The sequence below is a fragment of the Panicum virgatum genome, chromosome 1K, assembly GCF_016808335.1.
Source record: "Panicum virgatum strain AP13 chromosome 1K, P.virgatum_v5, whole genome shotgun sequence".
NCBI lineage: Eukaryota > Viridiplantae > Streptophyta > Magnoliopsida > Poales > Poaceae > Panicum > Panicum virgatum.
This window is the reverse complement of record NC_053136.1, coordinates 42,222,357-42,365,770: the sequence shown is the minus strand read 5'-3', so window position 1 is coordinate 42,365,770 and position 143,414 is coordinate 42,222,357. Positions and strand designations below refer to the sequence as shown.

Below are 143,414 nucleotides of genomic sequence, written 5' to 3'. Positions count from 1 at the left end.
AAAATCCTCCACAATTGGAGGCAACCATTGCCTTATGATGCAATATCAATAAAGTACTGTCATAATTCTATTCTAATTCATAATTAATTTAAAAACAAGTCTATAATAGTACTGAAATTGTAATACTAAACGAGTGTTCTAAAGCACCAAATCTAATTCAGCTAATCCGCTAATTAAATTAAATTGTTATACAATATCAATGGATTCATACGGAAGTTACCGGTAGATCACAAGTGCGCAATTCGGCAGAGCTTCGCCGCTTTTCTTCTCCTCACCCCTCTCTTTTTTTTTCTGAATTTTGGTGCAATTTTTGGGCTCAAATGAGAAGGGAATGGAGAGCAGGGCTTATATAGGGTGGGAGACCCTTTGCCGCCCGTGGGGAGGTGCCCTGTCGCCCGTGTGGGGGGGGGGGGGCGACTGGCCCCTGTCGCTCGTTGGGGAGGGGGGCGACAGGACCCCTCCCTCCACACACCCCCGGCCAGGGATCTCTTTGCAAATTCAAAAAAAATTACATTAAGGTCCTGTCGCCCGTTGCTTGGGCGACAGGACCATGTCGCCCCTGAGGCGGGCGACCGGGGGCCATTTTCAAAAAATTTCAAAACGGACATATACTTTTGAAATTTTTATTTTTTTAAATATAAAAAAGAAAAAGACGCAAGAAATTCCGGCACAAACTTGAAAGAACTCGTCAAAAGAGAAAAGAAAAGGCGAAGTCGCCGAAAAGTGCAAAGGAATTATAAGTTGTTGTTGTATTGGATGCGTATCAAGTTTTTCCGGTCCCTTACAACTGATATTTATATCCTAGCGCTACCGAGTCATAACCGATTACGGCAAACATTACTTGACTATAAAGAAAAAACTTACTAAAGATAAACTACTTTAAATATTACAACCAAATCATCAAGATTCTCGTAAAGTCCGGGTCCTCTTCTCCTTCCTTGACTTCATCGGCAACTCTCCATCGGCCGAGCACCAGAGAGGGTAAATCAGCATCTTCGAAGCATATTCTTCTGATCAATCGGACGGGCTCCATCGGCCGATTCTGATCCTGTTCATCTTCTGGTTTCTTCCAAATCAGCCACCTCCCCTTCACAAAAATTACATTCCTTGACACGTGCCAAAAAATGGTGTCAACACATGCCCCTAGTTTTGAAATAATTTATTTTGTTCCAAAACTCCTCCAACCAGCATTTAAAGCCATTCCTCGTACCCTGTGCACACGGCTTACTCTGTACTACTAGGTAAAACTCTTCTTTGCTCCTGGCCTTTTGCCTTCCATCCATGCAAACCCAACGTGCCGATTCACCTTTCGTCTTTTCACCTGCCCAGACTGGGCCATAAATATCACCCTTCAGCCTTGTATCGGCAACAAGCCTCCATTAGCTACATCACCTTCTTTCTTCCTCCTTAGGAAAAATCCTAGGCTTTCCTGTAGCAATGGCAGGCATTAAGCGCTTCGACGAGGGTCCTTCCAACGCCCCTCCGGCGATCCGCCGCCGCTTGGGGTAAGCTTCTCCTCTTTATCCCCAATCACCACATTTTAGCTTGGTTCTAATCTCCAATCTTTACACAACGACGACGCCTCCTCTTCTTCAGACTCCTCCGATTCAGAGGGACCCCCTTTCCCTGGTGTTCCCGAGAGCACCAAAGAGTTCATCCAGCAACTCCTTCGCGAGAAGGATGAGGCTCGGCAGAACTACTCCCAGGAGACCATCAGGTCTTAGTGGCTCGCCTTCGAATTGGAGGCAGCACAAGCCGATCGGGCCATTGTCTGGGCCCAACTCACCGCCACTGACTCCAGGGTCGCCTGTAAGTCACTCCTTCCAAAGCACTGCCTCCTTCGTCTTTCAAACGTCTTCTCTAACTTTGCACTTTGTCAGTCCCGGAGTCGCAGATCCAGACCCTCCACGCTGCAGCATCCACCGCCACCGGGTCGGTGAATGCTCGCGGCAACACCGTCGCCGCCCGCCTACGTGACATCCCCAACCGCGTTTGGGAGGTGGTCATGGGGTCCGCCATGGCGCCGCTGTGGCCCTTACCACAACCCAATTCCATTCCGGTCACGACTTTTTGCAGGTCGAACCGGTCCACCTTCCGCTGGGTAGCGAAGACTGGTGGGCCTTCGAAGAGCTCACCGATGACATGGAGATGGCAGCTGCCGCCATCTCCGAAGATGTTAGCATAGAGGCGGTCATCGGCAATGACTTTGCCGATGACCAGATTTCTAGGAATAGCATCTCCCTAGAAATAATCTTCTGCTGTATCGGCAAGATCATCTGATCGACCCCTTTTGTAAACAACACTATTAATGAAGTGTTTCCTTTTCTTGCCAATATCTACTGCAATTCTTTAAATTGACAGCGCAAAAAATTAACTTTGACCTGAATTCGAACAGTCTGGATTGTGTAGATTTTTTGCACTAAGGGCGATACATATCATATCGGCCATAACAACTCAACCGATAACTTAATTAATCGGCTATGCATCTACCCAAATGCTAGGATAATACTTCTTCAAATATTTTCCATTAAGAGCTCTAGAGTACTCTGCTCCTTCAAGTGCCTCCAAAATGTAAGCATTACCAGGCACACGTCTGCTCACTCTGAAAGGCCCCTCCCATGTTGGGGACCATTTGCCGAATTTCGAACTCTTTGTTCCTATCGGCAAAATTAATTTTCAGACTAATTCTCTTTGTTCAAAAGCTTTGGCTTTTACCTTTTTGTCATACCATCGGCCAATTCTAGCTTTGTTTGCTTCAACATTTACAAGAGCCTTCAGCCAATGGCCAGCCAAATCCTCCAATTCATTTTTCATCAGAGCAGAATACTCATCAGCTGTCAACTGATCTTGAAACGTGACACGTCATGAGTCAAGTTTCAATTCCCATGGAAGGACAGCTTCATGCCCATACACCAGCTGATATGGAGACAGTGTAGTAGCACCATGACAAGCCATTCTGTATGCCCATAAAGCTTCATGAAGCACAGTATGCCACTTCCTAGGATACTCGTCAATCTTCCTCTTGATCAATTTAATGACTCCTTTATTAGATGCTTCTGCTTGACCATTGGCTTGAGCATAATACGGAGAAGAATTCAGCAATTTAATCCCCATTTCAGTAGCAAAATTCTCAAACTCATCTGATGTAAATATAGTACCTTGATCGGTTGTAATGGTCTGTGGAATACTAAACCGATAGATAATATGTTCCTTGACAAATTCAATCATCTCTTTCGATGTAATATTTTTCAGAGTAATTGCTTCAACCCATTTGGTGAAATAATCAGTGGCCACCAAAATAAACTTATGGTTCTTGCTAGATGGTGGATATATCTGACCAATCAAATCAATCCCCCATCATCTGAATGGCCATGGCTTGATTATGGGATTCATGGCCGACGCAGGAGCTATTTGCATGTTCCTAAACTTCTGACATTCTTGGCAACCTCTATAATATGTGAAGCAATCTTCTAATATTGTTGGCCAAAAATACTCGTTTCTCTTGATCACCCATTTCATCTTATAGGCCGATTGATGGGACCCATAGACCCCTTCATGAATTTCACCCATTAATATCTTTGCTTCTTCTTTATCAATGTATTTGGGTAAAACTCCATTAATCATCCGATAATACAAATCTTCCTCCAATAGCACATACTTGATTGCTTGGAATCTGATTTTTCTGTCCACTTTCTTGAAGGGATCTTTTAAATAATCAATAATCTCCTTCCTCCAATCATCGGCCGTTAATCTGAAAGACATCACTCCTTCTATCGGCCGATACCCTGAAGCATGCTGAGCCAGCCAATTTGCGTCACTATTATAAAATTTCCGAACATGCTTGTTGACACTATTTTTTGACACGTGTCAAGGAAGGTGATTCTTGTGAAGGGAAGGTGACCGATTTAGAAGAAACCGGAAGATGCACAGAGTCAGAATCGGCCGATGGAATCCGTCCGATGGACCAGAGAAATATACTGCGAAGATGCTGATTTGTCTGTTCTGATGCTCGGGCGATGGAGAGTTGCCGACGAAGTCAAGAAAGGAGAAGAGGATCCGAACTCTATGAGAATCTTAATGATTCGATTGTAGTATTTAAAGTAGTTTATCTTTAGTTAGTCTTTTCTTTTAAGTCAAATAATATTTGCCGTAATCGGCTTGGACTCGGTAGCACTAGACTATAAATATCAGTTGTAAGGGACCGGAAAAATTTGATACACATCCAATACAACAAACTTTACAATTCCTTTGCACTTTTTCGGCGACTTCGCCTTTTCTTTTCTTTTTCGACGAGTTCTTTCAAATTGATCAAGGACATCTCACATTCGAGCGACTTGGTTTGCTGGTGAGTTTTTGTTTTACCAAGTATATTTGAGCTTTAGCTACCGGGCGCATCGCTGTGGCTTCGTTCAAATCTATTCAAAAGTTATCGAGTTTATCTAAGCTTTGACATCCGGCGCATCGCTGTCGTCTCGTCTAGATTTTTTCACCAATTATCAATATCGGCTAGATTTGTAGATTTTCCTATGCTTTTTGGCCATTATCAGATCTATCTTCTAAAACATAATAGATCGGCTTTAGGTTTTTGCAGTAACACTCGTGTTATCTCAAGAGCCGGTTTAGATTTGTTTTTAGTTTACATCATCTAAACTGTACATTCGCAGCTTAGATTTTGTTATACACGTGCAATTGGCTACCGTAAGCTGGTTTTGTCGTTTAGTGCATCGGCTGATCCTGCCGATACACTCGTTTATCAAATGCTCGCATTCAATATCTTTTTATCGTTTATAGTATCGGCAGAGCTTGCCGATACGCCTATCTGTGAGATATTCGGAATTCCAGCCGATACGCTCTCGAATTTGACTTTGTTTTTCTCCCTTGTCAATTTCAGGTCGAATTGACTAGCACGCTTGGTCTACTTTCTGTGCTTGGTGAACACTTGCCCTCGGATTCCAGTGTGTTGATTTTTGCATCAATACATCTTTTAGCACGCTTGATGGGACACGAAAGCTTCAACATGGTGGACATCACAGATAAATCTGCGGTCAATGAAGAAAACCAGATTCATGTTCCTGAAGACAAGCTCAAAGAAGAACAAAGGAAGGAATACGAGGAGCTGGTGGAGAGATTCAAACGTGAATGCCTTAAGTCGTACAGCGTCAACAGATCTGGCGAGGTGATCAAGAAGTTTAATCTTCCATCTTTCCAGCCATTGACAGAGGCTCAACGTGAAAACAAGATGATGAACGCAGTTGGCCAAGCTGTGGCACAAGCCTTTATCAAAAGTGCAACTGTCATGGGCAACACAGTACACAACGCGGTGGTTAAAACTTTTGCTGAAGGTACGTTTCCAGGGTGTATGGGTCCTTGCTACATACAACCAGATCCGATACAGTATGTTTCTTTGGAAGTGTCTATGGCAGCAGCTCTGTCGGCTTCAAATAGCCAGACAGGGACAAGCAACAGTCAAGCACCACCACAAACTACTACTACAGCATTGACGGCTACAACAGATCCTATCTATTCGACTATTACTACATCTATGCAAGATGGATCTGCGTCCATGTTTCCGAAGGGATAGAATCCTGCTACTGGGTATGGTATGCATCCAGATTTCTTTACTACACCAGTCAAGGCACAGTTTAATGCATCGGCTTCTAAGCCGATAACTTCTCAGCCTGATCCATCGGCTACTCAGCCGACGGGTGCACAGCAGGATGCATCGGCAACACAAATGAATGCGCAAGGTACTTGGAGTCTACAGATGGCTGCGCAAGCTAATGCATCGGCGCCATCACCGATGACCCCATAGCAGCGTCTCGCGATTATGCTCCAACCTCAGTCTCCTACAGAAATCCTTCTTTCACAATCCCCTCATCAGAAAGGAGTCAACTGGGTTTTCCACGATCAGGCGACTGGACAGTTGCGGTATGTCAACATGTCGTACATGAATACTACTGGTCAGCAGTCGGCTAGTCCATCGGCTCCACAGCCGATGATGACTCAGCAGACACCCAATCAGATATCCCAGCAAGCACATCAGGTGCAATCGGCTGGACAACCGATGATGCATACACCACAACAGCTTGCGATGATGACGAACACAGCGAACATGGCTTCTCCTCAGTAGATGCCAATAGTTGAACCGCAAGTTGATTGGGGCACAAAAATAGCTGAAGTGATGAGGGAGCAGTTTGGTTTGAGGCCAAAGCAGCAATCTGTTATGTACAAGACTCCCTATCCTCCGGCTTATAATCAGATTCCTCTCCCACATAAGTACAAGATGCCCGACTTCACAAAGTTCTCGGGACAGGGAGAAGTTTCTACGATGGAGCATGTTAACAGGTTCCTTCTGCAGTTGGGAGAAGCGGGCAACCATGATGCACTCAGAGTCCGTTTGTTCTCCTTGTCATTGTCTGGATCGGCCTTTGCTTGGTTCACCACTTTGCCAGCAAATTCCATATATATTGGACCGATCTGGAGAGACAGTTTCATCAGTTATTCTACTCTGGAATTACTGAATTGAAGTTGACCAATTTGACTAGCTTAAGGCAAAGGAACGATGAATCAGTCGTAGCTTTCATTCAAAGGTTCAGAGATGTCAAGAACCGATGCTACAGTCTAGTTTTGTCCGATCAACAGTTGGCAGAAGTAGCATTTAATGGGCTCTTGCCGCACATTAAAGACAAGTATGCGTCTCAAGAATTTGAGAGCATTAGCCAGATTGCAGCCAGGATGTTAGGAGAGACTCGATCCTATGAGTCTAAGAAGCCTTTTCAGAAGAAGATAAACTATGTGGAGTATTCTGCTAATGATGATTCTGAAGAGGAGCAGGAGACGATCGCATCGGCTGAGTGGATACAGAACTGCAAGAAGCCGGTGACATGTCTATTTGGGAAGAAAGAGCTGGAGTCATATGGGTTCGATATCACCAAAGCCGACAAGATCTTCGACTTATTATTGTCAAAAGGGTTGATCAAATTGAAGCCGTATCACAAGATCCCGTCGAAGGATGAGCTCAAGAACATGAAGTACTGCAAGTGGCACAATGCTACGTCACATGATACAAATGAGTGCAAAGTTTTCCGACAGCAGATTCAGATGACCTTCGAGCAAGGAAGGTTGAAATTTGAGGCTCCCAAGAAGATGATGAAGATCGACGAGCATCCTTTCACCACGAACATGGTTGATGTGGCCAGAGATAAAAGTTCTTCTCAAGCCAAGATTCTGACATCATCATCGGCCAAGAAATCTGGGGCTGTTGATCCTAGAGCGCAGATAGCGGCCGATGAGGTCAAAGGGAAGGGTTTACAAGAAGATGTTGGATGTTCATCGGTGCCACGTAGACGTGTCACGTCTCAAATGCTGTTGAACAAGTTTCAGCGTGATCGTGAAAGGCGGCAGCGTAGAGAAGAAGAGGAACGACGCGAGCAAGATCATTGGAGGTGTCCTTTCTTTGTCTACTGCTAGGAAGAAGGGTTGACATTGCCATTGGCATATGATTGTCCCGAGTGCAATGGTCAAGGCAGCCGATCATATGAGAAGCCATGTCACAAACCCTATCGACGTGAGTGCACTCCTGTGCATGATCGGCTAGGAAAAAGGGTATCGGTGCACGATCGACTTGGGGGCAGGATCATACTACGTGATCCTGCTGGAAGAAAAATACCTGCACACGATCGGCTAGAACAGATGGTCGATGGCAGAGTTCAAGATGATCAGCCAATGCGAAGAGATCCAGAGCGTGAACCTGATCGTACAGGTCAATCTCAGTGGTATCTAGGGGGTTTGACCAGGTCTCAGAAGCGATGTGTTCAGAGGCTACGCCAACTGGAGATCATCGAAGAAGAGCAAAGAACAAAATCTGCGCAAGAAAGGAGTCAAATCACAAGTTTGGCGTGCTAAGCCCAAGGCCGATGGTGATCGAGATTCTGAATCAGCGGCTGCGCCAATCAATATGGTTTGCATAATGCCAAAGGAGTTTATGGCGCCTTGTGGTGGAGATCATGAGCCGGAATTAGAGGAAGCCATGGCACAGTTGAATTTGGAATCGTTGCCTGCAATGTTTGAAAAGCCAAAAGATGACAAGAGGCGGCATCTTAAGGCACTATTCCTGAAAGGATTTGTCAATGGCAAGCCTATTACAAAGATGCTGGTTGATGGAGGTGCAGCTGTGAACATAATGCCCTATGTTATGCTACGCAAACTTAGGAAGAATCAGGATGATCTTACGAGAACTGATATGATGCTCCAGGATATCGAAGGAGTCGTGTCTCCTGCTTTGGGGGCATTATGCGTCGATCTCACAATTGGCAGTAAGACCCTTCCTACTACTTTCTTCGTTATTAATGGCAAGGGTTCATACATTTTGCTATTGGGTCGGGACTGGATTCATGCCAATTATTGCATTCCATCTAATATGCATCAATGTTTGATTCAGTGGGTTGACGATACTGTTGAAATAGTATCGGCCGATTCGTCATTCAGTGTGGCAATGGCTGAAGCCCATATAGTGACTTATGATCGGATGAATTGTCTTTCTGTTCAAGTATGGGAGAAAGATTTCTTTCGGATGGCTGATTATGAAGTCACGTCGGCGAAGTCAGGAGATTCTTCAGATGAGTCTTGATCAATAAAGGATATGACCGATTGTAGTATCGGCCGGATTTTGAAAGTTATAGCCAATACAAGGAAGTATTGCCTTTAGTGCAAAAAATATGTAAAAGCCGATTGGCAAGTTGGATGCATCGGTTGAAATAAGGCCGACACGATATGAGTCGCCCTTAGAGCAATAAATCACAAAGACAGAGTTTCTAGATAAGATCAAATTGTTTGCCAGTTCTAGGGATTACAGTGCAATGAAATGATCTTACAGTAATCCTAAGGCTTCCCGGATCACTTTTATCGCACGCAAGCGAATTTGATCAATGTTTTCAATTACTTGATTATTGTCTACCGATGAACCAAAAATTGGCCGTAGACTCTTGTGAATTTGATATGTTTGGCGAGCATATTTCTGCTTATCTTCTTGGAGTCTGGTGATGGCCGGAGGAATTTGGGAGAGATCGTGGTCTGCAGTATATATTGTTTGATTTACTTGACTAAGCTCCTGCAGAAGACGATCACGTTTGGCCTCCAACACGGCCTTGTTTCTCAGAATGCTGGCTTGGGTGTCATTCAGAGATTTGATCTCGCCGGCCGATTCTGCCAAAGCTTTGAAGTCGTCCCTCTGTTCAATAATTTCTTCCTGCTGAAGACGATCGGCGAGTTATTTCTGAGCCTTGTTGAATTGTGCACGATGACTCTCGATGAAGGCTGCAGGAGTTAGTGCATCTTCAATTGATTCTGGAAGTTTGCCCTCCAGTTCTTCCAAAATGGCACGGAGTGCCTGTGCATTCTTGATCAGTTGTCCGATGCCTTGATTCAGGAACTGGAGGGATTCTTGGAGTTTGGCCTTGATTTCATCCGATAGTACGATTGAATCGGCCGATGTTGCTTCTTCTCCTTCTTCCTAAGAAGTGGCTCCAATTTGAAAAGAAAACAGACTATTGTCTGGGGATTCTTGTGCCTGAAGGGAAGATCCGATTAAGATGGCTGATGGAGACAAAGGAATGTTAGAATCGGCCAGAGGAAAGATGCTTACCTGTTTCAGACGTATTTCCTCTAAATTGGAGCCAGCAGAAATAGAGGGTTGCAATGAAGAACTTGGGATTGCAATATTTGGCTGGCCAGATAATTCAGATAGCGCATGCTGGGCAAGCTGAAGGATGATTGTCAGAATCTGCAAAATGTATTTGCAAGCGGGCTCTGAAATCATACCTGTGTCAACGGAGAACTCGTCCTGGGTTTCCTGGGAGCTGAAGGTGAATGTTGTATATGATGAAATCAAAAGGAAATAATACCAGATTCAGGATCATGGGATAATTTGAATACTCGCGGAGTAAGCAGGATCATACCTGGATGGTGGGTGATGGAGAAGGAAGTGTGCGTTGAGAATTTTCTTCTCCTCTAGATCGATGTTCAGAGGCATCTTAATCATGAAACAGAGGTATGGTCAGCATTCAGATTAAATAAAATTACCAGAATTCAAGATCTTACTTTCTGAAGAAGAAGAAGAGGGAAGGTCGATCAAGGCATCTGTTTGAAGTGCTGCTGCTGCAGAAGATTGGCCAGGGGATTTCTTTTTCTTACGAGTTGTCACTTTGGTGTAAGACACCTTACGCTTTCTCCCAGTGTCCACATCTGTCAAAGTTGGAGCATCATGGCCGATATTGGGTTTATCGGCCGGCAGAGCATAATTGATTGGCTGGCCGCTCCTGCTGATTGTTGGAGGGTTCCGATCATCGTCCTGCAAGAAGTAAAAGGTCAAAGGCTGTAAACAAAAGATGTTAAGAGACGTTATGGGAGGTAACTTGATTTGTACTCCGTTCTCGCCTGATTGGTAATTGTTGTCCAGGGCCATGCAATATAGATTGGCCGATTTGCAGAAGATATGCTCTTGCCATTCAGACCACAATTGGATGAAAGGACTGGAGGCAAAAGGTGCAATCTGCCAATCGGCTAGAAGTGTCATATCTACATCAGGCTCCAAATCTTTCAGCCGACTATAAGAGAGGGCGCCGTTGAGAGCTCCTCTGAACTGAACTTTGCCAACAAAGAAGAGAAAGGGTGGCACTTGGCCAAATCCCAAGTGTCTGGCTGCCAATGATGGGTTATAAAATTTATAACTAGGAACATCTTTGCCAGCTGTGAAGTTGATCGGTAGAATTCTTGGGGAGATTATTTCGTTCATAATTTTGGTGGCTTCTTCATCAGTTTTCCATGATTCGAGTTGGAGCTTGAAGGGGTTTTCGTATATGATTTTTTCATCTTGATATGCAACCCAGATTGTGGAAATTTCTGGAAACCTATTGTAGAAGGACTTGAAAAAATCAGTAATGCTAAGAGTCTTGGGATCATTGGCAATTATAATGACTGCTTCACCGAATGATGTTTTAGGGTGGTTTCTTCTTCTTCAGAGAAATTCTTCTTCACCGAATGATGTACATCGGCGAGTGGTGGTTTCTTCTTCTTTAGAGAAATTCTCCGATGGGAATTTCATCTCTGATAGCTCGACCACCATGGTTTTGTGCATATACATATGCAGCCACAACTGAATAAACCACCAGGGGCCTCCCAGATTGGTGATCGACTGATTCTTTCTAAGTCTGGATGATACTTGATGAAGCAGATGGTAAACTGACCCCAAAAGGTGTTTGTCGAGAGGGACAGGGTTGCCAGTAGCTAGAGTTTCTGCCAGTTTAAGATTGTTGCTTGTTGGACCAACTGCTTTGCCATAGAAGATGAATTTATCGAGCCACATGTTGAGGAAGGCAGTATGCTCTCTGACAGATACTGAACCGGTGTTCATATTCTTGCCGATGTCCCTTTCCATTCGCCGATGCCTTTTGTTTCGATCTTAAAGGCATTCCTCTGATAGATGGAAGGATCTGTCAGAGGCGTGAATGTTTAAGCCAGTAAGCATCATGACATCCATCAGAGTCGGTGTCATTGGCCCATGGTTGAACATGAATGCATTCATGGTATCAGACCAAAAGTAAGAAGCCGATATGAGCATCGTCTCATTTCTAATCATCTCCGATAAAGATAAATTTAGGCATTGGCCGATGTCATATTGTTCCCAATTGGTTCTCTGAACGTTGGCTACCCTGCGGAACCAGTTTCTCCAACCAGGGGTAACACTCAGCCAAGATCTAAAGGCTTGAGACCAATCCAGATTCATATCGGAAGATTTCAGAGGGATTATGTTAGTTTCTAGGTTGATCATGCTAGTTGGATCTGGGTTTCTCATGGGGCCTAGGCAGATCATGCTGGGTTGATTCTCTATTGGAATTATTGTATTACCCCTAAGGTTCTGAAAATAAAAGGTGGAAGTAAGAAATGCGAATGAAGGAATCGGAAAGGGAATGGGGAGCAAAGATGCAGATGAGGAAAAAGGACGCACCTCTGGGATCTCGGAGATGGATGCCATTGCCGGAAGAGTGGTTCTTGGACTTGGATCCTTGAAACCCTAGGGGGTTGCGATGGCGGCGGCAGAGCAGATGTGTTTTTGGGCGAAGGAGAAAGCAGAGATGCCACAGAGAAGATGCCAGCAGAGAGAAAGACGGAGATATTTATAACCTTTGCCCAAGGGTAAGATGGGAATTAGGTGTGATGTCTGTTTGGAAGGTGGTCTGTTTCAATGTTGGCGATAATGATTAACGTTAATTTCGGAACAAAATAAATTATTCCGAAACTGGGGGGCATGTGTTGACACCGTTTTTTTTACACGTGTCAAGGAAGATGATTCTTGTGAAGGGAAGGTGTCTGATTTAGAAGAAACCGAAAGATGCACAGAGTTAGAATCGGCCGATGGAATTCGTCCGATGGACCAGAGGAATATACTGCGAAGATGTTGATTTGTCCGTTCTGATGCTCGGCCGATGGAGAGTTGCCGATGAAGTCAAGGAAGGAGAAGAGGATCCGGACTCTATGAGAAACTTGATGATTTGGTTGTAGTATTTAAAGTAGTTTATCTTTAGTTATCTTTTCTTTTAAGTCAAGTAATATTCGCTGTAATCGGCTAGGACTCGGTAGCGCTTGGCTATAAATATCAGTTGTAAGGGACCGGAAAAAATTTGATACACATCCAATACAACAAACTTTATAATTCATTTGCACTTTTCCGGCGACTTCACCTTTTCTTTTCTTTTTCAACGAGTTCTTTCAAGTTGATCAAGGACGTCTCACATTCGAGCGACTTGGTTTGCTGGTGAGTTTTTGTTTTACCGAGTATATTTGAGCTTTAGTTACTGGGCGCATCGCTGTGGCTTCGTTCAAATCTATTCAAAAATTATCGAGTTTATATAAGCTTTGACTTCTGGGCGCATCGCTGTCGTCTCGTCTAGATTTATTCACCAATTATCGATATCTGCTAGATTTGTAGGTTTTTCTATGCTTTTTGGCCATTATCAGATCTATCTTCAAAAAACATAATATATCGGCTTTAGGTTTTTGCAGTAACACTCGTGTTATCTCAAGAGCCGGTTTATATTTGTTTTTAGTTTAAATCATCTAAACTGTACATTTGCAGCTTAGATTTTGTTATACACGTGCAATTGGAAATGAAAACTCAAAATTTGCCCCCTGAGGGGAAATCAGCACCACACCAATTCCAGAACCATTCCCACACGAAGATCCATCAAATAATAAAGTCCAAGAAACAAGATCTACCATGCTTAGCTCTGGCCCACAATGTTGTACGACAAAATCGGCTATGGCCTGACCCTTAACTGCTTTAGCCGATTCGTACCTCAAGTCAAATTCTAACAAAGCTAGGATCTATTTTCCCATTCTTCCATATAAAACCGACAGCGAGAGCATGTATTTAATGATATCATCTTTGCTTACGAAACACACTCAGCCGATAATAAATAATGCCTAAGCTTAGTACAGAAAAAATATAGGCAAAGACATAATCTCTCAACGGGAGAATACCTGGTTTCAGCATCTAGCAACCTTCTACTCACAAAATATATAGCTCTTTCTTTTTTCTCGAATTCTTGAATAAGAACCGATCTGATAGCACGTTCATCAGCTGATAAATATAATTTAAACGGCTCGTGCTTTTGAGGAGGAACCAATACTAGAGGATTCACCAAATAATACTTGATCTCATCCAATGCCTTCTGATGTTCCTTTCCCCATACAAACTCTTGATCGGCCTTCAACTTCAGTAAAGTGCTGAACGGCTGAATTTTTCCAGATAGATTAGATATAAATCTTCGAATAAAATTAATTTTGCCGATCAATGACTAAAGTTCAACTTTCGTCATAGGGGCTTCGACTTTGTCAATGGCTAATATAGTCTTCTGACTAATTTCAATTCCTCGCTCATGCACCATAAAACCCAAGAATTGGCTAGCCGGCACACCAAAAGCACATTTGTTTGGATTCATTTTCAATCCATGCCTTCTTGTGCATTCCAAAGCTCTACGTAGATCGGCCAAATGCTCTTGGTGCCCATTTGACTTCACAACTACATCATCAATATATATTTCCACATTTTTGCAGATGAGTTCATGAAAAATATAATTCATGGCTCTCTGATACGTCGCACCGGCGTTCTTCAGTCCAAAGGTCATGACTACCCATTCAAATAAACCAAGATGCCCTGGACATCCGAACGCAGTCTTGTGGATGTCTTCTTCTGCCATGAAAATTTAATTATATCCAGCATTGCCATCCATAAAACTGATCACCTTGTGTCCAGCAGCGGCATCTACTAACATGTCGGCTATCGGCATAGGGTAACCATCCATCGGCGTGGCCTTGTTGAGATCCCTAAAATCAATGCACACTCGTAGTTTGCCGTTCTTTTTGTAAACAGAAACCACATTAGAAATCCATTCGGCATAACGACATTGCCGAATAAAATTAGTTTCAATTAACCGTGTAATCTCGGCCTTTATATCTGGCAAAATCTTAGGATTGTATCATCTTGCTCCTTGTTGATATGGCCGATATCCCGGTTTTATAGGTAAGCGATGTTCGACAATAGATCTATCTAAGCCAGGCATCTCATAGTACTCCCAAGCAAAGCAATCCTTGTATTCCTTCAATAAACTCTTCAGCTCCTGCTTGTATTTGGGATCCAAGTTGGCACTAATAAACATCGGTCTTGGTCTATCATCATCTCCAATATCGATTTCTTCTAATAAATCGGCCGACGTAAACCCATGCCCCAATTTCCCTTCTTCTTCTTCTAGGAACTCATCCATTAGGAACCTTCTGAAGAACCGACTGCTTGAATCGGTGTGGAACTGTTACTGGCCGATTCATCATCGGCCTTAGCCCTAACTTGCCAGACTTGTGATTTGACTCCTCTCTTGTTTAGAGTCTGTTCTTGCTCTTCCTCTATGATCTCCAGTTGACGCAGCCTCTGAACACGTCGCTTCTGAGACTTGGTCAAACCTCCTGGACACCACTGAGATTGACCCATACGATCTGGTTCATGCTCTGGATCCCTCCGTATCGGCTGATCGTCTTGCACTCTGTCATCGGCCATCTGTTCTAGCCGATCGTGTGCGGGTACTGTTCTTCCAGCAGGATCACGTAGCATAGTCCTGCCCCCCAGTCGATCAAGCACCGATACCTTTTTTCCTAGCCGATTATGGACGGGAGTGCGCTCATGTCGATAGGGTTCATCAACATGACGTGGTCTCTTATATGATCGGCTGCCTTGACCATTGCATTTGGTACAATCATATGCCGATGGCAATGTCAACCCTTCTTCCCAGCAGTAGACAAAGAAAGGACATCTCCAATGATTTTTCTCATGACGTTCTTCCTCTTCTTTGTGTTGCTGCCTTTCTCGATCACGCTGAAACTTGTTCAACAGCATTTGAGACGTAACACGTCTACGCGGCACCGATGAACGTCCAACATCCTCTTGTAAACCCTTCCCTTTGACTTCATCGGCCGCTATCTGCGTTTTGGGATCAACAGCCCCAGATTTCTTGGCCGATGATGATGTCAAAACCCTAGCTTGAGAAGGACCTTTGCCTCTGATCACATCAACCATGTTCGTGGCGAAAGGATGCCCATTGATCTTCATTGTTTTCTTAGGAGTTTCAAACTTCGACCTCCCTTGCTCGAAAGCCATTTGAATTTGTTGCCGGAAGACCTTGCATTCATTTGTATCATGCGACATAGCATTGTGCCACTTGCAATACTTCATGTTCTTGAGCTCGTCCTCCGACGGGATCTTGTGATATGGCTTCAGCTTGATCAACCCTTCCGACAATAACAAGTCGAAGATTTTGTCAGCCTTGGTGATGTCAAACCCATATGACTCAGGCTCTTTCTTCCCAAACGGACACGTCACCGGCTTCTTGCTGTTTTGAATCCACTCAGCCGATGCAATCGTTTCCTGCTCCTCTTCAGACTCATCATTAGCAGAATATTCTACATAATTTATCTTCTTCTAAAAAGGCTTCTTGGACTCGTAGGATCGAGTCTCTCCTGTCATCCGACTTGCGATCTGGCTAATGCTTTCAAACTCTTGCGATGCATACTTGTCTTTAATATGTGGCAAAAGCTCATTAAATGCTGCATCGGCCAACTGCTGATCGGACAGAACCAGACTGTATAATCGGTTCTTGACATCTCTGAACCTTTGGATGAAAGCAGCGACTGATTCATCGTTCCTCTGCCTCAAACTGGTCAAATCAGTCAACTTTAATTCAGTAACTCCAGAGAAGAAGAACTGATGAAACTGTCTTTCTAGATCGGCCCAATATAATATGGAGTTTGTTGGCAAAGTGGTGAACCAAGCAAAGGCCGATCCAGACAAAGACAAGGAGAACAAACGGACCCTGAGTGCATCATGATTGCCCGCTTCTCCCAACTGTAGAAGGAACCTGTTAACATGTTCCATTGTAGACACTTCTCCCTGCCCCAAGAACTTTGTGAAGTGAGGCATCTTGTACTTGTGTGGGAGAGAAATCTGATTATAAGCCGGAGGATAAGGAGTCTTGTACATGACAGATTGTTGCTTCGGCCTTAAGCCAAACTACTCCCTCATCACTTCAGCTATCTTTGTGTTCCAATCAACTTGCTGATCAACCGCTGGCATCTGCTGAGGAGAGGCCATGCTCACTGTATTCGCCATTATTGTAAAAGTTGCTGAGCTATATGATTTATCGGCTGTTCAGCTGATTGCATCTGATGTGTCTATTGAGCTACCCGATTGGGTGTCTGCTGAGTCATCGTCGGCTGTGGAGCCGATGGACTAGCCGATTGCTGGCCAGTAGTATTCATGTATGGCACATTGACATATCGCAATTATCCAGTAGCCTGATCGTAGAAAACCCAGTTGACTCCTTTCTGATGAGGGGATTGTGAAAGCAGAATCTCTGTAGGAGACTGTGGTTGGAGCATGATTACGAGACGCTGCTGCGGGGGTCATCGGCGGTGGCGTCGATGCATTGGATAGTGCAGCCATCTGCGGGCTCCATGTGCCCAGTGCATTCGGCTGTGCTGCTGATACATTCTGTTGAGATCCCTTCGGTTGGGTGGCCGATGGATCAGGCTAAGAGGTCATCGGCTGAGAAGCCGATGCATTAAATTGTGCCTGGACTGGTGTGGTAAAGAAATCTAGATGCATACCATATCTAGTCATCGGATTCCATCCTTTAGGAAAGATGGATGCAGACCCATCTTGCACAGATGTGGTGATAGGCGGAGCAGTTGAGTAGATAGGATCTGTGGTAGCCGCAGATGCTGCAGTAGTAACTTGTGGCGGTGTTTGACTGTTATTTGTTCCTGCCTGGCTATTTGGAGCCGACAAGGCTGCTGCCATAGACATTTCTAAACGAATATATTGCATCTGATCTGGCTGTATATAGCAAGGACCCATACACCCTGGAAACGTGCTTTCAGCAAAAGTCTTGACCACTGCGTTGTGCACCATGTTGCCCATAACTGTTGCACTCTTGATGAAAGCCTGTGCTACAGCTTGGCCAACCGCGTCCATCATCTTGTTTTCACGTTGAGCCTCCGTCAATGGCTGGAAAGATGGAAGATTAAACTTCTTGATCACCTCGCCAGATCTAGAGATGTTGTACAACTTGAGGCATTCACGTTTAAAATTCTCCACAAGCTCTTCGTATTCCTTCTTTTGTTCTTCTTTGAGCTTGTCTTCAGGAACAGGAATCTAGATTTCCTCACTGACCACAGATTTATCAGTAATGTCCACCATGTTGAAGCTTTCGGTCCCACCAGGCGTGCCAAAAGATGTGTTGACACAAAAATCTACACACTGAAATTCGAGGGCAAGTGTTCGCCAAGCTTCGGAAAGTAGATCAAGCGTGCCAGTCAATTTGATCTGAAATTGACAAGGGAGAAAACAAAGTCAAATTCGAGAGCGTATCGGTTGGGATTCCGAATATCTCTCACACAGGCGTATCGGCAAACTCTGCCAATACAGTAGACGACAAAAAGATATTAAATGCGGGTGTCTGATAAACGAGCGCGTCGGCAGGATCAGCCGATGGCACTAAACGACAAAACCGGCTTGAGGCAGCCTATTGTACGTATATAACAAAATCTAAGCTACGAATGTGCAACTTAGATGATGTAAACTAAAAACAAATCTAAATCGGCTCTTGAGATAACAAAAGTGTTACTGCAAAACCTAAAGCCAATCTAATATATTTTTAACGGATAGATCTGATAATGGCCAAAAAGCGTAGGAAAACCTACAAATCTAGCCAATATCAATAATTTGTGAATAAATCTATACGAGACAACAGCGATACGCCCGTAAGTCAAAGTCTAGATCAACTCAATAACTTTTGAATAGATTTGAACGAAGTTACAGCAATGCGCCCGGTAGCTAAAGCTCAAATATACTCGGTAAAACCAAAACTCACCAGCAAACCAAGTCGCTCAAATCTGAGGCGTCCTTGATCAACTTGAAAGAACTCGTCGAAAGAGAAAAGAAAAGGCAAAGTCACCGAAAAGTGCAAAGGAATTGTATTGGATGTGTATTAAGTTTTTCCGGTCCCTTACAACTGATATTTATAGCCTAGCGCTACCGAGTCCTAGCCGATTACGGCAAACATTACTTGACTATAAACAAAAAACTTACTAAAGATAAACTACTTTAAATATTACAACCGAATCATCAAGATTCTCGTTGAGTCCGGGTCCTTTTCTCTTTCCTTGACTTCATCGGCAACTCTCCATTGGTCGAGCACCAGAGAGGGTAAATCAGTATCTTCGAAGCATACTCTTCTGATCCATCAGACGGGCTCCATCGGCCGATTCCGATCCTATTCATCTTCTTGTTTCTTCCAAATCGGCCACCTCCCCTTCACAAAAAATACCTTCCTTGACACGTGCCAAAAAACGGTGTCAACAACTTCTTTATGAAATATCTAACTCCAAAATTTTTCTCGAACTTATGAAACCATACAAATATCTAATTTTTAGAGTATTCTATATTTCACCATAAAGCATAGTAACCATGGTTTATGCATACTCTCTAATCTTCTAAAACATTCTCACAATTATACATTTCTACTTGAACACCATGCATAAATCTATGAGCAATTTTACATAAAAAAAATCAAGAAAATTTCATGTACTGAAGTACGTCTTGGATTTCATTCCTTGTTACATTATTGACAAAATACTAAATTTTGTAGAGGATGAAGTTTAATACTAAACTAACAATAAATAAAGGACTAATTATATAGTTTAGCAGGCTAAATAATTCTTAATTTAGCGGCTATAGCGGGATGTAGCCAGCTATTAGCGGATTTAGCCTTTTAGAGCTAAGATATGGATATTCTAGCTTTCTTTTCTCCCAACGGCTATAACAGGCTGCCAGGCTATAGCGGTGGCTATAGCCATCTATTTAGAACCTTGTGTACTGCTAGAAAGACCAAAACTATCTAACAATTTGAAACATGTCTAGGCACATACTAGTAGCAAATACAATGTACTACTAGAAAGACCAAAACTGTCTAACAATTTGAAATGAAGTATTAACTATGTGATGATGTACCAGGGTATTTAGGGTTTGTTTGCCAGGGCTCAGCTCCTTCAAAAATAGCTCCGGCTCTGACTCCTCTAGTGGAGTGGCTTCTCTGGTAGAGCTGAAGCCGTTTTGAAAAACATTTGACAAAATGGCTTTACTCTATTTATTTGTCGTGAATGGATAGGAGAGGTCAATGTCCAATATACCCTTAGCTATTTGGCGTGTTTGTGCAGGTGACTTACTTCTATATTTGCACTGACTTTACAATTTTAAATTATGTGAAAATAAATAAATGTCCATAATACTTCTATTTTATATTTTCTATTTTTTTCATCCTATTTTCTTTTTTTTGTTTTCCTTTCCTCCTTATCCATTCCACTGTCCATCGATCCAATCCATCCTCAGGCTCTTGGAGCATGAATGCTAGGAGCAGCAGTCACCCATCGGCGGTGCAGCTATTGCAAGCAGCAGCGGGGAGCCACCGGCAGCCTGGAAGGCGTGGAGATGAGAGCCGAACGCAGGGTCAAGGGCTGGCGCAACAAGTGGAGGAAGAAGGCCGCCCCGGCGCCCCGGCCTCCCGTAGCCGTCACCGTCGCCGCTCGACCTCCCGCCATGCCCAGCCGTGGCGCAGACTTCGGCACCGCTCGTCCTCCCGCCGTGCCTCGCCACGGGATGAGCTCCCGACGCCCCGCCGCGGCACGAGCTCCCGGCGCCGCCCGGCCTCCCGCCGTGCGCCCGGCCTGCCTCGCCGCCACGGCACGAGCTCCGATCGCCGCCTGGCCTCCCGCTCCGCCGCGGCACGGGCTCCGTTCGCGCCATCTCGGAGGGCAAAGGTGGCAGACCAGATCGAGATGCCGGAGGAGCCGTGCAGAGCTACGAATTTGTGGCTCCTCCACCACAAAATGGCTCCAGAGAGCGGGAACCCCGCGGCTCCGTCGGTGGAGCTGCTCCATTCCCACCCCTTTGGCAGGTTCCGGAGCCGCTTTGGAGCCGCTCTCGGAGGCGGAGCCCTGCTAAACAGGGCTTTTATTATGCTCCTTCATGTGAGCACAATAAACTTAACTATTTAGCATGGCATGATAATTATGGTTCTAAATTTTATTTTTGTAACTAGCTAGTAAGATGTACACATGAAAGATCAGGAGTTATTTAGTACTAAATGGTTTGTATACACTGGTTACCTTGGGATGTTAAATTGAGGTTCTCCAGCAGCACCGAGCACCTAGCTTCTGCAGCGTTCTGGTCGAGAGTTGACGCGAGGTGCGGCGATACCCGTTCTGTGCCGGTCCCCTGCTGATGCTGCACGACGGGGAGCTGCTACTGGTGTCCTCCGCCTCCAGCAGCTGCTGCAACCGCGGGCACAGCAGGGTGCGGTGGCAGCTCCTCCGTACCACGCCACTGGTGGTGCTGCTGCTGCTGATGCAGGGCATGCTGTTACTGCTGATGCAGGACGGCGAGTTGCTGCTGCTGATGCAGGACGGCGAGTTGCTGCTGCTGATGCAGGACGGCGAGCTGCTGCAGGTCCTCCACGGTAGGCAGCCGCTCTTCCTCTCTTCTTAACACAACAAAGCCTCTCACAATTAGAGGACAAAGATTGCAGATCCTTTCACAGAAAACATTCTAGTACCTTGGCATGACAACGTTAGATGGCCTAGCCGCAGCGCCGAGCACCCCAGCTGCGGCGGCGGTGCACGGTTGAGTGGCGTGGAGCAGAGGCGGAGCCACCACTAGGGCGAGCCAGGGCAGCCGCCCTAGGTCCCTATAGGAGATGTTTGGAGCAATTATGCATCTGTTTACAACAGAGAAGAAACATAAAAGAACACAGGAGAACATAGAATTATCTTTCGGATGATATGTTACTCTCGAGAAAGGAGTAACAATTCATACAAGTTATTCAATACACTTCTTTATTGCCCACACTAGGTATTTAACCAGCGACTCTCTTACGTTTATGTAGGCTGGGCCTGGTACGTACACGCAGGCACATCTAGTGAACCCATTCGCTGCTGTCAAAACGGACACTAAGCTTCCTGGTGCGACGACCCATAGTAATAGATGCTTCCTCCAATTCGTGGGTGCTGACAATATCTCCTGTTCTCAACTCCGGCAGGGGCTCATGACGGTGCAGCGGCGCCCTCCAAACATGAGGACGACGGTCCTCTACCGTCAAGAGTTGCGAGTATTGGGTCATTGGGGCATTGGGCGAGAGGACTTCGTGGTCTCGTTGACAGTCTGGTTGAGTGGGTTGCGGCCTCTTAAGTGGTTCAGCCTCGCTCCCCAGCCCAACGCCGTTCTTCTTGCCACCAGACGCCGCTGGTAACTTCGGCAGTTCACCATCCACCTCTCGCCTGCAATCTCGCTCTGGCACTCCGCGCCCATTCGTGCTACAACACCGCCTCAGCACCCATCAACCGCGCCAGTGAATCCCTTGTGCCGCCGCCGCAGGCGCCTGCAGCCGGGCAGCAAGCTTCGGCGCGTCACTCTGTCCGTACAAAAATTTTATCATAGAACTCCGCCCTAGGTCATTTTCTGAGCTAGCTTCGCCGCTGGCGTGGAGCACCACAGGCACATCAACGGCGTGCGGCAACACAGGCCCGTGCAGTAGAATCCCCTCCAGTCCTCCACTGCGATCTACGTGCAGCTCCTCCTCTTGCCTCACCAGCTGCTCCTCCTTCTCCCCCGCGAGCTGCTGCGGGTTCACCTCCCCCGCTATTGGCTGTGGATCCACCTCCTCCCCCACGAGCGGCAGCGGCTCCACCAACCCCGGGAGCGGCTGCCCCACCTCCACGCCGGTAGGCTGCTCCAGTAGCATATTCACTCTATTCAGCCCATCCCAGTCTATGGCATCTAGGTCAGGTAGATTCCATATCTCATCATCGTCCATGGCTCTCGGCGCCGGCGGATCGAACCCTAGCCTAGAGAAGGGGGGGCGGCGGAGCCGAGGGAGCGGGGGAAGGGTGGGAGAAGGAGGGAGACAGAAAGCGGGGGAATTGAAGGCTGTCGCGGGTGCTGCCCTTGTGGTGGCCTCCTCTTTTGAACCTCAAGTGGGTGGAGTCCTCGGCTCTACTTTGGGACACACAGGCTTGCTCGTACCATTAGCTTATGCTCTCTCTCTCGTCATTACTGCCAGTGTACAGTAGTTAAACCAGTAGTAGATCATACTTGCACTACTACATAAAGTATTTGTAGGGGCGGTCAAAGTGCTATTTTTAGGGGTGGATCTTAGACTCGTTGCTGCTTTTCGCACCTAAAAATGATATTTGCGGGGGCAGGTAACACGCCCGCCCCTAAAAACACATTTATAGGGACGGGTCACCCACTCACACGCCCCTACAAATCTACTTACAGAAGCGGATCAGAGTTTAGGGTCACCACATCACCCGCCCCTAAAAATCAATTTTTAGAGGCGGGTCACCCCATCACCCGTCCCTGAAAATCAATTTCTAGGGACGGGTCATCCCATCACCCGCACCTAGTAATCAATTTAAAAAACAAAAAAATGGCCGCGTCCGCCGTCCGGGCCAGCCCCGCCGCCGCAGGCCGCCGCCGCGCGACTAGGCCGCCACTGGGCTCGAGCCACCGTGGCCGCAGTGGCGTGCCTCGGGCTGCTTGCTCCATCTTCCTCGCCACGGGCCGCCGATGCCGCCGCACCCTCGCCGGTCAGAGCCGCCGGGGCTAGATCTCGCACGGAGGCTGCCGGGGCCGAGCACGCCCGCTGTTCCAGCACCCTCGTCGGAGGCCAACGTGGCGGATCTCGCAGGAGAAAGCCTTGGCCGAGCACGTCCGCTGCTCCCGTTTCCTCCAGCGCCCCTCCGACATCCGCACCGCGGCCGTCGCCAACGTGCTGCACAATGCCGCAGCCCTCTTCTTCGTGTTCCCCGCCTTGCAGCAGCAACAACCGATGGTGGCGAGCCCCCTGGTCGGCTTCTTCTAGCGGTCGCACCACCTCGACCTCGCCCAGCGCCGCCTACCCCCAGCGCCGTGCCGCGGTGGAGAGGAACAGGTGCGGCGCCGCTGCGGCCTCGCACTGCCACCGCCCAGCGCCGGGGTCCCACGCCGTCGTGCTGGAGCTGGAGCCGGCCAACAAGGTCCGCATCCGCCGTGCTGGCGCTCGTGGAGGTGCTCCGGTGTCCGGTCGGGGGCCGCGAATACGTACGCGCGCGCGGCGGGGGCGCTTGATCTTCGGGCTCACGCTCGACGAGGACAACCGCGCCGCCATCGGCGCGCTGGGCCCTGTCCCGCGTCATCCTGCGGTTCCGCGGCCTGCTGGCGCCGGCGTGCGGCGCGAGGTGGGCGGAAGACGCTCCGATCCGCGCGATGCGGCCGGGGCCGGGCCGACCTGGACGACGAGAGGAGAACACGGGAGTACGTACAACTACCAGCTGACGGGCAGCATCGTGTCGGACTCGGACCAGCAGCGGGCTGTGCCGGCCGGCCAGCGGCTCCTCCGATCTTTGCTAGCGAGCGCTAGCTCTCGTGTTCGTGACTGTGGTTATTTGATTACTGTGTATATCGTCTTAATCAGCCATTGGTTGATCAATATGATCAGCTGCTAAATTAAAAACTCATTTTTTTATGAGATCCAGTAGTGAAGGCTAGCGTTGACGTACGAAGTGCGCGCGGAAATGGGGGTGTTTGGAAGCCTCCCAAAAGTTTGGGCACGGATTCCGAAAAGAGAAATTTGCTATTTAAAAATATTAAATAAAATCTATTTTTAAAACTTTTTTCACATATGGACATAATTTTTCGGAACGAATCTAACAAGCCAAATTAATCTATATTTAATACTCGATTCTTTGCAAATTTCAAATAGTCTAACTTAATAAAATAATAAAAGAGAAAACTATGCACTTTGCCAGCAGAAAAAACATAGTTCCCGCCATTCTGGCGGCCACATTCAGGCTTCCTGCAGCCGCCGGCCGGTCTGCTCTTCATGCCAGGGAGGCTGCTGACGCTCACGTACGCTGCAAAATGTATTTGAGCATCTCGACCAAAACAACACCACTATGTATTTAGTTTCAATCTCTGTACTTACTTTTTTCACCATAATCTCTGTACTTACTTTTTTCACCATAACACGATGAATACAAGCATAATTCAAGTACTTAAGGTCTAAATACTTGCCTTAGCTTATAGTGGCTATATGTTTGTAAAAACATAAAACACAATTAAACACGTGTGTAGCGGAGTGGTTTTTGCAATAAAATTAGCTAGAGGGGTGGGGATTACAAACAAACCGTTTGACGGGGAGGAATATATATCGAACTCCAAATGGCTTATGGGTGAGTTGTTTTTAAAAATATACCTTTTCTACCTCAACCTAGTTAATGTGAGCTAATTTAGCTTATAAAAAAACATTTTTGACCTTATCCCCTCCCTCTCCCAATTGGCCAATTCCACTTCCACATTCCTCACGCATCTTGAGAAGGGCATTTTAGACATTCAGCACTTGACTGAAAATTCAGCATCAAACATCTCTCGGTGTAAAAGCTAGCTAGTTACTCCATTTTTAGCATATGGTTCCAACACAAGTCCTAATTTGTCTTCATGTATTTATCTATATATATATGTATATATGTATATATGTATGTATATATATATGTATGTATGTATATATATGTATATATATATATATATGTGTGTGTGGGGGGGGTGCGCATAGACGGATAAATCTATATGGGGGGGGGGGCGCATAGACGGATAAATCTATATGGACCTACCAGGTATCTTTAGGCCAGTCTCGCTGAAAGTTTTATGGACACAGTTACCTAAACTGAAAATTAGATAACTGTGTCAGATGAGTTTTATGATGATAAAATTCTGCTCACATCCCATAAAACTCCATCGTTCTCTCTCCTTGCCATGTCAACAAAAATAAAGATATTTAATGTCATGAAACTCTTCATAAAACTCTCTTGAAACCGGCCTTAGATGGTAATGGGTATGGTTTTTTCTTGCGGTATGGGTCTGTAGAATTAATATCTGCGTGGATTTTACCTGTTGTCATCTCTATTAGAGCGACTCCAGTAGGAATGCTAAATTTAGGTGACCAAATATCCATTTAGAAGCACACTCCTAAATTTTACTCACCTAAATATGAGCCTTCACACCAGCAGGTGAGTAAATTAGGCCTTTCACAGTTGGCAGCCCAAATAAAGGATCAGCAAATTGAGATGTAGGGGAAAATTTTGGAAGGCCTACCAAAATGACAGCTCATTTACTCCCCCTGCTGGATATTGATTTTTTATGTTCATCGACTAAATTTTTATATGGCAACTCATTTGCTCTCCCTACTGGAGTTGATCTTAGCAGCATATAAATTCTAATAATTTTAGTCAGACAAAATCTAAAAAGCAATGTATGCTATGCAAACCACATTTATATGCAAACTATAAAAACTCCAACCTGAGCCATCGGATCAAAATCCAAGGGGCATGGGGATGGAATAATTTTACAATCTGGACCCGCCCTTAGATTGGATAATCACACTTTTGCAAATTCTCCCTCCCACGCCTCTGCGTCTCCTTTCTCTTAGATGTTGATCCGATGATCCAAATTAAAAATTTCGTTATTTGTATATAAAATTAGTTTGCATAGCATTCGTTACCTATCTAAAAATCTTGGCAGGGTTTGGTTCCGGGTCACATCAAGATTTCACAAAAAGACGAAATTCCGTATGAAGTACTAAATGTAGTCTATTTGCAAAACATGTGTAACTTTTCGAAACCAATCTAATAACGGTAATTAATTGATTATTTGCTACAGTGATGCTACAGTGATTACACGGGGGTGTGGAGGTGATTTTGTAATTAGACTTCGTTACTACTCTAAATTTTTTGTCAAAAATGCAAAAAAAAATTTGCGAAATTTTTTTCGGGCCAAACCAAACACGGCCAAGGGCGCTGGTCGCAGAGTCACGGCAGAACACACCTCCACGTCTCCCCCACCCACTTCGACCACCACCACCATGGTGGCCGCAGCCGCCGCCGCACGGGACGGGCAGACGGCCCTCGCCGGCTCGCCCTCCGTCTCGCTAAGCTCCTCGCACGCACGTCTGGGGACGACGCCACCTCCGCCGTCGCGCACGAGGGCGGCGGCGGCGGCGGCAACATCGCGCGCCGATGTCCGTGCACGCGGCGCTGGAGCTGGTGGCGGCCGGCGCGCGCGACGCGACGCTCCTCGCCTTCCTCGGCGCGCCCTCGGCCGAGGGGCTCGCCGACTTCAGCCGCCGCGTCGCGGGCCGCGTCCTCGCCGACCGGTCCGACGCCAGCGGCCCGCGCGTGCTCTTCGGCGGCGGCGTCTGGGTCGACGACTCCCGCGGCGGGCTCGCCGACGCGTTCCGCGACGTCGCCATCGAGGCCTACAAGTCCGAGGCCCAGACCGTGAGCTTCCATTTCGTCGGGAGATTTACATTCTTTTTGGGACGGAGGGAGTAGATGAGATCCATTTCCTCGGTGATTTTCCCCCTTTACCTGCAACAGATTATTGTGTTCTGCAGCCATGGTCTCGCTTCGTGTTTATCGAATTGGTGTCCCATTTAATTTGTTTAGGAGATGCGATCTTTAATTTGGCTGTCAAATAAAAAAAAGGGCGTACCCAGTGCCGTAGGCTTCCCGCACTGTGCGGGGTCTGGGGAAGGGTTGTCTTTAAGCCCCAAGCTTTACCCACACAAATGTGCAGAGGCTGGGGCTCGAACCCGGGACCTTCCGGTTACAGACGGTAGGCTCTACCGCTGCACCAGGCCCGCCCTTCAAAGGAATGCAACACGAGGACTTCCCAGGAGGTCACCCATCCTAGTACTACTCTCGCCCAAGCATGCTTAACTTCGAACTTCTGATGGGATCCGGTGCTTTAGTGCTAGGATGATCGCATCCTTTAATTTGGCTGTCAAATGATCCCAAAAAAAATTCTAAACAAGGACGTGTGTGTAAAAAATTTGCTGCTAAAAGCCTGTCTTTGGATTTCAATTTTTAAATGATATTCCAATTCATACCCTGTTCTATATATATATTTGTCAATGGCCATGTTTGGGGATTCAATGAGAAGGTGATCTCGTGACAACATCACTTATCTAAAGAAGATAATAAGGATCTAATGTCAAAATTTTCCTAGTTCCACCCAAAAACTAAAATTGGTCCTCTGTTCCCATGTCTGACAGAGTTGGATAAAAGATTCTTATTAATCTCGATTTTAGGTTAATCATTCCCGGATTAGTAATGTGGAGCAAATACCTCTTCTGCCTCCTACCGCTTCTTTGCCGATTCTGGGTCCTCCTCCGGGTACCTTTTGTCATCGCACTTTCTATGACTGTGCTGCTATTACCTCCTAATTTTAATGACTGACCTAGGCAAGGCACTTAGGGTTTCCCCTCTTCCCAATTGTGTTGCTATGCTCGCTTTGCTTTCTCTATAAGGGTCGAGCGAGATTGGAAGCGTGTCAACGTTGTAGGTCTATGGGGCTTTGACTATTCCCTGTTGGCTCGTGGAATTTTTTTCTGGAAGGCATGTACCGATTAGATCAACAACTAAGTAAGCAACCTGGTTGTTTCACTTCAGTTCACTACAGATATATGTTTCAACATCTTTTCTGAAAGCAAGCCTTTGCATAGTTATTTAGTTTACGGCTTGTTTGGTTTGGTGACTGACCTCATCCAGGATCAGTCCTGTGCCACGTGATTGTTCTTATTAGGATCCAATCACTGCGGATGGGGTCGTTTGAAAAAATCCGAGGGAGCACTGCGTCGCCCATTCGCGCCTGTGGAACGGACAACTCGGTGCCGGGCGGGTCGGCCCCGCATTGCGAACCGTGAACCAAAATTTGATTAGGATCGGATGGTTTCGGATGACGTTATGCTGCAAACAAAATACCCCGTTAGAGTAATGCGGGCCATATTTTACACAAGCCTTTTGTCCGAAGCAAGTTTAATTCGGGTAGGCTAAAGATGATTCCGGACAGGAGCTAAAAAGAGGGTATAATATGTATGGAAGCGTAAAATAGTATTTGTGCTTATAAAAAGAAATATGGCTGAGTGGTGGGAAGCCTCGGCCGTGCCTCAACCTAGGAAGTCCCGATGTTCATTCAATGGAATGATCATCTATACTTAATGGAACATTTAGAAGGGTCGGAACCGCAAAATTCTTTGAACAAACCATCTTGTTAGCGCTGGAGGTTGGCTCAAGAACAAAAGAAGACATTTTTTTTTGCAAAAAGCATATGTAGTGTTTGATGTCATGATCCTGTTTGGTCACTCCTGTTGCCCCATTGTGCATTTGTGCCTTTTGTTGCCTACACATGTGTTTCTTGTGTTGAGCTATCCTATTTTTTGAGGTTGTGGGAGGGTGCCACGCCATAGTCTTTTGCCCTTGATTATTGTTCCGATTGACTCTTTCTTCTATCTAAAATGAAAGGCAGAGCTCCTGCCAATTTGCTTAAAAGAATTATAGTAGAAAATAATAGTAAATTAAAGATCAATTTCATAGGTCATGTTTCTGGCACATGGGTTGCTACCTTTTATTTTCTTCTTTTGCTAACATCATTTATCTTTACTCCCATGTTAGATTTGGTTGACCTCTCAGTTCCTTGGATCATATTCAATACTCTGAGTTTTTTATTTGATGAAATGATATTCACATCTGTTCTTTGTTTACACACAAATGTAGATGGATATTGAAACAGCACTATGTATACAGTTTTTTTTTATTAAAAAAAGAGCACTATGTATCTAGATTTTGATTTATTTGCATTCCTTTGCCAAATGATGTATGGTATCCTAGCTTCCTTTTTTGTTCACTACCATCGCCACACAGTTGTCATCCCATAATCTGAAGTCAAGGTTAAATATGGCGCTACATTTTCATGTGGGTCATATATTTAACTTCCACATGCATTTATGTTATTTTCATATATTGCTGGTTTTTTCTGAAGAAAATTGTGTGGTTGGCCGGGGGGTTTGAGTTGAAAAACCTTGTTTTTATTCCTCGGTTGGCAGTGGCGACATCTGCGGATGTCATATCCTCCCTGGAAGCATCTCCGTGGACAGCCCCTCCCTCTTAGTGGTTCTTTCAATGTGCAGGGTGGCTCTTGGTTGCTGGAGACATGGTGGTGGTGATCTCATTGGTAGTGAGTGGGTCGGTGGTTGTGATTTTTCTGTTTTTCAACTTCTCTACTATTACATAGACAGGCAGTTAACCTTTCAGGTTCTCTTAAAAAAATATGTATGAAAAAGTAAAATAGTATTTGTATTTCTAGTAGGAAATATCAATTTCATAGTTCATGGTTTGGCACATGGATTTCTACTTTCCATGTGCTTTTTTGCTAACATCAATTATGTTTGGATAAGTTCCATTCTTTTAAGTCCTTTTTTATTCATTCCACCAATATCAGTTTCTACTGATATTGCTATCTGAATTCCTTGATTCATATTCAATACCATCTGAATTTTATATTTGATGAAAATGAAATGGTATTCATATCTTTTCTTGTTTAGGCAAAAGTGTGGATAGTATAGAAATAGCAGTATGCATGCGGGTTTTGATTCGTCTGCATTTCTTTTGTTAACTGATGTGTGGTATGTGAAAAATATGTTTCTAGATGCCCTTACGTTTACTGCCATTGACATGTCAACCCATCACCTGAAGTCAAGGTTAAATGTAGCGCTATGTTTCCATGTGGGGTCATATATTTAACTTCTACACGGACCTATGCTATGTACATGTTATTTCCATATACTTTTGGGCTTTTCTGCAAAATATTGTGCCACTTTCCATGGATTTATATGCAAGGGAACTACTACACCAAAGGAAAGTTCCTCATCTAGCCTCCTCGCCGTGACATATTGCCTTCTAAAGAGGGGCGGAATGGAGGAGATCGAAGCACCCCTTTGAGCCTGATCTGAAGAAGGTTTTGGATTTGGTAGGTAACCTTCTCCCTATATTTGATTCCTACAAAATATGTTGGATCCCTACTTCCCTACCGATTCCGATCTTATTTATTTTTCATGGCATCTGCGCTACTGATTTTCTTTTCATGTATTCGGAGTTCCGGATCGATCTAAATTTTTTGCGCATCTGTCATGCGGCGTTCGTTGGAGGAGAGTTTCATAGATTGTAGCCAAAATTTTTGTGAGGGTTAGGGACGGGATGTCGCTGATCCCCTTGTCACTGGCAAGGCGGGTGATGATGATGTGCACAAGAGGTGGGGCACAGGCGTCCGGTGCTCGGAGAGGGGAGTGGTAGAGGGCATGTCATATTCTTCAGTTGCAGGTTCAGAAATTTCCAAACTTAACTACTCAAGCCACCAAGTGAAGTCGTCGTCTTTAGCGACTTGACGCTGAAGTCAAGTCGCAAACAGAGCAAGCAAGGAATACTGTTCATCATCCATGCTCCGACTTTGTTCAGCTGTAATAGAGAAAGCAGGGTGGCAGAAGAGATTCTGGGAATCATGAATATATTTGATGAACCCTAGTTCAGTAGTAGTAGAGTAGAGTAAAATAAGTGCCTTGTATCCTGAACTTTCTCTAGTTGTCTGATCCTAACTTGATTCAGCCAACAAATGGTTATATTCATGTTACCCATTGAATTTCTACTAACCATTACAGCCCAAGTAATTGTACAACTCATGTACACACGCTTATCATCATGGGTGACATATATGTCACAATGAATGTCCATTTACGAACCAACCGGGTTCACAGAAGACTAGTTTATTCATATTATGTTACATTTTTTTTCTCTAGCTTTCTTAGATGTGTGTATACGAGTACTGCTACAATCATGCTGTAATTTTTCTACTATCCACTGTCAATCTGAAAATGGCTAATCGGCTTCAGAACAATGATTGAGATGCAATATGTTTGGTTTCAGTACATGCATATGTAATAACCTGTGTTTCTTTACTATGCAGATATTTGACAAGTGTAGCTTTATCCTCAATACTTGGGACCAGCTTCATCTTGGCTTATCACCCAGGTAGCACCTACCGTTCTCCACCACATTGGCTCTGAGAATATCTACTTATTGCTTCTCTTCTGCCATGTTGTCGTCACAGCACTTTTGCAGCCCCATACATTCTACTTCATTGTGTACAGTCCTTCCTGTTTCTCATGGGTACCTCCAAATGTTACCTGTTGATGAGGGCCCTTATCTTGACTGTCATGGCCATATCAGTTGCCATGAATGTTGCATTCATTGTGGCATTGGTAATTAAGGACTGCAGGTTTTCTGAGTTCATGAGAATCCCTTACAAATTTCTTGAGCTGGTTGTTCTACTGTCCTTTGACTTTGCAATCTATTTGGCATTCAAACAGTGGCCTGTAAGAACTTTGGTGGATGAGAAAATATACTCACAGGTCTTGTTGGAAAATGGTCATGATTACAGAGTTGGCAACAAAAAGAACCCCTTTACTGATGCAACAGAAACCGATGATCATGTACTTGGAGAATTAGAGGACACCATCAAGGCTCCAGGGACTGGGCTTGACCCAGTATTAGGATCTGCATGTGAAACTACTTTACTAGAACAAGTCATGGTCTTTGATGAGGAGGATGAAACATTTGATGCTGGAGAGACATCCTTGTCCAAGCTATCCCAAGATCATTTGGGCCAAACCGTTGGTAATGAAATTCTCATTTCTAACGACTTATGTATTGAGCCTACTGATTCAGTTTCGTGCCACAATTCATTTTTCCTCTCTGAGAATGAAGCTAATGCAAGGAATCTGATTCCTCACTGTGGACAAGCTTTAACTTCTAAGATCCATTCAACTAAGGACATGCTTGACATGATAGATTATCTTGCTGTTGAAGGTTTTGCTAATGGAGAAGTTGTAAGGAATGCTGTTTCTACTGCCTTAGGTCAACAAGTTGCTGAATTGATATCCGCAAGATGTAATGAGAAAAATGAAACCTTGAAATTCTATAATGAATATGCTTGTAGCATGAATTATGGACAAGTTGAAGAGCCTTTTTATGACCATGGCCTGTTTACTGACATTCTTGATAACTTATGGGGGAATTTGTTTGACCTGCATGGTAAATTGACAGAAAAAGGAAAGATCATAAGGTTGGACCTTCTTATTGGACTGGATGTTGAGGAGAACATAAAAAACTGCCCATGCTGTTTGGATGGAACATCTGGAGAACTGTGTGATCGTTTCAATCTAATAAATTTAAGTGCCATGAAGACACCGTCTTTGTTTAGAATCAAGAATAGCATGTGCCCTGAACAGGGAAATTGCACATTGCCTGCTGTTGTGGAGCTCAGAAGGTGCATCATGGACTCATTCCTCCAGGATGATCATCATATTCCATTTCAGGATGATGAATTATCATATTTTGTTATGGAAAATGATCAAGTACAATATGAAGTTCCCATATATGAAAAGTGTTACAGGGTTGCTAAGTCCATTGGCACGGAAAGCAACTGTACATCTGACTGGGCCCCTTGTCCATTGGAGGAGCTGAATGCAATTACAGTTTTGGTTAAAAAATGTCCATCACAGCAAGTAGATCAACAGGCTTCCAAGACAAATGTTTACTTCTCCTACAATGAATTGAAAGGGCTACTCTTGAATTCTTTTCGAGGTTGTATTTTGAAAATATTGGAGCTTGAGAAATCTGATTGGCTGTTCCAGCACAGAGACGGGTATGATGAGAAGCTTATTGACTTGGCTGCTGAAATGGTGATATTTAGAGATATACACCCAAGCGATAAATTCAGTCCAAATGTAGTAGTTGATTCTGATGGTAAAATGTTCAATGTTTGCACCTCGGTCCTGGGTTGTGGAGATGCATGTATGTGGTTACCTAGTCTCGTTATTAGCTTTGGTGTTTGGTGCATTTCTCGAATATTCGAAGTTATGCTTTTGGAGAAGCAACCTGTGATGCGAGGGGATTATAGTATGGTTCTCAATCGCCTTCAGGTAAAATTCATCTTTTGTATTTATGCATTGCAAAGAAACGGGCCTGTAACCTAGTGGTTGCAGTGCCTTATTAGCACCCAGCAGGCCTAGGTTTGACTCCCTATTGGAGTATATTTTCGGGGCTGGGTTAATAATCTCCCTCGCCGCTATGCAGTGAAATAAGTGTCCACTGTACAATAGAATACGCTGCAGGCGTGTCCCTGCAGTCAATTTCATGTCCTGGTAGCTGGGTTTTGGAGGTTTTTCCAGTCCTGCAGACGAGTTGTTTCATCTTAGTGCAACACCCAGGGGAGGTCTTTCCCCTCAGGGCCGTATTTATTTATGCATTACAAAATTAATATAAACTTTAGTTTTTTCCCTCCAACTCCAATACGTAGTATGCGTTTATGCATTCCAATGTTCAGAACACTCTCAAATCGCAGGGTGTAGGTGAATTTATAGCCTTAAACGTTCAAAAGTAGCTGGTGGGAGAACATGCAGCTCCTTGCATCGGACTATACATTTAGTACTAGTAAACTTTTACGGCCTTCAGGGCATTCGTCCATCTGATGATTGGACACCTTGAACAATACGTCTTCAGCTCTCCTGTGCAACAGACCACCCCTCTAACCCTACTTGACCGCCTGATCGTAATCTGCAATCCGTAAAACGGTTATAACCTTTTGCTCTAGGCTCTGATTTCAAAGATCTTGGGGAAGTTTGAGCTCTGCACTTGAGCTCATATTTGATTTGATCAAATTTAAATTCCATGGTTCAAGTCGAATTCAGTCCTCCCATTGCCCGCAATTTCTTGGATCTTCCTTTGGTTTAATAGAGCTGGAATTGTGCTAATAAGATTCCTAGTGTTAAGGCCAAGTCAATACTGCACCCAAACTGCTATTTACACATTTGCCACCAAACTTTGCATTATTTACCCACCTTGCCCCCTGTGTTTGATCATTGAATCGTCTTACCATCTTATATTATTTGCACATATTAATAATTATGTACATATTTTGTCATTTCTATTCTCTATGTATGCACATATAATTGTTTGGCTTGTGCCATTCCAATGCACAGGCAATCCTGCTAGTGAAAACTGAAATTTACTCGCAGCTATCCTATTGGAAGGACAAGATACTAGAGTTAGTCCGAAAAGGAAATATACTTGCTATCCTGTTGTGCTTTGTTGGTATTAGAGATGGTAATATAAGCTTGATAATTATTATTCTTAAGAGCTTCAATAAGGGGAAATTTGCATTTGTAACTGCCAGACATATAGTGCTGAGCAATATAGTTGACTTTCCCTGATGATAGCCATGGTAAACGTGGAAAATGAGTTCAGTGACACTAGAGATATTACACATTAACAACAACATTCAACATGAGGCTGAAATATCAGCAAACATCAGAAGTGCTGTTCTTTCTTCTGCTGACACACGCATATAGGACTTGTAATTTCATAAATATTTCTTTCCTTCCATTTGAGTTTATTTTTGTGTTTCCTATGGACCCATATTTTAAGCTAAAAGGTAATTACCATTATGTTGCTGGGCCAGCTTACTGATTTCTACCGCTCTTGTACATCATCAGGGTATTCTGGATGCAGCATTCCTGAAGCCTGTTCAACCAGTTCCCATATGCCCGTGCACCGACACTGTGCCAACTGTGAGGTTGCCCCATGCAAGCCAACGCACCAGTGCAGAAGCTATGCTGAAGAAGCTGATGGAAGTTGAGGCCGTCATCTTTGGTCCAAAGTGCTATGGAAGGAATTGCTATGCGAAGCAAAAGGAAGACCTGCAGATCGTGCTGAGCCGCTACAAGCTCTGGTTCTCCAAGGTGGCGTCTCAGGAGTAGATCTCCTTTCTACAGTATTTTAATAATAATAATGAATAAAAGCTGGACTCTGCGGCTGTGAACTGGGATGACAGATTTATGTTTTCCTCTATCATCTAGTACCTGTAATGGGTGCAACTTGGACAAAAGCTATGTTGATGCCAATTGTGGCATCGGTGGTTTTGAACTGAAGTTTGTAATAATTTGACAATGCCTGGAGCTTTCTGTTTAATACTTGTGCTTCCTGAGCCGTGTAGATTCGTAGTCGTAGCCCCCCTGGCCTGATGTCGTGGGTTGCATGTTTTCTGTTTAATACTTGTCTGCAGGCTGCAGCAGCATGGTTTGCTGCTGGAGACCGAGAGCACTCGTCGCAGCCTTATCAGTGACGGATTGTTGGTCATTCCAGGTGGGTGGAACTCTGGATCTTGTGTGACTCATGCGTAGCAGGTAAGCACTTTTGAGTCCTTGGGATGTAGGGCGGGCGCTTTCTTTGGTACCAATGCCAGTTGCCAGGTATGCTTTGTTGAACCAGTTGAGGTCTGTCGAACCCTGATGGAAATCCGCGAGCTGAAGAAGATTCGGGGCAACAAGATCTCAGTCCGCCATGAAACAGAATTGTCCGATACAGTTTGAGAAATTTTCGTCCAGTATTACTGTTAAAGTTACTATCACTGTGGTTGCTACTGCTGCTAGATACTTGCAGAGCAGATGCAGCAACCTGAAAACGAACCCATGACATTCACCTCCTGCGTGCTTTGGCCACTGAAGAAAAGCAGACGTCTGACGGCATGTGTAGTGGAGGACAAAGAACCACTCTCTTGCCCTCATCCACAAGCTTGAGCCCCCCTCATCACGAAATGCTCTCGCCCCATTCTGTTTGGGCAAGAACTCTCACGCACAAGACCTATGACATATACCGAAGGTTGCAGTTGAGATATAATTGTTTCATATAGCTTGGGAAATTTTCGTCCACTGTTACTGCTAGATTTATCATCATTTCAGTCGCTGGTTGCTGGCTAGTTACTACTCCAGAACAGGCAGCAGCTGCAGGCATGCAGCATAGGGGAACCCAACAAGTGCTAGTGTATGTGTAGAGAACGAAACCGCATTGCAACGGCTTGTGCCACGGCATGTATCTTTATCCAAGTTCTTATCCCAACATCATCAGGTACCGGCCATGAAAAAAATAGCGCGCTATAGTGTGCCAAAACAAACGCCGCGACGCAATTTCACTTTTTTTGCGCTATTGCCGTCATTGCTGCTATTGCGCGCTATAGCGCCGTTAAACGCATTTAGCGCCATAGCGCGCTATCCATACGCTATTGGCAAAATTGCTGATTTGATCATTTCTTATGGTAATTTGCGTTTCTTATGATAATTTGCCGATTAGCTCATTTCTTATGATAATTTGCAGTCCACTTAACAAATAGCGCGCTATAGCGCGGCCATAGCGCCGCTATAGCGCGGCCATAGCGCCGCTATTGCGCGCTATTTGGAACACAGCAAGTTAACGCTACTGCGTGTAGCTGCCGCTATAGCGCGGCCATAGCGCCGCTATAGCGGCAATAGCGGCCAAAACATGGAAACGCTAAATTCGATAGCTCGCTATTTAAATCCTGAGGTACCGGTAACAAGCCTGCGCCCACTACTGCCTGCACCTGCTGCTGCTGGTGATCAGATCGTTGGAACGGATATTTTTGCACACCTCGTGTATTTTGGGGGTCTTTTTTTTCTGAGTGGGATTTGGGGGGTCATTTGCCAGCAAGCCGGTAGGCCACGGCCAGAAACACCTCTTTTGACAAATCTTCGGTCCAAAATGAAAGGCCGAGAAGGTACTTGGGCCGGCATTGTGCTGCGGCCACAGTCAGTCAGCAGTCACTGACAATGCCCATCACGGGCCCTGACGTCCCTCCCATCGGGATTTTTTTTTTCATTTTTATATTTAAAAAAAAAATAAAATTTCAAAAATATATGGTGGTTTCGAAAAATTTCAAAACTATACCCCTGTCGCCCCCTGCCTGGGCAACAGGGGGCCTGTCGCCCCCTGGATGGGCGACAGGACCTAAATATAAAAAAAAATTACATTTAGGTCCTGACACCCGGGACGCATTAAACAGCGAACTTGTAAAATCGATATAAAATCGTAGAAAAATCGGAAAAATACAAACTCAACTGTTCTGGATTCTATGAAACAAGATCTACAACTTTTGTTATATAAAGTTTTTTATTTGATCAATGTATCTTGCTCTATTTTAAATACTAGTTTAATACACTTTTATTTAAATCTCAAGATCCATCCTTTGGATGCAGGACACCTTTGGCTAGAGTGTTTCATATAGTGAGCATAGGCTTGTACAAAATTTGTAGATCCAGAAAACATTTCTAGAATAAGTTTTTAAATTAAATCTTGCAATATGTCTAGTTTAAATGGGTTATTTATCCATGCTGCTATACTGAGTTTTAGAAGCCATAACTTTTACAGCACCATTATTTTATTTCCTAAGAGTTATAAAAAAAAATTGGTAAATTTTAGATAAGCACAACTAGACCAAATGAATTATGACTAAGGTAAATGCACTAAATCCAGAAAAATAGTTCTTGTACCTAGAAAATTTGAAATAATTCATTTGGTCTAGTTGTGCTTATCTAAAATTTACCAAACTTTTTTTGTAGCTCTTAGTAAATAAAATAATGGTACTGTAAAAGTTATAGCTTCTAAAACTCAGTATAGCATCATGGATAAATAACTCATTTAAACTAGACATATTGCAAGATTTAATTTAAAAACTTATTCTAGAAATGTTTTCTGGGCCTACAAATTTTGTACAAGTCTATGCTTACCATATGCAACACTCTGGCCAAAGATGACATGCATCCAAAGGATGGGTCTTGAGATTTAAATAAAAGTGTATTAAACTAGTATTTAAAATAGAGCAAGATACATTGATCAAATGAAAAAATTTATATAACAAAAGTTGTAGATCTTATTTCATGGAATCCAGAACAGTTGAGTTTGTATTTTTCCGATTTTTCTACGATTTTATATCTATTTTACAAGTTCGCTGTTTAATGCGTCCCGGGCGCCAGGACCTAAATGTAAATTTTTTTACATTTAGGTCCTGTCGCCCAACCAGAGGGCGACAGGCCCCCTGTCGCCCAGGTAAGAGGCGACAGGGATATAGTTTTGAAATTTTTCGAAACCGCCATATATTTTTGAAATTTTAATTTTTTTTAAATACAAAAATGAAAAAAATCCCTCCCATCGCGCCGAAAGCTTCCTCCCTCGGAGGCCCAGACTCAGACAGACGACCAGTGTGTGGGTGACAGGATACGGAGCGCCACGCGCCCACGCCACGAGCGGCCACGGCGTGGCACTGGCACGGGCGGGGCAGCCCGGGAGCTCTCGCTTCTGGCACCACCACGAAAGCAGCGTGACGCGACGAGCGAAACGACCCGGGGAGCCCGGCCGGCGGCGGCGCCCGTGCACCTCCGCTCCCACGCCGATCGAGCGCACGCACCAGCGGGGGGCAGGCAGGCAGGCCTTCTCGACGCTTGACGCTTCGTCGCCGTGGCCGGCGCTGTCCGAGCCAACGGAAATCCGGTTGTGGATGCCATCGCGGCCGATCGAGCCGGGAGGAAGTTCGGAAGGCCCCGTGCGTGTCGGCGATGCATCCGTGCCCCGTGCCGTGCCCTACAGTGACAGGCTGACAGAGGCGTCCGGCAAAAGCTGCGGTAGCTTTCCCTCTTTCCCGGCGGTTCGGCGCCGGCCGCTGCCGTGCCCGAGACGCCGGGGGGGACGTTCACGTTCCCCTCCCTGTCACAGCGCCGTCCGGTCGCAACTTGCTCGTGTCCGGTAGAACATGTGGCCAGCAGACGCTCGCGCCGCCTCCAGCTGGTCCATGGCGGCGCGCGGCCCGGGCCTCGGCAGGTCTGCAGCGACCCGCCATGAATGGCCACAGCGATTCAGGCACTCGGCGCCGGCAAGGACGTCCTGCGCCCTGACGGCCGTACGTCGTCCTACGGCCAGGACTCCGCGGCAGTGCGCGCGCCCCTGTTGCGCATGTGAGCCGCCGGCCCGCGAGGCCGCGACGAATCGTGGTCCCCGGCCACCGCTGGCTCTGCTCGCCAGCGGCGAATGATTATTCCGCCGCGTCCCGGCTCGCTCGCCGCGCACGCCATACGCGTGCTCGTGCCGGGGGGGAACACGACGACGACAACCCCGCTGCGGCGCTGCGCTCCCCCGCTCGCATGATGGGGGCAGGAACAGACCAACAGTGGGGAGCCACGACACACGCGCGTGATCGGTCGATGCTTCAGGGTGCTGGACCTGGCCCCAATCCGTCGCGTGTAACCGGGAACCAGCTCGCGCAAGAGCTACCGAGCGAGCTTGGTGGGTGGGCGAACGCGAACGGTTGCAAGCCCCGCAACCGCCAGAGGGCCGGGTCAGCCTTCCGATTCAGAGAACGTTTGGTGAAGGTAGAAACTGAGCCGCTTCGTTGGACATCCGGACAGACCTCTTCGGCTTGCTTTGCTTGTGGGAGGGTGCGGTGGTGGTACTGGTCAGTAAGCCGCCGCATTGTTCCAGGACGGCGGCGACTGGTTGGTGATTGACTGATTGGTGAATGGCGATGCCTGCACCTGCACCTGCACCTGCACGTGCACCTACACCTACCCTGAAGCACTATCGCGATTCAGAATTCAGAGCAGCAGCCCTCTGGAGGCGGCGCAATTTAGGTCTTGTTTGGCTCCAGGATTTCAAAAGTCCCTATCACATCAAAAGAAATTTTACTATTTTATAGTATTAAATAAAATTTATTTATAAATGTTTTTTGACAGCTGAGTGCTTTTTCGCGGGACGAATCTAATGAGTCTAATTAATTCATAATTTGCTACATTGATGCTACAGTAATCATTCGCTAATCGTAGATTAAGATACCTCATTAGATTCGTCTCGCAGTTTAGCCCCAGTGTTCTGCAGTTAGTTTTATAATTAATATTTATTTAATACTTCTAAATACTAAAAAGTTCCAGGGACTTAAAAAAAATCCCTGGAACCAAACAACTCCTGACGCGTGGGCTCCCTGGCGTGCTCGATGTTTTTGCTGAATTTTCGTTCTTTTACTGTTACTTCTTTTTATGTTCGATGAAACAAGAATGTGCACCATGTTCAAAACGAAGTGTGTGTGCTTCAGGTCATCTAAGAGGAGGGTGGGTTGGTGAGAGCTGTCAAGGACGGGTAAAGGAACTGTAAAAGGAAGGCAAGAGCAAGTGGACGATAAGGTTTTTGGATCGGTTCATGCACTGGGGCCAGGCCTTTTCATAAGATATCATTTTTAGCTTAAAACTGAGTATTTGTAGAGTCATCAATCACGACCCGGATTCCGGATGTGGCGATGGTCCATATTGTACTTTTCTTTGCCGGAGTTGTTTGTATAGAAAGAGTTCAAATGCTAATGACTTCTTTAGTTCAAATTTTATCCAAATGGAAAACATCTAAACAATTTTCCGACCAAACACTTCCAAAATGTGAAAGGTGCTTTTCTTGGAAGAGTTGCCCATATATGCCCGTGCTACATTGAGATTGTAATCTTGTTTAGATATGTGCTAGAACGCATCCGCATGAATGTGGATGGTTGCGGGTCTACCTGATGTCTTGTATTTAAGCAAAAAAATGTGTTGGGATTCAGAAAAACACCCAAAAAATTCCTTTCAAAATTAAAGATGAGTATTTATGGTAAGTGAAGAATATCTCCGGAGCAGCTGAGCTCTACATACTACAGCGTTGAAAGTCATTGGAACGGACTGTGGTCAAAATGAGTTTGTTGGTGAGCAAATTTTGTTGACCTGTTGGTGAGCAATTTTTGTTGACCTATAAGTTGGACATGAGAGGATTTTGGAGTCCAACACAGATGGGTTGGTGAAGAGCTAGAAACTGGCTATCCTAGAACTTGGTAACTGAGACACGAATGGACCAACCCTCTTGCTCGGTTTCCTCTGTTTTTCCTTGTTGGGTATGCAGTGACAAAGCGGCCCCCTCCCGCTTCTTTTGCAGAGCTAAAAGAAAAGAATATCACAATATTCTGTTTTCCTAAAACAGAATCGTCAAACCCCTCATTTAAAGCACGTGAAGCAATTTAGTTTATATTTTTAGTCCCTTTTAATCCACAATTTTAATAATAGCAAGTTTAAAACTAAATTATTAAGTAGCCCTTTTGGTATCCGAAAAATATTTGGTTAAGCTTTGAAGTATAAAAAAAAATCAGAGCTCTTTCATATACACCACGCACACTAGCCAAGAAAGTATGAACTCCAAGAAAAAATAATTGTGAAATGGCCAAGAAAATCCACGCACATAACCATTTCCCTTCTTTTAAAGCATCTAATAAGGGCTATGGAGTTCAAACGTGACATAACTATATTGATACCCTCAATGGACAAACATTGTGAGACATATTCTCCTGGGGCTCTTAAAAAAGTTTTATAGTTTCAACGTTTCCATTTTCCTTTTTTCTGAATTTAAACCATTTTTTTAGAAAGTCTAACTTCGTACCAAACAGTTTGCCCAGTCTCAAGAATCTGAGAAAAAACCCAAAGTTGTATGTAGGTTGCTATGTTTAGTCGTTTCGCGTGAACACTTGAAGTAAATTAAACTGCAAATATGATTCACAACACTTCAAAACTTACAACTTGCTGCTTGCAATAACAACTCTTTCAAAGCATAGCAACAAACATAAATCAGGAATAAATCGCATTATTTACTAAAGAATAGAGTCTTGAAACACCCTCTTCTCTGTTCAGCAGATGGGCAGCGGCTCGCCGTTCCACTCCTTGAGGCACTCGAGCAGGGGGTCGATGTGCTTGCCCTGGTTGATTGCGACGAGCACCTTGTTCAGCTCCTCGCCGGGAGACCTCGCCTTCTCGCCAGTCAGGTACACCGCGCCGAGCTCCTCGCGCACGAATCGGTAGAGCGGGTACGAGCGGCACTCGGCGATCCTGTTGGGTATCGCCGCCGTGCCGTTCTCGACGGACGCCCGGGCCGCCTCCACCGCCTTGGGCAGCGCAGCGCGCAGCTCCTCCTCGAACTGGGCGACCTTGGCGAACACGGATGTCTCGGCGTTGAACTCGGCCGCGCCGTTGGCGAGGGCGCGCTCCACCAGCACGTTGCGCAGCTTCTTCATGAGCGGGTAGTTGGCGCTGCAGGGGTCGTCGGCGTAGGCGAACACCGCCTCGCGCTCGATCTCCTGGAGCAGGTCCTTCTCGCAGAAGCGGGCCACGTGGAGGCCACCGCTGGAGTTGGTGCTCAGGGTCCTCTTCGCCACCGTCATCACGCAGCTCTTGACGGCGCTCTTGACGTTCTCCTCGATGTGGCGCAGGTCCACGGCCTGGCACAGGGCGATCAGGAACGTCGAGGACATGAGCTTCAGGATTTCGATGGCCTCGGCCGTCTTCCTGGAGGAGATGAGGCCGAGCGAGTTCACGTCCTGGTTGTGCTGTTCGGCACTCTGGACATGGTTGGTCACCGGGTTGCCCAGGAACTGCAACTCCGAGCAGTACGACGCCATGGCGATCTCGGCGCCCTTGAACCCGTAGTCCAAGCTTGGGTTGCGCCCGCCGGACAGGTTGGAGGGCAGGCCGTTGTTGTAGTAGTCGTTGACGAGCTCCGAGAACTGCGCGAACATGAGCTTGCCGATGGCGGCGAGGGCGAGACGGGTGTTGTCCATGGACACGCCGATGGGCGTGCCCTGGAAGTTGCCACCGTGAAGCGCCTTGCCGCGGGAGACATCGATCAAGGGGTTGTCGTTGACGGAGTTGATCTCGCGCTCAATGGACTTGGTCGCGGCGCGGATGACCTCAATTTGGGGGCCAAGCCATTGCGGCGACGTGCGGAGCGCGTACCGGTCCTGCTTCGGCTTCATCAGCGGGTCGAGCTCGCCGAGCTTCTTGGCATGCTTCATGTAGGAGCTGCCCTCCAAGATGTGCTCCATGATGGCCGCGGCCTCGATCTGTCCCGGGTGGTGCTTCAGCTTGTGGGTGAGGTGGTCGGTGAACTCCGGCTTGCCATTCATGACCTCGCAGAACACGGCGGATAGGACCTCGGCAAGGATGGCGAGAATGTTGGCCTCGAAGAGCACGGTGGAGGCAAGTCCTGAGCCCACGGCCGTGCCGTTGACCATGGCGAGGCCTTCCTTGGGCTGCAACTCGAAGAAGCCGCCCTGGATGCCGGCAATCTTGAACGCCTCGGCGGCGTTCACCTTGCTGCCATCTGGCGCGACGGCCACAGAGTTCTCGCGCCCGGTGACGAGGCCCGCGATGTAGGACAGCGGGACGAGGTCGCCGGACGCGGTGATGGTGCCCCGGAGCGGCAGGCACGGCGTGACGTTGGCGTTGAGCAGCTTGGCGATCGCCTCGAGGATCTCGAAGCGGATCCCAGAGTAGCCCTGGAGGAGGGTGTTGATGCGGACGAGCATGGCCGCCCGCGTCGCCTCGGCCGGCAGGACGTGGCCGTCGGTGCCGGTGCCGAAGGCGCCGGCGTTGAGGAACCGGATGAGCTCCCGCTGGAGCGCGCCGCCCTCCTTGGTGCGGCGGTGGGAGGTGGCGCCGAAGCCGGTGGTGACGCCGTAGCTGTCGGTGCCGTTCATCATGCTGTTCATGACCCAGTCGCTGCTGGCCTTGACGCGGTCACGCGCCGACTCGTCGAGCTCGACGCGGGCCTCGCCGGCGCCGTTGGCCACGGCGGCGACCTGCGCGATCCGGAGGCTGGCGCCCTCGATCTTCACCAGCGGCTGGCGGTACTCGGCCACCATCCTCTTCACCTCGTCGAGGTGGCTGCCCATGAGCTCCTCCGCCGCCTTCCCCCAGTTGAGCGGGTCGGCGCGCGGCGTCGCCACGCACAGGGAGTCGCCGTTGGCGACGCGGCCGTTCTTGCACTCCATTGCAAAGATGAAGGGGGGGAATTGAACCGGAAGCACTAGTAGGCCTCGAGAGATCGGAGATCAGAAGCAGGCGTGGGTGATGGCCGGCTGATTTGGAGTGGCTTTGTGCTGGAGAAGAGCTGGTGATGCACTGGTTGGTGCTGCTCTTCTTGGAGCGAAACGGAGGGGGAGGCCGCGTTTAAATAGGGGAACGAGATGGGCTGGGGTTGGTCGGAGGAAAGGCGGTGGAGGGTGCCGGCCAGTCCGCTGGCTCGCCGTTTAATTTCTACGAACAGGACGAGTGCCGCGTTGCAAGTAAAAGGAAATTGGGAGGCCGGCGGCGTGGAAAGCGTCGGAATTTTTGTGGTCGCCGGCTCGCCCGTGGGGGCAGAGAGGGCTGGGTCGTTCGTGCTGTGTTAGGTGCCCGCGCCTGCGCGCCTGCGCGGCACGGGGGTTGGTGGCGAGGGCAAGGCTCTCCGGCCGTCGGAATTTCTACAATGCGCGCTATGGGTTTCTGATCTTGCTCTTGCACTGATTGAGTGATTGGGGACAGGACGATGCAGGGCAGGTACACTGAGCTGCCGTTACTGTGGATGCAATCAAATTGTGCATGCAAGTAGCACACAATGCTTTGAAGGACCATTTCCTAAAAACTCATTTCCATTTGTCTCGGGGAAAAGCACGCTATCTTATTCTAGAGGAATTGATATCCACAAAAATCAGTTTCGTTCGTTTCGGGAAAAGCTCATTATATTTTTGGACAAGATTTGATTGAAGTCCGTTATCTTGGGGTAGTTTTTAGAGGTTCATTGGCATCATCACCGTGTGATCGATTAGGAAATGGAGCACCTGACCGTCAGCAAGGAGCCGGTCAGGTTTAAGGGCAGTAGGACCAAATTTTCAATTAAGCACCTGATCGTCAGCAACAGCCAACAGGTTATACAAAACATATTTGTTTGAACAGATCGCCGGTCTCTGAAATATCATTGGGTTGAAGTCGAAAGGATATCTTCAGTCAAGGCTCCTGCATTTCTCCATTTGTTTGAACAGATCAGATGCTTACTGCAATTACTTGGTTTACTTTACCGGCTCCATCATATCCTTTCTAAACTCATCAGCCTCCCCATTTCTGGATCTTGTTGACGCATCAGCAACCACTGCCAACATGATTGCGCACCTCAGGCATCACGCGTATTTCCAACTGCAGCCAGACAAACTACTTACCCTGTATTCGTCAGACAAACCGACCTAAACTATTTCCCTTGAAACACACATCGATACATTTCTCTTTTTTTTTTGAAATGCAAAAATATACATTTCCAAACGTCCGTAAACTGCTCGCCTCCACGTGACATGCGTGATGTGGGAACAGCATGAACTCGGTCCGGTCATCTCGGTCTAGTCCTCCTGTCGTTGCTCTTCTTAACATCTCTGCTTATCAGTCACCTGCATCTACACTGTGACTGAACTGAAGAGGAACGGATGCAAGTCCCGCTTGTTTCTTTCACGAAGGAGTAGCAACCAGCATCTGGATCCGTAAGACTGACATGACCATAACAACACCACAGCCCATTCCCAAAACTGGGAAGACTTTTGTCGCGGCGGGTAGGCGTTCACGGTTCACCATCAAGCCATCAACACAGAGCAGAACTGACAAACCCGCAACTGAATCTTCTCCCTCCCTGTCCCTTTTCCGGTTTTCCCCCATTGGGCTCTTCCGTTCCAGCAGGCGCATTACATTCAGACATGCTGATGTCCGACAGTGTCCTGCAACGGCCACATGCGGAGCCTTCTCCTCCTCGTTCCTCCGCCATGAAAACCACAGGCCACAGATCCAGGGCGACCAATGCAATGGTCCTCAGCCCGAGTCGTGTTCCTCACATGGACGTAGGCCCATCGCATGAGGCCACGGCGCGGCCAGGTCTCCCGCTCGAGGGCTTCTTGCGGCCATGAGACTCGCGCGTACCCGGCAGTCTGCGTGAATTGATGTGCGTGCATTCGTCGATGCATCTGCGCATGGTCCTTACACGGACATGTACACGAAGGTGACAAGAACCTGTTCGGGGCCAGCATTTATGTACGATCCTGTGGATGGGACAAGGGCACGGCTTGCCCTCTCTCTCTCTCGTTCTTGGTGCCGTAGCAGCAAGTGATGGCGCTAGCTGTGCGTGACGGCGTGTCCGTGCATGTCAGAGTCAGGGGCTCCTTGCCACAGCATATGAGAAGCGCTAAGGCGTGTCCATTCTCGTTGCCACAGCATATGTGGTGCCTGTGTCCGTCTCTGCCGCCACTAGCGCCGTGTCCCTCCCGGTGTTAGGTGCCCAATGGCGGCCATGACCAATGAACTGGTGTAGTGATCGTATTCAGGGGGAGGATGGCTAGTGTGGCCTTCCAGATAGCGACGGCGATGACCGGAGGAGGATCAGGGGAGGGGTGCAGGTTGAGCCATGTCACCGAACTCTGCCCACAAGTTGGATTATTTCCTGGCCGATGGCCAGGGACGGGGCCGGGAGCCGCCATATACATCGCAAGCTTCGCCAGCTACCGGCATGGCGACACATCGACGTACTCCTCTGACATTCATATTCCTCTGACGGTTCATTCGCTCATCTCTGCATGGTTCGCCAAGAAATGCCATGGCGGAATTGAACAACTTGTTCGCAGAGATAGCTCTCGAAACCTCATTAAAGATAGTTGTGATTGGCTGACTGCGTGCTGCTTGGCTAGGTTTGGTTCGCGGAGGGACAGATTGGTTGGTTGTTGGCTTGCATTAGCCTGGTTGTGAGAAGATAATTTCTCCTTAGCTGTATAACGAAGACATGATACCTACCCCCTGTAAAACTGACTAGGTGCCTCTTTGGCTACTAAAATATGAACACGCTAATCTTTTTTACCAAAATCTTGGCAATTTTAGAATAACACCTAGTTAGGTTTGCTACCTTTTGGAACCCAACCAGATGAGTGCCAAAACTTATAGGCTTGCCCACATTTTGGCATGCCCCATTTTGGTAGCCATCCAAGCATGTGCATAGTTATATAGTCTTCTCAAAACGCAAGATTGGAGTTGCATCAAACTTGCAATTTTATAGAAATTTATATGACAAGATAATAATATTTATGATACCAATTAAGTATCATTAGATTCTTTGTTAGCTATATTTTTATAGTGCACCTATTTGATGTCATAAATCTTTATATTTCTCTCTATAATTTTGGTCAAACTTTGAGATGGTTTGATTCTCCAAGATTTTTGGAATGACTTATAATTTGGAACGGGAAGTAGGAGGAGCAGGACACTGTACCGGAGCTTGTCTAGCATTGGAGACTGCAATAATCGATACCTTTGTGAAGAATTGGTGGCGTTTAGTAACAGGATTTGCTTATAACCTGATTATATTTAACTAGCCTATCAACCCGTACTCCCGCACATGCTGATTAGAATTAATATAAGATTAAAACTAATAGTTAATAACTATAATTTTCTATCTCACACCCTCTTTAATCTATTAAATAGTCTAACATATACTCAAAAATACATATTTATCAATATCTAGTTTCAATAGATTTTATTTTGCATTACACATCCATGTGTGTTTGATATGTATTTAATTGAACTATTTATTTGTGAATTGATATTCTTATCTCTTTCATCATACATAGATACACGATGACACATATCGTGGGTAGTATATTTATATAAACAATAACATAAATAATATATTAATGATAGAAATAGTAATTTATAATTTTATATTGTTGCACTTTAATATTTTGTTATAATTATATTATTTAGATTCAGTTTTAGGGGTTATTTTAATTTTTAATATTGACATAATTGGATAATTTATATGCAAATTTAGGGGGTTATTTGCATTGTTTTTATAATAGCATGGTGGGTGATTCACAGGACAATTAGAGGTTACTTTAGTTTTTTTATAATGGCAGATGTAGGTAAGTTAGATACATATTTAGGGGGGTTACTTTAGTCTATTTTCATAATAGCATAGATGGCCGGATTGATGGCCAATGAATATTATAATTAGAGTTGTCGGATTGATGATCAGATGTTTCTGATTTTTGCGAGAATTTCTAGGATTTTTCTATTTTTTTTCAAAGTGTCCGCCTAGGATCTAGATGGCTTCATGTGAGGCTTCAAAATGAGCCTCTAATTAGTAATAGTAAGATTTCGCTATGTTGGCAACAAGTGGTCACTTGTATAATAAAGGTTGCATATATTCTTTTACCCTAACAACCAGAAAAGGGTGATCTTTTCTCTGACATCCGAAAAGTTTGAGTTAGCTGAAAGATCTTTGGGAATAATATCCTAAAAAGACAAAATTGCTTTCAAAAAATGGCAACCATAACGAAATATAGGTCATAACTCGTAAGATGATTATCAGCAAAACAGTACCAAAAATAGGACATAAAATTCCTTTTGCCCCAAGCATAACTTTGACTTTGATCATCAAATACTGCATCCACGGAAAGTGAGAAAGCATGGAAAGTTCATCAGAGTATCACACCAAAGTGCAGCACCCAGCAAAGGTCCAAAGCAAAGATAAGATCACAAACGCAGGCACGTAGCCCACCAGACCACCAGTCTCAAAGCGAGCACGTCCAGTCAAGAAGCCATGCGCAATTGCTCATGCGTCCCGGCAGTCGCGTCCTCACCAACTCTTTGGGTCTTGACGCTCACCAACCGCTGTCCGGCGACCAAGCTTCTTCCTGCCCCAGCGGCCAGCGCCAGCGGCCACCACGAAATTTCCACGCCGCCGACCTCGCAAGATCAAACATTGTTCTCTGCGAGATGTCTGTTTTCCTCCATTATAACGTAAGGCACGTATCTGTTAACTAGATCAAGCACACATTTAACATTACGAATCACATGATTTTTAGATGAAACAATCTATAAATAACTGATTAATAATTTTGACATAATTTTTTATCCCTACAAGAATCCCATGAAAATTTTACGTTACAAAATGGGTCTTGGTGTGACCGGGAAGGTTGCTATGTTGACAACATACAGTGATTAATTGGATAATATAGGCTCACACATGATCCAAATGTACCATCTTGGTTTCACAAACTGTCTTGCAAACATATCTTGGAGGCAATACAGAGTACAAAGGTTGTATGCTAACATTTTGTAAGACCGATATATTGATACACTAGTGACGGACCCAACTCATGCAAGCATGTTATGATCGTCAAATATAACCCAAATATTACGCCTTCTTAGTATGTGGAGCGAACAAAAGTTTATCAAATGGGCAAGGATATGCATTTCTTCTCTACCAACTATCTAAAATGATTCTTCTATCTATCTATCTATCTATCTATCTATCTATCTATCTATCTATCTATCTATCTATCTATCTATCTATCTATCTATCTATCTATCTATCTAAAATGGATGAAAGGAACTTGCTTTTCTGAAATGATAATAGTTTTCAAATCATCAGTAAATAAAACTTATAAGCTCTTTCATTTATTGGGAGAAACTTGCTAATCCATGCCTACATGCGTGATCTCCTTGCAACTTATATGTTTGGGTTTTTCTTTTTCTTCTCTGCAACTTTCTTTTTGAAAATGTTATACCTTATTTGCACAATTTTTTGCGTATAAGTATAACTACTCATCAGCACAATTTTCAATGAACTTTTTCATGAAAACTTTTAGGGAAAAAAAGAAAGTTCCCCCGAACCCCCTCAAAGAAAAAAAATGGAATGGTTGAGCCAACTATAAAAAGGTTAGGAAGGCTCAACCTGCTATTTAGAACTGGAGATTGGGAGCTGATCAAGGAAGCAAAAGCTGACATGATCGAGCGACAATTGAAAACACAAGAGATGAAAGGAGAATACAGGAGCTGCTAAAGACGAGACGAGAACCGGACATTTGGGTAAAGCAAAGGCTTGCAAAAGGGACCACTCCCCCCTTTTATCCCTAGCCAAGCTTTTGTTGCATACGTTTATCTAATGTACTCCAAAGCGATAATCCACATAACAAGATTTCTTTGAAGAACTTCTGAAGTTTGTATATATTTGAGACAAGGCCATGAACTATAGATAGAGAAGAATCATTCTGAGCGAGTCCATAAGAAGCGACCCACTTTTTCATCGGTTCCGGGGAAGACCAAAGATCTTGCGTGACCGGTCTGCCAGAAAAACTCAAAAGAGAAAGAAGTCTCGTTAATCTTTTCATGCTCTATCCAAGTTCAAAGTATCGTTTGGCCAAAGAAAACCCTATCTACTTCCTGACACAATTTCCTCTTTATATAGATAGAGTCATCCATCCATATGAGTCGGTCGCAGGAAAGCCATTGTTGCATTGGAGTTGTCCATGCTTCCTTCATTGAGTAGATCTTCAGCAAGAAGTGACTAGTTGTCATTCCAAACTCATAACCTTTAGTTTATCTCTCGCTTGCTTCAATTAGAAATTCATCAAATGAGGGGGTAGTTTCTTTTTATTCGAGATAAGGAAATAGTTGTGATGCACGAGGGAAAAGAAAGGCACATGCATACATGTTCACTAGAAGGTTAACTATCATGGTTAGGATTAGGGTGTTGTCAAAATTTGCCGGGAGGCTTGCAATATAGACAATGGAGGTGGGTCGGAGGAAAATCGACGAAACACACAATGCTGGTGCATAAAAAAATGGCTTTAACTTCGACTTGGTAAGTTAGGTTAGGATTGGTAAGAAACGAGACATATTCACAGAAACATGTGCTAACCTGACCCTTTGGCACCAGCAACCACACTAATATAAGAATGTGGCAACTGTGGTTGATACTTGATAAGCTATAAGGAGAGGTAAAATCTTGACTATGAAACACATTTGCAAAAAAAAAAGTTGATTACGAAATCTGGACCAATTGTTGGGAAATATCCTCGATACAGACAAGAAATAACTCTGTGTGGCGCATGGTCACCTTTGTCTCTTCCCTTTCAAACTATAGTCATGTGCCTGCTTAGTCGCCGCGCACTACGAGTTGATCTGGCTGGTGCTCGCCCTGACAGTTCGTTGTTACCAACCGAGTGCTAGATAATAGGCAGCGACGCTTAAAAAAACATACACGGTCATTGTTTTTTTTTTGAAAATAGAAAAGAGCAGCAGTTTGTGCACTACATGGATGTTGCCCTGCAGCACCTGCTCTCTACCTGCCCGGCTGCCCCCAAACAGTATAGTACTCATACCTGCGCGTGGCTGCGTCCGAAGGGGGAAAACGTGGAATCTCTTCGTGAAAGGTGAAACACTTCTCCGAGCTTTTCAGAAGATGGTCTCGATCAATGGTTGTTTTTATCTCAACTGGGCGCCCACGACGCGAGGTGCGCCTCCTCAAGTGGCATGGTGCTGGGGAAGTTAGCAGGTTGCTGCGCCAGATCTGGAGCGCCTTGCTTTCCTTGGAAGCCCTCCTGCTGGTGCGGCATCGGACATGGAACGACAGACTCTTCTTGACCTTGCGAAACTTTGGGTCCAGCAGCCTCTCCATTCTTTTTTCTGCGGAGGCATGTTCGTCCCAATCTGATGCTGAGAGAATTGGACAGAAATTGCAGTCAGGAAAAGAACACTGCAAAGTTTCTGAATAGCAGTTGCTCTCTGCTACTCGACACCCTGCCACTTAGCGAGAGTGGCGACCGGGCGCAAATGCAACGAAGTGAGCTCGCCGTTTCGTGCTAATTTTCTCGCAACGTTTCGCGCGCTTGCAGTTGCAGCGTCTCCAAGGCAGGGTTTAATTTACCGACCGGACCGGCCAAACCGCCGAGGTCCGGTACCGGTATACCGGTCCGGTTTGGCCGGAAACCGATCGGTACCGGTCGAATTCAAATTTGAATTTAAAAAACTTAGTTCAACTGATTCGTACCGGTTTACCGGCCGGTTTGACTGATTTGAATTCAAATCCAAATTCAAAATCACATGTGTAACCGGTTTGGAACGGTATACAGGCCGGTTTGACCGGTTTACCAAGTGGGTCTTAATGGGCCGTTTTATTTTTTTCTTTTTCTTTTTGGTTTAACTTTAAATGCCCGAAAAGTATGTTAAACGAACGATTTTTTGAGAAAATTTGACACCATTAGATTCTTCGCACCTTGAACTATTTTTAGGATTTTTTTTGAAAATTTTTCATTTTTCAAATTTGAATTTTGAATTTGGGCCGGTTTGTTACCGGCTCAAACCGGAACCGGACCGGTTTGACCGGTAACCGATCAAACCGGACCGGTTCCCACCGGTTTTGTAAACCCTGCTCCAAGGTCGAAGTGGTTGGTTGCGTCGGTGTGTGTACGGCCCGGGCGCGCGACGGGACTGGAGGGACCAACTGTGACCGAGACCGTAGAGACTCGGCGGGCGAGAGCTCGCGTCCACACACGGGGGGGCTCCGCCACCAACCCCGTCGCACTCGTCGCCACCCACCACCAGCCCACCGCAGGTCCGCAACCGCAGCCGGGGCGGCGCGCCCGTCGTCGTCCGGCTCCAACCGCGACCGGTTGCCGGCCGAGCCGAGCCGAGGCCGGCGCCGGGTCGGTGTCCTGTGCGTCCCTCCCCGGGCGCCCGGCCCGCGCGGACGGCCGGCAGGCGGCCACGCCACGCGACGGCGGGGGGGCTGCGCTGCGCCCGGGGGCCAGCTGCCGCGCCGCGCTGGCCACTGGCGTGGCGTGGCGCGCATCTGCCGGATGGTTGGCCGGCCCATCCGAGGGCCGGGGGCGGCCTCGCGGAGTCAGCCCGGCACGCCACCAACCTAGCGCCCGGTGCCTTGCCATGCTAGTCTCTGCCCCCCAACAACCTCCCCCACCCATGGCCGCGCTATTTAAGCGCCCCCTCCCCCCTCCCTTGTCCTCAGGAAGAGCCTGGGTTTCCACAGCCCCAAGCTCTTCTTCTACAACATTGTCACGCGATTGATTAGCTAGACTAGTAGTAATCCGCTTGCTGTACCCCTCTTGTTGGCTTGCGATCCCCCAGCTAGTCTCTCTACTACTACTTTTTTTTGTCCGAGCGAGCGAGCGAGCTAGCTCACCTACGACGACGACAATGGAGTGCGAGACCGGGCTCGTCCGCTCCCTGCACGGCGACGGCCTGTGCGCGCCGGCGCCGGCGCCGCGCGCCGCCGACCCGCTCAACTGGGGCAAGGCCGCGGAGGACCTGTCCGGGAGCCACCTGGGCGAGGTGCAGCGGATGGTGGCGGAGTTCCGCGAGCCGCTGGTGCGGATCCAGGGCGCGAGCCTGAGCATCGCGCAGGTGGCCGCCGTGGCGGCCGGCACCGGCGAGGCCCGCGTCGAGCTCGACGAGTCCGCGCGCGGCCGCGTCAAGGCCAGCAGCGACTGGGTCATGAGCAGCATGATGAACGGCACCGACAGCTACGGCGTCACCACCGGCTTCGGCGCCACCTCGCACCGCCGCACCAAGGAGGGCGGCGCGCTCCAGCGGGAGCTCATCAGGTGAGGAGGCGGCTTCGCTTGCTTTTTCTCCCGCTCCGTTTTGTTGTCGTTACCGTACTTTTTTTTTCCGTGGCAGTTTTTAATTTGAGCTTAGGATTCAGTTTGGAGCAGTGTAGTTCGTGGCTAGATAGATGATCCGAGAAAACTAGTAGTGCGATGCGAGGTGGTTTGCTCACGAGATCCTGCTCGCGCGAGCCGCTCCTGCATGTGCTCCGGCGGCTAGTAGTTTGCTGTTACTCCACGGGACTCCCATCAGTTTCCAAGCAAGAAAAGATTCTCTTCCGGGGTGTGTTAGCTAGGCCGTTGGTGGGGTTGGCCATAGACATAAACTACTAGCTCAAATATTTTTTTTTTGGTAACAGATCGGGTAAGAGATTGATAAAAAATTAAACATAAACAAATACAAGTACTAGTAGTTGAGCACTATCAATCATCTCCTACTTGTTCAAAAAAAAAAAATCAATCTCCTACTTATTGTCATGCATCCAAATTTAAACAGAGACACACTAGCCCATAATTAAACCATCCGTGCTCTAGCTGTCGAGCTGTTCATTTCACGCGGCGCGGACCCAGTAGCCCAGCAGGATGCATGCACCGAACCTGCACCTGCACGGCTAGTCCGTCCCACCCAGTACCGGGCTACCGGCACGAGCTGATGGACGCATCACCGGGCCCACGGCGCGTGCGGACACCCAGACTTTATAGGTGTAGCGCCACTGTTCTGTGGGCCCGCTTCCGCCCCGGACCCCACCGGTCATCACACAACACCAAAGCAAGCGAGGCTGGCTCCGCGGCTCCGACAGCTCGGCGGGCGCGAAGTTGGCCGGCGCGTCGGCGCCCCGCGGCCGGTAGCCACCGCCAGCCGCGGCCAGCCAGGGGCTCGCTGGTTTCGCGGGGGACGACGACGAGGAAGGATCCCAATTTATTCCCCTGTTCCTCCTCCCCGGAGATTGTGGGATCCCGAGGGAGGAAGAAGATGCCCGGCCGCCGACGCCCCGAGCCGGCCAACCCGGTTTTGAGTTTTGACTCGACCGACCCGGTTCGCTCGCGTCACGACGCCGCTGAAAATTAGGTGACCCGCTGCGCTCGCGGTCGTGCACGGGGCCGGACAGCGGCCGGAACGGGTCACCGGAACGCGGGGCTCCGTCAGAGCTGGAACACGTTAGCAGCCCCCCACCAGCAACATGAGACGTAGAGTAGCGTTTTCCTTCCCGCCTTTACCTAACACAAAACGGCAAATCATTCGTTTCTTGGGGGGGTGGGGTAAGAAAATCAATTTTCATTATAGAGATGAGGAACTTGACTTAGTGGAGCATAGACGTGTCTGTCATCAATGGAATAGTTTTCATTATGATGCAGCGATGATTTTTTTTTGGAAAATCGTCAACCAGTCAGCTTGACATAGCATGTGGACAGGTTCGATTTCTCGTATCCGGGAAGCTTCTTTGGACTTTTGGCAGATAAGGCTCCAAAAGTCCTCTTTTTTTCCGGCTGGCAAAATGAAGGCAAACAATTTTTTTTACTTGCACCGACAACTCTGCATATCTGTCGGTGTGTACATCCCATTCGCTGTTTCCTGAACAAAAAAAAAGGCGCGTCTGACTAAGTAGTAATCCACTTTGTGTCAATATTTGGTACCATCAGTTCCTTGACATGTGAATCAAACATAAATTAAGCGGTAGGCCTAGTCCAATTTCATAACCTAAACTCTCAAGTCGGCACAGTTAGTTATTGTTCAGTTTAACAGTCGCCGCCGGCATCTCTGAACAACTGATCTCATTTTTGTCCGTTCCGCCTGACAGATTCCTCAATGCCGGCGCCTTCGGCACCGGCGCCGACGGCCACGTGCTGCCGGCGGAGGCCACCCGCGCGGCGATGCTCGTGCGCATCAACACCCTCCTCCAGGGCTACTCCGGCATCCGCTTCGAGATCCTCGAGGCCATCGCCAAGCTGCTCAACGCCAATGTCACCCCATGCCTGCCGCTCCGGGGCACCATCACCGCGTCGGGCGACCTCGTCCCGCTCTCCTACATCGCCGGCCTCATCACGGGCCGCCAGAACTCCGTCGCGGTCGCCCCCGACGGCAGGAAGGTGGACGCCGCCGAGGCGTTCAAGATCGCCGGCATCGAGCACGGCTTCTTTGAGCTGCAGCCCAAGGAAGGGCTCGCCATGGTCAACGGCACAGCCGTGGGCTCCGGCCTCGCGTCGACCGTCCTCTTCGAGGCCAACGTGCTCGCCGTCATGGCCGAGGTCATCTCCGCGGTGTTCTGCGAGGTCATGACCGGCAAGCCGGAGTTCACCGACCACCTGACCCACAAGCTGAAGCACCACCCCGGACAGATTGAGGCTGCCGCCATCATGGAGCACATCTTGGAAGGCAGCTCCTACATGAAGCTGGCCAAGAAGCTCGGCGAGCTCGACCCGCTGATGAAGCCGAAGCAGGACAGATACGCGCTCCGCACCTCGCCGCAGTGGCTCGGCCCGCAGATCGAGGTCATCCGCTTCGCCACCAAGTCCATCGAGCGCGAGATCAACTCCGTCAACGACAACCCGCTCATCGACGTCTCCCGTGGCAAGGCGCTCCACGGCGGCAACTTCCAGGGCACCCCCATCGGCGTGTCCATGGACAACACCCGCCTCGCGCTCGCCGCCATCGGCAAGCTCATGTTTGCTCAGTTCTCAGAGCTCGTCAACGACTACTACAACAATGGCCTGCCCTCCAACCTGTCCGGTGGTCGCAACCCGAGTTTGGACTACGGGTTCAAGGGCGCCGAGATCGCCATGGCCTCCTACTGCTCCGAGCTGCAGTTCCTGGGCAACCCGGTGACCAACCACGTCCAGAGCGCGGAGCAGCACAACCAGGACGTGAACTCGCTCGGCCTCATCTCCTCCCGGAAGACGGCCGAGGCCATCGACATCCTGAAGCTCATGACCTCCACGTTCCTGATCGCCCTGTGCCAGGCCATCGACCTGCGCCACCTGGAGGAGAACATGAAGGCCGCGGTGAAGAACTGCGTGACGCAGGTGGCCAAGAAGACCCTGAGCATGAACGCCATGGGCGGGCTCCACATCGCGCGCTTCTGCGAGAAGGACCTGCAGACGGCGATCGACCGGGAGGCGGTGTTCGCGTACGCGGACGACCCGTGCAGCCCCAACTACCCGCTGATGCAGAAGCTCCGCGCGGTGCTGATCGAGCACGCGCTGGCCAACGGCGACGCCGAGCGCGTCGCGGAGACGTCCATCTTCGCCAAGGTGGCCGAGTTCGAGCAGCAGGTGCGCGCCGCGCTGCCCAAGGAGGTGGAGGCCGCGCGCGCCGCCGTGGAGAGCGGCAACCCCATGGTCCCCAACCGGATCAGGGAGTGCCGCTCGTACCCGCTGTACCGGTTCGTCCGCGAGGAGCTCGGCACCGAGTACCTGACCGGCGAGAAGACCCGGTCGCCCGGCGAGGAGCTCAACAAGGTGCTGGTGGCCATCAACCAGCGCAAGCACATCGACCCGCTGCTCCAGTGCCTCAAGGAGTGGAACGGTGAGCCCCTGCCGCTCTGCTGAACTGCCTGCCCCCACAGGCAGGAGGAGAGGAAACCAACACACAGAAGAAAAACACAAACAAAAGTATAGCGTCTCGAGACAGAGCATTTCAAGATCATTGTGAAGTTCTACGATCAGTCTAGCTGATGATACTCTCTATATTTTTACCGTTCCCTTGTAGCTAAAGTTCATTGTGAATGTTGTTGTGTTCTGCAATGTGCGTGGCCTGGGCATCTGCATCTGCTGAAACTTTTACTACCTACTTTTTAACTTGTGTAAGTTGGGGGTAAAGTAAATTATTTTGTTCTACCACGAAGCATCCAAGAGAAGTACTTTGATTTTGAGTTGGACAATGCTGATCGTTTTTTTTTTTGAAGAAGAAATAATGCTGATCATTCAGGCGTGTCAACTAGTACCACAGGAATTGCTCGTTCGTCAGCCACTCAGCCCTGTCATGCATGCCCAGTGTTCGATCGGGAGAAGAGGTTGATGGTCGTCTGTTTCTGGAACAGGGACAGCGTGATGCAGTGCAGTGCAAGGGACAGCAATGTTCCGAGCGCCGGGCTGCGCCTGGCTGGTGGCTCGCCTACTTTTTCCTGGTAGCCAACCGCTGTTCGTTGAATCGATCAACCCCCCAAGGATGATTGGATTGTTCGCGATTCGTTATCCTTTACCTACCACGTCTGTGCCCAGAAATCAGATTCCTGGCATTGTCATCAGGAAAATAGATTCCTGGCACTGTCAACATTCGGTAGCAGGAAAGACTCCACCACATGCTACTGAATAATTTCCATGTTCTGCCACACAACAATGGCTGTGTTTAGTTCCAAAATTTCTCTCCAAACTTCACTATTTACCTATCACATCAAATCTTTTGCCTCATGCATGGAGCATTAAATATAGGTAAATAAAAAAACTAATTGCATAGTTTTGATGTACACGACGAGACGAATCTTTTGAGCCTAGTTAAGTCATGGTAGGACAACAATTACCACAAACAAACGAAAAGTGCTACAGTGTGCTACAGTGTCCGGTGTAACCCTTTTTACCATTATTTTGCGGATCTAAACACAACCAATCTTCCATGATGCTGACACATGGGTCCAACGTTAACATGCATATAAAACTTTTTTTATAAGACATAAAACGTTAGTGGCATGTGGTGGACAAACTGAAACTATTCTGTACCGTTTGGTTCAGCACCACACACACACACAAAATGGTTTTCTTCTCTCACAGATCAGTTCAGCCCTACTTAAAATATACTGAAAATGTCGAGTTAGTGTGCTGAGATGCTAGCTACGCATTATCTGGTAGTCTGGTAGACCAGCTAGAAGACGATGCAAAGAAACTTGCAGCACCCAACTTCTCTGCATGGCATTTCGTCGGCTCATCCTATCCAGGGCAGAAACGTTCTGTCGGCTGCAGAAATTTTTAATAAGGTTCTCAGGTTAGCTCAGACGTCAACGTGCCTTGCGTGGGTGCACCTCAAGCTTTGCTGTACACCCACGAGGCATGAGGGCCATGACCAATCCTTCTCACTGATACTATCTATCTCCCCCTGTGACAGTTAACTCAATGCCGCGAACTTGACGCCATTGCCCTTCCAGTTCCTAGTCCCCTGCGCAAATGACATTACGGCGACCACATTCCGAAGACTTCATGCCGCCTTCAATCATTTATATGAAGCGTGATCATATGGGCGCCGCGCCATGGATGGTGAGCAGTACGGACTGCCAATTACTAATTAGCACCAGACTGGCCTCTTTTTTCCCCATAATTTCGCCGGACATGGCGTTATCTTGCCGCAAGCCTCCATTGAATCTCCTTAGTCCTAACTGCAAGTGCAGGAACAAGGACTACACTCATCTGGAGCTTGCTTTGGCTCCCCAGTTCCGGAAAAATTTGCTCGTCGCCCTGCAGTCTACAACGCGGCAACGCCTAGTGCCATCATGGTTTTTCTTCTGGAATACTATGTACGTACCCTTACCGTTTTCACATAAATGGTATTATATAAAGAGCCCAGCCTATAGAAAATAGCCGTGGGTATTCGGCGAAAGATCAACGGCGACAAGAGATCGGCGACTAGCAATAGCCGTGGGGCCATTTTGGCGTCACCGTCTCTCACTTTCTCTGAAGATGCGTGAACAAAACCAAGACGCATGCTACACAGTTCGCCAACTACGACCACCCGTCTTCTTCAGAAGTTCAGAGTGGGCCGTTCAGAGTTCAGACTGCACATCTCGACTCGCAACGCATCGGTCCGTACGTTCTCTGCTGAGTACAGGCGTAGGCCCATAGACCGAGAGTGAGCGAGGACATCTAGGCTTGTTGACCAAAAAACCTTGGAGCGATATGGCTCCTGGGATGTCACCAATCACCAGGCACCAGCAACGTTTGTTGCAACCACTGGAGGCGGCGTCCAACCAAACCTCCACCAACAGAGCACGCAGCGAAGTCGTACGTGACGAGCTCCTTTTGGATTGCTAGGTAGTACCACTGGATTTCAATGTCTAGTTTCGCCCTTCTCCTTCCCAGAGTCGAAACGTCCATCTCAGGGTAGCTGTCATGGTCTCATGGATTGACTTGAGAAGATAGGAAAATCTGTAGCAGCATTCAGAGCGAAGAATTGACCACGTGTCCCAAGTCCCAACAGAGAGAGGTGTACGTGCTGAATGAAGTAGTGAGGAGGGATAAGCACTAGAATCCTAGCGCTAGAAGAGAATCTTTTCTGCATGAAAAACTGAATGAAATCTATTTGCAAAATCTTTTTAGAGATGGGTGTAATTTTTCGCGACGAATCTAATGACGGTAATTAACCGATGATTTGCTACAGTAACCATCTTCTAATCGCGCGGTCAAAGGCCTCATTAGATTTTTTAGGGTCACTAGCGCGGGGTTCTGGAGTTGGTTTTGTAAACTGACTTTGTTTGACACCGTAATAATCGGTCAAAATATCACTATTCACTAGCGCGCTACAAAACCAAACGGGCCGAGGTGTAAGCAACGGAGGCACCGATGCCCTGTTTAGTTCCCACCCCATAAACGCAAAAACACAAAATTTTGCGAAAGAATCTTACTAATTTGAAGTACTAAATGAAGTCTATTTATAAAATTTTTTGCATGGATGGGCTGTAAATCGCGAGACGAATCTAATGAGCCTACTTAACCCATGATGTACAACAGTGATGCTACAGTAACCACCCGCTAATTATTAATTAATCATGAATTAATTAGCATCATTAGATTCGTCTCGTGATTTACAACCCATCAGTGCAAAAAAGTTTTGTAAATAAACTTCATTTAGTACTTCAAATTAGCAAGATTCCGTCGCAACAAAATTTTGCGTTTACATGTGACAGAACTAAACACAGCCTGAGAATCCTGTCAGAGAAACTTCAACGATGTGTTTATTGGGGCGGGGGGCTCCTATCTATCTTGTGGAAGATAGATAAGACATTCATCTATAAAGCCCATTTTGGTCCAATTATGTGCTACAAATATGTTTAATATTTTAGTAAAATTAACTCAACATTTTGCTAAACATATTCAACATTTGACTTTCAAAATATTGAAACTGTAGAGGCAAAATGTTGAAATTGGAAATATAAAATATTAAAAATACTAAAATAGAAATGTTGAAGGTTTCTTCTCCAGCAATTTTTTTTTCTTCGGGGCGGTGTGCGCGGGTGCGGCACGGCAGCAGCAAGCAGCAATAGCAGCGCCGCGCAGCAGCAGTAGCAGCAAGGAAGAAGATTAGGATTCAGGAGATCCAACAGATGAGATAATTTGTACGAATCTCAAATGCTGGAAGATGAGAAAGAAAAAATCTTCCAGAAAATATATAGAATTTTCGGGGGTGGGGTGGGGGATTATTATAAGAACCTAAAGCGTGGAAAGGCCGTGAAGCCAAGGCCGAGAGCAGACTTACCAGCTGGGCTGAAATATTTTGTTGGTCCAAATTCAGATTGGGCCGTGAAATAGTTGAGTCGCTGCAAAATTTTGTGGGCCGTGGAACCGGCAACAGAAGCAAATTCGCAACGTCGTACTCGTGCAGTACAGATCAATTTATTTTGGAGCGACTCTCGCAATACAAATACCTATAGAATTTTGCTATTTATCTGCTGACACTTGACAGATTTCTCTTGTACCAAATCTGTCAGATTCCTATACGTTTGGTTGCGCTTTAGGATTCGTGCTCTAACTGTCTACTAGACTGTACGTATAAAAAAATCTGACAGATTTTATCATATAAAATATGTGGGCTGATAACTAGACACTCCCATATTTAGAAGTAAATCAATATGCTGCTCCCCCCTTAAAAAAATATTTGTAGTTCCACCACATTACAACGGATTCATAATAATGTATTTATGGTAGGTGACACACCTCTTCTATAACTTTGAAATTGATCATGCATGATACGTACTATGATATTTCATACTTATATATTGCTAAGGTTTTTGTGTGAAAAGTGTTGTCCTTCTGTTGGGAAATATGTAGTTGGTGAAAAGCGAGTCTTTAGAAATAATACATAAAACATATACGGCACGAACAAAAAAGGTATACATATTTATAATGTTCACCCTATCAGTAACTAAAAGTTCCCAAAGCGAAGGCAACACTTTCGGCATCAACATTGTGAAACATTTAAGATGTACTATAGAAAATTAAAGAATAGCCAACGAAGATAATCATTGTGCGTCCCTTATGCATGCATCTCATGTGTTGAGAGATGTTAAGAGATTAATGGGCTAAACATCAAGTGAAATCAGATTTTTTTTATTAAAAAAACTTAAAAAACTGCTACTATCCTAAACAAGGGGAAAAAAGGGGTGTGTGTGTTGGGGGGGGGGGGGGGGGGGGGGGGGGTTGGTCCCAGCAGCTGAATACTGACCGTAATTTTGTCCGGATAACGTTGTTGTTTCGCAGCGTTCTGATGGTGATCTGATCACCGGCGCCTGTCTCTGTTCGCGTTGTTCCACCCGGGACGACCTCACGAGCGGACGGACGGCGGGCAAGCCTCAGCACTCGGCAGGCGCGGATCGTGAGCAGAGACTTGCTGCTGGCCAGGCCAGACAACCCAACTGCCGGAAGGGAAGGGATTATCATAACCCGCGGCGGATGGTGTCATGGCGTTGCCAGCCCAGCTAGCTACAGTCCCAGGGGACCCGAAGCCGAGCCGCGCCGCGCCGGAGACACCGCAGCGGCGGCGAGCGTGCGTGCGAGCCTGACGGTCCGCGCACCGGCGCACGTAGAGTAAACAACGGCCGGGGAAAGAGAGCCCCGGCGCCCACAGAGACGGAGGAGGAGAAGTGGGGCGCCTGAACTCGTCGAACCATTTTCTTACGAGCCGCACACGCAATAATTGCCCCTGCCAACCACCCCGGGTTTCGTTTTCAGGGTTGGTGGCGCTTGTTCGTCCTCCTCCCGCCACCTTCCGGCCCGGTCCGCGGTACCTCTCAAAGCCCCCCTCAGACCCTGGTCCTGGTCGATCGATCGAGAGAGAGAGTTCATTGGTAGTAGTAGTAGGTAGAAATCCGATGGAAAGGTACTGAAAGTCTGATACTGATAAATCTATGATTAAAAATTGAAACCAGAAAATAAGAAAGCTTTATTTTTTTGGTTACTTTGAGATCCACCCCATCATTCACCAACCATCCCACTAGGAATTAGAGAGAGCAGCAGAGCTCCGCTCGGCTCACCTAAACCCGCCCACCCGGCGCGCCCTGGCCCCTATTTAAGCGCGGCCTCCCCCGCCGTTTCCCTCCAAGAAGAGCACCCTCTCCTCCGGCTCTTCTTCTCCACCACCACCAGTCCACCACCTCCTCCTCCTAGCGCTGCCGCGCGCCGCTCCCCTGAGCACCACCACACCGCGGCAATGGCGGGCAACGGGCTGATCGTGGAGAACGACCCGCTCAACTGGGGCGCGGCGGCGGCGGAGCTGGCCGGGAGCCACCTGGACGAGGTGAAGCGGATGGTGGCGCAGGCGCGGGAGCCCGTGGTCAAGATCGAGGGCTCCACCCTCCGCGTCGGCCAGGTGGCCGCCGTCGCCGCCGCCCGGGACGCGTCCGGCGTCGCCGTCGAGCTCGACGAGGCCGCCCGCCCCCGCGTCAAGGCCAGCAGCGAGTGGATCCTCGACTGCATCGCCCACGGCGGCGACATCTACGGCGTCACCACCGGCTTCGGCGGCACCTCGCACCGCCGCACCAAGGACGGGCCCGCGCTCCAGGTCGAGCTGCTCAGGTGAATTAATTAATTCATTCATTAAAGATCCCGCTGCCGCCGTCTCCTCCGCTTGCTGCTCGATCTCCGCGGGTATTCTACCGCGGGCCCCGAAATCGCAACCAATTAATTCACCGCGGCCAATTGAGTAGTAGTAGATCAGATCTGTCGCTGGTGATCGATCTGAATCTGATCCCGGGAATTCCTTGCCTCCGCTGCTGGGGCTGGGAGTATAGTAGTGTTGCACGATTACGACTCACGAACGGCCCCTGGCTCCCACCGGGGGCCCACACGCCAGATAGAGTACTAGGCTTCTTTTGGCATGTTCGTTACTGAATCATCAAGGCGTCCCTTTCTTCTTTTCTTTTTTTCCTGTCACGGTGCTTTTTTCCTGATTCATGTGTTGCAGGCTTGCAGCTGCCAGCCTGCCGTATCCATGCAAAAAAACGGGAGCAAATCAATGCTCGCCTTCAATACTGAAGTAGACACCTCATGCAGGCATGCAGCATGGAGTAGTAACCTCTAGTGGAAGTAGCAGTAGATCAGCACCTCGCGGTAGATATTTAGTTCACCTTCATCAAGCTTAAAAACAACCGAGCGTGCCACTGTCACCGCACAGATCTGCCGCCGCGCGCGGCTTCGGGCAGAGCACTGGCACGGCGCGGCATCTCCTTTTCCAACCGTGTCCCAGCTCCCAAACCCCAACTGGCGCGCAGGCCTTGCGTGCCCTGCACTCACCCGGCCGGACGACACGGCGCACACCGCTCACATGCGCCCAGGGAAAGCGCCGCCCACGGCTCTGCCGGACCCAACCAACGCGAAATCCAATCCGAATTGTCACTCAGGCCGTGTCCACTGTTCGTTCACCCGTACTAGTCAGCCTTTTTGGGTTGCTGCAACTTCAACATTCATTTTGTCACGATCGGGCCTTGGACTGAACTTCCAGAGACTGACGACTGACCATGGAATTCCCTCCGCTGCATGTTGCAGGCATCTCAACGCCGGCATCTTCGGCACCGGCCGCGACGGCCACACGCTGCCGTCGGAGGTGGTCCGCGCGGCGATGCTGGTGCGCATCAACACCCTCCTGCAGGGCTACTCGGGCATCCGCTTCGAGATCCTCGAGGCCCTCGCCAAGCTGCTCAACACCGGCGTCAGCCCGTGCCTGCCGCTCCGGGGCACCATCACCGCCTCGGGCGACCTCGTGCCGCTCTCCTACATCGCCGGCCTCATCACGGGCCGCCCCAACGCGCGGGCCGTCACCGCCGACGGCAGGCAGGTGGACGCCGCCGAGGCCTTCAAGGTCGCCGGCATCGAGGGCGGCTTCTTCCGGCTCAACCCCAAGGAGGGCCTCGCCATCGTCAACGGCACCTCCGTCGGCTCCGCGCTCGCCGCCACCGTGCTCTACGACGCCAACGTCCTCGCCGTCCTCTCCGAGGTCCTCTCCGCCGTCTTCTGCGAGGTCATGAACGGCAAGCCCGAGTACACCGACCACCTCACCCACAAGCTCAAGCACCACCCGGGCTCCATCGAGGCCGCCGCTATCATGGAGCACATCCTCGAGGGCAGCTCCTTCATGAAGCACGCCCACAAGGTGAACGAGCTGGACCCGCTGCTCAAGCCCAAGCAGGACCGGTACGCGCTCCGCACCTCGCCGCAGTGGCTCGGCCCGCAGATCGAGGTCATCCGCGCCGCCACCAAGTCCATCGAGCGCGAGGTCAACTCGGTCAACGACAACCCGGTCATCGACGTCCACCGCGGCAAGGCGCTCCACGGCGGCAACTTCCAGGGCACCCCCATCGGCGTGTCCATGGACAACGCCCGCCTCGCCATCGCCAACATCGGCAAGCTCATGTTCGCGCAGTTCTCGGAGCTGGTCAACGAGTTCTACAACAACGGCCTCACCTCCAACCTGGCCGGCAGCCGCAACCCCAGCCTGGACTACGGCTTCAAGGGCACCGAGATCGCCATGGCCTCCTACTGCTCCGAGCTCCAGTACCTGGGCAACCCCATCACCAACCACGTCCAGAGCGCGGAGCAGCACAACCAGGACGTCAACTCCCTCGGCCTCGTCTCCGCCAGGAAGACCGCCGAGGCCGTCGACATCCTCAAGCTCATGTCCTCCACCTACATCGTCGCGCTCTGCCAGGCCGTCGACCTGCGCCACCTCGAGGAGAACATCAAGACCTCCGTCAAGAACACCGTCACCCAGGTCGCCAAGAAGGTGCTCACCATGGACCCCACCGGCGATCTCTCCGCCGCGCGCTTCAGCGAGAAGGACCTCCTCACCGCCATCGACCGCGAGGCCGTCTTCACCTACGCCGAGGACGCCGCCAGCGCCAGCCTCCCGCTCATGCAGAAGCTGCGCGCCGTGCTGGTGGACCACGCCCTCAGCAGCGGCGACGCCGAGCGCGAGCCCTCGGTGTTCTCCAAGATCACCAAGTTCGAGGAGGAGCTGCGCGCCGTGCTGCCACGGGAGGTGGAGGCCGCCCGCGTAGCCGTCGCCGAGGGCGCCGCGCCCCTGCCCAACCGGATCAAGGACAGCAGGTCCTTCCCGCTCTACCGCTTCGTCCGCGAGGAGCTCGGCTGCGTGTTCCTCACCGGCGAGAAGCTCAAGTCCCCCGGCGAGGAGTGCAACAAGGTCTTCGTCGGCATCAGCGAGGGCAAGCTCGTCGACCCCATGCTCGAGTGCCTCAAGGAGTGGGACGGCAAGCCCCTGCCCATCAACTAAGCAGCACGCCATCGCCATCTATCTGCATTGCCGGAGGAGGAGAAGAGGAGGAGAGAGAGAGAAAAAAGATACGTGAAAAATAAAACTACACGTGTATGTCCAGTCCAGATCGTGCCGTCGTTCTTGCATCGTTCGTTGTTGGGGGTGACTTTTGGTTGCCATTGGTCGTCGACGCGTATAGTGTGCGTGTGTGGAGTACGTTGTTCTTTGTGTAGCTGATCTGCCACCGCCGCCTGCGATTGGCGGGCTAGCGTTTTCTAAGATCCTATGCCGTTGTATTTTCTATTTTGGGGGTGAACCGTATGCTACGTACTACTCAATTCCTTCTTCTGATTATCCTAATAGAATGTTTTGCTCCTATATATACACTGTAATGTCTCATGTTTCTGCTGCAGTTGGTCATTGCAGTCAAATTCACAGCATCTTGCTTGTATAAGCTATTCAGAGTAGTCCCTCTTTTTTTTTGTGCTAATTCAGGGGAAGTAGCTAGGATTCAAGATGCCACTGGGTATCCATTATCCACATCCGAATCCATATCCACACTATTTGGGTAGGGTAGAAATTACCCATCTAAATATGGGTATGGGTAGGACATTACTAAGATAATACCCATTTTACCCATATCAACCCACAAAATAAATAAAAAACAGCAATCTCATCCCTTCACTCTCGTCTTCAACCTCCCGTTCCTTGGAACGAGATCCTCTAAAGTCGAGCGAATCGACTTGCCTCTGCGGTCGCTCCATTTGAGCCATTCGATGTGAATCGAACGGCCACTGGCTTTTGCGCGTCTTTTTCCTCCACAAGCTAGACATCGGCCCAACAATTTCTGGCCCAACAACGCACAAGCAAGGAGAAAGTAGCAGAGGCGCAGCTCGCGGCGGCCGGCGGCGCTGCTCCATGTCGCCAGCCATGGACTCAGCGTGCTAGAGGTAGGGGCGGACCCCTCCTCCGCCGCCGCCGCCGCGCCAGTGCTGGCGTTGACACCAACGCGCCGAGACGAGAATGGTTCGAGCTGCGGCGGCGGCCTCGTGTACGTCTACGACCTGCCCACGGCCTTCAACGCGGACCTTCTAGAGATTTGCGACGCGCTGGCGCCCATGTACTCGCTGTGACCCTACCTCGCCAACGACGGGCTCGGTCTCCCGGCGAGCGGGACCAACCTGTCGTCGCTCCTGCCGCGGGAGCTGCTCTGGTCGTGCCGTCGTGGTATGCGTCCGACTAGTTCGCGCTGGAGCACATCGTGCATCGCCGCCTGCTCTCGCACCGCTGCCGCACCACCGACCCGGCGCGCGCCGTGGCGTTCTTCGTGCCCTTCTACGCGGGCATCGCGGTGGGCCGTCACCTCTGGGCGGCCAACGCCACCGGCGCCGACAGGGACCGGGACTGCGTCGCGCTGCTCGCCTAGCTGCACGTGCAGCCGTGGTACCGGCGGTAGCACGGCTGGGACCACTTCCTCGCGCTGGGTCGCATCACGTGGCACTTCCGCCGCGTGACGGACGACCAGGGCTAGGGCGGCAGTTTCCTCACCATGCCCGGTGTGAGCATGTCGCCGGCCATGGACTTGACGAGCTACCAGGCAATAGCATATCAGCCGCTACCAAACTATTGCTCTTCCTCCATGTCGTGCTGGTGGCACCCATCGTGGAGCTCGTTGGCCGCCGGCATCCAATCGAGGAGCCCGTTGGCTACGTCGAAGGCTCTCGCTCCAGCTCGGCGCACGTCTCGCGTGGGCCAGCGGTGGCGACGACCGCCTGGTGCTGCGTGTGCGCCGCCATGACCGCACCCACGTCCTCTCCAGCACGCTGAGGCCATGACCGGCGACATGAAGCAGCGCCGCTGGCCGCCGCGAGCTGCGCCTCTTCGCTAACACGGGCGGCGGCTGCTTTCTCCTTGCTTGTGCGTTGTTGGGCCAGAAATTGTTGGGCCTACGTCCAGCTTGTGGAGGAAAAAGACACGCGGAAGCCGCTGGTCATTCGATTCGCAGCGGATGGCTCAGATGAAGCGACCACAGAGACAAGTCGGTTCGCTCGACTTTGGAGGATCCCGTTCCCGTTCCTTCCTGTCCCTCCCTCTCTCTAGCATTAAGTCCATCATCGCCATTATTAATTGACTCAACCAGGGGCCTCTGATCCCCTTCCTCCCTCTATTTCTTTCACCTTCTCTCTTGGCCGCGATTGATGAGTGCTTTGAGTGCTTTAGAAAATGGTAAATCGCAGCTGCAGTAAGCTGCTGCTGCTGCTGTGCTTCCATGGTGGAGAGGCCTGATGCTTTTTGTGCTACTCATTAGAATGAGCAGATGTAGGAGCGCAGGAAGAACGGGGAGGGCTGCTGCAGATCCGTTAGGAGGGTGGCCAGAAGACGTGGAACGGGTGAAGATTGGCGATTCCGGATGCGGCGGCCTCCTCGTCGATCTCGTGTGTGTGCACACAGCCGAATTACAGCTATGCAGTCTACCCGTTGGGTAACCCATACGGGCATGGATAAAAACGGAGATAGGTAACATAATTGCAAATGGATATGGACAATTCCGGATATGGGTATGGATTAACCAAATCCTCCCCAACGGCAACGTGCCTAGGATGCCACTTTCCAACAAACAAAACCATTGAGACAGATTGCAAAAGTTCTTTCTATTCTATATGGTGGCATATTGTTGTCAACTTGCAAGAGTGGCTGAAGGGCCAAATGCTTAAATAAAGCTGCCTTTGTGCTGAATTGCTGCTGATGATGGCTATTAGCCCGTAGTGGGGGAGCAGAGCGCACGCCTGATTGGTGATTGCTTTGCCAGTGGCCATGGCCATGAGGTGAGGTCGCCACTCCTACTTACCGCATGGGACAAGAGCGGGAGAGAAAGGATTGCAGTTGGCTAGCTGCAGAGCTGTACTAGGACAAATCGCTCTGAAGTTGGCTCTGTAACCTTAGCCAGCAACTTGACGGGGAAAATGATGTCCCACCCTGTTCTGATGATCATTGCTACGTTGCTGATGGAGTGACTGACAGTGCTGTGGGACAGTGGGAGTAGTCAGTTGGCATACTAAAATAATGGCTTGGGACATGAGGGCCAAGTGTGCTATTTTATCTGAGCTTGGCATGATAATTAGGTTGTCCTTTTGTTTATATCTGACCTGCCCTACAAAGTCTCATATTTTACTTGACATTTACATAAACACTAAAGGCCAAACATTCAGTCGCCCATTGTCTAGACAATAATTGGGCAAAATAGTCATTTATTTGAGCGGAGTAACTCGTACTAGTATAAGGTCTTGTTTAGATGCATAAAATTTGAGTGTAAAGTACTGTAGCAATTTCGTTTGTATTTGATAATTATTGTCCCGCCATGGGTTAACTAGGCTCAAAAGATTTGTCTCGCAAATTATAGACAAATAGTGTAATTAGTTATTTTTTAGCTACATCTAATACTTCATTCATGCGTTAAAAAATTCGATATGATGGAGAATCTTGTAAACTTTTGGAATTTTGAAAGGAACTAAACAAGATCTAAACGGGGACGACTGGTCACTGTGTAACATTTAGGGGAATAGCATTTAAACGGGCTCGCTGTAGATGAATAACAACATTACAACAACACGGCCAGAACATATCCCAGAAAATTAGAGCAGATGAGAGCTGCTACCTAACACAGATGGACAGCTGTATTCTGCTTACCTACCGTGGTCGCGAGGTTGCATCGCGAGCAAATTTTGATAAGCATGTGACTGGGGGTGAATCGTACGTACGTGTTCGTCTGTCATTAGCAGAATTCGTCCAACTCGAGCCACGAGCTTCGTTCTACTCTGTCTGCAAGAAACACCCCGAAAGCAACACAAACTGTAAACTACATAGTCTGGTGTTGTGGAAAGAGGTTGAGTTGAATTTAGCGACACTAGATGATGTCCCAATCCAACTGCCTGCTGTTGTTTCTTCTACCCAGTCTGGATTTATTCTTCTGTTTAATATAATCAGCAGCTCTTCTATCCGGTTCGTTTCCTAAAAAAAAACTGTAAACTACATAGCCTACCAACCCCCCAGCAACTTTCCTTGCAGAGATGGAAAAATCAAGATCTGGTCAGTGAACGAACTCAGGCAAGGCACCGACAGCATACTGCTCGACGATGACGATCAGTGTTGCCTGGCCAGCATGACCCTTTCTTCTGACCAGGCTCTGAGGTAGACACTTCCAGCTAGGCTTCAGTAACATAATTACTCTGACCAGCTGCAAACTGATTGGTTTGGACTATGGTGGCTTCAGCATGTAAGAGGCGAATGCTAGCGCTTAATCATGTGCAACGGACAAAGTAATTGGGGCCTGTCAAAGTCTAGGCATTGATTATCTTTTTCTCTGCAGATTGGAATGTGAGAGAGAGTTGCTAATTCATGGAGGGTGCAGAGAAGCCCTACACTCCAAGACAGCTAATTAGGGATGCAAGTCCCATATTTTTTTAGGTCATTGGGTCGACCCAAAATTTGATAAAATGAACTAGAGTGGCATGCTACGTAATTAATTTGGGAGAGAAAATGAACTAACATGCGAAACCCAAAAATACCAATGGGTACCCACTTGTATCCCTGCAGCTAATGGTTTGATGCAGGACGGTAAGGCGAACCCCACCTGCTGATGTTCTTGAAGCTGAGGAGCAAATGCAAGCTGAAGAGAAGCATGTGCAAATGTCCATTCAGGATTCAGTTGCAGGCCGGATCCCTATGAACAAGTGGCGCCGAAACCAATAATACTACCTTGTTTGATTGAAAAGAAATTGAACAAACGATTCCTAACGAAAAGAAGGCTGGCATAAGAGAATTATAGATTGTACGGTCTACTCAAGGTGATGCAACATGTACGTGCGCTTTTGTTTATGTTTTGACCAGCAAGTTGTCAGTTCAATAATGCTCCTTGCGAGCCGGCAAAGAAGTGGTATAACACTACCAACCTTGTACATGTATGTCTCCTCTTTCTTTCTTTTTCTTTTTGATTTGTGAGGAAGACAGGGTGAACATGTCTATGGGATGGGATTAAGTTTACTATGACAAACATTATTTTGTTGGTAATGTGAACAGACAGAGGAGATATTAATATGCAATAATCCTCCTACCTTTTTCTAAAAGAAAGGAACAGAACTATTAAGGTTCTGTACTAAATACATGTACAAGATTTTTTATGTGACAAGATATTTTCATGAGAGCTGAAAATTTTGCTATTCATCATTAAAGCCTTGTTTGACAATGGGGTTTTTGGATCCAAATCCCTAGGATTCAATACAAACTACTAGTAGAATTAAATCACTAAATTTCGTAGAGAAATCCACCCTTTCCAAACAGGCCCCTTTATTGTTGTAAAATTTCAGGGAAAATCGTGCTAGGTTTCTATCAGGAAAAAGGGATTTGTCATGGAGAGAGGTGCATCAAAGTGGTGGTTAATACTCCTGAGTATCATGCATATATTCTGCGCAATGTATACTTGGTACACCATGCATGTGCCCTTAGTTAGAGCTAACAACCAATCGTGCTGGTAACATGCATCATCATGCCTTGACCTCGCCGCAATGATGGACGATAGATAATCCACCCCATCGAGAACACCATTAAGCAGTAGTACAGCCGTACAGGACAAACCACAGACGATCAAGACTGTAAATCCCCATCTGTGAATCACAGAGCTAGCTGCTGCTTTCTTGTTCAGGATTCAGATGGACGAGCAGATCGAGTAAGGCATGCGTTCCTTTCATCTACCAAACAAGAACTAACGTTAGTCTCTGCATCAGGAGCCCACTTAGATGAGATCCATAATCATCCCTCTCTCTCTCTCTCTCTCTCTCTCTCTCTCTGGTAAGGTTGGTGAGAAAGGGTTGTCTGATTGACCTAAAGTTCGATCGGATTGCTATTGCTGAACTGTTGTTGAAAGTTGGTTTCAACTACTCCGCCACTACGGCAGAGAGAGGATCAGCCAGCCTACACATTGTTCGTCCCAGACCGTGCGTGCGTACATGTATGCTCCCTTGTCCCTTCCCTTCCCACCAAAAATTCAGATAGGGTAATCTCAAAAAAAAAAAAAAATCAGATAGGGTGTCAAGAAAATTTCCACAGGAAGTGTTGACCCCATCTGCGTTGAACAGACCCTTTAAAAATTTCTGCTCGCTTCAACTTGTTTGTTTAGAGAATTGGAGTTTTTGATCAAGGAAGTTTGACCAAGAACTCCTAATGTGGCCCTTTGAAAACCCTACTATTCTACTAAACTTTTATCTACGGTCCCATATCTCAGTTATCTTCAGTTTGATGCTCATCTAGCGCAAAGGAATTGTTCAGCGATTGGTTGCGTAAAAAGGGAAAGTGGAGTTGGCGTGGAACGAACCTAGAAGTGGTATCAAGTTGCAGCGAAACAGAAGCCCCCCTTTATCAGAGAGTTTGCGTGCAACCGAAGATGATAGAGCACGTAACAATGATCAGTCGAGTAGCAGTAGCCTGCGCATCGCTTTCTGATGGAGCTGAGCTGAGCGCCCATGAAAAATTAAAGGCAATTGATGGCGATGATGAACAGACCGAGCAACGAATTCAGGGTCCGGGCCTCCTCGACTGCTCCGTCAGCGTCAGTAGTGTGCAGCCGTACGTACGCACGCACGCACGCACGCGCCGACAAATCAGAAAAAAAAAAGCTACGGGAGTTGGCTGTGCTGTGCAGTAGTGATCTGGAGAGAAGAACAGTTAAACACATGCAGGAATTGGACTACGTACAGAGTAGCAGTTGCTAGAGAAATATATCTAATATCTTTGGACTCCGGCTTGGTCGCCCTGGGAAAGTTTCTGTACGCGTTTGGAGGAACTCGATCGAGAGAAGCAATTTGGCTCTGGTCCTCTGGAAACGTTCGTTTCGTGATGCCATGCCATGCCAAGCCAAGAAAAGTTGTTTGCCGAGGAGCTTATTAACCTCCTGATTAGGCGATGGGGCTCGGTCGTATAGAGACGACGTAAGCTCAGCAGCTGTGGATGCCGTAGGGCCATGCGAAAATTCCACCGTTTGGGAAGATTTTGCAGCAGATCGATCGGGATAAACGATTCTTTTCGCTCTCCTTTTTTAAGCCACCTGTGGAAAGTTGTTGCTGCTAGTAGTAGCGGGTACAGTACAGTAGAGTGTCCAGATCCAGGCCCAGTGAATTCATGGCGGCGGTCGATCGCCACCAACCAATCGCCATCGGGTGCCCGTCAGTGGCATGGAAATGAAGTCCGAGATGGATAGAAAAGCTCCCCACTTTGTATTAGCACGATTTTTAATCGCTGGTCCAGGCGCATAGACTCTTTTTTTGACAGTCACTCTGGGGTTGGTTGAGGTCTGCGGAGCCGGAGCGGAGGGAGCTGCAGAACCTGCTACCTGCCTTACCTACCCACTGAACCTCGAACCTGCCGCAGTGGAGTGGCTCGGGGTGGTGGCGATGCCGCGGCGATTAATGCCGGCCGTCGGATCTACCTGGGCGTACTGGGGGGTTTGGTTCACCTTGGACGACGACGACGTATGCCTCCCGTTCCCGTCGTGGCAGTGGACATGGCCGACGCAGCTGACAGGCGAGAAGCCCACGACGCGAGGCCGGCTCGCCAACGAAAGCGCCTGGCCACCGCTCACACCCACTTGGCGGCGCGCTCGCTGATGCGCTGCGCTGCGATGCCGAGCCGCGCGACGTGACAGCCAGTGGCACCTCCTCCCCGCGGCGCGGCACACGGACGCGGCGCGCCCAACCAACCAGCAAAGCGCCCCCGCACGGCCTGCTTGCTGCAGCACGGCCTCGGCTGGTGCCTGGCGCCGGGAGAGGCGTGTACGACCCTCGCGGACGGCGGCTGAAGCATCGATCGATAGGATTTGCAGTTGGAAAGTCTTTTTTTGCCGATCTAAACTTTGGGTCGAATCCATTTTTCCTCCCTGAACTTTAAAACCGGATGGGCCGAATCCATTTTTCCTCCCTGAACTTTAAAACCGGACGATCAGCCTCCACAGACTCCCAAAACCGGTCGCAGGACCTCCTTGAGCGGGTTTGAGGGCGGTTTTACTATTTTTCTTTTATGTTTATTTTAACTAAATTTTTAAAAAATTATAGTAAATCACAAAAAAATCATAAAATAGAAAATCCAATTTTGTTAAATTTCACATGAGTAGATATACGCAGTGAATATATTATATGATATACTTTAGTATAATTTTTTTGTTATATTTTTAGATATATACTTTTCTGTAATTAATTTATAGCTTTAGTTTTCGTCGTCCAACTATAGTGAAATTTTTATGGCAGACATATCATTATATGATTGAGCTGTAATAAAAATTTTATAATTATTAGATAATGTTTGACTGATCTATAGATTTATCTATATAAACTAGATAAATCTATAGAAAAATCTAGACGAATCTATAAATAAACCTAGATAAATCTATAACTCAGTTATACATGATTCAATAATCATAAAAGCTCAATCATATAATGATTAGCCCATCATAAAAATTTCACAATAATTGGATGATGAAAACTGTAGCTATAAATTAATTATAGAAAAGTATATATCTAAAGATATAGCAAAAAAAATTATTAAAGTATATCATATAATATATTCACTGCGTATACCTACTCATGTGGAGTCCAACAAAATTAGATTTTCTATTTTATGATTTTTTTGTGATTTACTATGATTTTTCAAAGATTCAGTTAAAATAAACATAAAAGAAAAATAATAAAACCGCCCTCAAACCTGCTCAAAGAGGTCCTGCAACCGGTTTAAGGAGTTCGAGAAGGCTGGTCGACCGGTTTCAAAGGTCAGAGAGGAAAAGCGGACTCGGCTAAAAGTTCAAGGAGGCGAAAATGACTTTTTCTTTTGCAGTTTGGCGTCTGAGGCTGATCTTTGGACAAAAGGTTGGGCTATATGTGTATGACCGCCTTTTGGGCCTTGGGCCGTAGGCTTCATTGAGTTTTGGCCCAAGAAGGATGTCAGTTACTAAAGCCTCTTTCTTCATTCACAGGACACTTCGAGGTTCCCGTTTAGGCGCTCTAACATGGACAGACACCGAGGCTTTCTTTCTGCTACTTCTTACATTTGCAGGGTTGCAGTGCGTGCCGTGCAGGGCGACACGGCATTCAGAGTTAGTCCAGGACGGTCGAGAATTCTGAAAGGAACTTGTCAGGTAGAGCGCGCTACAATGGCGCAACGACTTGTCAAAAAGTATGGAAGTTTTGGCCATCTCTAGTCCTGGCATAATAGATTGTTACTTCTGATCCTCTCCGTTTTTCCATTTTCTCTGCACTTGCGTCTCGAGTTCTCTAGGAATGAACAATATGGGTCGATCAATCTGCGATATTCGAGACAACTTCTAAGATGCTGCCTGTAGCATGGCAGCAAGGGGTGATGAAACGATCGATCGCAATCTGAAAGTTTCAATCCATTGTTTTTCACGCGCTGATCAGCAACCTGTTAGTGGTAAAGATGGCCAGATTTGAAATTCGCGCGCCAGAAAACATTCAGGCAAATCCTTGCCAAGGTTGCTGCAGGGCTCCCCATCCAAATTTCTTTTTCCTATTAATGGTTCGTGCAGGGCCCTGCCTGAGAATGTAGGGGCATAAATATGTCTGCAAATGATGTCGAATGCTGGTTACTGAGAGATATAAAAGCATAACTCAGTTAAACTTAGAAGAAACTTTCTTATGTCTTCTGCGACTCCAAACTATTAAGGTACATTTACCAACATGAGACAGAATCTAGTTGAACCAGTTAGATCGAACTCCAGTCTGGAGAACAGAGAACCAGGGTCAGCTGCAAAATTCTGGTTTCACGATTGAGTTTAACCAGAAACATACGCAGTGACTGATCAGGCAGCAACTAGTGGAAAGTGCTGAAATCAACAGACTGTTAATCTGATGAACAGCATGCAAACCAAACAACTATTCAGTTTGACACCGCTCTCTCATCAAAATCCAAGAGGAAACACGACTTCTAACTTTCTAAGTCAGCTGAAGTCCACGGGTAGACAGTCAGGTTGCATGAGAAGGTCGCAACAAATTTGCAAAGGCTTGGAGATGAGGAGGAGGTGCATGGTATGCAGCTCCAGCGCCCATCAGACCACTTGGACCATGTGTTAAACTAGTTGCAGATCTGCCAGATGTGTTAGCTACAGCCTGTGGCAAGGTCATAACAGGCAGTCTTAGGAAGTTGTTTGTGGATGGTTGCGCTGCATGTTGAGGTGACAGTACATGCTTGCAGATGAAGAAAACTGCAGAACTTGCTGCCCTGATGGCTGATTAGGCTCTCTCGTAGGTGCACCTAATACAAAGGGTAAGCACATCAACAGGATTGAACAAAATTTATCTATTACTTAAACCATCTACAGATGAGAACACAACACTTCCAGAGTAGGATAAGAAAGATGATATTATCATAATTGCATGTCTGAACAATCAGTGACAAGAAGATATAATTTCACAATGTCTTTTTTTTTACTTTGCAAAGCAGTCTAATTCATGAATATTTGAATCAAAACATAATGCAACTCCCCTAAAGGAAGTCTCCAATACATCAAAAGATAGTATATCCACAAAAATGACCAGAATGCCAACCACACCCTTTGATAGTTTGGATCCAAGCAGGATTGTAGTGTTGCACTTCGCTAGTGCAGTGAAGGTTTGACATAAAGTGAGTTTGTTTTTTTCCATTTATCAAGATTGCAAGAACCACAATGCCAAAAGGTTAAAAGTGCAAATTTTCTGTTATATTCTTTTGGTTCCATAAAAACAGTGGTATGGAGGGACGTATAGATCGGCTAGAGGCATGGTTCTGCTAGGCGCTAGGTGGATTCTAGGCGCTGACCCTCAGCCTAGCGCCTAGGCGGGATTAATCGCGCCTAGGCGTTGCTAGGCGTTTTGCTAGGCGTTCTATATCCATTCATATTTTACCTACAAAAGTTTATTAGAAAAGAAAAAACAGGACACATGTGGGCCAAATATTACATAAAAGGCCCATAAAACAGCCCAAGCCCAATTTGTACAGCAACCTTATCTCTAAGGGACCTCATCCCAACCCTATCCCTTCCACCGCACGGTGATTTCCCGACCGTGCCGGTCGCGGTCCCCGTCCCAGCCTCCTCCGCGCCATCGCCGCCCCCGTCCTAGCCTCCTCCGCGCCGTCGCCACCCCCGCCCCCGCCTCCTCCGCGCCGGTCGCCACCTCCGCCGCCCCTGTCCTTGCTTCTCCGCGCCGGTCGCCACCTCCGCCCGCCTAGATGGGCGACTACCCCCATAGGCGAGGCGACGGGCTTCGCCCAGCGCGCAGTCGCGCCTAATCGCCGGCTAATCGACGCCTAGCGGAACAGGGGCTAGAGCAGCTAGGCAACAAATTCAAGCAATTGGAGTTGTCGACGAATGACTCCAGAAGTCCAGATTATTGACTATGTTTTGTTCGCCTAATAAGCCAGCCAAGCACAGGACATGTGCTTTACAGAAATTATTTCTATACCACTAAACAAATTCAGATGTTTTATCTTTTCATCACGCCCAATGCAAAAATGTAGAACAAATATTTAACCAGTACGATTTGTGGATTCCCTTAGCTCGAAAGTACGTCTTCAAATCCTCTTGACTGCCATTAAATTACAACTTTATTAAATGATGGCCCTATAATCATTAGTTAAATCAAACAGAAACAACACAAAATCCTTAATATGAATAGCTCAGATTAGAGGATAATAGATCCTCAGAATTATTGTTAATTTAGTTTATCTGTTAAACATTTCTAGTAAGTAGTAATCTTCTGGATATATTTTAGGCTAATCACGTGTTGTGCACACGTGTACTACTCCGCAATGGTGTTTTGCTCCTCCAAATCTACCGATATCTGGTAGCAATAGCCAGATTTGAATATTTCACTAAGATGCAGTGTTGCAACCAAACCAATTGTATGTTCACAGGAAAACACACATAAGCCTCCTCTAATTTATGAGCATTCATCATTACTGATCGTATCGATAAATCTTAGTGAAAAAAACCTTGATCATATTGCTCAAAGAAATAGGGATCATAACACTTTGTTAATAAAAAGACAGGACTGATCAATCATAATTATATGTTAATGGTTACTTGGGTAGATAGTGCAACGACAAGCTTATGCAATCTCTGATGGAACGCACAATGGCAGAAGATGAAGGCTCCAATTCATGTAAATTAGTATGAACACTGTTTTTATTTGTTAAGAAAGAGGTAATGATCAATAAATAATGCGTACCTATTTGACTGCATGAAGCAACTCCAGTAGAGGCCTTATGTAGAGCCTGAAATGCCTCCGCTACTATCTGTTGCTTACATATTTTCTCCTGGAGTATCTCAATATTCTTCTTTTTCTGCAACCATTCCATATCTAAATTATGGAATTGCTCATCAAACTTCCTTTTAACTTCAGCCACCTCCATTTGACAATCCAAGATGATTTTTTGCCGCTGAGCAAATCCAAGCGGAAACACTGATTAGATAATCACCACAAGAGTTGCTAAGTCAATATGCTAGTTGACTGTTAAGAACATAGGATAAATAAGAAATTAATAGAAGGGTTTGATAAACTAACCTTACATAGATGCCTCTTGGTCATTATATCATGCAGCATAAGCAATTGATTCATTTCAATTTTTAATGGATCTGATTGAAGACGGCTTTCAGGCAGTCCAGAAGTGGAGCCTGTTGTCTGGTTGTTTGATTGTCGCTGAACATTTGATGCTCTGTGCTGATGACTAGAAGTTTGACAGGTCTGGACACCATATTGTTGTCTTAAGAATGAATTAGAGGCAATTTGCTGCTCAGTAACTTGGGTATAGGAAGAGGTGTGATTGCTAATCGACATAAGAAGTTGAGTAAACTCATTGGTAACTGGATCTGACTGGAGCCCACTTTCAGGTGTATGCTCAACCATGGAGCTTGGCGTCATCTGGTTAGCTGATTGTATCTGAGAATTTAATGCCCCATGGCTGTCTAACCCAGTGCATACTGAAAAAGTATTCACACCAGATGGTTGATACAGCTGGGCAGCACTTTGAGAAGTTGGATCATAAAGTTGTGGTTGTGTTGAAGGTTGAACTAATGTTGATGAAGCTGCAATGGTGCTTCGCTGTTCAGTGACTTGGCCAAAGGAAGAGGTGTCACCACTAGATACTTCCTTGCTACCTGCAATATCAGCTTCTTGCATTGGATTCGCAGTAACTGAAGGCAGCCTTTCCACTTGAGATTCCTGCAGAGAAATTATGTCAAATGATGTTAGAAATTATGATCTTGCATTGGTGTTCATTTGCAATAATGACTGAATGGTCAGACACTAGTAATAATTTGTGCCTTCACTGCAATACCATTTGGGGCGAGATCAAAGTAACATTGAGGTGTTATCTGACGATTCATCTTCGTAAGCATGACTCGTCAATCAAACTATAATCAACAGTTCAACACATGACCTCTAAACCAAGATATAAGCAAAACAAAATGTTTGCATGCAAAACAAAAGGAAAAGTTTTTGCCCACTGATTTTAATCTTCATGGTGATTTCCTCTAGCCCACAAACCAACTCAACACTTAATGTTGATAGTCAATACAGTAATAAAAAAGATTATGAGTTAAAATACCTGAAGACACAATGTTGATTCATGATTATTAGAGTCAGACCCGTGAGGAAATTTTCTCTTGGACCTAGAACAAGAGCCTTCAAGTGCATGAACAGCAGGACTTGTACAGCTTCGGTTCTCTCCAAAGACTAGAGTTGCATTTTCTGAATCAGCTGATGTTGCCTTATCAAGTACCAATGGTTCATCAGTGGCAAACTGAGAACATGATCTCTCCATAATTTCCCCCTTGTTTTGTGGTGGCGACGAGAGGGTGACTTGTGTCCCAACTTTTTCACTCTCCATGGTAGGTGCATAGTTGGACTGAGAAGACATGCCTACAATAGCAATTTCTTCTAGTGCATCAACAGATAAACAATGCTCTGCACCTCCATTTGTTTCTAGTGGTGATTGTAAGTTTTCTATAACTGGCTCTGGCTGAAACATATCACTCTCCTTATTTGTATGGCTTCCTTCAAGTTCTCTACTGGAAGCAATTTCTTCAATTCCAATAGTCAGATGTTGCATGTCCAAATAATTGAGCTGTTGTTCACCTTCAGAATAAGCATGCACATGACAATTTAATTTCTCCACCTCAAATCCAGAATATGCCAAGGAAGTTTCAGCAAAACATTTCTTAAGGTAGCCAGCTGTAGCCTCATATATCCATCGCTCTTTTATTCTCTTCTCTTTGTTTCTATCCTTTATTTGTAGCTTAACAAATTTTATAATCTGGGACTGCATATATCTATGAAAAACCTTACGCAAAATGCAGAAAGCTAGCTTCGGTAGCTTCATCCTGTGATATCTTGCTGTTGGTATGACACGCTCATAATGAACTCTATAGGAACAAGCATGTTCTTGGAAGAATTTGAATCCCAGTTTCTTTAGTGTAATATTGAATTCCATGCGATCTTTATTCTGATGTGACAATAGTTTACCGAGCCTTTCCGAACAAACTTCCTCAATCTTTTTCAGGACATGGTGATAATCATGGTAGCTAAAACAGTTTCGCACCCTTTGCTCATGCCTTTCTTTTGATCCAATATAGGAAGATGGAGAATAACTCTGACGGTGTATCTTAGAGTACATTCTATGAGAACTTGATTGCCTCACATTAACAGATTGATCCCTTATTGAACTATACTTAGACGGCATAACAGTATTTGCAATTCCTCCTTGATAGGAACCTCTTTCAGGTGAAATTGGAGCAGATGAACGCAACTTTACAACACTTGGTTCATCCTTCCTGAACTCACCTTCTTCTAGTTCAGGGTTATGAGATGCTTTATCTTCTTCTCCTCTCCTGCCAATCTCAAGTTTCTCAAGCTGATGTGGTCTCTTGCAGGTTTCTTTGCTATACATAATGTCTCAGCTCAAAATAACAGGTGGCAAAAATGGAAAATTATGCCGTTGCCATGAACAAGATTTCCCCTCCGAAGTCACAATTCGAAGATGAAAATATTAGTTCACTCTGTTTTGGTATGAACCTAACTTCAAACTATAAGCACTGGTAAACTGGGCCATAGTTATCCTGAATAGAAAATAAATGGACAAAGCATAAACGTCAATGGTAGGAAGACACGTTTTATACCAATCATTGAAAGATCAGTTTCTTATACTGATTAAAAAGATGTGCTAGCAATATTACTTAACATGAAAAATCAAAAGGAATTTAATACACATATAATTACAGAACTTCTGTTTAAGATACTTGAAGAAAATAGCAAGCCCTCATCGACTGAAACTCATGAGAAAAGTAGAAAATTGTGTTTATGCTAAACAAACGAATACCAAAGTCCCAACAAACTACTTCAATCAATTCACCTAACGGGCAATGCAAATATAATTGTTTATTTATTTTAGAATGCTTTGCATGGAAAATTCCCTAGTAGTTTCATGTGCAGATGGTGTCATTGCGCATTCACTGCTCCAAAGTACAGAAGATAATTATAGCATGCTGTTTAACAATTCAGTTATACAAATAAGCAAAAAAAAATCATCTTAACAAGTCCAGAAAACTATGAACATAATAATTGTCCTAGTTGTAGACAAGGGGTAACAAGAATATAGTAATCAAAAGTATATATGATAAATTAATCAGCAATTGCCCCATGCCCACAAATCATGTATCTACTATTAAGTGAGACATAAGATGGTTGATTTCTAGTTCCTGACATGTAGTTTGGTTATTTCATTGACATCAGAGCATGGATGAATTAGATGATTAACCAAAACAAACATTTGCAACACAAGGACCAAATTCAGAAACATAAAACAGAAGCCATTTTAAACCATAACATGTGGCCATCAACTACAGGAGCATTTTGACAATTTGGGGCCAACTTTCTGCAAATCATTGATGCGAGGATGCCAATTGTCAAGTTCTACATGAAAGAAGATAAAGGTAATCATAAAATCTCACAAGATCAAGCAATTTACGCGAACTGGTGGTGTGAAGGGTGAAAATGTACTAGTCGGACACTATGTATACGTGGGCTGTTCACCATTTATATATTCCATGGGTGTACAGGGGAATCAATTTGTTGAACTATATTCAACGTGAGAAGTGAAGTAGAGCGTGAATGAGATTGACACTCTAATGCAGATGCTACTCCACAATAGAATAAATTTAATGGGTTCTAATCAACAATGTAAATAGCATCATAAGTAGGTGCTAAGATCGAGGGTAGTTGAAAGCGATAGATTGGTGCAGTGCATTCCATACAATGATTGCACATGAAATCCAATAAAAAGCAAAGAAAAAATTGTGTTGCATGTAGAATAGTATCAGCAGCTTTGAACAGCAGCTTGTGTGAGAAGATCATTTGTTAGGGTCCACATGTAGCTGTGTGATGTCGATTATAGTGTTTACGTAATGAGCAGGTCATATATACTCTTGTCCTCCATTCAAGAACATCGGGTGCATCTAGTTTCGCAAAAGCAAAAGGTTTGTATATTTTTTGCCAACAATTCAAATTATACGTATGTCTAGTGCAAAAAAAGCCTATACAAATGTGCTTTCAGGCTACTTTGGTTTTGTACATAGAAATGATGTATGCCATCACTTTGTCAGAACATGATGATTGAAGGCCGGGTTAAAATAAAATACCTTTGTATAGTCTGAGAAGGGGAGTATAATACATACTACATGTGCAACACCTACCATTAGGAATGCCTCATCAAGCAAAGCAATCACTCCATAAGCCTAGGTTAGACTCATAAAGTTCACTACCGAAAGCAATTAGAAAGAAATTGAAGTTCCCACTAAAATCAAGGAGCACGCAACCACTGCAGTAAACAAATGTTATTACCTAAATACCTATAAATTGAAAAGGTGCAACGGTCGAGTAAATACTCCGCATTCAAAACCGAGCACTTCATGTACATCCAGCGAACATTTCTGCTGGACCGCACAAAAGGAGCACGAAGCAGGAAAATCCCTGGATGCCCGACACCAGCCGCGTAAACCCCATCTAAACCGCTCGGGTAGGCAAAACACTAGCGCTCAAAACCCTCGCCGCACCGATCGCTCGAAATTTCGGAACCTCAATCGCTAGCACCCCCAAGCCGCCTCTCCACTACTCCAACGAAAATCAACTCGCTTCCATACATAAGAAAGAAAAAAAACCCCCGGTAATGCAGGGAAGATTAGAGCATGCAGGTTGCCATATCACCTACAGATGGAGCGCCGCCGCACCTGGATGATCCCGAATCCGGCGTCCCCGCCCGGCGCGCAGCCTAGGAGAGAGATTCCGTGCGGCGAGAGGCCGGAGATCGAACGGGATTTCGAACGGAGGCGACGAACGCGGGGCGAGCGGCGCCGCTGCTTTAGCAGGGTAGAGTAGCAGCAGTGGGTACCGGGGGCGGTGGTGTTCAGAGCGGGGGCGTGAACCCGAAGGGAAAACGCGAGCGTCGTGTGGTACTCGAGTGGCCCCGTGGTCAGCGGGTTTTGATTTATAGACGACCGATCATGTCGACGCGAAGTTCCCGAACTGCCCCGGGAGGCTTCTTGCGGGGGCTTCGTGCTGGGTGGCTGGCTGGCTGCCGTGGCGCACGGACTTTATTTTTTTGGCATTTTGTGGTTGCTTGGTTTGATTGCACAAGTCAGCTGCCTGCCTGACGGACGGACGGCGTGGCGTGTGGGGCGAGCTTTGCTGGTCAGGTCAAAAGTGGACTGGTGGTGGCAGCTGTGGATTGTGGGGGTTTAAGCTGATTTTTATGAGAGAAAAATATTGTTGACTGATTAGCTGATGCTGATTCGATGTGAGAGAAAAACACTGCTGGTTGGTTGTTGTAACAGAACTGTCTAAATAAAACCGGCTTAAGTGTGCTAACTATCATTTTAATGGTTAATCAAGTTACCACGCACTTAAAATGGTGTAATCCGATCGTCTGTCGGGTTAAGGATCGAAAAACACTAAAAGTCTCGCACGAAAACGAGCACAAATGATTACAAGCAGATAAAAATTCTTAAATTTAAATTACAAAGCAAAGCTTTACAAAAAAGAGTTTTAAACAAAATTATCAGAGTTCATCATGCAACGGAATTTAAATAGAAGTTTAGTTTGGAAACAACGATAACTACGAAGGTGTGAGGATGTCACATCGAGCCCACCGATGTGAATTCTGGTTAACTCCAACAGTAGCAATTATACCTAAAAATAAGATAACAACAAACCCTGAGTATACTAATGCTCAGCAAGACTTACCCGACTAGTGGTATATACTTAGTTGACTCCTAAACATGCAAGGTGTTTGGCTCTGGAGTTTATTTTGCTGGAAAGCGACTAATAGTGTATCCAATATTTTAGCTCAAGTTTAATGTACAAATACCAACTAGATTTGCGTAAACATCCAAAGCAAGCATGGTATATCACATTATATTTTTCAAGAGTATCATAAACATATCTAGTCACATTGTCATTCTCATTCCACTTCTTTACTACGATGTGACAGAGAGATCAAGGCTCTCATAACCGTGAGTCACGGCGAATCGATCCGATTTAACCTTACAAGGTGGACCTAACTCACATGACACATGCAAACCACGCCGGGCCACACGCGTCAGCTGTTCCCATCATCACCACGACATCTGAACTACGCCTGCTAAAACCCAGGTGAAGGGCCCCTCACGGTGAACTCCCGGAGAACCCGGAGGCGACATCCAATCCAACACCTGCCATCATCCCACGCCCAGCGTAGCAAGACGGAATTCAAAGTATCGTCATAAAGTGGTACACAGTTTACCAGTTTCGACTACCTCCTACTTCCGGTATATGGTTAGTACTATTCAATCCTTGATCAATAGTGCCAACAACGGTACGGTCCTCAATCGACATAGGCGGAGGTTTATTTTTCATCCATTCCATACCCATAATCCAATTTCTCTCCGCTCGGTCTCTATTTTTCTTTTCTCACAGATTCATTTTCAAACTACTTTGCCATAAGTAACCGGATCTTAAATCTCGCGAGTGACAGAAATCACTCAACTACTACCGAGATCCTACTTAGCAAAGCATTTCTAACGAGTAACGACATCTATATTAGTATGGACTCACAGGTACTAGGGAGAATATGCATACTAGGATTTTATACAACTCCTAGAACGTAAATGCACAATTACTTAAATAAACATTGAATATTTAAATTAGAGTTATGCTCCGGGGCTTGCTTGGGATAACACTGAGTCAGTGTTAGTACTAACAAGACCTTGGGCCCTTCTAACTTTGAGCCGGGTCTTCGGTTGCTCCAGCGGGTCCCTTTCTCTTCAGGGTGCGTCCACCCAACACCATCTTGTGGTTCGGTTCCGTCCGCACGTGCTTTACATCCACGCGTTGTACATCTAGCGTACCTAAATGAGATGCACCAATGCGGATGTTTGAATGCATGGAAGTGCAGTAGACGATACAATAGAAAGGGCAAGCAGGGCAGGCACAAGTCACGCTTGCATGGGCACGAACCTGATGCAATGCAATGCGATATAATTAAGAAGAAAGACATAACTGGGCAATCATTTATCGAGTGAATACAACAACCAAATTCAAAAGGCAAAGGAGTTGGTGCTACATACGAAAGTTTATTCAAACATTTTAGCCTGAAGTGTTTCCTACTAAAAAGCATTACTAGTTTGTTTAGAAAAGGCTAAGCAAAGATATAAAGTAAGAAAGAACAAATATGACAATTTAATTAACTAACAAGAAACATGGGACCAAACGATATAATAGTAACCTATATTCTAGTATTTAAAAGAGTTAACAAAACTTATACCAGATCAACATGAGTTACTGAAATTAAACCTGCAGAAAAGAATTGCCTATCAACCATTATAACAGAAAAGCTATGGCTAACAACTAAACAAAAGCAGATACATCACTTGCCGCCTAAAACTAGTAACCAAAATTCACCAGCATGATGAGTTATTGATAAGGCATGCAACAATATTTTGCCAACATTTATTGACAACAGAAAATATTTAATTTAGCCCTAGGAAGACAAACAGAACAAAAACATATTTACAAACATGCACATAACTTCTAGGTACCAAATTTTTATGGGGAACTAAGCATGCAAAGAGTAAGCTACTGCATAAATTTCATAAGTTTTGGACTTCCAAAACTGCAGATATTAAATAAATAAGCTAAACCAAGCATTACTCATGATTAAATCAATTCATCATACAAACATTAAACAAATAATAGGTTAAATATTTTTCCTAAGTTCTACATGTCAAAACAAAACTAACTCAACTAGTTTTATATTTTTCTCATTTTTCTACTATTTACTAGGCATTTTCAAAGTTTGCAACCACTTAAACTAACATTTAAACTAGAGCAAAAACTATTTAGAAACTGAAGATCAACCTGTAAGGAAAGTTGTAGATCTTAGAATAAGGAATCCAACAAATTTTAGTTTGTATTTTTCTGATTTTTCTATGATTTATAATTGAATTTAGAAGTTCACTAATTAGATTTGAAAACTTAAACTAAAGCTTTACAACGGGGTCCCTGGGTTTTGCAGAAAAGACCTTGTAAAGAATTGGGGACTCGCAGAAATGCCCCTGGCCGGAGCCAGGAACAGAGAAGGCGGCGGCCGGCCGGATTCCGGCGAGCTCGCTCGCCGGCGGCGAGGGGCCCGGGGTGGGGAAAGTAGAGGGGACCTAGGGCTACCTTTAGGTGGTTTCGGCGTGGGCGGGGACGGCCGGAGGCGGCGGCTCCACGAGCTCTGGAGGCCGGTGATGGTGGCTAGCGGCGGCGGCGGCGCTCCGGCGGCCGTGGATGGCGGGGAAGAGGTCTGCAAGCTTCACGGCGCCATGGGTAAGATATTGGTGGGGTCGATTGCGGCTGAGGTGAGGCAGACGAGAGGGCTCCGCGGCGAGCTGCCCGCGGCGGCGGTGGAGATGGTGGCCGGCGGCGCTCCGGCAAAGGATGGCGAGCAGGTTCGGGCCGGGGAGGTTCACTGGGAGGCGGGGAAGGTGGCCGGGTGGTTGGCGCGGTTGAGGGAGAGGCGAAGCAGGGAGTTCAATGCGGAGGCGGCCATGGCGGAGGCGGCGGCGCCTCTGGCGCAGGGAGGAGCTCTGGCTCTGGCTCTAGCGTGATGAACTGAGAGGGAAATTCGGAGTTGGCTTCGTCTTTAGATATGGACGACGGCTTGAGCAGCGAAGAGGGCAACGGCGCGGCGACGGCGAGCGACGTTTGGCGGCATGGCACGCGGAGGGGCGCCGGGGGCGCGTGTCGCCGGCACAAGGTGCCAGGGAGGAGCGGGTTGGGGGAAAACCGGGGGCGAGGAGGCGGGTTTCGGTCGAGGCGCGACGCGTGGTCGACCAGTGGCGGCGCCAGCATGACGGCCCTGACGCCGAGGCGGCGACTACGCACGGACGCCGAACGGCGTGAGGGAGAATAGAGTGAGGAGAGAGAGAGGTGAGCTAGGGACTGAAGTGCGAGAAAACAAGAAATCAGGGATCTGTTTGTAAATCAAAATTTTCTCAAATTTTTGCATTGAAACACAAAAAAATTTTAAGAACGAAGAGTTTCAAAATTTAATTTCCTCCAACTTTTGTTTCACGAAAAACTTCATTTGAAGGTTGGTTTGAAAGATAAAATTTGAAACTTGAGTGCATTTGAAAATGTCCTATACACTTTGAAATTCAACTTTTTCTCCCACTTTTGTATGGCAACACGAAAAAAATTTTGAACACGAAAGTTGTTCATCATTCGAAAACCTATAACATTGGTTCTGGGCAAAAGTCCATTTAAGCAACGGTTTGAAATTTATTTTTAAACCTGTTTGTTACAATTTGAAATATAAATTAAACGTTTAAAAACTGTCATTTGAAGAACTCGTCATTTCATGTGTTAAAGTAATAACAAACTTTATTGAAAGCCTTTACATAATTAACATTAGTACTAATCATCATGTTAACCATATGATTAACCCTAATTACAGGTGATTAACACCTGGGTGTTACAGTTGGCTGACAAGCCAGCCGAACAGAGTGAGTAAAAGAATCTCCTCATACTAGTTGCTGCTGTTTTAATCTTTCAAAAAAAACTAGCTGCTGCTGTTTAGCAAAATTCGTGGTACAGTGATAACTAACTCCAAAAATTAGGGCTCTTGTGCATAACTTAGTTGCTGCATAAGTAACTCCAAAAATTAGTTCACTTAAGATAACTGAGTCTGACCAATCGTATCGTATCTTCCTCTTTATCTAGGTTTAAGGCCTTGTTTATTTTTTATGTAACTGTCACGTCAAATGTTTGGATGTCAATTCGAATGTTTAGATGCCAATTTAATATAAAATTAGGGCTCTAGAGGAATCTATTAAGTATAATTAATATATGATTAACGAATTATTACTGTAGCAATTAGTGATTAAATTATGGACTAACTAGATTTAATAGATTCATTTCCTGATTAAGTCACGACTTATAAAATCAGATTTATAAACTACCAATCATGTCGACGCAGTTTTCGAGCTGGGTGGGTAGCTGCCCGGGCGCGTGGACTTTTTTGTTTTGGCATTTTGTGTTTACTTTTTTTAGGGACATTTTGTGGTTACTAGTTTGATTGCACAAGACAGCAGCCTGGCGGTGGCGGACTCGTGGTGTGGCGTGTGGGGCGCTTTGCTGGTCATCTCGCTGGTGGTGGCCAGGGTTAACTACCGACCGGTCCGGTCAAAAACCGGCAGGATCCGATTCCGGTATACCAGTCCGGTTTGGCCGGAAATCGGTCCAAACCGATTGAATTCAAATTTGAATTCAAAAGCCGCAGTGCAACCGGTTCGGACCGGTTTACCGGCCGGTTAGACCGGTTAGACCGGTTTACCGGCCAGTTTGGACGGTATACCGCTAGTTTAATGATATTTTCCGACGGTTAAAAGTGGTTCCCCGGTGTGAAATAAAAGGAAATTTCGGCATGAGCTATGCACATATTAATATAAATGACAACACCAAAGCAACAATTAATAACCATGCATACAAATACAATATTAATAAGCGTGCATACAAATACTGAGTCATATACACTTATACACATCAAATAAGAGTTCAACGTAGGAATGAGAAGACCCCCATTTGGGACGCGGTTTGGTATTCGGCTATAACAGCCCAAAAATTTACCAAAATAAATCACGCGCTAAAAATATTTTCAAATCTCTTTTCATCGTTGAGCTCAATCCATCCGAAATTGTCCCCCGCCCGATCTCCCAATCTCCCAAACAACCTGTCCCGACATCCGAATCCAATCGCCGTCCCGTCTCCCTGTTCTTCCTCGTTCCGCGCGTCATGCCCGACCGGCGCACGTGCTCGTCCGATCGCGGTCGCCGCCGCGAAACTCGCCGGCGCGATCTTTTTTTCTCTCTCTCTCCCTCCCCCTTTTTTTCTTCCTTTTCTCCATTTTTCTTTTCCCCTCCTCCTTCCTTCTCCTTCTTCCTGCTTCCCTCCTCTCCCGCGCGCCGAGCGCGCCCAGCCCCGGCTGCCGCCTTCCCCACTCACTGCCACTCTCTGCTCGCCCCGTCCCATCCCGCCGGCACCGCAGTGCCCTTGCCGCCTCAGCACGCGCCCCTGCACATGCGTGCGCACGCGCACCACGCGGTCGTGCCGCCCGCCGCTGCCGACTCGGCCCGCCGTCCCCACGCGCTGCACGCGCGCGCCCTGTGCGCAGCACGCGGCCGCGCCGCTCGCCGTGCCGCTCGTCGACCGCACAGCGCCGCCGCCTCGCCGCCCGAGCCGCATAGCTCGCGCACAGCGACCCGCCTCGCCGCTCGCGCCGCTTTGCTCGACGCCGAGCCCCACAGCCGGCCCCTCCACATGCTCGCCCTCCCTTGCGCGTCCTTCCTGCCCGAGACGTCGCATCGCCGCCGCGAATTGCGCTGCCGCGCGCCGTGGCGCTGAATGCCATTAAAGGCGCCCCGCGAAGCTCGCCGGCCGGCACCAACGCGCTTCGCCCGCTCCACCGCCTTGCAGCGCCTATAAAAGGGCCCTCCACCTCGCCTCCGAGCACCACAGCCACCTCAGCCGCCGCCCGCCTTCTCCCTAGCTCTGTAGCGCCGCCACCAAGAGCTCCTCTGCCGCCGCTACCGGCTCCTCTGGACCGCTCACCTCGCTACGCCCCAGCCCGAACCAAGGTAGGGGATAGAACCCTCTTGGTCCCCTTCCCCTTTCCCCCCAACTCTGGGCCGCCGCCGAGCCTTGCAGCGCCACCACCACGGCCGCCGCCGCCCGCCGCCGTGTGCCACCCTCCTCGCTCCACCTCCGTCCAAATTAAGAAGGGGGAAACAACCCACCGCGACTCCCTCTCCCTTTCCCCCACTTCCCAAGCGCCGACGAGCCCCCAGGGCCGCCGGCCCAGGCCACCGCCGGCGCGCCGCCCCCCTCCCCTGTTTTCCAGCGATGAGAGGAAGAAGAGAGGGCGATTTTGCCCATACCCCCTGCTCTTTTCCCTTTTCCATTAAGAGCCATCCCACTCTCTAGCCTTTTAACAAAATAAACCCTCTCCTTTATTATATTCCAAAATAAACCCTTCCACCATATAAGCTTAATTCTAAATAAACTCCTGACCTTTTCAGAATAGCCCGGATATTTTCTAAAATACCAATCAAGCCCTTGCCCCTCAAAAATATTTGCAAATAGGTCCCTGAATCCTTATTTAATCCCTGAACCCCTCTTTAACTCGTCATTTCATGCGCCAAAAATCCTCCGATCGACCTAAAACTTTACCACGCCATTTCTAATATAATTTTGGCCATGCCATTAGAAAACCGCCCAAAAATATTACTCATATCCCCATATTTTAATTGTTTTCAATTCGAGCTCAGCGATAAAACCTTTATTTCTTTTCTTGATTGTGTGCTTGCTTGTGTACGTCGTAGATCACGGTGTGAAGGAGGGAGAACCTGTCGACTAGCAGTACTGCGAGCAAGTGAACGAGGACCAGTACCGCGACCCCGAACCCGAAGGACAGTACCTCGATCAGGACTACCCGGAAGGCTTTGAGAACGGCAAGTTCAATCCCAACTTTTGATGCATATTTTGTCACAGTTTTATAAACACAACCTATTGGCCTGTTTTACAAAACTGCATATTGTTTTGACTGCCGAAAATATGGTTGGATAGCCACCCCTTGATTTGTTATAACCATTCCTTGACCACCTAGATTAATGTCTGAATATGATTTATTATATTTGGATGTTAATTGCTGCTAGAACGCTTAGGACCTCGAACACGTGGGTGATGGCGTTGCCGTCGATGTGGACGGCCAGGCCGCCATGCATGCGGATGCAGATCAGAGCTCAAAGGGGAGAGGATGGCCGTGGGCTAGGTGGCTCGCTCCATCTCCAAGAAAGTGGCGGAAGGTTCCAGAACCACACGGTCACACTGGTACACAGTCGCATTCGTGTACAAGGCGACATGGAGGAGTCGAGGAGACGAGATTTGTGGGCTTGTGGCTGCTAATTTGAGTTTTACACGGCAGATTTTACCGGTGAGTGATCGATGATGAACCAGCTGCCTCGCGATCATGCTCGGGCACTGTCTCGTGTCTTCTGTGGCGACCTCTTGAACACGTGCTTGACAGTAAGATTTCCTTATTTTTGTGCTTCTTGGTCACCATTTCGTCTGAGATCTCGATCAGTTACTGCAAAGAGTTATATACAATCAAACGTAATTCTTGGACAAGGTGCTGGTGAGCGTGTACATGCAAGAATTTTCTTCTTTGATGATTTACACGTTTTTAGACGTGTAGTATATGTTACACGAGTCTATATGGTTTGCATAAAAAAAATAAAAGGCAGATTAATAATTAGATTAAATCTAGTTGGATTATTTTATTTAAAGAAAAAAATTGAAAATAATTAGAAATGGCATAGTATAATGAAGAAAATTGAGAATAAGCTAGCATCTTGAAAAAACAAATGAAATGGTGTTATCTACTAGCCTGATCCCTCATAATAGGCGGCATGTAACATTTCCATCTACTTCATCAATTACCAAAATAGGCACGATTTTAACACTGTCACACATTGCATAATTATCTCAATCGGTAGCATTTCATTGCATCACTATGATTCATGTACTTGATTAAGCGGTAAATCCGTATTTTCCCTCTCTGCTTAAGTTGTTCTAGAAAATCCCAAAAGTCTTCACATTTGTGAATGGAAGGTACATGCAAAAGGTAAATGCAAGCGGAACTATGAGTGCACGGTTGGTAAGAGTCATAGTATGGGGGTGTCATGGCAAAAGATGGATGCTAACATTTGCCCGGAAATTAAGTTCTAGGAGAAAAATATGTTCTTATCTGTCCATATACAACTATGGGTCAAATCACACAACATCTGAACTTTATCTGTAACACCCCAGGTTTTCACCACACTAGGATGCTACTAAACCACACCAAACACTGACCAAAGAGGCAGAAATTTCGGCAGCATCTCCCCTAAAACAGGAGCATCGCAGAAGCAAAAAAAAAAGATATGCAAACAGATAAAGCACACTAGCATAAATGAAAGATCCTAACATGATATTCAAACGACCAAAAGGTAAGGTTTAACAAATCTTAGCCAACATTAAACAACAATAGATAAAGACTTAATTATTACAGCACAACACTAGAGATTTGATTTAAGAGAAGTGTGTGACAAGCTGCTATTTCCCAACCCCTCAAGCAAAGCATCCATCCATCAAGTATGTGAGATGATAAAAATAGGGGTAAGATATAAAATCTCCGCAAGTAACCAGCTTTAACAAGCTATTTATACTACAAGTTCATTAGATAATGGTTTAACTATTATCAGCAAGCAAAGCCCCTCCATGAAAAATTAATAATAAAATCAACTCCAACAACCTCATGCGTAAATAAAAGCAATCCATCGCCAAACCTTGGAGAAGATCCACTTCTCACCACCATTGTCAAATAAATGCCATAGAAAACCAATAACACCATAAATGCAAATGCAATGCAAAGTGCCATGTCTCCTGCCTTCATACTCAACAAAGTATGAAGCTGCATCGTTATGCCCAATAAACGATGCTGTACCGGTACAGTCGCGGCTATCGCGGCTATCAAGCGGCGACATAACTCCATATGCCATGCATTGTGATGCAATGAAATGCAATGCCAAGAATAATTGCACAAAGAAGAGTTTACACTGTATATACAGATAAGTCTCTTCTCATCTGACAACATAAGCCTCCTCCTAGTTATTCCAACAAGAGTCTTTACAAGTTATAAAATACAGAACAAGGCATATATAATAACAACAATAACAGGCTCATAAGTTCATATTGGAATGGATCATAATTGACAAGTTATCATTCTGAAATTTAAGATGGATGTAGAATAAATAGCAAATTAAAGCTTGTAGCAACCACCGCTACGTTACTTGCCTCCCAATGAAGGAGACAGCCGCTCTAAGCGTGATCCGGAGCGTTACCACCTGTTTTGACACAATAAAGTCAGAGCATATCCTCAAACAACCATGTGCATATAGCAAGAAAGGCACTCATACATCCCAACCCGCAAAGAAGCGACAACGGTGCACATAGCCTAGGCCCACGACGCAGCGGCACAGGCGCGGGGCGCGCACGGAGCGTAGGGTGCGCGCGGCGCGCACCCCATTATTTTCCATATATTTCTCCTAGACACACCCATTATTTTGTGCCACACATATGCAACTTCCCATTTAAAGACCTGAATTTTGTTTTTTTTTCTCCATGCATGCTAATTAGAAATAGTTTTGTTATTTACCTATCGACCGATTTTCAGGGAAAAACTGTTTAATTCTTTGATGTTGCAAATGTAGTTATCTAATGTTGCAAACATTATCCTTTGGTGTTTCATGTTTTTAGGGGAATAAATATGTTAAATTGTACGATGTTACAGAAATGTTAGTTTAAGCATTGTTTCACATGATGCAAGTACTTCATGTTACAGCCATATGCAACGTGTGAGAATAATTAACTACAACATTAGAGAATAACATGCGAACTAAGGTTCTTTGTGGTGGAACCTACCAACCCGGGATCGAGTCCTCGACTTGGCACAGGTGTTCGCATTTTTCTGGATTTATCCAGGATTTAACCGGCATTGTTCTTTCAGTGGTAGACGACGCTCCCATCGATAGCTGACTTCGTCAATTTCGAGATCAGCCGGCTCAGTCTCTTGGAGGTGCTCATAGGGGTGAGTGTGTGTGCGTGCATATGAGAAGCATGTACTGTGATTCTAAAAAAAACATTAGAGAATAACATGTGCAACATCATTAAAATCCACAGATTTTACCCCTTAAATTTTGTCGGTAGAAAAATAAATATTACCTTAGAAATCAGATAGAGGAAAGAAAAGAGAAGGGGGGATCTGACTATGGTGACTTTGACTTTGTCAATCTCTAGATCAACTGGTTCAGTCTCTTACATGTAATCATATGGGTAGGGTTGCGTACATGTATTCACAGAGATGAATGCGTGCGTATAATGTTAATGTCTTCGATTGCACTGCGATTCGTTAAAAAAAGGAAGTAGAGCCAAATACCTAATGTGCTGTCGTTTTCTTGTTTCACTTATGCGTTTTTCAGATGATATATTTGTTGCCAAAACCCAATAAAAATCTTGAGGCAAATCCGACAGTGGGTTCTCCATTTAGATTAACTAACAACATTAGTCATGGTACGGTGCATCAATAATCACTATCTATAAATACATCCTCCTATGAGAAAATACTTGATGTTTTGAACAAGACAAGGTTTAATACGTGCACCTTATTTTTCACTCGCAGGGCAGGTACAATCACCAAATGCAATGGGCTTGTTTTGGATCGCTCTATTTCACGTTTTTCACTTGCATTCTAAAACTCCACGGTACACAGGCTCTCATTTTCTAAAGCACCCCATCTACAAAATTAAATCCACCAAAATAAAGATAGGGAAGGCCTCCAGTTCCACGGAGTCGGTCTCGGACGCCGACCTCCATGTGTTGGGTCACGGTTCACCGCGTCCATCGGGGTTTTTAAAGTCCACCTTGACCCAATTAGTGGAAATAACACATATTTAAGTATTATTTTTTAAACATTTTGATAAAACAGATTCAATATTTGTTTTGAACATATTCAACATTTTTCTTCAACGTACTCAACATTTGAGGTGCGAATAGTGAAATGGTACAAACAAAATGTTGAAGCTAGAAATGAGGAATGTTGAAACAGTGAATACTAAATGTTGAACATTCACATGGGCACCTTCTCCATGGGCATCTTCTTCTTCGGCGCCGGTAGCGAGCTCCGGCGAGCTCTGTTGGCGGCGTGAGTCAACGGCGGTCCGCGCAGGGAAAGACGGCGCACCCAAGCAGGCGCACGGGCGCGGGCAGGCGGCGCCGGCGCGGGCCGCGTGGCCAGCGTGGCACGTCGGCGGGTGCGGCAGCAGCGGTGCACGGGAAGGGCGGTAGCGGTGCACAGGAGGGCTGGCGGCAGCGCACGGGACGGCCGGCGGCGGCGGCAGCGCGCGGCCCACGCAAGGGCTGGCAGTGGCACACAGGAGATGTCGGATGGGAAAGGGAGAGAAAAGAGAGGAAGTATGATTTGAGTGGATCCAAAGGCATTGATGTATTTGCATGAATCTCAAACATTAGAGGATCGTCGATGTGCCACGGTTCACCGGCCGCCGCCAACGTTGCTAAGCGTGGCGCGGGCTTAGCAGGCTGGCCCGATTTTGCTAGGCTCTCCTCGCCCGCGCGCTTAGCAGGCTGGCTCGGCAAATCGGCCCAGTTCGCCCCTCTCTCTTCCTCGATCTCGCTGGCAAAAAGGGGGCCCACGCGTCAGTTCAGGTCGGATCGGCCCGATCCGGTGCGGGCTCGTTCACGTGTGCGTGCGTGTGGCGTGCGACAGGGCACGGTCTGTGCGTGTGCACCGCTGGTGCTCGGCCAAATGCTGCCCGGAAGGGCTTGGCCGCGACGTGTGCGACGCCGAGGCGTCGGCAAGCGGAACGGAGGCGGAAGGGCTTGGGGTCCGGTGGGGTTAGGCCAAAGCTTGGTCCTTTGACCATCCATCTTGGCATGGGATCGTGTTCGCGCGCGGGTTCAGGGCCTCCTCGGCCATGACGGCGAGGTCAGGGCAACGGCAGCGTCTTACGCGACTTGGGTGCGAAACGCGCTCGCGCACCCGGTTCCCTAGCATCCCACCCAGGGCGCGATGCGCCAGCGGCGAGGTGGCCGACAAGGTTGGGTGGCGGCACGCGGCGAGCCAAGGCCAAGATGCGAGGCAACGGCGGCGGCACGGGTCCCTGCAAGAAACGGCGGCGCGAAGGCCGGTTCACCAGGGTCGGGGGTCCTAAGGCTCTACAGCGGGCTCATCGACGGCAAGACGCACGTCAGGGTTGAAGAAGAAACGGGCGGAGCAGGGCGAATCGAGGCCGTGGTGAGGTGATGCGATGCCGTGCAGCGATGGATGTATTGGAGCTTATTTTTCTTCCTGAATCAATCCCGCGGAATCCAATTTGGCACTCGCGCGCTACAGCGCTACCTGGCGAGCGATGTGACAACTGTGATCGAGTGTCTCCTCCCTCACGTGACGCCTCAAGTATTTATTATTTTTTTATTTCTAACTTTACCGATTACGTTCCCTAATAGCAGGCGTCATTATTTCTTTTTCTTTTCAGATTGTCCTTTTTTACTTTTTATTTATGTTTGAAGTTCTCTTGACAACTATGTATAAGAACCGTACTTAAAAAATATACCAATGATTGTACTTAGAAGTTGCATGACAATCGAGTAGTCGTCCGTGTACTACCCTGGGATTGAGCTTATGAGCTTTGTGCGTAAAGCAATAGTGGGAGAGATCTTCCGGACAAAAATAACAACTTTATATAAGTTGTGCTAAAATATTGTCCTCCATGAATTATTTGTATGCATCGTAAAAATTATGCTAAAAATTATTTTTCAAATAGTTCTTAGGGAAAACTTATACGCAAAAGTTGTATAAGTTGTATATAGACTAAAAGTTATGATGAGAATTTATCTTTCAAAAAACGTGTGTTAAAAGTTATGCGTTGTGTAAAAATTTATGTGTAAAAGTTGTGTTTACAAGTTCTATTTTTTCAAAAAAGAAAAACGGTTAAGAATAAAATAATTCCTAAAAAAGAAAGAAACTGGCTGTCCGATATCCCGCGCCAGAGCGCTCCTGGCGCGCGCGGATTAGCGCAGCCCATCAATCCCTTTTATAACATAACACTCTCCAGGAAAGAGGATGGATTTTTCTCGATCTACTGTGGATTGGATGCTCTTGCCAGTTGCCACGCGATTTGTGAGGCGAAATGCAATCATGCTCTGAGTGGCCGCCGGCGTCCACCACCCAACTCACAAAGCATCGTCCGGTCCTCAGTCGCAATCTGCTTCCGCTTTGCATCCAATTCTCCGTTCCTCTCCATAGGACAATGGGCGTGAGAAGTAAGCAGTGAGACCATCGACCACCGCGCACAAACCCGACTAGCTGGGAGGCCTCTCGTCGCCGACGACGGCGACGCGACCGAGGTAATAAGAGGATGATGTCGGAGTGCTAGCTGTTTCTCCTTTTCGTTGGGTTCGACCACCTGCTCATTTTCTTCGTCACCTGCCTCCAGATCTGCAGGCCGCTGCATCCTGAAGCTGGAACCCCGAAAACCCCATTTCCTCTTTCTCCTTGGGTTGTAACCTCGCCGCAGTTGAGTTTAGGTACTTAATCTGCTCTGGTTTAAGCCCAACATGCACAATCTAATTCCTCACATCTCCAATCACAATCGTTGGGTTGCAGCCTCGCCGCAGTTCTGCTTTGGTCATTTTCTTCAAAGACCAACTCATGTTTTTTTTCTGTCAATCCTAGAATTTCTTCCATGACCAACTCACTTTTTTTTTGGGTGTCAATCCCAGTGAGCGTCAGGCATACTGATCAAAGGCCTCTTTCGCGAGAAGAAGAAGAACGAAAGGCCCTCCCTCATCTGACGGCATCAAAGTGTCATAGTGTCGTTGCTCTACTTCTGCTACTGTGTCCTCCTTCACCTGGTATGCAAATTAATTTTCCATTTTGTTTTCACAAGGAGTAGAGTAGCTTGTCTGTTTCTCAAAGTCTTCGTCCTCATTTCGCAAAAAAAATAAAAAAAAAGAGAGTCTTCTTTCTCATTTTTTTTGTCTCCAAAGGGACTATTTCCAAGTATTGTCTCCTGTGTTAGTATAAAGGGCTTATTACCTAGGTCGATCAAAAACTTATATTCTAAACGCGATGTCATCTAGTTGCCTAAACGTTGATTTAGGCTCTGTTTAGTTGGGTAAATTTTGCAAAAAGTTTCACACTAGGAAGCGTACAAAAAGTTTTCAGATTTACCATAAAATATATTTTTCATATCATATATATTTATAGTTATAAAAGTTAATAATATTTTATATAAGCTTAGTCAAATTTAAGGAAGTTTGACTCAGTTAAACCCAGAATTGCATTCGGTTTGTGGACAGAGGGTAGGTCAGTAGGATGCTCTAGATCTATACTGTGTCGCTATGCGTAAGGTATTGCATCGAGATATGCAGCGCCCAGCGCAGGATGCTCTGCCAAAAAAAAAATGCAGCCAGTATAAATGAGAGTCGGTGGATTAAGGTTGGTCAAAATATAGCTGTGCGGAATCTTTGCGTACAAGTAGCTCGTTGGCCGGTTTGCATTACGAGAGAGTGGATCGATTAAGGCTGGCTCAAAGCTGGACAGATCAAAATATACGCTAGATCCAGTCGTCCTTGCGTATCAGTTTGCAAAATGGAAATGTGATTAAGCTAAAATCTTTTGGCAACAGGTGTACAAAAAGAAAATAAAACACACATAAACTTGACATGATGCAATGAATGCTTCGCATGACAACTACTCCCTCTGTTTCAAATTACAAGTCATTCCAATTTTTTTTGAGAGTATCATTAGTTTTTTTACATTAAATTTATTTTCATAGTATATTTATTTGGTGTCATAAAACTTTATGATATTTATTTGGTGTCATAAGACTTTATGATTCCCTCTGTAATTTTAGTCAAACGTAAATTTTAAAAGGGAACATATCTAGTGCAAACCAAGGACCTCGTGCAAACCCGTGCAAACCTACTAAACAAAGTTTCAAAAAATTCCGAAAAAAATCATGAATGTGCTTCTCAGATTACATCATCTATATATAAAATTTCATGGTCAAATTCGTCTTACTCTAGAAGTTACAAAAAAGACAAATTTGAGATGCATTTGAACCATTATTGTTGTCAGAAAATTTGTCTTTTTTGTAACTTCTAGAGTAAGACTAATTTGACCATGAAATTTTATATATAGATGAGGTAAGCTGAGAAGCACATTCATGATTTTTTTCAGAATTTTTTGAAACTTTGTTTAGTAGGTTTGCACGGGTTTGCACGAAGTCCTTGGTTTGTACTAGATACGTTGCCAATTTTAAAACGTAGGGAGTAAACTGACACCCTCGTTCATTATTATGTATAGCTACGGAGGCCAAGACTTTGGTGTAACCTCATACTCAGCTCCTTTTGTCCGCTCGTGGAGCAGTTTCCCCGGCGCGTGGTAGAGGGAAAATGGAGGGGGCGGCAAAGGCCATCTTGAGCAATGGTGCGCAGGTGCTGGGTGCGGAGTATCGCCTGCTCCGCGGCGTCGGCCCCAGGGTCGTTGAGCTTCGCGACGATCTGGACACCATGAGTGCCCTCCTCATCATGCAGTCCGAGGCCGGGGACGGCGCCGCCATGGACCACTTCGTCCGGGTGTGGATGAACCAGCTGCGCGAGCTCTCCTACGACTCCGAGGACTGCATCGACCTCTACAAGCTCCGCATCAAGTCCAGGCCGAGCGACGGCGTGCGTCCCTGGCTGGAGCGCCTGCTCGGGACGCTCCTGGCGCGCCGCCGCCTCGCCAGCCAAATCGCCGCCCTCCGAACCCGCGCCGTCGCCATCGGCGAGCGCCACGCGCGGTACGGCGTCGACCGAGACGCGCTGCGCCGCTGCTCCCCTTCTTCGTCATCTGCACCTCCGGTCCTGGCGGCGTCTGCGCATGCGCTGCCCCCCGCCCACGACCCCCAGCACCACCACCCCGTCGGCATCGACGGCCAGGCGGAAACCCTGGCCAAGCAGCTGGTCGACGGAGAGAGCCGTCCCATGGTTCTCTCCATCGTGGGTTTTGGGGGCCTCGGCAAGACAACGCTGGCAAAGGAGGTGTGCCGGCGGCTAGAGGCGGACTTCCCGTACCAAGCGCTGGTGTCGGTGTCTCAGGCGTTCGAGACCGTCACGGATCTCGAGGAACTGTGCAAGCGGGTGCTTGACCAGATCGAGATGGTTAAAGCAGAGAATGCAAGAGGCACCAAGAATGATCAAACACCGCTGGCACAACTATCGGACGACAAAGATCCGGCTCACAAGCTCAAGGAGTTTCTCAAGGACAAGAGGTATGTACACGATGCTTATCAATCATTACTGTCAAGGATTTAAATGCTAGTTGGATGGCCTGCGTAAATTTTAAATAGTGTGCGTTCCATACTTTTAGTTAAAAATAAATTCTTCTAATTGATTTGTTTTGTATCATTATCGTTGTGTTGATTACTTCAAAGAAAATACTTTTATGTTTGGCAATTAAAGTTTTAAATCTCCGGCTATACACACTATAGCCGGAGATAGCTGTTGGGAAGAGCTACCGCTAGGATAATTAACTTTTGACCCTTGTTTCCAGGCGCTAATAGCAGTATTTTTTTGAGCATCAACACCTCGCTTTATTGGTCGACAGTGTTATAGGTGTTACATACACCATTAGGCGGTTCAGTCAACCAAACAAGTCTGCCTAAGACAGCATAAATCGAGCTCCTAGCGAAAACATGAGCATCAACATTTGACTCTCGCGAGGAACTCTCTCTCGTTGCCCCCCCGAGCGCTCTCCCAGGCGACTCGGGGGGCGACGCCGCCACCGCAGAAAAACCCCCGCCGGCGACGGCGGCCTCGCCGCCTCTCCCTCCCTCCAGTCTCCTTCCTTTCCCACCTCTTTTCCTTCCCCTCTCTGCCTCAATCCTAGCCTGGTGCTCTCCTCGTCGCCGTCAATGCTCCCACCGCCGCCGGGCCCGTTTCCGGCCGCCGGAGGCTAGATCCGCCCGTCCGGGGGCCGGATCTGCTCTTCCCATGGCTGGATCTGCTGGCCCTGGGTAGGGCCCTTCCCCTCCCCTGCTCTGGTGTCGTTCTCGGCGTCATGACGGCGGCTGCTGAACCTGCCTTCGTTTCATGTTGCCCACCATCACTCAGGTTGCCTTGGTTGCTTTGCGTGGCGGATGCTTTGCCGTCTTGCGGATCGTGGTTGCTCTCGGACGGATGCTTTGCCGTCTAGGTCGTTGTTTAGGCAGATGCTTTGCCGCCAGGGTCGTACTTCTTGGGTGGATGCTTTGCCACCGGGCGGATGCTTGGCCGCCGTCGTGCTACTGGTGCTTGCTCTGAGTGGATGCTTCGCCGCTCAGGTCGTGATAGGTGGATGCTTTGCCACCGTTTCTCTTGGGCGGATGCTTTGCCGCCAGATCTGATGTGGGTGGATGCTATGCCACCTTTCTCCTTCTCTGGCGGATGCTTTGCCGCCGTGTACTGCTGTCGGGTGGATGGTTTGCCACCGCTTGGAAGGCATCCTCGGTGATGGTGTATCCTTTGTGCAGGTTTAGTTTTAGGGTCGCCGGTTGGGTAGCTAAGCTGGTTGTGGCTTTCCTCTTCATGCTTCTTCTGTTGTATGTGTCGTTTGTTGCTGTGCGTTGGGTTTGTAGTCCTTTTTCAGTGTTTCTCTGTCGTTTATCCTTAGTTCTCTTGGGTTGGTCAAGCCCTGTTTGGCGGCTCCAAAAACTGTTTGTAAACTGCTTTCTTCTTAATGAAATACGTGCTAAGCCACGTTCGCGAAAAAAACATTTGACTCTCGCCCCTCGTGCACAAATTCAGAAAAACTAAAATTACCAGCCCTTGCCTTGATCTCCTTGACAATATGACCGTATATTCCCAAACCTGATTCTTGCATGTTCTTGATCACGCTTGCATTATTACACACCAGCCTGAATTTCTGCAGGACCAGATCACTTGCAAGTGGCAGTCCTTTCTTATAGGCAATCGCCTTCATCGTCTCAGGATCAGTGATGCCTTCCCAAACCAGAGCCGATGCGCCTAGAAAATTGCCAGTTGAGTCTCTTGCGACCGCAGAAGCTGAAACTACTCCAGTATTCTTTGATAGCGTAGCGTCAACATTTATTTTTGCCAAGCCTACTGGAGGAGGTATCCAGCGAGGTGGGATCCCATGTCCAGCAACTCTGTCAACCTTTGTTGCTTTGGTCGCCTGCAGCTCCGAAACAAACTTTGAAACAAAACAGTGTGTTGATATGGGACTTTGATAAATATTCTCATGAATGGCCTGCCTTCTCGCGTACCAAATAGCCCAAAGGGTAACTGTAACTCGTGTGAGTTCATCTTGTGATTGCAAGGACATCATCGACACAAGCCATCGCCGTGCGTCCCATCAGTGTACCGCCGCTAACATGCAATGGGCCAAATATGCAACATTTCGTCATGGGCTTCTTAGCTCAGAGGGCCCAAAAAGGCCGAAGCAGCAGCTGAGTTGGTGGACACGTTTGTCAGCAGCAAAAAATCCTGCAAGTTTTTTGATATTTGCTACCCACCCCCCCCCCCCCCCCCACCCCCCAAACGGCTAAATGGCTTAACTACAGCTATAGCTGCCTATATCTTCTGGCTTCGCCAGAGATTTAAAACACTTTGGGCAAGTGGCCTAGTATGAGTCATTATATGTAATATGGCGCAAAACATAATTCATAACTATTTAAAACTAGTTGTATAAGTAATCTGCTTACTTGTTCTAGATGTTGTTATTTATTAATTATATTTTGTATATATTTTCCAACTATTTTGCCTCATTAAATTATTTTATATAAACTCTCAATTTGCTTTTCAAATAATTTAATTTATATTTGGTATAGACTCTATTTAACTACTTTACATCCCAAATCATTTAAAAACCAATTACTGTATTTATTTTATTTCAAATTTAGTTATATATTAATCATTTTCGACATGCACTCTTGGTCAACTACTACTTAATTCTTAATTTAGGCATTTGCGAATTGTATTCGATATGGACTCTTAAGTCTATTCTATATTGTTACATCTTCATAAAATCTAACACTTCTATTCTTTATTTTTTTATTAACGTGGGAATTTCTAGGCCCTTTCGGCTAACATGTTGTCTTCTTTTAATATTATTCTTCTAATATATACATGTTCTAGATGTTGTTATTTATAAATTATATTTGTCATAGGCTCTCCAACTATTTTGTCTTCCAAATCATTTAAATATATTTTATATGGACTCTCAATTTGATTTTCAAATCATTTAAATTAGATTTGGCATAGACTATATATATTTAACTATTTTGCATCCGAAATCATTTATAAACCAACTACTATTTTTATTTCAAATTTATTTATATATTAATGGTTTCTGACATGGACTCTCAATCAACTACTATTTTTTATTTTTAATTCAGATAGTTATTATTCGTATTCAACAAAGACTAATTAGTTGACTTCTAATTTTTTTCCTGAATTTAGCCTTTTGTGAATTGTATTTGATATGGACTCTTTGGCCAAATGTAGGCAAATCTAATAGTGTATGTTGTCACTTTTTCTACTATTGAAGTGGAAAATTGCTTAACTCTGGCGCGGTGAACATAGTGGCTTCTTTGAACGCTATTGATATAATAGATGTTCGTTGTACTTACCGGACATATGTCTACTGGAGCCCACAGGCCACAACCAATAATCCCAAGTCTAAATCAACCAAAAGGGATAACCTAATGGGTGAGCCCTACCCCCATAGGACCAAACCCAACAATATCCCCTATCACTCCGTCACACACTTAGACTAACATTTCCATCACAAACAACCCATATGACATACCATAAAGCATTATCCTAGACCCCCCAAGTTCAATGTTGCAGTCACACATAACCCCTATGGTCCTTCGAGAACATTCACCAGGCGTAACTTCAAATTACTTGGCTCCCTACATATATTACAACTGTGCAATTAGTGACCAAAATTGTGTTTGGACATTGTATTGATGTCCCAAGCAACATCAATATTTAAGATGAGATGGGTATTATATATTATCCCTAGTGGAAATGTCCATGTGTTGCTACGGGTCGTTACCTGCTCTTAGGTCATTCCGCTGGACCACGCCCTAGGAGAGAAGAGGGGATGCTATGATTCATTTTTCTCATCTCTCCAGGAAACCCATTTACTAAGGGGATGGCCTCATATTGTACACACATCCAAAAGGATGAATATATTTATAATAAAGATCAGGAGAAGGCCAAAGGCTACCTGAAGTGGAATATATTTTCATACTTTTGTGTCTTTTTTTATCAATATCAACAACTCAATGATTACAGATTGAATCCACTAGTACTCCCTTCGTTCCAAATTATAGTTTGTTTTACTTTTTTGACCCTAAGTCTGACTGCTCGTCTTATTCAAAAAATTTGCGCAAACATAGTCAAAATTAAGTCATTTTTGAATGAATAAATAAAGCCATAACAAAAAAAATATGATATATTACACAATTTTTTGAATAAGATGAGTGGTCAAACTTGGAGTAAAAAAATCAAACTAACTATAATTTGAAATGGAAGTAGTAGTACTTTAGTACTCCCTTCGTCATATAATATAAGAGATCCAAACATTCTAAATTCATCATCAAATTCAAAACGTTGTAGCCACATTGGTCAATTTTGTTTTTTAATCACACCTCAGAGCTACTAAGATTAGTCTGTGGTGCATTAGTTAAAGTGTTCTCCTTGTTATCCTCAGTTGCCATTAAAACACTAGACAACATGACCCTCAAGTTGTAACTCAGAAGTACATGCATCTTTTGACAGGCTCCTTAATCTATCATGAAACCTATAAAACGACTTGTAATTCAGGACGAAGGGAGTAGTCTAGAGCATCTTTTTGTAGAACTCATGGTTGACTCAATTTGTTCCACAACCAAATATGTTGGAACATAGGAGTGTGCAGCTACTCTGAGTTCCAAATGGAAGAACACATCATTCATGGCCAAAACCAAATTTCACTTTCTCCGTGCGCACAACCACCCTATACTAAGACTCACACACTTTCACAACTCATCTTTATCAAAGTGTTAGATAGAACACTTCCTTTTATGATTCATGCTATATCTAGGCACTATCTTTATTACACAAGGTAACCAAATTCACTTTCCCCTCGCCCACATGTATCATCTTACCATGGATGAAACATCTAGTACTATATATGTACTTTCATGCACTAACACTAGTCTAATTCAAATTGAATTTATTTTAGTTTTTATAAATCAACTTGAGACTTTAAACTCCTCAAGAATATGTGTTAAATTTCCACCAAAAAACTAATAGACAATATAAAATGAAAGGGCTCTTGTTTTAGCCCAACACGAAGCCAATGTTAGAACCACTTTGTTCCTAAAAAGGGAAAGGATAAAGGGGAGGAAGAACAAAATAATAAAGCGATGAAGTAAGAATGACGAGCATATCCATGGATGCGAGCACTGGAGAGGCACTAGGGTTCGGGATTGAGAGGATTTTTGGTTACATGTGCTCCCAAGGCTAAAGGGAGGTCGTGATAAAAAAAAAGGCTAAAGGGAGGTCTGGCAGCTATCAGTGGAGTTGGGCGGGGGCATCAGCCGCAGTTGACGGGGCATCGGCAATGCCAGGCAGGAGCTGTGGCAGCAGGGTCGCACTCAGCCGGAGTCGATGAAGATGGTGAACTGACAGGATGCAGGAGCATAACTGCATAAGTGAGACCGTGAGAGGGATAAGTTTTTTTTTCTTTACAAGGTGGTCATGTGGCGGACAGGCAAACATGAGGTGGCTCTCGACCAAATAATCTCGGGAGAGTCCTCTCCGTCTAGTCGCCTGTGACAAAGACACAAAGTTACAACAATAAGGAAGTTGTTTCACAAGTCACAACTTTTGAAACTTCATGTGGCAAGTTCCATACATTTTGAATGTATGGGGTAGCTCCATTTTGTATACACAGCTCAATTAACCATGGTATACATGACTAAACAGGTACCTCATTGTGATCGATGATGTGTGGACCGTACGAGCATGGGACGCAATCCAATCCAAGGTGTTGTTGAGAAAGAACAGCTGCTACAGCAGAATTATCGTGACCACTAGGATAGAAACTGTGGCGAAAGCATGCAGTCCTGCAATCGGTGGGCGACACTACATACATCGCATGGAACGCCTCAAGCCCCAAGATTCCAAGAAGTTGTTCCTTGCAAGAACATTTGGCAACAAGGAGTGCCCCAAGGAGCTTGTAGCTACAACTGAGAAAATTTTAAGAAGATGTGCTGGGCTGCCATTGGCCATTGTTAGCATCGCTAACGTTTTGGCAGGCTATACATCAGCAGGAAGCAAATATAAATGGGAATCAATCTACAATTCAATCGGTTCTCAGATGGAGAGCAACCCCACCCTTGAAGGGATGAAGCAGATCGTCACACTCAGCTACAACCACCTGCCCCATGAGCTCAAGGCCTGCATGATGTACCTTAGCATATTTCCGGAGGATTACGAGATCGACAAGCATCGGCTCCTGTGTAGATGGATTGCTGAAGGATTGGTCCTGGAGAAGCGGGGCTTGACCCTAATGGAGGTTGCTGAATCATACTTGGATGAGCTAGTAAGCAGGAACATGATTGAATTGCGTGTTGATTTCGACTACTACTGGAGAGTGGAGCTGTGCCGGGTGCACGACATGCTTCTTGAGGTCATGGTGTCCAAGTCCCTGGAGAGTAACTTCGTCAGCCTTCTAGGAGGGCAATATGCAGGGTTGTCGTATGGCAGGATTCGTCGTCTCTCCATCCAGGGGAACGCAGAGCAACACAGCAAAAAGATGCCAGGACACGGCATCGAGGGGATGGATGTGGAGCATGTCCGATCACTGAGCATGTTTCAACAAGGAGGGCAGAAGCTGCTCGATCGCCTAGACAAGTTCCCGCTGCTGAGGGTACTTGACCTGGAAGGTTGCAAGGGCATAACAGAAGGTCATATGAAGTGTATCTGTAGGCTGTACCTTCTCAGATTCTTGAACTTGAGAGGTACAGATATCCGGCAGGTGCCGCCTAAGATCAAGAACCTAGAGCATCTGCAGACGCTTGATGTACGTGACACCGATGTTGAGGGGCTACCGGACACTGTCAAGGAGCTTTACAAGCTCGAGCGACTGCAGATAGCGCACAATGATGTTTCAAAGTACATGTGGCAGCTTCCCCTAGGGCTCAATAAGATGAAGGCGCTGCGCGAGGTGGCTTTCTCATGCCTCGGAAATGATGTGCAGGTTGCAAAAGAAGTGGGTGAGCTAGAACAACTTGAAGAGATAAGTGTCTACGTCGACACCGACATCATCAAGGACGACAAGGTGCTCCCAGAGCTTGCCAAATCATTGAGCAAGTTATACTCCCTCCGACGCCTCATCATAGGAGATGTGGGTTACGACAAGGGAGCACTCGACTTTCTCCATACAATGCCCGAGCCGCCGTCGCAACTCCTCCGGTACCTTATGATCGCCGGCGGCATTAATGGTTTGCCCTCCTGGATCGGGTCACTCGTTCACCTTGTTCAGTTCAGCATGTCTTGGGGACAGCTTGTTGGTGATCAGCTATTCGACGGCCTGTGTAAGTTACCAAGCCTCAAGATCATCTGCATTCAGCAAATGTGCTACGTCGACCGGGACCTGGTTGCACGCACCAGACACGGTTTTCCGGAGCTCAGCGACCTGAGAGTGTCTTGTAACTTTGAAAAACCCAATGTTCTTTGGTTCGAGAAAGGGTCCATGCCAAAGCTCGAGACACTGCTCTTTAACTTCATTGACTATGAGAAGAGGATCGACGGCATCGAGCACCTGACCAGCCTCAAGGAGGTACACCTTTGGGGTAGGAAGAACAACCCTGCACTAGAGCGTGCCCTGGAGCAGCTCAGGGTTGAGAACCAGAGGCGCAGCGAGGAATCCATTAAACAGTTCCAGATTACAGTCAAGTACGAGTAGTGATCTCTATCAGTCGGATTATACTTCATGCATTTGCTCAGCTCTTGTTTTGTTGTGCCAGTTTTTTGGGCTCAGCGTTTGTGCTCGAGCGCGTCAGTCGGTAGTAATAAGCTCGGGCACGTTCGGCGTGCAGAGCACGAGTCAGGCGCCCGACGTCGTGCTGCGTTCACGCGGGGTGGCCAATGTCCGATCCGTTTTTCATTTCCTTGCACACTTGTGGATGCCATACGCGCTGTGATCTGCTCGTGGGATGGCGCGAGTCGGTAGATGCATGTCCATGGCCAGCAAGCGCGGCGGCAACAAGACCGCCCTCTCGTAGCTTTGTACTATTCTTTAAACTATTGTGTCCATGTCCATTTGCCCACAGGGACTTCATCTTGTTGAGCCCTAGAGGAAGCCGTCACATGTACTTTGGATCGCTGCTGTGAGAGATGTGCAGTCGCTCGAGGTTGTACAGCTCCTTCACAGTGTCTGGTAGCCCCTCAACACGTGTGTCACGTACGTCAAGCGTCTGTAGATGCTCTAGCTTCCTGATCCCAGGTGGCACCTGCCGGATATCTGTGCCTCTCAAGTTCAAGAATTTGAGAAGGTACAGCCCACAGATACACTTCATGTGATGGTCTGAAATGCCCTCGCAACCTTCCAGGTCAAGTACTCTCAGCAGGGTGAACTTGTCTATTAGATCGAGAGCAGCCTCTGCCCTTGGTGTTGGAACATGCTCAATGATCGGACATGCTTCACGTCCATCCCTGCCTTGATCATCTTCTTCTTGGGTTGCTGATCTGTGTCTTGATGGGGCCTCCTGTCGTCATTGCCCCTCTGGATGGAGAGATGACGAATCCTACCATACGAGAGCCGTGCATATTGCCCTCCTAAGAGGCTGACGAAGTTACTCTCCAGGGACTTGGACACCATGACTCTCCACTCTCCAGTAGTAGTCGAAATCGACACGCAGTTCGATCATGTTCCAGCTCACAAGCTCATCCAAGTAGGATTCAGCAACAACCTCCATCAGGGTCAAGCCTAGCTTCTCCATGACCAATCCTTCAGCAATCCATCTACACAGGAGCCGATGCTTGTCGATCTCGTGATCGTCTGGAAATATGCTAAGGTAGAGCATGCAGGGCCTTGAGCTCATAAGGCAGGTGATTGTAGCTGAGTGTGACGATCTTCTTCATCCCTTCAAGGGTAGGGTTGCTCTCCATCTGGAACCCATTGAATTGTAGATTGATTCCCACGGTACTCGGCAAAGCCAACACTGTGCCGGCGTGTGTTGCCGAGTGCTTCCTGTCATGACACTCGGCAAACACGCTGTCACCGTCACCTTCCTGTCCCCCGGTACTTTTTTTTTTGCCGAGGGTTGATCTGACACTAGGCAAAGGGTTTGCCGAGCGCCGCCCACGGCAAAGTTGACTCCGGAAACAAAGTGATGGCAAATTATTATTTGAGCTCAATTATTGAAAGCTAGTTGCACTTGAATTTATAGTATACATTGGCCAATAGGAGCCGTTGGAACCCACCACTAAACCCTAATCTCCTTTTCTCCCCTGCTTCCTCCCCCTCCACCTGCTCCCGCGGCCACCGTGGCCAGCCAGCCGCTGCCGCCGGTGGTGCTCTCCTGCCCGGGCTCCGCCACTCTCCCAGCCCTGCGCATCGTCCATCCGCTCCTGCCCCCGGCTCCCGCACGTCGCCGGCCCCACGCCGCCGCCAGCTCTCGTGCGCCGTCGGCCCTCGGCTCCCGCGACATCGCCGGCTCCCGCACGCCGCCGGCCCCTGTCATCGGCTCTCGTGCGTCGCCGGCCCTCGGCTCCGCCTGCGCTGGCCGCCAGGCCCTCTCGAGGCCCGAGGCCACCGCCGCGCCCCGCCCGACGGCCGCACACAGGTCCAGCCGCCATCCTCCATTGCCGCAAGCTCCATTGCCCCGCGCGCCGCCGCCCACCCCTCTTGTGGTCGCGTTGCTGGCCCTCTTGTGGTCGCTCCACCCGGCCGCGCCGCCACTCGCGCTGCGCTGTCGCTGCTGTACCCAGCCGCGCCGCTGCCTCCCTGCCCTACGGAGAAGAAGCCGAGTTCCCATTCAACATTTCGAATACAATGTTTGAACATTTCGTGCTTTCCATTTCAACATCTCATTCGTACAATTTCAACATTTTGAATCTCAAATGTTGAACATGTTCAAGTCAAATGTTGAAGTATTTCATTCAAATTGTTGAATTAGTATAATTGAAATGTTGAACATAGTGGTTGAACGGGCCATCGTTAATTGGTCATTGGTTGGGCTTTATAGACGGATCCCTTAACCATCTTTCGGTAGATGGATAGGAGCCCCGGCCCCAGGCCAGCTGGCTAGTTCTTGGTGTGTGTGGGTCGGGCCGAAGCAGGCCTACTGGGTCAGCTGGGCTGACTGAGTTGGGGGCTGAGGCCGCGGATTTCCTATCCATCTTACAGTAGATCTTAGTTTCCCCACCTTCCAGTGTTTGAGATTCGTGCAAACAATAACAGCCGTTGGATTCAACGCCCAAATCCTATCTCCTTCCCCCTCCCTTGCTCCCTCTCTCTCGCCTGATCCTGCCACTGCCCCCATGCGCCATTGCTGCCACCCCATGCCGCGGCCCGCCTCGGGCCGCTGCGCCGCCGTCGCGGCCCCCATGCCGCCGCCCGCAGTGTGCCGCACCGCCACCGCCCCCTACACGCACGCGCTGCCTCCCGTGGCCTCTGCTCCACCGCGGCCCCTATGCTGCCGCCTCTCGTGGCCTCTGCGCCACCGCCCCTGCACGAACGTGCCGCCTCCCGAGGCCTCTGGCCTCTCTGCACGAACACGCAACCTCGATTTCTTCCCCGCAGGCGACCATCAACGTGGGCGGCGCGTGCTGAGCACCATGACGATCGAGCACTTCGTCCTCAGGCTGCCCTACGACGCAAAGCATGTAAGGCCGCATCATCGTTGGCTCGTTGCCGTGTTCCTGCCTGGAAAAAAGGTCTGAAACCTCTGATTCTGAACCATCATAGTCTACGATTCGTGTTTGTGACAGTGGAATTCTGACATGGATATGCAGGTGAGCTCGGAGAGGGTGAAGGGCGGTGGCGCGGCCTTTCAACATTTCGTTATTCTAGTTTCAACATTTCGTTTTCAAAGTTTCAAGTTTTCAAAATTTCAACATTTTGTCATCAAATGTTGAACATGTTTTAGAGAAATATTGAACATTACATGAGCCAGTGTCTATTTTTTCTTAGCTAATTGGGCTAAAATGGTTTTTAAAGATGGATGGCTTATCTATCTTCCAGAAGATAGATAGAAAGCCCCCTGAGGCCGTGGTTGAGTTTAAGTGTTGTAGACCGGGTTAGCGGGTCAAGCCGAGTTAAGGCTTAGGGTAGATTGGTGGGTCGCTCCGGGCATCGAAGTTAGCGGGTTAGGGTAGTGAGCCGGTCGGATTGTTAGTGGGCTGTGTTGGGATAGCAGTCCGGATGAGAAATATCCTATGCTACCACCTCTTTAGGTGCTACCGTGCTACCAAACACGGTAGCACACGGTAGCACCTAAATCGGTGCATCTAAAATTCATCCAAAAATATGAGTGGATAGAACATATAATCATTTGTCATCATGCAAAGTTTGAGATTCAACAAAAAAATGTGTAAGAAGATATAAAAAAGAGAAAGTCGCAACTATTCATGTGCTGAATTCTCTTTTTTTATATCTCCTTCCACAAATTTTTGTTCAACTTTAAATTTTGCATGATGATAGATGTTATGTACACTATCTATTTATATTTTTTGATGAATTTTAGATGCACCGATTTAGGTGCTACCGCGTTTGGTAGCACGGTAGCATCTAAAGAGGTGGTAGCATAGGAGATGTTCTCTGAGCCGGGTAGGGTAGGATAGTTAGAGTTAGGGTTTTGATTTTTAAATTCAAATTTAAAATCCACTCAAGTTTAAACACAATCAATTTAAATCCAACTCAAACAAATTCAAATAGAAACCAAATCAAATTCACAATATCAATGCATCCTTAGATCAAATTTAAATTTATTTACTACAATTTTTGAGAGATCTTAAGTTTTTTTTTTGCAAATCGCAGTGCAATTGAAGACGCTCGCAAACACGCACACACACTCACCCCTATGAATACATGTACGCAATCCTACCCCTATGAGCACCTCCAAGAGACTGAGCTGGCTGATCCCGAGATTCTGAAGTCACCATAGGCACCTCGCTATCGACGGGAACGTCGACTACTATTGAAAGAATAGCGCCGGTTAAATCCTGGAATAAATCCAGGAAATTACGAGCACCCGTGCCGAGTCGGAGACTCGAACCCGGGTGGTAAGGTTCCACCACAAGGAACCTTACCAGCTGAGCTACGCTCAGTTTGCTGGGAGATCTTATGTTGTTGCTATCTACGAGCACATGTACGATTTTTTTTGAAACCCATATTTTTCATTAGACAAATAACATTTCAGAAAAATCTGGGACGACCAGCTTATTTTTCTTCCTGTATGTATTGGAGCTTATTTTCTTTCTTCTTTTTTGACGACTAGCTTATTTTTCTTCCTCAATCAATCCCTTTTATAACAATTTCCTGGAAAGATGATGGATTTTGTCGGTCTACTGTGGATGCTCTTGCCACGCGATTTGTGAGGCGAAAAGCAATCATACTCCGAGTGGCCGCCGGGGTCCACCACCCAACTCACAAAGTTGCGACCGAGTTGGATTCTTAGTCGCAATCAGGCTATCCAGTTTGTTTCGTGAACTAAGTTTTTAAACTTGTCACATTGAATGTTTAAACGCTAATTAAAAGTAATAAATATAAAATAAAAAACTAATTACACAGATGGATTATAAATTGTGAGACGAATCTATTAAACCTACTTAATCCATCGTTAGTGCTACCGTATCCATCATTAAAAATATGCTAGTAACGACACATATTAGACTTAATAGATTCATCTCGCGATTTACAGTCCATTTATGGAATTAGTTTTACAATTAGCCTATGTAACTTCTAATTAGTGTCCAAATATTCTATGTGACAAATTTTAAAACTTAGTTCGTCGCCTAAACAGGGCCTGAGTGGCTCCCAAAGCAATCATGCTCTGAGTGGCCGCCGGGGTCCACCACCCAACTCACAAAGCAATGAAGCATCGTCTGGTTCTCAGTCGCAATCTGCCTCCGCTTTGCATCCAATCCTCTCTCCGTTCCTTCTCCATGGCACCATCGGCGTGAGAAGTGAGCAGTGACCATCGACCGGGGCGCACAAACCCGACTAGGTGGGGAGGCCTCTCGTCGACGACAACGGCGACGCGACCGACGACAACGGCGACGCGACCGAGGTAATAAGGGACAGTGACATCGCCACATCATGTCAACACGTAACATTGGGGGAATCTGAACTGTGGAAGGAGCATCGGACGATCCTCTGCGCCAGCCCACCCCTCGACTCCGTTTTGACCAGCATCTCCCGTTTGGGCTAAACAGGCGCCAAACTCCCGCGACGCTCCCGCGCTCGGCCCATTCCGCGTCCCGCGGACGTCCCAATCCCGCGGGAGACGTCGGGGCGCCGCCGCGGTGCGAGCGGCAAGGAGTGGGCCGCCGCCACCGAGCGCGACCAAGGAGGTCGCCCCCGTCGCGGGAGCGAGAGCAGGGAGACGCCGGGGCGCCGCTGCCGCACGAGCAGCAAGGAGGAGGCCTCCGCCATCAGAGCGCGAGCAGGGAGACGCCGGAGCGCCGCTGTCGCGCGAGCAGCAAGAGGAGCCCACCGCCGCCGGAGCGAAAGCAGGGAGGCCGCCGCCGCCGCGCGAGCGCGAGTAGGAGGCTGCGTTTGGGGAGGCTACATGCTGTTTGGCAGGTATAAATGCACGTCAACTCCATGATATTATCTGAGTGTCATATCTGAGCAGCCAGCTAGATGCTAAATTGGATCGATGATCTATGTCTAGAGTTCCAGATGGATGATGTGTGCTTGATTCTGGTCCATGTGCTCTTGATTAATGGACTTTTCATCGACCAAGTATAACATACAAGATTAATCATGAGCACCAATAGGATAGTGCATTTTAAATCTATCATTGCTTACATTACTGCTTCCTGCTTTGCTGCTTTTTATGAAACATGTTTTCTGTTGTTTCAGTCTTCCAATGCTATGTTTGAGATGATGAAATAGGTGTTCTGATTATTACAATTGGGATTTTTTTTCCAGAAATTCGAGTACCGAGCATTTAATTGTTGTGGAAGACAATGGCAGAAGTTGATAGGAAGATACCTGAACTTGGTTTGAGGTTTAGCAATCCAGATGAGGGTTGGCTTTTTTGGGTGGCATATGGTGGTCGTACTAGTCAGGGCCGTATCTAGGCCCGTGCGGGCCGTGCGACCGCACAGGGCCCCTAAATTTTAGGGGCCCCAAAATATAACGAGTATACTAGGTATAGTTAGGTATAGTTATATAGTAGATTTTGTTTTAGTTATATTTTGATCCAATACGAAGCAAACTGTAGCCCAAATATGTCATAGAAGAGGAAATATGCCGCTTGACCATTGTCTTTCAATCAAATCTGCAGATCGCAGTGCAATCTTTTTCGTTTCCACTACAACCGCTCGCCAGGCACAGCACAAGTCACGTCTGCACTTCCACCTTCCGGATTTCACTGGGCACTCGCAGGCGCAACAATGGTACTAGGGTCCAGTTCATAGTTTCGCACAGGGCCTTCGAATTTGCCGGTACGGCCCTGGTACTAGTTTTGATGTGAGGAAAAGATGCACAAATACAAGCACAATGGATGGTAAGGTGACTTCATGCAGATATGTGTGTTCCAATGAAGGTCATCGAAGAAAAAAGGAATCAAAACATGCGAGAAAGTGTTTTAGAGCTGAAACAAGAACTGATTGCAAAGCTTGGATGGTTATTTCATTGGATCGAGGTGCGGAAAATTATGAGGTAATTGATGTTGTGCTTGAACACAACCACCCACTCCACTTACCACAGACCTTCCACCTGATGAAATCACAACGAAAAATTTCAGAACTCCAAGCTTTCGAAAATAGAAACAACGGATGATTCTGGTATTAGGCCAAAAACTGCCCATGAGTTGGCCACTCGTCAAGTTGGTGGACCACTCAACCTTAGCTACACTTGTCGTGATCGCAAAAATTATTTGCAAAGCAGACGTCAGAGGGAACTGGCTTTTGGACAGGCAGGAAGTATGTTGAAGTATTTTCATGATAAAATTGCTGAGAACCCATCTTTCCAATATGCTTTGCAGCTAGATTGTGAGGAGCACATTACCAACATATTCTGGGTTGATGCTAAGATGGTCCTTGACTATGCACACTTTGGTGATGTTGTCACATTTGACACAACTTTTGGGACAAACAAAGAATATAGGCCATTCGGTGTCTTTGTTGGGCTGAATCAGTTTAGAGAAACCACTATTTTTGGTGCTGCACTTCTATTTGATGAAACAGAAGCATCATTTACATGGTTTTTTGAAACTTTTCTAGCTGCACATAATGGAAAGCAACCTACCACTATTTACACGGATCAAGATGCAGCAATGGGAAAAGCCATAAAGATAGTATTCACACAATCATATCATGGACTGTGCACCTTTCACATAATGCAGAATGCTGTCAAGCATTTATCTCCAGTTAAGGGTACAGAGGAAGAGGAAGAGGAAGGTGAAGAGAAAGATGAAGGTGAACAGGAAGAGGAAGGTGAAGAGGAATCTCATATTCTCTATGATTTTAGTGCTTGTATGTTTGAGCACGAAGATGAGAGATCATTTGAAGAAGCATTTCAGAATATGAGATTCAAAGTTCATAAGCAAATTTGGTTAGATAGCATTTACAAGGTGAAAGAGAAATGGGCTGAATGTTATATGAGAGATGTCTTCAGTTTAGGAGTGAGAAGTACACAGCTAAGTGAGAGCTTCAACTATGCATTGAAGAACCATTTGAAATCAGATTTTGATATCATTCGATTTCTGAAGCATTTTGAGAGATCAGTGCAAGAGAAAAGAGATAAGGAACTAGAGTCTGAATTTGAGGCAAGGAAGAACCTACCAAGAAGATGCATGCGCACACCTATGTTAGTTCAAGCAAGCGAAGTGTACACTCCAGTTATTTTTGAAGCTTTCCAAAGTGAATATAAAAGATCCATGGCTGCGTGCGCTAGAGGTTTGGATAGAGAACACAAATATGCTGTTGCTGTTGGGAATTTGCTTGGCGAGGTAAGTTCTGAGCTGGAGTACACAGCGGCGGCGGGACGGCCTCCAGCGGCATCCTCGCCTTTGCTCGCGGCGGCACGACCACCGCGTCCACCTCCACGCGCCCAGCGCCGTCCCAGGGGTGGATTTCAGTGCCGGTGGCCCGGCGGACTCCAATGGCGCCGTCCCCCAGCTCGTCGGCGTCGACCCTGGCTCGCGCGGCGGCCCGCCCGCGTCCCCAGTCCTCCGCGGCGAGGGGAACGCCTGCCTTCCAATCCGGTGCTAGTGGCGGCAGAGCAGCGGTGCGTTGCCCCCTGCAGGCTCCCGCGGCGGCGGCCCCTGCAGCCTCCCATGGCGGCTCCCGCGGCGGCGCTCCCCAGTCGCGCCGGGACGGCGGGCTCCAGTGCCGGCGGCGGTAGAGCAGGGGTGCGACGCCCGCCCGCTCGCCCGGCCCTCGCGCGGCGTCCGGCCGTTCCCTCCCTGCGGCGCGCGGCGAGGTGAAAACGAGTCCGCTCGTCCAATTTCGGTGCGACGCGGTGGGGAAAACGGGATGCTTCAGCCGGATGAGTATGAGACGTCCGATTTGTTTTCGGCGGCTCCGGTTCCCCAATGTTACGTGTTGACATGATGTGGCGATGTCACTGAATCCAGGTCCGGTAATAAGAGGATGATGTCGGAATCCTGTTTCTCCTTTCCGTTGGGTTCGTTCGACCACATGCTCATTTTTCTTCTTCATCACCCACTGAATCCAGGTCCGGTAATAAGAGGATGATGTCGGAATCCTGTTTCTCCTTTCCGTTGGGTTCGTTCGACCACATGCTCATTTTTCTTCTTCATCACCTGTCTCAGATCTGCAGGCCGCTGCAATCCTGAAGCTGGAACCCTCTTTCTCCTTGTGTTGTAGCCTCGCCGCAGTTGAGTTTAGGTACTTAATCTGCTTTGGTTTAAGCCCAACATGCACAATCTAATTCCTCACATCTCCAATCACAATCGTTGGGTTAATTGCAGCCTCGCCGCACTTCTGCTTTGGTCATGTTTTTTCTGTCAATCCTAGAATTTCTTCGATGACCAACTCACTTTTTTTTGTGTCAATCCCAGTGAGCGTCAGGCATACTGATCAAAGGCCTCCTTCACACCTCTTTCACAAGAAGAAGAAGAACGAAAGGCCCTCCCTCATCTGACGGCATCAAAGTGTCATAGTGTCGTTGCTCTACTGCTGCTACTGTGTGTGTCCTTCACCTGGTATGCAAATTAATTTTCCATTTTATTTTCACAAGTGTCATAGTGTCAGATATTTTGTCGGCGTTAATTTATTCCAGAGTTGAGAATCACTATTGGAACATTTCTGTCGCCACATTTCCTAAAAAAATATTTTCCTAAAGAAACATTACTGCCGCCACCGAACTAGTTTCGGATTTGCGAAACCCAATGTAACCTCTTGCTTTTCAATTTCATCCGCAGGGGGTTTAGGCAAGAGTTTCTTTGACATAATGAGTGGGATGGAGGCTGCTTTAGCATCTGGAGTGTTGCAGGTTGCAGGTGACAAGCTAGTTTCACTGTTAGCCACTGAGTTTGCTGCCATAACCGGTGTAAAAAGAGATCTCTCCGAGCTCCAGGATATACACACAGAAATTACAAGTTGGCTGTCGGCAGCACGTGAAAGAGCAATACAGAGTGATCCACAGTTTCCCTGGGTGGTAAAATTGAAACATGTGGCTTATGACATTGACGATGTACTACAAGAAGTCCAGCTAGAAGCGGAGAAACAGAAGATGGAAATAGATGATGGCCAGAGTGGTATAGCTGGCTGCTTCTGTGCAAAACCAAAGACATTTGCATTCCGATACAAGATGGCTCATAAGATCAAGGCAATCAAGGTGAGATTTGCTGCGATCGTCAAGCAAAGAACTGATGTCAATACTTTAGTGAGTAATTTTCCAAGGGATCAACCTGTTGGTACTAGGGACAGGACAGTTGGAGAGATATCCTGGTTGAGCAAGGTTCCAGAGCCCAAAATACCCCTTAGGGATCAAGAAAAGGATAAAATCATATCTAAGCTTGTTGAATGTAATGCTGGAGAGAACAACATGATAGTTTCTGTCGTCGGATTAGGGGGGTCAGGCAAAACTACTTTGGCCAAACACATTTGCCATGACGTCAAGATAAAGGAGCACTTTGGAGATGCAATATTCTGGGTCCATGTGTCTCAAGAGTTTGATGTTCAGAAGCTCATCGGCAAGCTATTTCAAACAATTGTTGGAGATAATTCAGATCGTCATCCACCGCAGCACATGCTCCCAAAAATCTCTGAGAAGTTGAGCAATAAGAAGTTTCTTCTTATCCTTGATGATGCTTGGCATGAGGACAGACATGACTGGGAACAGTTCATGGTGCAGCTAAAATGTGGCGCACCTGAAACAAGGATTATGTTAACCACTCGTGATCGAAAGGTTGCAGAAGCTGTGGAATCAATGCATATATTCGAGTTGGAATTATTATCAGAGTCTGAGAGCTGGAACTTATTCCTGAAGGGTTCTGGGTGGGCAGAGCAAGATTTGAGCTCCGATTATGTACAAGTCGGAAAAGAGATTATCAAGGGATGTGGTGGGGTGCCGCTAGCAATTCAAACTCTTGGAGCAGTCCTTCGTGACAAGAAGCAAATAAGTACGTGGAGGGCCATTAAAGAGAATAATTTATGGAATGTTCGGAGTATAAATGACAGAGTGTTTGCATCCTTGAAGTTGAGCTATATTCACTTGGCAGATGAACTGAAGCAGTGCTTTACGTTTTGCTCCATATTCCCGAAGGGCTATGGAATCCAGAAAGATCATTTGATTGCTCAATGGATAGCTCATGGATTCATCAATGCAATGAATGGAGAGCAACCCGAAGATATCGGAAGAGACTACTTAGATTCTCTTGTAAAAGTCAGGTTCCTTCAAAATCCTTATGGGAGCTGGAATACTGATACATACAACATGCACGATTTGATCCATAATCTCACTCGACAGATACTAGAGGGCGAACTGGTGACTTGTGTACCAATTCATACAACAGAAAAAATTACTCATAGGTATAGATATTTATCTTTGACACCATTCACTGAGAATGTTGACAAAGGCTTATTTGACAAGGTCCGTGCTCTATATATCTCTGACAGTAAGCCATCTTTTGAAACCACAGTGAAGAATAGCAGTTGCATGCGCAGTGTTGTTCTGGACTATGCAATTGATACTCCGTTTTCACTATTCGTATTAAAGTTTGAGTATCTTGGATATCTTGAAATCCACAATGTTAGTTGTACAACAGTTCCAGAAGCTATCTCGAGGTGTTGGAACTTGCAGTCACTCCATTTTGTTGACTGCAAACGTTTTGTGACATTACCTGAGTCTGTTGGAAAGCTTCGGAAGCTAAGGACTCTGGAGTTGCGTCGCATTACTGATCTTGAGAGTTTGCCTCAGTCCATTGGTGACTTTTATGTTCTTCAGTCCTTGCAACTATATAACTGCAGCAAGCTCCAAGAGATACCAAGCTCTTTAGGTAGAATTGGAAACCTATGTGTACTTGATATAAAGCATTGTTCATCTTTGCAACAACTACCATCAGACATCATTGGGGAGTTCAAAAGCTTGCGAACTATCAACTTTGATGGTTGTACGGGTTTGCAAGACCTGCCAAGAACATTATCTGTCCTACATTGCGTATTCTGAACCTTTCTGGAACCAAAGTTACCATGCTACCTCAATGGGTTACATCGATTGATACTCTTGAATGTATTGACCTTGAGGGATGCAACGAGCTACGGGAGTTGCCTAAGGGCATAGGAAACTTGAAAAGGCTTGCAGTTTTGAACATAAAGGGTTGTAGTAAACTGTGCTGCTTACCATCAGGGTTGGGACAGCTGACCCGTTTAACAAAGCTGGGATTGTTTGTTGTTGGGTGTGGTGCAGATGATGCGTGGATCTTAGAGCTCGAAAACCTTGATATAGGTGGTCACTTGGAAATTACCAACCTCAAGTATTTGAAGAATCCAAGTGATGCAGAGAAGGCTTGCTTGAAGCGGAAGAGTAACATACAACACTTGGAGCTGAACTGGTCTTTAAGTGATACCGAAGAGTTGGTATCGGATATGGAACATGATTGGGGTGTGTTGAAACGCTCTTGAACCACCGTCGCAAATTAAGGACTTGGAAATCGTTGGTTATAGAGGCCCCTGCTTGCCAGGATGGATGATGAAGCAAAATGATTCTTCATATTGTGAAGGTGGTGTTGACACGCAAATATGGCAGCCACCCGAATCAGGCTGGGCCGACCGGTCAGACCGATCCCCTTAGCCGGTTTGACCGGTGCGGTCCGGTAGCCGATCCGGCAAGAGCCGCACCGGTCTGACCGGTGGGCTCGACCGGTCTGACCCCCCCGAGTCCGAGTAGAATTAGAGAGTTTTGGTTGTTTTCGAGTTGTAAAGGACTTTCTTGCGGGGCAAGACCTCCCCACCCTATAAATATAAAGGGCCACGGCCGGTTAAGGTCCTATCACCCAATCGATCAACCAATTTTACATCTTTTATCTTCAAACCCTAGCTTTTCCAACTCCTTTGCTTCCCTTGCTTGTCTCGACGACGTTCAAGGACGTTCTGAGTGGCCTGCCGATCTCAGAGCAACCTTAGGCTCGCCATCCCTGACGGGGTCCCTCCCGGGGTGGTGGACGTAGGTTTTCCCGGTGCCCCGAGGCACACCGGTCAGACCGGTGTCCCTGGCCGGTCAGACCGGCCAGGGCAGGAGTTCCGGCGAGTTCAGTTTCTTCGATTCCAACGTGATCTAGTGTGCTCGTGTGTTGACTAGAAAAGCATCAACATATTTTAGCGACTCCGCTGGGGACGAAAGATCAGGTTTTCAAGACAGTTCAATCTAACCCTAGAAAGATGGGAGCTCGATGCGAGCTTGACATGAACAACATCGTCACGGCATCAATGGAGGATCTCTCTCCGGAGGAGCAACAGAAGTACCAGGCGCTGCAACAGTACATGAAGGTGCAATTTTTGGCGGGCGTCAAGAAAGATCGTCATGGCAAGGTAGCAAGACTTCAAGAGTTCGAGTTGCCGGTGATCAAGCTAAACGATGCAACGGTTGAGGTAATTACCACTGTAAGCAAAACTCCTATTTCATCTGCTCAAAAGTCTACTAAGGATAGTGATGAGTTGCTTGCTTCTTATATTGCTCGTTTAGAACGTTTAGAAGATCTAGAAAAAGATAGAAACATTGCTTTTAATAATAATGAAACTAGTAGTAGTGCTCCTAAAATTAACGCTAGTGGGGTAGTTCATCCTAGTTTGGCACCTTTGCCGGGTAGTAATTCTGCAAATTATCCTTATGGCATGCCACCTGAGTTCCTCATTGGTCAATCGCCGCCGATCCAACCGATACAGCCGAACACGGCTACACCGGTTAGACCGGTGCTGGCGACCGGTCAGTCCGGTCAGACCAGTGCTTTGGAACTGGTGCCCGATCAGCCTTTACCACTTTCTGTCGTGCCAAGTTCAGTGATTCCTACTTTTTCTAATACAATTGGTAGTGCTGGACCTCATTACAGTACGACAGTTAACACATCGGCTCAAAAGAATATAATTCCTGACGATGTGTTTGAAAGTTATAGGCTTGCTCAAGCTAAGATAGCTCCCTACTTAAATAAGATGAATTTGGAGAATCCAGTACCACAACAGCCAGATAATCCTAATTGGGCAGAGTTTAATAAATTTAAGGAAGATTTGGCTAGTGTAGTGAAAAATAAACTTGGTGTTGATATTGGTAGCACAAATTTATATCAAAAACCTTATGACGCCAGTTTTGATAATTTTCCTCTCCCACGTGGTTGGCGTATGCCTGATTTGATTAAATTTAGTGGTGATGATGATCGAACCACGTGGGAACATATTAGTCAGTATACAGCTCAACTAGGTGAAGCAGGTGCTTATAATGCTCTTAAAGTGGGTTTGTTTTCGTTATCTTTAACTGGCACAGCTTTTGCTTGGTTTTCTTCGCTTTCTCCCGGTTCTATTATATCTTGGGATATGTTAGAGCGTAAGTTTCATGATCACTTTTACAGTGGGAGTGTGCAATTAAAATCGACAGATTTAACATCGGTTAGACAAGGGAGAGATGAGACCGTCTCTTCGTATATCAAAAGATTTAAAGAAACTAAGAACCGTTGTTTTAATTTATCGATTACTGATATGGATCTTGCGGATATTTGCTTAAAAGGCTTAAGATCATCTATTAGAGATAAAATAGAGGGTTCAGATTTTCTTTCGGTTGCACAAGTTCAAGTAAGAGCTTTGATTGTTGAAAACCGAATGAATAAAGAAAAAGATAGCTTTAAGTCGCGTCGTTCAAATGTGCATGCAATTGACTATGATTCCGATAGTTCGAACGATAGTGACAAAGAAGTTTATGCTGCTGAGTTCATTTGGCCTTCTAAAGAGAAAACTTATTCTTGTTCATCACTTAAACCGGCTCATAAGGGTCGGCAAGAAGAAGTGAAATTTACTTTTGATGTTTCTAAGTGTGATCGTATATTTGATGAATTGCATAAATCCGAAAACATTAAATTGACTCATACTTTACCTCCACTTGATGAGTTGAAAAGGCGTGCATATTGCAAGTTTCATAATTCTTTTTCTCATGTCACTAATGATTGCAATGTGTTTCGTCGGCAAGTTCAATCGGCCATAAATGAAGGTCGTTAGACATTTCATGAGATGCAAGTGGATAAGACACCTTTTCCTATCAATACCATGGATCTGCAACAGCCTAAAGTATTGCTTCGGCCACATCAAGTCAAAACAACTAAAGGCAAGAACGTTGTGATCGGGGAAGAAAAGCCCGATTTGAGAGGAAAAGAGCTAGTGCGAGAAGTTGCATATGAAAAGACTCCTGATGGTAGAGAAACTTTCAAGGTTATGGTGAAAGCCTCTGGACACGAGGGGGCAAGGGTCGTCCACACCCGCCGAGCAACGACTGTCTGAGCCTGGTCAGGCCAGACCGGTCAGACTGGTGGGGGAGACCGGTCAGATCGGTGACCCCCAGCACTGTCCGAGGATGCTGAAACCAAGCCGTCCGGAGATTGGTGTTTGGAAACTTAATGTAGCAAAGAATCAGGGGAGTGGTCCTAAGCCAACGGTCACTTTTGATATGCTATTCGACAAGTATTCTAAGCAAAAGGCCGTTACGAGTGATTGGCCATTAAAAAAAAGGATGAGGTCACCTACACATCAAGGGGGTCATCTTCATCTCCAAGAGCTGCTATTAGATATAAAGGTGAATCATCTCAGCAGAGGCAACACTTTGCCCCATCTTGGGTTCCGTCAAGTTCAAATCCATCTCGCCCAATTTATGATGATAATGGGGTTATGTGGGTTCCATATCAGCCATCTTTTCATCCTGGATGGGGAGAGCCACGAAGGTCAGCAATGGACAGGATATCCAGACCTGTGCAAGACCGATTGGCCCCTCGCCATTCTGGTCATGGGCACCAGGCCCGACCGGTCAGACCGGTCCTCAGCACCGGTCAGGCCGGTGCCCCCAGGCAGGTCACTTCACCTCCTTTGAAGCAAGTTTACAGGCCAAAACAGAAAGAAGAGGTGCAGAAGATGGATGTTGACCCAGAAAGAACTACAAGCCAAGATATTATTCAAATTGGGTCCATGGATGTTCCTATTGGGGATAGTGGCAAAAGACCGATTGTTTCAAACAATAAGGTTGCGACACCCATTCCAGGAGCACATGTTGCTGCAAATGACCATGAGGCTAGTGGAAGTGGCTCTAACTCCAAATACTTTTTGCCATAATGGTGTCCTCCCGGTTTAACTCATACTCAAAGGAGGAAGCTCCAGAGGTTGAGGTTCCAGGAGAAGAAGGAGAAAGAGCTAGAAAAGCAGAGGGATGACACATTCAACCACTAGAGGCCTATGGTAGCACAAGGGAAAGAGTGGAGAGTTAAGACCAGCTCCCAGTCAGCACCGGTCAGACCGGTGGAGGAGTCGGTCAGACCAGTCACACCGGTCAGACCGGTGGCTGGTACCGGTCAGACCGGTGCCCCTGAGGCACCGCCCGGTGTCGGTGTTTACCGCCAAGCCTGCTCAGGGATACCCTTAGCAGTAGGGTTTGTAGGTAGGGATCGGCGGCTCTAGAACTCGATGGTGCAAGTAACACGAAGATTTAGATAGTTCGGGCCGCGAGTTGCGAATACCCTACGTACTGTGTGGTGGTTTGTATTGCCTTAGGTGTAGATGTCTTTCGAGGGGGTCCCTGCCCGCCCTTATATATCCGGGGGGACAGGGTTACATGGAAAGTCCTAGCTGAGTACAGTTGGGGTCCTTCTACACCACGATCGGGTAGTTTTCTTGTACTGTAGCTAGTTCTACGCCTATTTGGGTAATTACAAAAGAGGTAAGGTACATCCATGAGCTATCCCTTACTCTAGAACATTCTATGTCTGTAACCAGTCCTGCTGCCCCGGGTCTGACAAGCCCCCGAGCTCTTCGTAGCCGAGTCCTGCAGGCGTCGAGTACTTGGTTCGGCGCCTTCGAGTCCTTCGAGTAGTCAGAAAATCCTCCTGGTTCCTTCTGACTCTTCCTTTAGATACGTCGAGTAGTTCTTCAAGTACTCCCATTTGCTTCGAGGCTGTGAGGTGCTCAAGCCCCGAAATCTTGATCATATATGGTGCGCGAAGTACTCACGCTCCATATGGAGTAGCCCCCGAGCCTTAGGTCGAATCGTAGAATCAGGCTGAGGGTCACTTCAGTCTTTTTCTTCTTCTTTATTTTTCAAAAAATTTGAAAAATAAATCTCTAATACATATATTCCACAGCCCCCGAGTCTTGAATTTAAATCCCTCCATTTAGATTTAAGAATCAATGTAAACTTGTGACAACAACTGAAAACTTCCCTGAGAAGGAGAGAATCCGCTAGCATCCCAAATATTCACAAAATTGCCCTGAAGACCGTATAAAGCCGGTTGAAAACTTCCAAGGGTTTCATCTCTTGAACTCCTGGCCGCCGTCAAACTTAGATTTCACATCTGTCTCTTCTCAGTCAAAATCCAAAAGCCCCTCTCTTAGCCCCCGAGCCAAAACTCGTGACTTTGAGTTGGCTCCCAAGAAAAACAAATCCAAAGTTGATGAAGGAACTATTGCCAATATGTCCACAGGTTGGTGTAAAAGCAAGATGTCTGAATCATTAGTCCAGGAATTGGAGAATATGGGTCTCCTCCAAGAGTAGGGCGTGAGCCAATGGTGGCCTGGTGAAGGAGAAGATTACCCCATGGAAGGTACCCTTGAGACCATTATGTTTCGTGATTTTGTAGAACGTGGTCTCACTCTTCCCGTGTCAGAATTTTTCTAGAGACTTCTTCAGTTTTGGGGAATTCAGTTACACCATCTCACTCCCCAGTCCATCTTGCATCTTTCAATTTTCACTCAGTTCTGTGAGGCATTCCTTGGACTTCTCCCTATTTCCATCTTTTCCAACATTTCTTCTTTCTTGTTCCAATCCCCAATGCCGCCAATCCCGCCGTCGTCGGGGGATGTGAATTGGTACTCCGCCCTGAGAATCGAGGCGAGTACTTGGCTTATGATCCATCAGGTCAAGGAGCCGAGTGGAAGAAATTTTGGTTCCATGTTGGGAACTTTGAATCCCCTCTTCCAGAAAGGATTGCCGGTGCCCCCCAAGTCCAGGAGAACTGGTCGAGTAGAGGACCTGGTGGCAAGCAAGTTGAAGCCATTCTTTGTGCGATTGCCATTATTAAGAAAAAAGGAGTCACTGGAGATCATGTGGTCTTCTCATTTATCAGTCGCCGGACGTAGCCTCTCCAGCTGCGAAAGCATCCTGCCTTTAGATATGAAGGTACACAGGATCCCACTAGGATGTCCTCCAAACCATTGGCACAGTCTGAAGTAATAAAGAGATGCTGCAAAGTACTCGATAACTTTGACAAGTCTTTGACGCTGCCAACACTCTTCTCGGCACAAAATCCTCCCGAGAATGCCTAGGTACGTGCTTTGGATATCATGTCGAGTACTTGTAGTTAACCAGTTTTGATCTTCTGACTAAGTATTGGCTTCTTTCTACAGAAGAATTATAAATCCTGGTATTGTATGCCTCCGACTTCTGCAAATGCTGATTCTGACGACAGCAAGAAATGGAAGGTGGCTCCTGGATCAATATTGCAGAGGAAAGTTCCTCGTCTTGATGCCGGCCAGTAAGTATATAACATTTTATTGATTGTATCCCATTTGCCTCAGCTTCCTTATTCAAAACCTTGCTTGGCTAGGGTCCAACATCTTTCAGCGCATGAAAAAGATCAGGTCCAAGACTTTCGGAACTTGGTGTCGAGTGGTTCGGAAGAAACTAGTCGATCAGCCCCCGATTCTCCTGTAATTGGGTTGATCGGGTTGATCGAGAATCCGGCTACTAGTTTCCCGAGTGCAGACATAGCTAAAAAACCAAGCGAGCTAAGTCCTGAAACATCTGATACTCCAGCAACTGCTGAAGAAGCTTCCAAAGCTGGCGGATCTGGGAGTAGTGGATCAAAAGGTCCCTCTGTTCGACTGGTACCATTCCAGTCTATGCCTCAGTCGGCCCAAGAAGAATTGGGAAAGGAACTTTTTGATGATCCGCTGTTGTCTCTAGACAACATGAAGAAACTTGCAGATTGTATGCAGTGGATCTTTAAATTCACCAAGGTGAGTTTTCTGCCACTATTTGCCTTTGTCGAGTAGTTGTTGATATCTGACCAGATTCGCCTTGTATGTCTCAGGATGTAGCCAATCGATCTTTCTTAAAGTCTCATGCTCTGTATAAGACTGTAGACAACAGAAAGGTCTTGGAGGATCAGAGAGCCATGATTGCCAAACGTTTGGATGAGTCCCTGGCGGCTCGTAATAAGCTCTATGAAGCAAATCAACAACATCATCTGGAGATTTGTAATATGAAGCTCAAGATCAAAAATCTTGAAGAAGAAAAATCATGGCTGCAGGAAGAAAATTCTAAGCTTCAACAACAAGTGCAGACTGCCCAAGCCTGTAAGTACTCGATCTTCTTTCCTTGATTTTACTTAGTCAATAATAATTACTGAAAAACCTTTCCATCAGATTCTCCAGAAGACCATAATCGACTGGTTGCAGCAGCTCAAGCTCTTGTGGATGTGGTCGATGGAGGAGGGTGGTCAAGTAGCAAATCCTTGGTGGAGCGCTTGGAAAAAGCTCCCCAGAAGATTTTTGATGTCTTAACGGCTACTTCCAAGAATTATCTAACCCACATGATAGGAGTTGTCAAGTCATACTTGCCTCAGTTCAATCTAGCTCCGATAGCTAAAGGAATAGCTCCCAATTGCTCTGATGAGATGTTCCGAGAGTATTGTAAGGAATCAGAAGTGATTGTGGATGAAATTCTGAAGAACATGGTAGAGTAGACTGTTTGTAACAACTCTTATAATCTTCAGTGAACTCTTGTTGTTGTTCATAGCTTGTATCATGTTGGTGTGTCTTCAGAAGCATAGTCTGATACCGTCGGATAAGTATGAATTAGTCGATCAAGCGAGTAGAATACCCGCATGCAATAGTCTTTAAAGTTAATCAGTTAGGATGAGTCCCGTCGGGCTATCCAAATAAAAAAACTTGTAAAGATATCCATAAACTACTCGATCAGGCGAGTAGTGTGTCCTTACCAAGGACTGGAGTAATCCGTAAGACAAAACTATTAGGTACGAACCCCGTCGGGTTGCCCAAGACGTAAATGTCAGAGGGATATTCAAGGCTTACTCGAGCAATGCGAGTAAGGTGTCCTTTAACCAAGGTCTGGAGTAATCTTTGTGGCAAAACTGTTAGGTACGAACCCCGTCGGGCTGTCCAAGACGTAAATGCTAAAAAGATATCCAAAACTTACTCGAGCGAAGCGAGTAAGGTGTCTAACTTGTAGACTGGTGTAACTACTAAGATTGACCTGTTAGGACGAACCCCATCGGGTTGCCCAAGATGGACAAAATGTAGTAGTATCCATAACGTACTCAAGCGGGTGAGTAGTTTTGCATTTGACGGCAATGCTGGAGTTGCTCATAGTCGACCTATTAGGATGAACTCCGTCGAGTTATCCAAGATGGACAACTAGTAAAGGTATCCATTCACCTTCTCGAGCTAGGCGAGTAGGTCGTGCCCTTTAAGGGAAAGGATGCAGCTTGTGTAGTTGTTCTGAAGGAAAACTATGTAAGCTTATCCTGAACTGGTGATGCTGTCAGATTGTCTTTAATGTAGTCGATATACCAATAAGGATCCTTACTTTATTAAAGAAATCCACTAACACCACTAGTTGCTTGGATCAGGGATAAAACTTGTGCGAGTGCTCGATGTTCTAGGAATTCGGTACCTCATTGCCATCTGCATCAGTGATTTTGTATGAACCCGGTCTTATAACCTTAGTTACAATGAAGGGACCTTCCCATTTGAAATTTAACTTGTGCAATCCTGTCTCATCCTGAATCCGGCGAAGTACTAGATCCCCAATGTTGAAAAATCTTTGTTAGACGTTGCGATCGTGATAGCGTTTGACTCCTTGAAGATATCTAGCCGATTGAGTTAAGGCGTTGACTCTGGCCTCTTCGACTGAGTCTAAGTCAAGTTGTCGAGCTTCATCTGCTTCTCCTTCTTGATAGGCTTCTACTCTTGGAGATTTCCACATGATATCTGCGGGTAGTATAACCTCTGACCCATAGGTAAGGAAGAAAGGAGATTGTGCAATTGCTTTGCTAGACTGGGTTCGCAGCCCCCAGACTACATGAGGTAGTTCTTGAATCCACTTGCCGCCTTTCTTGGTGTTGGTGTCATAGAGTCTTTTCTTCAAGCCGTCGAGTACTAAGCCATTGATGCGCTCAATTTGTCCATTTGCCCGAGGATGAGCTACGGTGGATAATGTCAGAGATGAAGTCCACTGCTCTGTCTAATGAGATCTTGACAATGGGATTGTACTCAATCCACTTGGTGAACTTGTCGACTGCTACCAGCACATGCTTGAATCCTCCTGGAGCTACGGTTAATGGTCCGATCATGTCCAAACTCCAACAGGCGAACGACCATGATGGAGGGATTGTTATCAAGTTGTGTGCTGGAACGTGAGTCCTCTTGCCAAAGAATTGGCAACCTGGGCATCGTGTGACATCCCAAAAATCCACCAAATTAAATCACGAGTTAAAATATTTCTTTTCAAAACTATTTTCATCGTTGAGCTCATTTAACCCTAACCAGAAAAATTTTCGCCATCCCGACACCCGATTTCAGTCGTCGTTCCATCTTTTCTCCTTTTCCGCCGACCGTACCCATCACTCTTTTTCCATCCCGCGCCGCCCGGCGGCCTGTCGCCCACGCGCGACCGCCCGCCGCGATCGGCGCCGGCGCGATACCCCTCCCTCTTTCTCCATCTTTGATTTTTCCCTCCCCTTTTCTTTTTCCTTTTCCCTCCTCCTCCCTTCTCCTTTCTCCCTCCTCTGCTCCGCTCCCGCACGCCTCCGAGCAGGCCGCTCGGCCCGCGCTCACGCCCGACCCCGCCTGCCCAGCCCGCGCGCCTCGCCTTCCTGTGGGCGCTCGCCGCCCCCGGCCTGCCCGTGCGCACGCACAAGCGCGCACGCACACGGCGCTCGGCACGCCGCGCCGCGACGTTGCTCGGCTCGCCACCAGCCGCCTCCACGCGCGCACGCCCCGGCCCCTGCTCACTCGCCCCGCGCGCCGTGCTCCCTTGGCCCGCGCACCCATCATGCCTGCGCCTCCTGCCCCACTGCGCGAGCGCTGCTGCACGCGCACACGCGCGCGCGTGCTCCACCCACCGCGTCGCCCGCCGCGACGCCCGCGCCACGCCACGGCCGCCCACACGCTCCACGCGCACACACATGCGTGCGCCACACGACGCGCGCCGCCCGCCGTGCCGCTCGCCGCTTGCGCCTCGTCGCCTGCCGCCCCCGGTCCCGCTCGAACTGCTCCCGGGCTCGCCGACGCACTGCTCCCACGTGCGCTCACCGCACCGCCATCGTCTAGCAACAGCGCCGCCCTGCACACCGAGCCCCACGCCGCCGCTGCCACCTCCTTGTGCTCGTCACTGCTGCTGCTCACGTCCCATCACCCCTGCGCTGGCCTCGCCGCCCGCCCGCCGCTCCGCGATGAGCGAACGCGGCTGAACGCCATTAAGGCTCGCCGCGCCGCTCGCCTGCCGCCACCACCGGCCCCGCACCGCTCCACCGCCTTCCCTCAGCTATAAAGGGACCCCTGCCTCGCCTCCACTCCTCCACGAACCCGTCCAGCCTTGTGCGCCCCCTCCTCGGCCTTGCAGCACCGCCGCCGCAGCCACCTCCGCCCACCGCCGCCGGCCCTCATCGCCCCACCTCCTCGCGACGTCCCAGCCCGAGGTAGGACCGGGAATCGAATCCCAGTAGCCCCCTTCCTCTTTTCCCCCTCACCCCAGCCGCCGCCGTGGCCCCGAGCGCCGGGATTGACGCCGTCGGCGCCCCTGTTCTCCCGTCCCCTGTTTCGGTTGGGAGGAAGGGGAAGGTAGGGCAGTTTTGCCCAAAGGCCCCTGGCCTTTCTTTCTTTTATCTAAGAACCCTTCCACCCTTTTAATCTTTTGCAAAAGAAACCCCCATGTTCTCCCTATTTAAAGAAAGACCCTTCCACTATATAACACATTTATAAATAAAACCCTACACCTTTTCAGTATGTCCCGGATATTTCCAGAAATTACGATCAAGCCCTTCCACTATTAGAAATAATTACAAACAGGTCCCTGACTCCTCATTTAACACCTAGACCTCCCTGTAACCTATCATTTAATGCGCCAAACAACTCCCGATCGACCTGAAGCTTTACCACGTCATTTCTAACATAGTTTTGGCCATGCCATTAGGAAACCGCCCTAAAATATTACTCCTATCTCCATATTTTAATTGCTTCCGATTCGAGCTCAATGATATAGCTTTTATTTCTTTTTCTTGATTGTGTGTTTGTTTGTATGCACCATAGATCATGGTGTGAATGAAGGAGAACCCATCGACAAGCAGTACTGCGAGCCAGCGAACGAGGACCAGTTCCGCAACCTCGAACCCGAAGGACAGTGCTTCGATCAGGACCTCCCGGAAGGATTTGAAGACGACAAGTTCAATCCCATCCTTGGATGCATGCTTTTGTCCTAGTTTTTATAAACACAACCTATTGGCCTGTTTTATAAAATTGCATATGCTTTACTTGATGAAAACACGGTTGGATAGCCACCCCTTGATTTGTTATAACCATTCCTTGACCACCTAGGTTAATGTCTGAATGCTTTTGGACGTTAATCGCTATTAGAACGCTTAGGACCTTAAACTCAATACAATTTGTTTTATAAAGGAAAATGTGTGAGTGTGTGGGAAGGGAAAAATGTGAAATTTCGAAAGATGAGTTTTGACGGGATGGATGGCATTTCTGTGTGATTTGCCGTTTGGTGTGCTCGTGCCTGTGTGGCAGAGTAAGGAAGGGAGATATCCATCATGTCACCACTAAGGACCGAGTTGGTGTGTCATCTCACCTAACTCCACTATCGTGCAAACCACTCGACCGTTGAATGGGCAACGGCTTAGCATAAACCCCACTAGTTAGTCTTATAGCCATCAGGAGAGCTGAGAGCAATGGGTGATCAAGGAGAAGGGATTAGCTCTGTGTGACCTATGCCCCAGTTAGAACCTCTGTGATAGGTCAATGACCCCTTGGTGGATCCCGTGATGGCTAGTCAGGTCTAGCTAAGGTGGGTAATGGCTTTGTTGGGATCTGCACCGACACTAAGGTGATCGAGTTGCGGTACCCCGCTTGTGGGTAAAGTTGCACACCTCTGCAGAGTTAAAATCTATTCGAATAGTCGTGCCCACGGTACTGGGCGAGTTACGGTGTGGTCACATAACTAGTGTTTATTTTGGGATGGGTTGGCGTGAGTTGTTTTGGAGAAGTGTCCGGCAGTTGTGCCGTGTGCTACGGCGGATGAGGAGTCCGATAGCAGCTTAAAACTTGGATCCTGTGTGGATCAACCCCTCGTGTTACTCGGTACAGGAAAACTGGTTTTGGAAATGCTTGCTTTCAAATGAACCCATTCATAAATCTAGCTTTCCGCAAAAAGTAAACCCTAACCTTATCCTTGAATTACCCTGTGCATTATATTCTGTTTATTCCCTCTTCCGTGGGTGTGGTTGGACTTGCTGAGTACGTTTGTGCGCACCCCATTCTTAATTTTTACAGAGGAAGACCCAGACTTCGTTCCCGAGGATGTCGAGTAGGGTACCGTCCTGCACCCAACCTTGCCTGTGGATTACGGTTACCCGCAGGAGATCTTGCTTGGCGCAAGACTCTGATGACCCCCTTTTTATAATTAATATCGTTGTGTGGGTGTGGGTTGTAATCCTCGTGATAGTGGCGCTTCTCTGCCCATTACCGCGTAGAATTGTACGGTGATGAACCATCTGATGTAATAAATGTGTCATCAGCCTCCTGGGACTGATATTGATATCACATTTAAGTCTTCTCTTATGAGGGGACGCTTCAGGTGGTATCAGAGCCGTAGGTTGGCCGTAGGACGTGACCCTAGAAGCGAAACCCTTTTTCAGGCCCTTTCACACTAGGACTTTTCCTTCCTTAATCCTTCTTTCACACAACACTCACCACTGGTTCTTGCCTTGTTCCAGATGGCTGACAATGGATGGATTGGCGGAATCTGTCACGCAGAGCCTGGCCTTCCTAAGTTATTGATACTCAGCCTGGAACGCATTGGAGTGGTGGACCCACCAGAGTACGTCTACCAGGAGTACGACTCCAGGGGCACTCTTCGGTGCGACGTAATGATTTTCGTGGGAAAGACCACCCGCTACCCTGATGTGGTTCCCTGGTTCATCTCCACCACTGGATTTCGATTCCCTGACACCTACCAAAAAGCTGCTCGAAAAGCCCTGCGACGTCTACGTGTGATCTACAAGCACCACCTTCAGCGGACTCCTATGAGATTTTTCCCGCCTACCGATGGAAGAGGATGCACATGGATTGCCCGAATGAGAGGACTCGGAAGAGAAGAAGAAGACCTGGAAGATACGGTCTCCCACCTATCCATCTACCTCACCGACCTGGATGAACTTTACCGCTGCAGGGTGATCCTGGTCATCGCCAGAAGTGACCGCTACCCCGACATTCAGCCATGGCAAGTGACCGCTACAGGGTTTAGGCACCAAGACACCTATCCCTTGGCCGTCAGAAAGGCACTCCGTTACTTGTGCCGGATTTTTGAAAGACACCTCGCCTCCACACCAATGAGATTCTTTCCGCCAGCCATCAGGACCCCCATTTGGGAAGCACGCATGAGGAGTCTGGAACGGTGCCGCCATGAAGAAGACCCACTGTACCAAGTGGCTACATACCTAGCCTCCTTGGATCAGCTCTTTGACGAGCAAGCCAACATTCTGAGGGAGCAGACCCATCGAGCCGAACAAGCAGAGCTCGTGGTGAGACTGCAATAGATACGAGCAGCCCAAGCCGAGGCAAGAGCCGCAGCCGCGGTCAGCAGTGAAGCAGTTGCTCAGGAGGGCCTCAGGCAAGCCCGAGACCGGCGTATGTAAGAATGGACCAGAAGTGGAACCCCAGTTCCGGCAATTGTGGAAGACCATGTTCTACTCGGGACACCTATCATAGGATGGGGACCACTCGTGATAACCTCACAAGCCCCACTCGAGAACCCTGAAGGGTCTACTGCCATCGATGAAGGAGAAGCTGCTACGCAACCCAAGGAAAATGGAAACCTAGCGGACGGCGAGCAAGGACTACTCGCACACTCCGCCCCAGAAGAAGGCTAGCCCCGCGAGTAGAATGCCCGACGCCATCCTAGTGTTGTACCCTCCCAGCTTCTCTGGCTTAAGTTGTACCCTGATGTGTGGACCTGTACCCGGACGTGTAGTACGCGTTTTAGCCTTGCCCCGTGTTGTACCCTCCCTCGCAGTAATAAAGTTGTGTGTGCTTGTTGTCTCCTATGTTTGTGTGCTTGTTAGTTGGTGTGCTTTTCGGCAGAAGGTAGATTCTACCTTTTCAAAAATATGAATTTAACAACTTAAACATCACTTAATCTCAATCTCACAAAAACTCTACCCAATCTACAAATGGCTTCCCGAAGCGTTACGAGGGCCTCCCGCATTCGGAACCCTGCAGTCGCTGGTACGGGCGTGCAGCCTAATGGACAGAACCCTCCTCAGGATGAACAGGAAGTGAGCCAGAACCGAGGAGAAAATCAAGGAGAAGTGCCACTGCCACCACCACCACCCCTCGGAGACCTGGCATAGATAATCCACAACCAGACCCTCATATTGGAAACACGGGCCAATGCACTCATCAACAAGCGGCCTCGAGAGCAAACCATGAACGACAAGCTGACAGCTTTTCTGAGGACCAAGCCGCCCACCTTTGCTGGATCCAGCAACCCCTTGGATGCAGCCGACTGGCTTCGTGTGATCCAGAGGAAGCTCGAGCCGTTTGAATGCCAAGATCGGGACAAAGTTCTTCTGGCAGCACACCAACTCACCGGGACTGCCTTAGCCTGGTGGGAGAATTACTGCGCTGCTGCCGAAGATGCCTCCACCATCACATGGAAAGAGTTTGTGAAGGAATTCCGCCGCTATCATATCCCTTCGGCCACCATGAAGTGCAAGGCGGATGAGTTCCGCGCACTGCAGCAAGGAAGCATGTCGGTGGAAGAGTACACCCATCAGTTCATCGAGTTGGCCCGTTATGCACCAGAAGAAGTAAACGATGATGAAAAGAAGCAGGACATGTTCAAGAAAGGACTGAACCCAGAACTCCGGACCTTGCTTACCCCTCAGATCTACCCTGACTTCAATACTCTAATGAACAAGGCTATTCTCACAGAGAGGGCCAAAATTGAAGAAAGGAAGGATAACAAGCGCAAGTTTTTGGAAAGCAAGTCCCGTCAGCAGGATCGCTTCCAGAAACCAAGAAGTTTCAGCTACACTGCACCAAGATCCCAGGCCTCAATGCAGTATAGGACTCAATCTCAGGTGACAGGCCCACAGGCCCCTAACACACAGCTCTGGAGCCAGAACACCATGAGGGCCCTGCAGAGCAATGCCAGTCAAGTCATCACCAACAACAACAATGCTAGGGTCTGTTTCAACTGCCGAGAGACAGGACATTTCATTGCCAACTGCCCATATGCCAAGAACAAGACTGCTACATTAGCCCTCTCCAACACGGTGAATGGACCAAGGCCAGTTCTGTCAGGCGCCAACTGAGTGCCCATCCGCAACAACAGCAACACCAACAACAACAGCCAGCAAATGAGGTAGCCCCAGCAGTCGTTTGGATGAGCCCGCGTCAACTACATCAACGCGCAGGAGGCTCAAGGAGCTCAGGGCATAGTGCTTGGTGAGTACCTAGTCAGCTCAGCTCTTGCAACAGTACTATTTAATTCTGGAGCATCACACTCATTCATATCCTCGAGTTTTGTGGAAAAGCACAATATACCTACAGTACTACTAAAAACACCCCTATTAACCCGGACGCCTGGAGGAGACATCAAGTGTCAACTAGGTTGTCTACGAGTAAGGATCAATTTAAGTGGGGTTGGTGTCTAGGGCCATTGGGAAGTAGAGGACCTTGGTGTTGGTGTCTCCCCCTACAACACTAACAGCGGTCGAATATGAACGTAACCATTGAGCAGGGTCTTGCTTACCGTCGTACTTCTGGATGTTTGTCGGCTTGAAATCCTTTGGGTACTCGATGTTGTCGAAGACACTGCTGAGGGCGGGGAAATGATTGGAGTTGTCTGCAAGCTGTGCTCTGCGTCTTGCGTTGATGATGTCCCGTGCGTCCTTGATGGAATCGGCTACCTCTTTCCTGTTGTTGCCATGGTTGTTGTTGTTGCAGTTTGGCTGAGGGCCAGGATCTTGATTTGCTTGTGGTTCGCCACCTCTGGGGCGATGAATACTCGCAGCTTCCTGATCCTCTTGGTTTCTTCGGTTTTGCTATTCCTGCTGCTGTTGACGCTGGAGGCCTTCAGGGTACGACTTGCTTGAGGTATTACTGTTGCAGTAGCCCTTAATCTTGTACCGTGAAGCGAGGACTGGGGGTTCTGTTTCTCGAGTTGTTCAACAGCGTTTTTGGTGAGATTTATGACTCGTTCCAACTCGGGATTATGAGGTATCGTCATGAGTCACAGGGTTGCTTCTGTCATTGCGGCGATTGGTGTTCTGAAGATGGGATCCGCAGCATTGTTGAATTCGTTGTTGAGGTTGCGTGGCGGGAGATGAGCACGTTCAGCCGCACGAGTCCTGCGCACTTCTTTGCGTTGATTCCTTTCTATGCGAGCTGTACGAGTGACTTCGTCTTCATCAGTGGGAGCATCTTGGGTCAGGTTGTCTGCTGATATCTGATCCAAGGCTTCGTTTGGATCATGGTGGCTTGGATCACCTTCGAGCTGGATGATTACTGGAACCAAACGCTCTTGAGAGAAGCTTTCCAGGTCTGATTCATAATCAGCGAGGATAGTTCCACTGGAGCCAGTTTCCCTCTCGGTTTCGAGGGGGGTGCCGTGTTGAAACGGGAGATCGTCAATGCTGGAAACTTCTCGCAGGTTGTCGAGTAGTTCTGCGAGAGTATGACCTCGGCAAGATTTAAGTTGCATCTTAGCCAGCGCATTGGTGATGAAATCTAGGTTGTCTTGAGGTGACTCGACTGGATCTAAGTAAACATAAAAAACGGGTGCCTCCCGGCTAGCGGTGGCTGATTGTTTTTTGACGTGAAGTATGCGATCCAAGCTATTTTCATAGGAGGATCTAATCATCTGTTTGTAAACAGACGATGAATTGCGCAAACCAAAGACAGGTTGCGTGATAAGAGTCCCAATCCGAGTGGATTTCGGTTTGAGATCAATCTGAGTCCGAGTAGAACTCGAGTTGTTTTCGAGTTCCAACTAGATCTCCTTGGCAAAGTCGGGGAGCCACATGACGCCGTGATCACGAGATCTGCCGAGCCTGTTGGAATCTTCCGACGTGGAGCTCTTCAGCGTGGAAAAGTTGGTTAAGTGGCTATCGAAGCCGCCTGAACCATTGGTGACGCAGACCCACGAGCCGAAGATGATGGTGGCACCTTGAGGAAGCGCCATGGTGCTGAAAGCGAAAGTAGCCATCGAATTCGCTGAGTCCCCTACCTGGCGCACCAGCTGTCGGTGTTTACCGCCATGCCTGCTCAGGGATACCCTTAGCAGTAGGGTTTGTAGGTAGGGATCGGCGGCTCTGGACTCGATAGTGCAAGGAACACAAAGATTTAGACAGGTTCAGGCCGCGAGTTGCGTAATACCCTACGTCCTGTGTGGTCGTTTGTATTGCCTTAGGTGTAGTTGTCTTTCGAGGGGGTCCCTGCCCGCCCTTATATATCCGGGGGAATAGGGTTACATGGAAAGTCCTAGCTGAGTACAGTTAGAGTCCTTCTACACCACGATCGGGTAATTTCCTTGTACTGCAGCTAGTTCTACGCCTATTCGGGTAGTTGCAAAAGAGGTAAGATACATCCATGAGCTATCCCTTACTCTAGAACATTCTATGTCGGTAAGCAGTCCAGCTGCCCCGGGTCTGACAGCACACACCTTAATCCGTAGAAGCCTCGGATCACCTGTCATGCCTAATATGCTAGCACACGTACACGAGACAATGATCTCAGTTGTGCACATGGCGGTGCCCGTACATATACACGAGACAATAATTCTCATACACGCAGTGGCATGGCTAATCAGGGACCATGAGCCTAAACACAACAGGCTAACTACTTGGGAGATACGACCAAAACAAGAGCATGACACAGCTTTACTGCTTATATTCATTATTCAATGAATTTCAGTCCTTTTATTGTACTCTACAAAAATGCTACATAATGTACGCATATTTTTCTTTCAGGTCAAGCTTCGACAAACGGCTCTTCAGGACGCTCAGCATACCTCTACTGGCACAGCTAGCTCTCAAACTCAGGGGCTAAGCGCCAAATTACTACTCGGAAATACTTCCAGTGGCTTTGCTAGCTCTCAAGCTCGGGGGCTTAGCATCAAATTACTACTCGACGTGGCTCTAGTAGCTCACCTGGCGCATAATCTCGGGGGCTGGATGCCGCAGAACTACTCGGATGATGACTTCCACGAAGACAGATACCCTTGGATTGATTATTCAATCATTCCAAGGCTCGGGGGCTGATAAGCTACACCCATCAATCATTTTTTTCAAGACAGAAGGAGAAGATTCAAGATTTGACCCTCAGCCTAATTCTTCGATTCAACCTAAGGCTCGGGGGCTACTCCATTGGGAGTGCGACTTTCGTCGCCCTCCATATATGATGATCGAGACTTTTTGAGCACACCATAGCCTCATGGCAGCTTTGATTAACTTTAAAGATTCAGCCAGACAAGTACTCGAGAAGCACTCAAACTACTCGGCGAGGATCTCAAAAGTACTCGAAGACTGCTGCATTAGACTATGAAGCGCTCGGGGGCTTGTCGGGGATACATCCCCAGTACCCACAAGGAATGAAGAAGGCGGACTCCTATTCGAATTCTCTATAATCCTACTAGGACTTGTACCATGTAATCCTACTAGGAATCCTACTTTGTAACTGACTAGTAACCCACCCCCTGGAGTATATAAAGGAGGGTCGGGGTACCTAGATCGGCACGCACCAACAGAGGTTCTCATACCTCAACACCTAAGCGCAGGGCGCAATATACGAACACCCCCAAACAGGACGTAGGGTATTACGCTACACTGGCGGCCCGAACCTATATAAATCTTGTGTCCTCACTTTACTTTCTAGTTCCAGATTAAGGCGATTCCCCACAACTCTATCCTCTCCCTCAGGTACCCCCGTCAGGAGGTTGCCGATATATTATATCGACAATATTGTAGATCTAGTTATATTAGTTTATATTCTAAATTAGTTTTAATATTTATATTCTAGATTTAGTTATATTCTAGATTTACTGATATTACTTATATTGTAGATTTAGTTATATTAGTTTTACTGATAGTAGTTTTATTTAAATACTGATATTAGTAGTTTTATAGATATAGACTGTATTTTTAGATTTATTAGATCTAAATTTATTGTACGATATTTAGACAATAGTAGTAGAGAAATTAGTTATTTTCTAGATTTGATTAGTTTTGCTAAAAGTTATATTCTAGATTTAATGATAGTAGTTTTATTTAAATACTGATATTAGTAGTTTTATTGATATGTAGTTAGTACTTTTAGATTTATTAGATTTAAATTTATTGTAGGATATTTAGACAATAGTTGTAGTGAAATTAGTTTTTTTATAGATTTAGTTATAGATAGCATATTTAATTTTTAAAAAAGTAGATTTAGTGATACACTCTAGTGAAATTATGGATTACAGATTAATTGTAGTTGTTGTATTGTCTGGTGTCAGGCATGTCAGAAACTTTGACCTTCCAACTGGTCCTGAAGGGGTAGATTTGTCTGCATTTGACACGATCACTAAACGAGTACCTTGGGCTCGAGAGAGAACTTGGACGTCCAAAAGTAAATGGTTGTAGACATCATTCTCACTAGATGAGGAGGAACATGATCTGTCAGTCATGGCAGTTTTGAACCGAAGTAGAGATACACCTTATTGGGAGCTTATGCCGCTTGCTAGCACACAAAACTGGAGGCGGTATGTTACTATTTCTATGGAGCGGGGTTACCCACTTGTCTTGCTTGTCCAAGCTTTCCACAATGCTAGGTCAAGTGCACAAGTGCATGAGGAAGATGATGGCGCTGAAGAAGAAGGTCATGATATTCAAGCAGCAGATGATGAAGACATGGAGAGTACAGAAGATGAAGTAGAGGGCGGAGAAGGTGGAGAAGGCGGTGACCAACGCCGTGAACCAACTGGCCAGGTTGATGAGGGTGGACAAAACCCAAATATAGAGGACTCATCAGACGATGAGGATGAGGAGGCTGTGCCAAGGAATTGGCAATCGTATGACATGTCACAGCTGAGTGTGAATGAAGGAGAAACTGTCCCCTGGGAGTATGGAGAGAATGCTATTAGGCTCGGTGCCATGTATGGCGATTCCGATCAAATGAAAGCAGTAATAAAGCAGTGGTCTACTTTGTGTTTGCAAAGACAATTCAAGGTAGTGAAGAGCAGTCCAATTGTATATGATATATGTTGTGTGAAATATGTGTGTCCTTTTCGAGTTGACGCATACAAAGGCAAGTGGAGGGATTTCTAGGAGGTTACAAGAATAGAGCAACACATATGTGTCCTTGAACAACTGGATGCAAACCACCGGAACCTGACATCTAGTTTTGTTGCAAACTACATGTATGCCCTCGTAGTCGATAATCTAAGATATGAGCCCAAGTCTATAATTTGTGCCGTCAAGGAGAAATTCAAGTACAAGATCAGTTACGGCAAGGCATATATGGCGAAGCAGAAGGCTTTGGAGATGAGGTGGGGAACTTATGAAGCATCATATGACAATCTTCCGTCGCTGCTGCAGACCATATGTTAGTGAAATCTTGGGAGCTACTATGACTTGAAGGCATATCCCTATTTAGCTCAACCAGGCAAGCAAGTTCTGCATCAGTCTTTCTTATCATTGGGCCCTGTATAGAGGCATTTCCACATTGCAGGCCAGTCATCTGCATAGATGGCACGTTCTTGATAGGAAAGTACAAAGGCATGATCCTAACTGCTGTTGCGGCCGATGATAATAGCCAATTGTTGTCGTTGGCCATTGCATTTGTGGAGAAAGAGAGTGGGGATAGTTGGTATTGGTTCCTGGAGAGATTGAAGACTATGGTTGTGGGGGGTGTGCAGGACGTGTGTGTCATACATGATAGGCACAATGGTATTTTGCAGGCAATAGAAGATATAAAAAAGGTAGCTCTGAACGTTGTAGGCAAGCATTGTGGCCCAACGTTGTGAGCAGGTGGTGCATGCGCCATATGGGGGCAAACTTTCATAGCCAGTTCAAGAACAAGACATTGATGAAATTGTTCAAGCGCCTATGGAGCCAGAATTAGGAGAAGAAGTTCGACCAACTTTGGAAGAAACTTGATGACTTCATGAAGAAACAAGTAGCACAGCTTGCAAAGAGTCCGGTCAATTCCGAAGCGGATTACCCAGTTTCTCTTGAGAATGTGGGCTTAGATGCTCCTAATGTAATCGGGAAAACCGGTCGTCAGATTAAGTCATTAAGCCAGTGGACAAAGAATGAGCCTAAGGAAAAATAGGCATTACTATTCGATGGAGGATATCGTCATGGTATAATGACTACAAATTTTGCAGAGGAATTGGGTGTTGAGAGGTGCGAGGGCCCATCCATTGGTGGGCATCATGGAATTCTTCCTATATCGCACGATCCAATATTTTATGGAGCGGTTTGGTTTGGCAGATGCCGCAATGCACAACAATCAGAAGATATATTGTTGCAAAATAGATGAATACATGGAAGAGGCACAGAAAAAGGCACTGTTACATCGAGTGCTTCCTGTTAGGTCAGTTGAGCGTCGTTTTGAGGTTTATTCCAGGGCTAAAGGGAGGCTGGCAGCCGGCTGGGAAAGCGCTACGCAGGAGTGTACTATCCGCAATGACAAGTGTATTTGTACGTGCAACAAGCCCAAGTTGCTACACAAGCCATGCACACATGTCATTGCTGCATGTTTATATGCTGGTGGCTTGTAGCCCCGTCTTTATGTACCTCGGTACTTCCTGAAGGAAGCAATTTGGGAGACTTGGAGGGGTGAACTTAATGGGTACCGCATTGTTAGTTCGTTCACAAACAACCCCGGTATACATGCAACTTATATCCCAGATCCAGAAATATTTCAAGGAGTTGGACGATGCAAGAAGAAGCGCATTAGAAACAATAAGGATCGATCAGAAGTAGGTCCAGATGTCATTGTTTGCTCCAAGTGCCACGAGGAAGGGCACACCTACAAGAGATGTGAAGCAACCTCGTATGTTGATAGCTTGACTGCATGATCTACCACAAATGTGGTTCCTACTGCCTCGACACGGGGACGTGGATGTTGTGGCCGTGGACGTGGGAACAATGACGGTCTCATTTGATGGTCCATGGAAATGCTTATCCTTAGTAAACATGAAATAAGTGTGTGTAAATTATGAACCATATGTATTTCTGTACAACATTATGTTGTTGTTTAAGAACATTAAGAATGTTGTTGTTCGACTATTTTCCCTTGTGTTGTAAGATAATTAATGTTGATTTGGGGTAATTTTAAGTTATGATTGTGCAATTAGTATTTCAATACTTATATTTTTGTTTACATTTGATGTTTATGTTTTTTTAATGTTCTTATTTAATGTTCTTGCATAATATGTTCTTGCTTAATGTTCTTGTTTAATGTTTATTACTTATGGATATGTCTTATTGTTTCTTATAATTTTGTAGGTATGGCACATTTGGCTCCACCACCGTACGTGCCTCCTGAGTTGCTGGACCATGTTGTGGACTGTCAGCACCGTTCGTTCCTCACTACTGAGCGTGGTGTTGACGTTGGGTGCCTTATTCGTTCGGGGGTTGCCATGACGACCATGCCGATAGACCAGCATTGGATTCTGAGGTACATGCTGCATTTTTATAAATTTACAACATTTTTCATTAATAGAGTTTTCTTTAGGAGTAAATGTAAATTTCAACTTGATGCTTTGCAGGTTACGCGCAGCAGGCCTTTTTTCTTGTCGCACGTTTGGTTGAGGGGGACTTGGTGCGGTCCTCCATTCGGGTTGCGG

The 143,414-nt window shown here is 47.0% G+C and overlaps 6 protein-coding genes, 2 long non-coding RNA genes, 1 other non-coding gene and 1 pseudogene across 12 annotated transcripts; 4 read left to right on the top strand and 6 right to left on the bottom strand.

Annotated features, from left to right (window-relative positions):
• Positions 1-19,766: 19,766 nt before the first annotated feature.
• On the bottom strand, positions 19,767-21,297 carry LOC120709335. The gene is made up of 2 exons (XR_005689643.1): positions 21,213-21,297; positions 19,767-21,140 (listed from the first exon to the last, which is right to left on the bottom strand). It is a non-coding gene; the product is annotated as an uncharacterized LOC120709335 (long non-coding RNA).
• A 6,043-nt stretch (positions 21,298-27,340) lies between these two features.
• LOC120658074 lies at positions 27,341-27,459 on the bottom strand. The gene has a single exon (XR_005668500.1). It is a non-coding gene; the product is annotated as a 5S ribosomal RNA (ribosomal RNA).
• A 14,480-nt stretch (positions 27,460-41,939) lies between these two features.
• On the bottom strand, positions 41,940-44,458 carry LOC120709328 (phenylalanine ammonia-lyase). The gene has a single exon (XM_039994943.1). The coding sequence runs from the start codon at positions 44,249-44,251 to the stop codon at positions 42,113-42,115; it is 2,139 nt and encodes a 712-aa protein (XP_039850877.1). The 5' UTR covers positions 44,252-44,458; the 3' UTR covers positions 41,940-42,112.
• Positions 44,459-53,056: 8,598 nt separating this feature from the next.
• LOC120709314 (phenylalanine ammonia-lyase-like) lies at positions 53,057-57,546 on the top strand. Its single transcript, XM_039994919.1, has 2 exons — positions 53,057-53,665; positions 55,468-57,546. The coding sequence occupies exons 1-2, from the start codon at positions 53,259-53,261 to the stop codon at positions 57,212-57,214; spliced, it is 2,154 nt and encodes a 717-aa protein (XP_039850853.1). The 5' UTR covers positions 53,057-53,258; the 3' UTR covers positions 57,215-57,546.
• A 5,311-nt stretch (positions 57,547-62,857) lies between these two features.
• LOC120709319 (phenylalanine ammonia-lyase-like) lies at positions 62,858-66,511 on the top strand. Its single transcript, XM_039994931.1, has 2 exons — positions 62,858-63,439; positions 64,409-66,511. Exons 1-2 carry the CDS (start codon positions 63,075-63,077, stop codon positions 66,147-66,149), a joined length of 2,106 nt encoding a protein of 701 aa, XP_039850865.1. The 5' UTR covers positions 62,858-63,074; the 3' UTR covers positions 66,150-66,511.
• A 9,271-nt stretch (positions 66,512-75,782) lies between these two features.
• LOC120709304 lies at positions 75,783-83,659 on the bottom strand. Of its 2 annotated transcripts, none has more exons than XR_005689637.1 (5): positions 83,423-83,659; positions 79,770-81,279; positions 78,728-79,384; positions 78,392-78,625; positions 75,783-76,439 (listed from the first exon to the last, which is right to left on the bottom strand). XR_005689637.1 is itself a non-coding variant. In XM_039994902.1 (5 exons), the coding sequence occupies exons 2-5, from the start codon at positions 81,108-81,110 to the stop codon at positions 76,321-76,323; spliced, it is 2,328 nt and encodes a 775-aa protein (XP_039850836.1). In that variant the 5' UTR covers positions 81,111-81,279; positions 83,423-83,659; the 3' UTR covers positions 75,783-76,320. The 2 variants fall into 2 exon arrangements, 1 of the variants encoding a protein (XP_039850836.1); XM_039994902.1 differs by having other exon boundaries at positions 78,392-78,602.
• Positions 83,660-93,349: 9,690 nt separating this feature from the next.
• Positions 93,350-95,760, bottom strand: LOC120657151. The gene is made up of 2 exons (XR_005668094.1): positions 95,469-95,760; positions 93,350-93,675 (listed from the first exon to the last, which is right to left on the bottom strand). It is a non-coding gene; the product is annotated as an uncharacterized LOC120657151 (long non-coding RNA).
• Positions 95,761-97,460: 1,700 nt separating this feature from the next.
• LOC120709288 (disease resistance protein Pik-2-like) lies at positions 97,461-108,731 on the top strand. Of its 3 annotated transcripts, none has more exons than XM_039994872.1 (5): positions 97,461-97,753; positions 97,843-97,933; positions 98,129-98,260; positions 99,717-100,665; positions 106,373-108,731. In XM_039994872.1, exons 4-5 carry the CDS (start codon positions 99,806-99,808, stop codon positions 108,354-108,356), a joined length of 2,844 nt encoding a protein of 947 aa, XP_039850806.1. In that variant the 5' UTR covers positions 97,461-97,753; positions 97,843-97,933; positions 98,129-98,260; positions 99,717-99,805; the 3' UTR covers positions 108,357-108,731. The 3 variants fall into 3 exon arrangements, with proteins under 3 accessions (XP_039850806.1, XP_039850812.1, XP_039850822.1); XM_039994878.1 differs by having other exon boundaries at positions 97,463-97,753; positions 99,780-100,665; XM_039994888.1 differs by lacking the exon at positions 97,461-97,753 and having other exon boundaries at positions 97,786-97,933; positions 99,780-100,665.
• A 1,147-nt stretch (positions 108,732-109,878) lies between these two features.
• Positions 109,879-110,430, bottom strand: LOC120655454 (WAG22 antigen-like). The gene has a single exon (XM_039933287.1). The coding sequence runs from the start codon at positions 110,428-110,430 to the stop codon at positions 109,879-109,881; it is 552 nt and encodes a 183-aa protein (XP_039789221.1).
• Positions 110,431-117,093: 6,663 nt separating this feature from the next.
• LOC120709279 lies at positions 117,094-121,060 on the top strand (annotated as a pseudogene).
• The last annotated feature ends 22,354 nt before the right edge of the window (positions 121,061-143,414 follow it).

Coding starts and splice junctions, on each gene's coding strand:
- LOC120709288 (XM_039994872.1), top strand. CDS start 99,806: ATGGAGGGGGCGGCAAAGGCCATCTTGAGCAATGGTGCGCAGGTGCTG. Junction 100,666..106,372: donor GAGTTTCTCAAGGACAAGAG/GTATGTACACGA, acceptor ATGACTAAACAG/GTACCTCATTGTGATCGATG.
- LOC120655454 (XM_039933287.1), bottom strand. CDS start 110,430: ATGGGAACTCGGCTTCTTCTCCGTAGGGCAGGGAGGCAGCGGCGCGGC.
- LOC120709328 (XM_039994943.1), bottom strand. CDS start 44,251: ATGGAGTGCAAGAACGGCCGCGTCGCCAACGGCGACTCCCTGTGCGTG.
- LOC120709319 (XM_039994931.1), top strand. CDS start 63,075: ATGGCGGGCAACGGGCTGATCGTGGAGAACGACCCGCTCAACTGGGGC. Junction 63,440..64,408: donor CTCCAGGTCGAGCTGCTCAG/GTGAATTAATTA, acceptor TGCATGTTGCAG/GCATCTCAACGCCGGCATCT.
- LOC120709304 (XM_039994902.1), bottom strand. CDS start 81,110: ATGTATAGCAAAGAAACCTGCAAGAGACCACATCAGCTTGAGAAACTT. Junction 79,385..79,769: donor AATCAACATTGTGTCTTCAG/GTATTTTAACTC, acceptor ATTTCTCTGCAG/GAATCTCAAGTGGAAAGGCT. Junction 76,440..78,391: donor TGCTTCATGCAGTCAAATAG/GTACGCATTATT, acceptor CCTTTGTATTAG/GTGCACCTACGAGAGAGCCT.
- LOC120709314 (XM_039994919.1), top strand. CDS start 53,259: ATGGAGTGCGAGACCGGGCTCGTCCGCTCCCTGCACGGCGACGGCCTG. Junction 53,666..55,467: donor CTCCAGCGGGAGCTCATCAG/GTGAGGAGGCGG, acceptor TCCGCCTGACAG/ATTCCTCAATGCCGGCGCCT.